The sequence below is a fragment of the Syngnathus acus genome, chromosome 2, assembly GCF_901709675.1.
Source record: "Syngnathus acus chromosome 2, fSynAcu1.2, whole genome shotgun sequence".
Taxonomy (NCBI): Eukaryota; Metazoa; Chordata; class Actinopteri; order Syngnathiformes; family Syngnathidae; genus Syngnathus; species Syngnathus acus.
The window spans coordinates 21,449,638-21,593,816 of NC_051088.1; the positions used below are offsets into that span (position 1 = coordinate 21,449,638).

Genomic DNA, 144,179 nt, shown 5'->3' on the forward strand with positions numbered 1-144,179 from the left:
AACTGGGACTTGTTTGGCTCACTTGCACTGGCAAACAGGAGAAGTGCACTTGTGAAAGGGTCGAAAAGGCTCAATACTGGACGGCTGGAAGACATCCAAGGCCTGCTTCAGGTCCGCGCATTTGGGGGGGGTGGGGGGTCACAAATACCCACGCTGCGCCCAAGCTTTGCACACACAAAGGTGAGATTGCGCATGTGAGGAAACAATGCCGTTGCATTACTACTGACGCTCACACGATTTGAATTATGTGAACTGTCTTATATTGGACCCCAAAACAGACCGAATGAATAGAATAAAAGACACGTGTGCAACTCAAGGTCTGGGGGCCAGATATGGTCCGCCACATCATTTTATGTGGCCTGCAAAGACAAATTAAAAATCCAGACAATTGACAAAATTCCCAAGGAACGTTTTCTCGTGGATTTCAAACCCTTTTCCAGATTTGAGTTAGGGCATATTCCTCACAACATTAATGCCGTGTCAGCGTTTTGTTCTCCATCAACATCCAAGTAGAAATGTGATGCTGCCGTTTTGTTTTTTTGTTTTTTTAACGCTCATGCAAGCCAACTATAAAGTCGTGGGAGTGTTTTTAGCAGCGTTATAACACAACACCTTTGATTCAAGTAGGCAACATTTCCATAGATACCAAACACATCACTTTGGCGCAATTACGCAAAGATCAAATTTCCACAGCCACAAAATGCACAAGGACTTCACTTGACATCAACGTCAGAACTTCCGACGTGAAACTTTGGGCTAAGGAGACTCGGGATGCGCTCTTCGTAGCAGAATTTAATTGCATTACGAGTTTGGAGCGCGCTTAGTCCTCATCGCGGCGCCGAGGGGCTAACCGGTGCGGCGGCAATCTGCGGATCAGAGGGAGCGGCCGGGCCTCGGCTCCCGTGTGATAAATGAGTTTGTATTGTCTGTCGGGCTGGCTTCCTGCCAGCGCAGGTCACTGCTTATTAAATTACCACTTGTCAATGTCCTAAATACTGATTGATGGATGAGCGCGGCCAAGCGAGGGCTGCTACCACTTTTTTTCCCCCCCTCCCCCGACACAATTTTCTCATGACGAGGGGAGGCCTCCATCACATTGTTATCGACGTGTATCGAACCGGGGACCGCTGGCCGCCTTCTTGAATTCTTCTCGCAAGTTTGGAAAAGGTTGGATTTCACAATCGTCAAGGTGACCTTTCGATGTTTTCCTGATCACCTCGTTGGATTTCCAGATCCTTTATTTTGACCTCAAACAAGTTCTGCTCATCGGCCAGCCGTTAAATGAGTGGATTGAATGAAGTTCTCCTTTCGGTCCTCCTCCAAGCGTGGCTGCGCAGTGGTCCCTGAACGCCGTCGACTTGTGTCCGTTCATGCGCACTTGTCGGGTCGGGGGCATCGACGAGTCGATGATATTTGAGCGCCATTGAGTCCGTGAGCAGATCGTATCAATCGGCGCATTGTTCCCGCTGTCACCGCGACGCGTCATGTTGCCCGAGGAAGTCGGAACCAATTAAAAAGCAGCGCCGAGGTGCTCAAACTTCTCCAAAAAGAAACGCTCGCCACCATTGTGTTTTCATCCGACAACTTTTACCAAAAAAGCCGTCTGTTTTTCCCGAGCTAACTACACCACATTTGCGTCCGACGATAAGGTAAATGAAAGGATGTTTCAAAGGGAGGCGGCTTCTCTAAACACTTTGCTCACTCAAAGACCGGACAAACTAGAGCAGTTTGGAAAAAGACCGCAGGCGTGCCGAGTGATTGTCAGCCATGCAAATAATCACTTACTTACACTCAGTGAGTTTGCTTCGGATAAGGCAAATTACCATTTGAAAATGAGCTCAAAAACACTCTAGGCAAAAAAGCTTGCATCATGATTCGCGGTAATATTATCAAGGATACGTAAGCGCACACACGCATGCACACGCACACACACATGCACATGCACGCACAACTGGCTGTAGGGACATGGTGCACTCTCACATCTGATTTGCTGTGAGAGCTCTGATTGGTTCTCAGCCAAACTTGTGCCACCTCGGCTTGATTTCCCATATGCGGAAAGTTTAAAGACATTTCAGAAACATCATATAGAATGGGATGAATGGCGGCTGCGACGGACTGGGCAAGGCTGATATTGAAGGAGGAGGCATTAAAGTTGTGCTTCAAAGAATTCAATGGATTCTAAAATCATAGAACACCAGAACCTGTTCAAGTTTTATTTGACAAGAAGTGCTCAGTGTCGTAAATTGCGCTCACACTGAACATATGAGCTAGAAGACTCGTGATGGTTTGTTCAGCATTTTTGGTTTTAGTGGAGAGACACAAAGTCAGTCACGGAGCGTTTACAGAGGATCGAAGCGTTTCGGACTCTCGGGCAGGTGATGAGTGGATCATAGTGAATAGCCAGGTTTGGGGGAAAAAAAAAAAACTTTAAGCTCATCTTATCCACTTAGTTGCTGAGTCTATGGTCGACTTCAGCAACAATATGAGCGTCTCAGCTGGGATTGGGAGGCAAGCGACGTTTAAGCTACAGTGTCAAACTAATGCCACTTTGATTAAATGCTGCACACACGAGCAGCGGGTGTTTCGGATCCTCAGCACTCTCTCTTTCGGACCTTGTCTGGTGCACTGCACGGCACGTGAATCTTTTTCTCATTTATTTAATTATTTAATATTTCATTTTTTTTATTTTTATATTTATTTATTTATTTATTTATTTATTATTTAAGTCGTTTAAACTTAGACAGGTTGATGTGTGTAGTGCAGTCAGATTTCTATGTTTATTTATTTGATATTTATTTAGATTATTTAGATATTTATTTAGATGTTTTATATTTATTTATTTTATATTTGTATATTTCATATTTATTTATTTAATCAGTTTAAACATAGACAGGTTGACGTGTGTAGTGCAGTCAGACGTTTTTGACCCATGACCTTATTAGCGAAAATAATGACGTCTGTTTTGTTTTGGTTGAGCTGAAGCAAATTTTGGTTCATCCAGTTGCGAATTTGCTCCAGAGTTGTGTAAAAGTGAAGCATTAATAGTCTCACTTTGCACAAGGCTCAGGAAAAAGAGAAGATGTATAAAGAAGGAAAAAAAATTCTTATGCCTGATTTTAGTCGAAAGGAATGCTGGCACAAGGTAGTCGGGAAGAAAAAAACAAATCTGAAGGGACACATCACAAAGACATTGTGGTAAATTCACAAAAAAAATTGGCGGTAACATTAAACCAACGGACGTAATGCTCCAACAATAGTCAACCGACCGCAAACTCATGCTAGCTAGCGTACTAGCTTGTCACATGTAGCTATAGTCGTCATTTGTTGATATATACACAAGTATGACATTAAATTTTGTTCTAATTGAAATGTCTTTTCTTGGACGTGTCAGTCGGATAAAAAGTTTTGTTAAAGCAGATGAAAGGAAGAACTAATCAAAAGTTAAAAAAAATAATTTGCAGCCCACCGGTGACCCTGAAGCGTCAAAAACAGACCAATGAAAACATTTTAAAAAGATCCAATGTGAATGTAAAGCAAGCAAGTTTTTCATGGAAAAAAAAATGTGATTGAGCAGTTTTAGTTTGTTCCTGCCAAGTTTTCATACTTCATGACCGTTCGCAAGATTCAGACAGAAGGCTGGAAACTGAAGAAATCATATTACATCGTGAAGATATTGTTTGTGGAGATTTGGCTTCATTCTTCTTCTGGACAATGACAAGAAACGATTTGTCTCTATGAGACTTGCTTGGTTTTTAAAATCCAAACTATTCTTCTTTGGTGAGGTGTGAATATTAAATATTCTGTTGCCATGTAAATCGGCAAAAGATCATTATTGCTGTTGGCTACAGGTAAGAGCCCCAGCTGCAGCAAAGTAAAGAACAAAGGTCATTCTTCCCCATGATGCTCGGACGAGCTAAGTAAACGCTGAATAGCCGTCTTCTACAGTATTCCTGTCAGGGCTTATTACAAGCTTAGCAAGAAAAATGAGATACCGGTTGACCTATTTCTGGGCACTTCAATTTTCCTCCACGTCCAACGCGAGTTCCTTTTCATGGCTGCGCCCACCGGTCCTTCCAGAGAGGAGGTCAGGTCAGAGGCCACCTGGCTCATCCACGTTGCTGAGCGCGAGCAACCTGGCAACAAAAGCCGCCGCTGTTGGAGATCAGTCACCCGCTGCCAAACTTTCACCGTCGGCCCCTCCCCTCGGAGGCTCTCTGTGAAGAAAACCCCCGCGGGGATGCTTCAATGGGGGCAGCCGGCACCAGAGACTTTGCAGCGCTAAAGTTTGGATGCTGCTGTCACCAGGGGAGTCACACTGGGAACTCACGGGCCACGGGAAGGTGGGAAATAAAAGCGGTGACGTACCTCCGCTTTAGTGCCTGGCACAAAGACACTTCTACAGCCGCCATTTTTGGTCAAGTCTTTGACATCATCGGCATCATTTGGCTGTCAGAACTCATTTTGTTGTTGGGCCCCCAGAAGCTGCTTGATTGGCTGTTTCAAAAAAAACATCTTCAAGCAGCTTTAAATGTGAAACAATGCGCTATGAAACCAGATGAAAGAGCATTAGTTTCTCGCGCCACGGAAAAAAATCCTGCACGTTGAGTTTTGCAGATAAGACTTGAAGGCCCCTTCGCTTCTAAAAGCAACATTGGAGACCAGGGGTTTGGTCTTAAGAAGAAGTTTGTTATTGCGCTGCCTTTGACTAAGGTCATACCAAATTAACAGATGAGTGACTGAATAAAAATAGCATGCCATTAATTCATTTTTTTTTCCTCTTCATAGATCTTAAAGGTTGACCTGATTTTTAAAGCTAAACTATGTGGGGGGGGGGGGGGGTAGTCGGGCTCTTCAAATTGGAATAAGCAGCACACATTCTTCCTAAACCACTTTTCACAAGAAAACTTAAAAAACAAGTTTTGTAAAACAACGTACACAAGAGCGCGGTTGGAATTCCTAAAGTCGCCGCCCGATCGGCGCTGACAACCGGAATCAATTTTCAGGTGATAGAAGGCATAAACAAGCCCAGTCGAATAATTGCTAGCCAGCGTAGTCGTTAACGCGCTTAACTCCCGGGCGCATTCAAATAGATGCTAATTATTTCTTGTTGAAGGCCTTAAGATTGTCAACTCTTGTGGCGGCTGACGATAAAACACGGCTCTTTCAAACTTAATCATCAAGTACATCCATTTGGCATGAATGGCTCAGAGGTTAGCGGCGCCATTAAGTCCGCCGTCCATTTTTGCTTGAATAGGCTGGCGTGCACAAAAAGCAGATTACGTCCTCAAATCAAACTCAAACTGATAATCGCGTTCCTGAACAGTCAATTATGGAATGTTTACTGTAGCGCCATTTTGTTGATAAAATGCGAGCCGGGCTCGAGATTGACAAGGATTTGTGAGGAAATTGCGAGAAGACAAATGACGAGCAATTGAAGACATTTTTTTTTTTGTCCTTTTCTAAAAATGGACCACGAGATACCGGATGTTTAATGAGGAGAGGCGATGATGGGCAGTCCTCACATCATAATATGCAAATGAGCCGTCTATGAAATAATGTCTAATGCACTTGTGCACAGCGTCGGATGCCAATGACGACCGCGGCTGCTTCGTTATTGGGATAATTAGCCAGTTTTTGGGTTTTTTTTCTTAAGAAGAGTCAAAAGGGATAAAGTAACAACCGAGGCACTGGAATAAATATGCACATCCTGCTTTTTGGACAGATAATTGAAAATATGATTAAAATGGAATCTCGTTTCCAAAATCCAGAATGCTGTCCATTTTTTTAAAAACGTCTTGTTCTTTGTCCGGAACGGACGGACGAACTGTTTCGTTCCTTGGACGAAATACCCGTAAATGCTCATTTTCTTTTGGCTTCTGGTTCTGTTTAGCGGACATTTTATATACCTTATTTTCTTACCTCCCAAAGGGTACACGATTAATTGCAGAGATATAATATGGAACAGTAGATATCCATTTTTTTTTTTTGTACATGATCCCTGAAAAAAATAAATGAATAAAGTAGATGAATAAACTCAATTTGTCATTTTGGCAATGTCATTATACAACTTTTCAAAAAAGTTTCCCCCAAAAAAACCATTCCTGCTTTTGACTGAGGTTTTTTTGTTCTGTGCCCTTTTTCATGTTGCATCTTAGAACAATGGAACTATCAACCAGCATTAATGAAAGACATTTCTGGCCACAAACAGTGTGGCCGGCCAACCTCTGCGTCTTTGAAGCCCCCCTCCCCTCCTCCCCCTCTCGCTTAACTTAACCCACTCTGTTGGCTTTGTCCTTTAATGTGGCGGGCGAGCTGGCCTCCTCAAACCGTCCCAACAATCACGTCAGTCGACGTCTTCAGAGCGGGGACTATTTGCATTTCCTGCTCCGTTTGAGCTTCAATCACACAAAGGGTCCAGGATTGCCGCACAAGAAAGAGCGGAGGGGGTGGCCGCACTCCCCCCCCCCCTTTAAAGTGATGTGGTGCTGCACAACTCAAACCAGATGAATCTTCTGTATTCTTACCTTCCCCTCTGCCAAAGACACATCAGGCACATCCTGTTCACTTCACCAAAGACGGACTGAGGGAACAATGATGCTTCACTCCACACACGTATTTGATTGTGGGTGTGTGTGGGAGAATCACAAACATTCATGGTGGGAGTTAACAAACAAACATCAGAACGCAGAAGAACTTTTTCCAAGGTGATTGTCAGGCTTTTGTGACAAATAACTTTGGTTGCATCTGAAATTTTCCATCCTCCATGTTAACCCAACGCTTTTCCCTGATTGAGGATTAAAAATGAGGGCAGCAAACGAGCAGTCAGTGAAGAGCTTCTCAAAATGAGGTGATGATGTCACTGGAGTCAAAATGTAGTGATGATGTCACTGAAGTCCAAACTTCATTTGTAGCAATTAATTTGTATTCAAGTAGTATTTTACAAGTCAGAAACACTATTGAGCTCCTAAAACTACCGTAAGCCAATTCCCAAAGACCCAGTTTTACATCTTCTCTCATTTCATTTTGTTTCATTTCAAATCCATTTTTGTCAGGAGAAATCCTTCAACGTCTGTCTTTGTTTGAACACTTCTGAACCAAACTGCTTGCAGTATTTCTGTAAATTTGGGTCCTGGCTCGGAACCACACTTGTAATTTAGGTCTACAGCCCCGAGTAAGTTTGGGAAACTGCGGTCTATAGAGAGAGTGCCGAATGTAACTCCGCCCCCTCTGGCACCGACGGCCGCTTAAAGCAAACGCGGTGAATTCTTTGCAGCTCCTGCTTGTCCCCACCGCGCTGTGAGGTGCGAGGGTGTGGCCCGCTAATCCGAGCCAGCTGAACTGAAGCGAAGGCCAACTCGGAGCCACATCGACAAAACACAAACACGAGCGGGAGTGATTTGCACGGCAGACAAGTGGAGCGAGCCGGCCCGAGATGTTCTTGTAAACAAGAGAGCGGCGCTAAAACAATACAGCTGTGTCTCCGCTGGCTAAGCGGCGATCGTCATCGCTCAGTGTTTACGAAAAGCGAACGGCGAGCCCCACGCAGTCTGGAGAACGCAAACCGAGCCCGTCCAAAGGCATCAGCGATACACTTCTTCTTGATCGCAAATTGTCATCTTAGCACAACGTCCTGCCCAAGTAATGCAAAGTGACAGTTTTCCCCCCGTCGTATCTGAAGGCCCGCAACACTTTCTCCACGGCAACATTTTCAAAACTAATCATCGGTCTTTATGGAAAAAGAGCTTATCATATGCAAAGTGCTCCACATCAATGTCTTCATATTCTCGTTTGAGAAATTCATTGCGCTGAGAATTCCCTGGGGAACGGCAAGTTTCTGCTTCGCTAAAGTTTTTTTTTTTTTTTAATTCTCTCGCTTTAATTCAACTTGGCACGTTATTTCTCAGAAATACCGTCGGGCTCGGGGGAGACACACAGACGTGGTCGCACTTGTTAGTGCTGAATAAAGATCAGACAATGGCTGAGGGGAGAGGGGCGGCAGTCTAGTGAGGTATTGACACAGGAGATATTGCCTGAACAAAGTGGATCCATGAGAAAAGGGAGCGAGCGTGAAGGGAGGCGGGAAAAAAAAAGAGAAAGATTATCTTAATTTTCATTCAGGAGCTGCTTAGTGCAGCACCTGTGCATGAATAATGTCATTTATAGGCACATTGAGATGTGCATAATTCCCCCTTAAATCATACACATTAGCGGCATAACAAGGGATGAACAAGTCGGCCTCTCGCAGGCTCGCTCGGGAGCTTCATTGTCAGCCGCTCACCTCCCTGCTAAGAATGAAACACTTGGCTCTCCTCTCATTTAACATTTGCTATTCGGACCACAGGGGCTGTGAGGTTACATATCCTGCTTCATATTACCGAGCTGGATTTCATTTGTGCCCCGCAATACTTCAATATAAGGCTAATGGAGCGCCGGCGGCGTCATAACGTTTGTGTTTTCGAGTCTTAAAGCGGCGGGGGTCGTACGGCGGTACAAATACACGATTCGTAACATTGTTTACCATCAAACGGCCACGGAAAAGATTGACTGCTTCTAAAGAGCGGAAATGACGTACTAGCGTTTGGCTAAAGGTTAGCTAGTTTGGGTGAGCTTGATGTAATAGTCTAACACAGTGGTCCCCAACCTTTCTTGCGCCACGGACCGGTTACGTGTCAGAAACATTTTTATAAATAAATAATACATTTTTATAAATAAATAATACATTTATAATAAATATATATGTCGCACGCATGCGGGGTTTGTTGTTAAAATAATAAATTTACTGAAACACACACAACAGCGGCAGTTACAGTCACGACCTGCCGAAACTCCCGCTCGCCGTTAACTACTTCCGGGTACTGAGGACCCCCGTAGTTGTCCCAGGTGCCTTATTGAAATCCCCAAATATTCGCCACTGATACCATACAGTTTGAGAAAAAAACCTAAACTAATTAATCAAAGTATTAATCAAATAATTTTCATTAAAACAATTAATTAATTGGGAAAAAAAGTATTTAAAAAACAAACTAAGATACAATGTCATTTCCGTCGATGCATACATTGTAACCATTGAATAAAACAAAACACAAAACACAATTCAGCAAGGCATTAAGAAGATTTTTCTTTCTAAATATAAGCATATCTTATAACGTACACAATGTTGCTGATTTTCCAATCGATACATGACCACTAACTGACTAAACATCGGACAAGACCGAATTCTTGGGTAACAAGTAATGGCTAAGCTAACGGGGTACTTCAGTTATATTTGTGTACTCCTATTCACTTTTCACACAATTTGGCATAGACACAAAACAACATAAAAAACACTTTTCCATTTAGGCATAAAGTCAATTAATTTTTTTTACCAGTGGTAAACATTCACCACTCAAAATAACCTTCCAAAATTTTGTGATGAATTTATCCCACTGTTCCATATTTCTTTACTTTTAGGTCAAACTAAATAAATAAAAGAGAAGACAATTTGCATGCGTACGGGATACTTAGGGTTAAATTCTCAGAGATGCTCAAACCACGGTATCTTTGTCTCAGCGGAATAAATTTGCACCAAGAGTATGTCAAACAGTTGAGAACAAGGCGGGTGGGGTTCCAACATGCCACAGTCACAGAAAGTGTTTGTCAGCCACGTCAGGTTTTGTGTTGCCCTGGGAGACACACACACACACACACACACAGTAGCCTACAGTAGAAAACAAAAGTAGTAACGAGCGTGCCATCAGAGAAAAATGTCAGCAATTTGGGCCCACACTGCAGACGCTGAAGCGGCCCACGCGGCCCAAAGTTCACCACGACAATGTTCGGCATTGTGGTGTCATCTGGTTTACGGCGGGCCCGTTTGAATTTCAACTATGCTGGCGAGGATTTACCGTAGGAGGCAGCTGAGGGAGTTTGCCATACTGACACATTTTCTGGCGCGATCCTGCAACCACAGAGGGATATCAATCCCGAGCGCCATATCACTTCTTTTACAAAATCAATTTGACCTTTCCTTCACACGTGAACTTCCTTCCGTCTTTAAAGGGAACGGAGGCTTCCCCTTTTCCTCGTGCGCAGCGGCGCCGACATCATCATTTATATCGAGATCATTATTCTTAATCCCTGCGAGCATTCCGGTAATGTTGGATAATTGCAGTGGCGTGACCTCAGGACAAACGCCATTATGAGTCCAAAGGATGACAAGTAATCTGAAGGATGTCAAATTGGCTAGCCGCACGAGACACTCCCTGCCGTATTCCGACTTTTTTTTTTTTATTTATCCACATATCTTTGAGATAAGCAACCCAAATAAATGATTCACATCAATTAAGGTTTAATCCCGCACAATGAGAAGTTGTGCAACTATTTCTTTTATGCCGGAACAACGCTCTTCCTATCGCCCGAGGACATGTCTGTTAAATAAAACCATCAGAGTTTTACGTTGGTGCAATTTGCATATTAAACGCTGGATGGGACATGACGGTAGAATTGGCTAAAGCAATCTAATCATTGCGCCACTCTGACTAGAATCCCAAACACTTTTTTGGCCGATTGGATTTTCGTTCTGAGGACACCGTTTTTAAATTCAGCCTTCAAACACAAGCTCGCAGTTCATCGGGAAAAACGGTGAATAAAAAAACACTTTTACCCCAATATATCATTTTCTTTGTTACCACCGGACACGACAATGCTATCACCTGCTAAATTTGAAAACAAAACATTTTTTAAACGTCCCGGGAGGTGGCACGCGAAAAAAAATTGGGGCCTAACATGCCGAGCAAGCGGATACTTTCTAACAGGGGTTGACTGCCAACAACAAACATGGCGTGCGGCTGTGTGTGTGTGTGTGTCACGCTGATCACCTCTGATAGTCTGCTGCCCCATGGCTACACATGCCCTGTTTAGGCAGAGACAAGAAGACACCCGCTTGTATCATGGTCAAAGGCTTCAAGCGCCATAGCTCGGAGGCCCGCATCACTACGCCGCAATTAAAACACACAGACGTGACGTGATATTCTTCTGCAGCATGCGGAACTCTTCTGCTAACAAAAGCAACACCAAAGAGGAAAGAAAATAAAAATAATAAAAATCAGGAAATGAGGAGAAGAAAACAGAAAGTAAATGAAAAGCAATTGGAAAGCGAATTAGGAGAGGACATAAGAAAGGCAAAGGGACAAGACAACCAAAATGAAAAGCGAGATAATTGAGGAAAGGAAACAAAAAAGCGGATAAGCGAGGAATTTACCACAATAAAAAGGATTGGAAAAGTAGACAGGAAAGGACAAAACGCAAAGGACATGAAGGAACTTTAAGATGAGTTAGCGGAAGTTGCTGAATGCTTTGTGGAGTGGACACAAAGTGCAGAGCAGCAAACTTCTCAGCCGGGCGTCATTGTGACTTGCTTTGATTTGTTTGCCCCGTGGCGAGCTACGGCCCGCATGGGAAGACGAGAGGTGCCCCGAGTCCGTTCGCCTCGCTTCTATCGGGTCACATCACACGCCGGCGTCACTTCCATGTCCACTCACTTCGGACCTGACCCACTTTTACCAGTCCGAGCGCGGTGCCGTCATCCCGTCCGCCTCGGCCGATAGAGCCTGACACGCGGTGATTGGATCCGCGGTTAATTAAAGCTTTGCTGCGCCCGCGTCCCCATCAGCAGATTGATGCTCGACCGCATCACGCAAATGAGAAGGGCCAAAGGTTTGAAACTTTGGTCAACTTTGACAAATGCGGTCGAGAGGACAGAATGAAACCCCAACTCTGTTTTCAAGTGACTTGCTGCCCGAAACAACAGTTTGGATTTTCTAACGTCGCTTCACTCTGAGAGGAAAAATGTACATATTACACACATAGAATAAATATGCTTGTTGCCAACCAAGTTTCTCATCTTCATTCTCTGCAATATTTCATCGCTTGTCACAAGGCACATGGCTTGGCTCCAATCAAGGAATCAATCTGCACTTTCACTCAAATAACGATGGAGAGAAAAATGTTTTTGAGCTTTGGGCCTGGGAAGTTGCCTTGGATCCTGGACATCTGACATGTCTTTTTTTTTTTAAACGGAAAAAAAAAAAAAAAAACTGAAGACACCCACACATGTTGACTAGTATCCCCCCCCCCAAGTCACCCCAGCCCCTCTGTGCAAATTTGGACATGATTACAAGTGAGAAAAGCAAAGGGGGGTCTAGCTTCATGGCAGCAACGGAAGATATTGCTCCCATGTGTGCTCACACACACACACACACACACACACACACACCTCAGCCACAAGTACACACGTGCCCAGCAAGTCGACTCAATATGCACAGTTGCACAAATGGCATGACTCGGAAAGTCTCCAAACCTCACTGGAGGTGAAAAGTGTCCGGGAAGAACTTGAACAAAAACGCTCTGTGGCTTTGGCGTGGCTACCATATTCTACTTTTCCTGAAGTCTTTGAAAAAAAAAAAAAGAGATGAGCCAAGCTAAATATTGCACGATTAAGGGCTCCAATGACACTGCTTTTCTCTGATTTAAATTGAGTGGAAGCATCATTACACTTTAAAAGTCCTCAGTGAAAAAATTAAAAAAAAGTCAGTGAGTCCAAAGTCATCTAATTACCAGAGGACAAATGCATATAATTCTTGCCGCCAACCCCCACCTTGTGGCTTGTACTCAAAAGGGAATGTTGTCAACCATTTGGGGATTATGGTGCACGACAGCTCAAGCACTTTTCACTTGAGGTGTCAAGGTTTCACCGGCTGCAAGAGGAGAGTTAATTCCTGCCAGGACAGCCGGCACTTGGGGATCGTTGCAAATTCTGCTCCTGAGTGGTTTGTCATCCACGACAGAAAGCTACATTCAAGATGACATTTTCAAGTCTCTCTCTCTCTCTCAAATGATTTTTTACTATTACTTTTTTTATGCATTTATTTATTTTAATTAATTTATTTTTATTTATTATTGTCTTTATTTTTATTATATTTTTTTGTGGGGGAATAATGTCATTGCGTTGATATGCCCTAACCCTAACCCTCCCAGCACAGTTCCCTTCTACTTGTTACACTAATATATTTAACTTTATAATGTACGACAGAATGTTGGCTAATAATGATGTGAAATTATTTTTATCCTAAAATGTCTAAAAAATCTTAACTAGAATCCTGTGGTGTGTTTTTTGCAATTTACTTTGAACAATAACATTAACAAGGATTTTAAACATGCATTAAATATACAATCATCAACTAGGATTGTACTGTTAGATTACAATTGAGGTCAAATATTTTAAGACAAATGTTAAAAAAAAAAAAAAAAAAAGGAATTTTCTTTCAATACAAAGGTGCCTGACATGACATTTTAAAAAGGAGACAAGCCCTGATTTTGCAGCATCCGATTTCCGCGTGTACCACAAAACTTACCAAAAGACTTGCGGATGCGTGGACAGATGATGAACGTGAATCTTACGAAGATTTGTTACCGACTGACCGTGTAAAAGTTCCCCTCTGACATCCTGCTGCTCAACACGCTCATTTTCTTGAGATATTAGCCAATTTAATTACACTTAAGAGCATTAAGGAGCAACTTTAACTGTAATTTGCAGTTCATGAACTGTTTTTGAAAATGACTCTTAATATAATTAACTTCTGTCATTAGGCCTAATCCCTGCAGGCTGTGCTTCCTTAAAGACATTACATACAGGCGAGGCGAGGAAAGGCGAGGCCACATTCATCCTTCTCCAGCAGGAAGGTTGGACCAGGAAGTGGCGTAATTAACTTTTCCCACAGAGTCAAAAAGCGGATAAAACGACGCCTTGGCAAAAAACGGATTCTTCTTAGCGACGCTGCAGAAATGAGAGCGGGCAAAGGGTTAACAAATGGCTGCTGATTTTTTTTTTTTTTCCCGAAGACATTAACCCCGTGTTCACTCAAAGTGTCACGTCGCGCTCGGCTGAAGAATGCTGCTTAATTACAGCAGATATTTTACATCCAAAATGCTGAGCTCTCATTAAATGGAGTTGCAAGTGAAGTGAAGGCCTCGACGGCATATGTGGCTTCATCAAAAATACATGCTGATCCCTAGAAAAAAAAAAAAGAAAGTGGTCATTTCGAAAAAGGAATCAACCCCGCACCTTGCGATGCTTTGCTTAATGTCTCCTCCGATGAGGTTGAGGACGTGTCACTTTGTCTATGGCGGCCTTTTAATCCGGCTCCAGCCGCGCCGAACTGACCGCTGATTTTTGCATGATATGATTACACCTACCATGCTGCGCGCCGTCGTGAATCAGCCTCCCTCCTCTCGAAAACCTGTAATGAGCGATGTACCCTGCGCCCAGCTGGGACCATGATCCGGCATCCTAATCAGCCTTCAGCCCAGAAAAAGAAAATTAAAAAAAAAAAAGCCGCATGTTAGAATCTGTGTTTGTGCATATCAAAAGATTACCACTTTGGCAAAACACATAATCACTTACCCCGGAGTGACGGGTGGGGGTCCGGGGCAGGGGGCTCTTCTTTGAATGCGGGAAGATGCTACCACTGTTAGATGACCAGCTGAATGTTTGATTTGTGTGGCTGAAGTCAACTCAGTTACTTAACAACAAATTCAAATTGGAATCAACAGCAAAATATGGGAATCCCATACGATGTTTCTACTTTGATATCGAACTGGAGCTAGAAAGCGAAGCGCAGAGAGTCCCTGTCCCCGAATCAGGTGATCCATCACTGCCATAAAAATGTTGTCTTTTGGTTTTTGACAATCGTGTCATGTTCTCGGAATCCGGTAGAAAGATTACAAGGTGTTTGGTGCCTCAAAACCCGATACAACGTCACAGTCGGCCAATCGCTTGGTGTTGTGGTGAAGAATCGGTTTCACGCGGAAAAAAAAATAAGATGACACAATTCACTACGTTCGACTCATGGCAAATTAGCAATACGTCAAGTTTGAAATATTTTGGTTTTTGCTATTTTTGATTTCTTTGAACGTCTTAAAGAAAAGTAATATGGTAATGGCGATGCGTGGTGGCGCCCTCTATTGACCAACCTCCACTGGTTGCCAAGTTTTTTTTCGCAGTCGTCCAGTTCAGCCTCTACAATCATTTGGATAAGACGGAAAATGAGAAGAAAATATTTTCAAGGTTAAAACTCATCTTGGTGTGACTTTATTCTATTTTTGTTTTTTAATGATCAACATTTGCATCTTGTTCTACCTTCTGTTCCTATCTTTTCACTGCTGCTTTTATTTTGAAAAATGGCACATCAATAAAGCGTGAGCTTGGCTTATTTTTCCCATCTTCTGCGTTTGTAGAATATTTATTCATGATAATGCGGGCAGGGAGTCGGCGAGTGATGCCGAAACATTAGGCGAGTGTCTTTCATCAGCATCTTCCTCCTGCCCCCCCCCCCTCCCCCCTTCAGCACCGCTGGCATCAGGCTGCACCACCTGCTCCAGGCCTCATTCCGCTCGGGCCAGAATGAACAGCTGGCCGCTCTTCTGACACTGTGATTGGTTAATCCCTGCTGGTCACTTGTGCCTTCTCCTCCCTGCGTGTCATTGAACTTTTCTCTCGCCCAGAGCCAAGACCCTCCTTCATTCTTTGGCCGCACCCGGCAAACGGTCCGGCTACCATGTTGGGGTTGTGCTCATCAGGTAAATGTCTGCAAGTCTCATTTTAGTCTTGACTTGTCAATAAGTGGATCAACACAGATTGATGCTGAGCAATTTTGACTCAGTGAAGATCATTAAGAGCTGGGCGAGGATTAGCACCACTGTTGCTCTCGAGGGAAACCGTGTAGGCTTGAGGGACACATTTGTGTTATTTTTTTGGTGACCATTTAAGGATGAGGTTAAAAATAAATGGTCTCAAAAATGTGAAATTTTAATATGAAAATCCTCATGTATGTCAAATTATTTCATACGAAAAATAAGACGGGTCAACAATTTTTTTTTTTGCAAATCAGAGAGGCAAGTAAACTTTTCTAAAATAATTTCTTTAAACACATCAAGTCTTTATCGTTATAATGATGCTAAAACAATATCATATGTGGTATTTGTAAATTATGATATAGCGTCGTAAATCAGAAGAAAATAGTCAAATCTGCGTTTTGCAAGCTTTTTTGAATGCTTAAAACAAAAACTTGATATGATGGAAAACCAAAATGTCAAAAATCAAAAATGTACTGTTGACAGGTGCAATTTGATGTATAAAACATACACAAGCTTATTTTACTGTTTTGTAAATTGGATTATTTGCAATAAATAAATTAACTGGGAGTTGATCAAATGAGATAATAATCAAAATAAATGGCCCAAAATGTTAAATGTAAACTGTATTATATTTTAAATGATAAATGAATTATTAGATCTTGTAATGAGTCAAATAAATCTCAAAATATGACAGGACTCTTGATAATCAAAATACTGGTTGGGCCAGATTAAAGAACAAAGCGGGTCATACACGGCCCCAGGCAATACTTTAGCCAAGCGCTCTTCCGAGGTTCGCTGAAGCTCATCGACTCTACGGCAGCGATTCTTTGCTTCCATGTTGAAAATACCAATTTTGTTTTGCTTGAGTTCAATCCAGTTTGCAGGCCCAGCGATGTGTTTTGAGAGCATTTTGACAACACGAGTGTATCGCTGTCATTGAGCGCCACGCAGCCATATGCCCGGCCCAGATTGGCGGTTTGTGTTGGACAGCTGAGCTGCGATGATTCACTGCGGGGCTTCGCCGACACCAAAGCGAAGTGTACATTTAGCCCGAGGCCATAGCGCTGCCTGCGCACACGCTCGCTCGATCCCGCCGCCTCCATTGACTCCTTTACATCGAAAACACCGTCTTGCTCTAATCACTGTCGCCCCGTCGTCTTGCTCTTCAGCAATCGAATGTGTTGGGGTGGGGGAGGGGGTGGTGGACGTGATTTTTTTGTGTGAAGGGGGTGGAGTCAGGGGGTTCCATTTTGCAGTCCCGGATGGGAGTGACACAGGGTCAAGCTTAACAACACAGAGATGCTAATGTAGCGATTATTTATCTATCTATCTATCTATCTATCTATCTATCTATCTATCTATCTATCTATCTATCTATCTATCTATCTATCTATCTATCTATCTATCTATCTATCTATCTATTATTTGTATTATTTTATTATTTATTTATTATTTTACAAGTATATGATTTATTTCTTTTTTTACGCTTAGTAGCGATAGACATCATAATGTCTTGGGTCGCAAGTGAAGAGCAGAAATAATTGTTTTCGTGTTGAAATCAGTTCGTAAATGAAGTGCACCAAAAATCAATGCTGTTCACGTACGTACATCGAGCTCGATTGCAATTAGAAGTGGACCTCTACTAACAGTGCCAGACGATATTGATCAGCGCATGGAACTGGATCGCTTTCAGCCACTGTTTGCGGAATGACACGAGCGATGCGATGGCTCGCTTCGTCTCTTTTTTCGTCTTTGGCTCGGTCGCGTAGTGCTTCGTTAGCGCGGCTCCCGCAATTGCATCACACCCATCCTGACCTTTGACCTTCTTTTCAGTTGAGCCAGCAAGCATCTGTGCAGGTCAGAAAGATGTAGCGGACGCTCACTTATTTTGTTGATGTGGCCTTGACAGCATCCCCCCCCCCCCGGCTGGGCTGAACCAACCGGCCCACTCGTTCAACACTTTCCGCCACGTCACATATCAAATTCGACAGCTAATCAACATTTAGCCCCGCTCGCTGCCCCGCTTTCATCCACGAGATAGTCTGCGAATGATCCGGTGGCGACGCGATCGATGGGGGAAAAGGCAAAGCTGGTTGTGATGTTTGGCATGGCTCAACCTTTGCCGCTTTCATCTGGGCCTTTTGAAGTTGCCGTTCATCTGCATAAAGCGCACGGAAGGGCGGGATGGAGTCCACCTGTCAGCGCCAAGTACAAACGCGGGAGGACGGAAACACAACTAGGAATTCCTCCAGCTCAAATTAATTGGTGTTTAACATGGGAAAAAAAGTTTTGTGTGTATGTGGGGGGAATCATTTCTTTTTGAAATGAGGAATATATTATTTATGTTATGTATTTATTTATATATTTCAAAAGTCCACATTTGTGTAAATGAGAGTAAATTTATTTTATTTTAATACATTTATTTTAAAATGTTTGCATAGTTTTCTAAATGAATCGCATTACAGTAATCAATAATAGCAATGAATAAAAAAAAATCATGAGCATGAGAAGCAGCACACGGTAATTTGTCGCCTCTAAACAAAGACCACACGGCGAACGTTTTGTATTTTGTAATTTGGCTACTTTTATTCGAGCAGGGTCATTTTCAAGAGAAATTACAAATCAAGAATTCAATAATACTTTTACAAAGACATTTCAGGAAAGATTCTTCTTCAGTCATGATATCATACATAGTATTTAACAGTCCCTCTTCATTTTTTAGCTTAAAAAAAAGAAACAAAGATGAAGAAAGTGGAATTTTTTTTTCAGTCGAAAATACAGTGTTTTCACAATTGTATAAAAGTTCCCAAATTTGGAATTTTCCATTATGTGGAAAATAGAGGAAATAAAATAAAATAAGATTAAACTTCGCATTTCACAATGTTTCAAAACACAATAAATGCTCTCTTTACGTAAATTTTGCCCTATGATCAACACCATGTTCCTTTTTACTAAAATATATCTATATATTGAAGACCTATAGTACTGTACACAACAGTATGAAATAAATAAAATTAGGAAATATAAAATGGGCCACATAAATAAGTTTTTTTTTCTTCCGACCTACAAATAAAATGAATGCAATTTGTTCGTTTTCCAAAAAAAGAAAAAAAAAAAAGGTTTGGTGTAATACTGACAAAGAAACATTGCACAACATAATGTAAACTAAGTAACTGCTGCCTAGAGTCTTAATACTGACACGGGTGCCGCAGAGAACAATGGTAAACCATCCCATAATACTGAAGCTGGTGGGTAAAAAAAAAAAAAGTAACCTTCCTTTGACACAATACGAGGGTGGCACTTGCAGAAAACACACAGGTTAAAAGGTTTGCATATAAGGCTTCTTCTTTTTCATAAAACACCTCAAAGGCTTCATCCTTCATTTGACCCCTCCCCTCCCCGTTTTTTTTTTTTTTTCCCTTAAGACGGAGGCACCGCCAGCTCATCCGCCTCCTCCTCCTCCTCCTCTTTGCCCCGTTTCCTTCACAGTCTTCATGATTGGAGGCCTGACACAGTGCGGCTGCAGGTGGCGGAACCAAAGGTGGGTGACGACAAACACCGAAGGGCTGAAGGGGGGGTACGCAGACCCCGCTGCTCTTGTTCCGACCCCGTATAAATATATACATAGGCAACGCTTTCTTTTTTCTGTTTTTTTCTTCTTCTTCTTGGTGATTACAGAAGCGGAGTGCAATTTGTACAAGTCACTGTTTTGTGCTATAAATACTATGGAACACGGACGGGCAAGGGGAGGTTAGCACCACACTCTTGTGTCTGTACATTTTTTTCCAAATGTATTTATTCTTTGTCGGGTTTGCATAATGCAGCTTCAGTCACAAACCCCTCCCCTTCCCTTCCACCGCCGCCGCCACTGCCGCCGCCTCATTGATTTAGCGGTCGAAGCTTCCCGGAAGCTTCAGGCACGTGCACGTAAGGGTTTAAAACATCCCCGTCTTAAACCCAACAGGTAAGAATACCGAAGCGGGAGAAAAGCGTTTTTCCCCCCCGGCGACTACATGGCGTCCTCCATGGCGTCCTCGCGATCCGATTTGGTTTCCATTTTGCCATCCAGCGAACTGTCGTCCATCGAGTGCTCTCCGTTCTCCTCTTCGTCCCTCAACGTGTCCGGGTCCGTGTCCATGCTCTTGCTTTCCTCCTCCTCCTCAAACTCAAACTCGTCCTCCCTGCGTCCCATCTTGCCGTATTCTTGGTCCACTTCCTTGCGTCCCTCTACGATCCCTCCGTTCACGCCGTCATGCCGCAAGATGGCCTCGCGCTCTGCCGCCACCGCCGCCAGCTCGGGGTAACCCTGAGGAGCCATTCCTTGCAAGTAGGCCCGGCTCATCAGCAGCTCGGTGGGCTCCAGGTGGCCCTTCTCGCGGGCCTCCCTCTCGGCCGCCTCGCGTTCCTCCGCCTCGCGCTTGCAGTACGAGTAACGATGGTTCATGTGCTGCGAGTACGAGCCCGAGTGCGAGAATCGTTTCCCGCATTTGTCGCACTGGTAGGGCTTCTCGCCCGAGTGCAAGCGCGAGTGCTCGATCAGATGGTGCTTGTGTTTGAAGGCCTTTTTGCAGATCTGGCATTGGTGCGGTCGCTTTCCTGCGGACACACAAAACAAAAGAGCGGACGCCGTGAGCGCCGTGACGACGGGCGGGACGCCACAACAAATCACACAAAAGCAGAGGAAAAGCAAAGAGTTGGATGGATTGGATGGCGTGGAGCAAAATGACATAACGGGGACATCAAATCCAGAGTTATTCAAATTGGGAGCGGAAAATGCGCTAGCATTCGCCGCCTGATATTAGGAAAGTTCCCTCCTGCGGTCTAAACAAAGAAACTCGTCTACGCGTCGCCAACACGCCGGCTGAGGAGTCGAGAAATCGGTGGGATCTACTCGGGAGGGGGGAGGGGCTTATCTGGAAATAGGATTGAAGTTCACGTTGATAGCATGCTTGCCACAGGAAGCCGCCATTTCATTTCTTTGAAACTTTTCGCAAACGAGACGAGGCGAAAGGGCTTTTTAATCTCCAGTCCGACCACTTCCTTTCAGTGCGGGGGGGACCAGAACAACACGGCGACGTGAGCGAGAAAGCGGCGCTGCCCCGGCCCACCCCGCTTTCATGTCCGAATAGATAAGACGCACAAAAGCGGCAAACACTAGACGAGAGATACCGACTCTGAAATGAATGATGCAACCCCATGAAAGAGGAACTGGCTACGCTAACGCTAATAAGAAAGACTCGTTTGCGGCGCTCTGAAGGCGTCGATGCGATCTCTCGCCAATAACGGAGCCGCTTTTACTCGACGGGCTAACAAATAGCGAAAAGTATGTCCGCCCTGTTGATGAAGAAGCAAGTTACAAGATGTGCAACAGAGGAAGGAGGAAGAGGAGGGGACAAGTTAAAAGATTCACTGAGGATTTTCAATACAAACATTGACAAAAGGAAATATAATGGGGTTGGAAATAAGGGTCTAGAACAGTATATACCTGTGTGTTCATATTTGTGTCTGAGAAGGGAACTGCTCTTCTGGAATGTTTTGTCGCACAAGTCACACGCGTACATACCACTTTCAGTCTTCTTAATCTTCTTCCGCGACAGACAGGAGTCGGGGTCTGTCATGTCGTCCAGCCCTGACATGTAATCGGCGGTAGCGTCAAGCAGCTCGCCCTTAGCAAGGACAAAGAACAACAGAGAAGACGAGAGGACACACATAAAAAAAAAAAAATCAATTGGGGTTGGAATTCAGATAACACAACAATTCCTAATCTTATAAATTTACTCGTTCCCTCGCTTTTCACGGGTGATGTGTTTCATGTTAAACGATTAGGCCCCGCCCCCAACGCAAACACTTGTTACAAAAAGTTTAAAATGTACTTTCCCACTCTGAATGATGTGCCCAGTGAAGGACTAATAACAGGCCAGGTCAGAATTTAGCCCGCACCGTGCCCCAAATCAGCTAAGCAAGGATGGAGCTAACGAGAACTTTGATGGCTAATACACGGATCACAAAATTCTGGCACTTGTCGATTCTGGTGTCAATATAGGTGACAAATTAGGACTCTCCAACCTTGGGGACTGCAGTTTTTTTGGTGTCATTTCATTTAAATGTTAGTGACATTTACATCTGTGTGCTATGCTAAAAATGCTAATCCAATGCTACCCGAGAACTTAGATGGCTGATACACGAATCACAAAATTCTGGCACTTGTCGATTTTGGTGTCAATATAGGACTGATCCAAATTAGGACTCTCCAACCTTGGGGACTGAATTTTCTTTTTGGTGTCATTCGATATAAATGTAAGTGACATTTACATCTCGTTAGGAGTGCTATGCTAAAAATGCAAATTCAACGCTATCCAAACGTTAGCATCGAAATCTTTGTCTAGAAATGCAATGAAAGTCTTTTATCTGGCCTGAACGGAGATTTGCGAGGTGGTCTATTGTTTCTCCTTTCAGTCCAGTCAGTAAGAGTAAAATCTCTCTTTATACGATGAAGACAAGTGTGGCGTGTGAATTGATGGAGAACAATACGCCGCGGTGAGAGGAACATTCTGCGGCGGCGATCACAATCACAAGGTGTGACGTGTTCCTTTAATGAACTTGACAATGCGAGAATGTTTGAAGACGGGACGGCGCTATCACTCGGCAATCAATTCCAACTAAACGCCTGTAGCTGTATTTTTAAAATCTAATTTAATAACTTAGAATGAGAAACATTATTAATACTTTTTTTTCTCATCAAAATGGTTTCCCTCTATGTCAAACAGCCCTCAGCATGCAGCGGTAATGAACACGGGTGCATTATTAAAGTGCACTCGCAAGCTAATCTCGCTTTAAAATGCGACTGAGGTGTGGCGGATTGGTGTCGGGGTGCTCTTCAAGGCGGGATTTGTTATTTCTGCAAACATTGTGGGGCTTTTGCAATTTGGTACCAGGAAGATGATGACTCAACACCGAGTCTAGTGATGGAACACATTTTTTTTTTGGCTGTAATTAGCAGAGATAAACGTTCATTTGGTTCCGCCTGGAGCTGTCACCGAAGCACAGGTGGTTTATTTACCTGGAAACCATGTTTCCGCTGGTACTTTCTCCGCTGTTGCATCTCAGCAAAGGTAGCGGCACCGGCTGCGTATGTGTAGGCCATGTGCGGTAGGAAACCCATTTGCTCCATACCCGGGTAGGGCCGGAGTCCCGGGATGCTGGCCTGCATCGGCGGCATGAACGTGGCCGGCGGAAAAGCCGTCTGAGGTGGAAGTGACGTGTACATGGGTTTGGCGGCAAAGGGGTTAATGCCAAAGATGGGGCTAGTGCTTTTCTCCAGGTTGCCGTTGTTGGCAGAGGCGCAGAATTCCTTCTTGAGATAGGCTAGGTTCAGAGGCTCCTCAAAGTGCTCGCGCGGCGAAGGGACGCCGCTAAGCTCGACGGAGACGCTGTTGACTTTGGGTCGGCTCTTCACCGTCAACGCGTGCTTAGGTTCCTTGATGAGTCGCGGGAGAGAAAGGTCCAGCGGCTCGGCTTGCAGGTCCTCCGACACCAGGCTGTTGGGGGTGTACGAACTGCTGTGCGAATGTTTGGAGGAGGTGGACGACAGGTTGAGAGGTGACGGAGTGTTGCTGCGGGAATGGTCCAACTTGTCACCCGTGGCTTTGGCGTCGCCAAATTGGTGGTTTTTCAAATGTCTGAGGGAGTTGTCACAGTTGTTGTGGAGCTCGGCGATGGCTGGAGATGTGATGCGGTTGCCCGGTTTGATTAGAGACATGGGCGACCGCGCCGCCAGAGGGTCTTTGAGGGGACTGTGGCGGTTGTTGCTACCCACAAGCATTTCCGCGTTGTTCTTGTGCTCGAGCGGCGGCGGCGTTCTGCTGCTACCGTATGGAAACATCTTCCGCTGATCAAACCACTGCTTAACGAATTCCTGAGGAAGGCCGACGGCAATGGAAATCTTGAGCAGCTCTTCGGAGTTGGGCTCCATGTTCATGGCGAAATACGCCTTGAGCACAGACATGTGGTCCCTGTAGGGGTGAAGGGAACCCGCCATTCCCTTTTCGGTCAAAATGGAAGATGTCAGATGAGCGTTCTTCTCCATGAAGATATGCTTGTTGGGCATCAGGTTCTCACTGGGTTGGAGCACGGCTTTGATCTCCTCGTTCATTTTGCACAGGTAGCGCTCGTGTTGGTGGAGAGGGATGGGACCCGGGAAGGTTTCTTTACAATACTGACACACGTACGGCGTAAACATGTTCTCTGATGCCTTTTCCTCCATGCCACCTTCCAGCATGTGGTTGGCTTTCTCGTGTTTGATATTGCTAATCTGTCTCTTTGAGTCTGCGGTCAAGCTCTGGAGACAGGCTTTGGCTTCGTTGACCTTCTCAAGCGTGTAGTCTATGATGCTTTTGGTGGCGCCGTTGTGATTGACGAGCGGAAGACTAACCTGCCCCCCTGCTGAGTTCAGGCCCTGTTTTTGCTCCTCCACCTGTGAGCCCAGTTCCTTCATGTAGGCTGTGAGCTTGGATAGCTCTTCCGGTTTGCAGTCCATTTTCTGCCTGCACACCGTGTTGTCTACGATCTGGAGGACCTTTTGCACCTCGCTCAGGTTGTTCATCAGAGGGCCCGGGTAGCCCAGAAGCTGCGACTCCAGCCCGTGCATACCCAGGTGCTGCAGAGGGCTCTGGGCCGTCGAGTTGTGGTGGACGCCCAGCGGACTGTTGCCTCCGACTCCCCCGTTCATGAAAGGCCCGGGAGCGCCGAATCCGTGCGTGGCCATCATCAGTTTATAGTCGTTGAAGTCGAGCGGTTCGGTCTTGATGCTCAGGTGGTTGTTGTGGTCGGCCAGGCCCACCGGCTTGCCGTTCTCCAGCTTTTGCCGCAGTTGGGTGATGGCAGTGTTGGTGGGGGAGGAGGACGCCGAGGTGGGCGAGGAGCCCGTTTTCATGGCGCCGCCGCGCATCCGACCGTTGACGGCGATCAGGCCGATGCACTTCTTGCTGCTGATATGCGAACTGTAGGACCCAGAGTGCGAGAAGCGCTTCTTACAGTTGGGGCATTCGTATGGTTTCTCACCTGGAACGGAAAAGCAGATACAATAAGCCGTCTGGGGGGGGACACGTCTGCAAGCGGCTTCTTAGACTGCCACTCACCACTGTGGATGCGGAGATGTTCCTTCAGATGGTGCTTGTACTTGAAGGCCTTACCGCACTCGGTGCACTTGAACTTGCGGTTGCCGGCCGCTTGGTTCAGCAGTTGGTGCTGCGGGAGAGACACTTGCCGTTAAAATTCTGCAACGTCACCACAAGCGGTCAGCACGTTTCACTCGCTGAACGGTCACAAGCGGTGGCGATAACAGAGAGGATCCCACACCTTTTCATTTCCTGCCTGCTCGACTGTCTTTAGAATTTGGCAGCCCCAGAAAATAATCTATATTTAGCGCATTTGCCTTCATTAGAGGCACTGATATGATCTACTTTTCATTCATCTCCCCCGTAATAAGTCCTGTGTCGCCCTGCATACCTGCAGTCGCATCATTTTGGAATTTTTTTGTAGCAGCTCATTAGCACTTGGAACGGCATCTAGCTCGAACCTGCTGAAAACGGTCACCCCAAAATTGGAGAGGACATTGTTTTCCGAGCCCAGATCTGAAAAAATTCGATGCGCCCCCTCCCCTACCGACAAATGCTGGGGTGTACGAATTCCTGGAGAGACAGATGGTAGTGCACAGGACACTATGAAGAAAAGCTCCAACCTTCACAGATCAAGCAGGGAGAGTCGAGGGTGGGGGGAGGTGGGATGGGGGGGGACCCGCCAAGCGCCGGAGAGAACCGCGCCACTCGTATGTTGCTGAGTTGCATAAACAAACGGCAACAGCTGCTTCGGTGCCTCCTACCCCTCCTCCCCCTCCTCCCCCCTGAGGACCTCTGCCCGTTAAAGTTTAGTCTCACTGCTAATAAGACACTCTGGGCCCTTAATTGTGAATGGCACCAGCAAAATGCTCCATCTCGCCTTCATGCACTATCTCGCCTTCGTGCACTGGCGCCGTCACTTGTGGGCGGGGCACCGGCAGAACGCTTGCATATGTATAAGATCTAATTAGTCATATTCCGGCTAATTGCTTAAAAGGAGGAGGAGCATTAAGACTTGTAAACATACGAGAGCACATGTTTACTGATGGGTACATTATTCCTTATGCTAATGCACCTCGTTGTCAGGTTCGCCTACGCGGGGACGGCCGGGACGGGAATGACAAAGCGACGGAGAAGCTGACAGCGTAGTTGATTTTATAAGTGAACACAAGTGGTGGAGCAGAAGGAGCTGCGGTGCTTGAACACGATTGGCCGGCCATTGAGAGCAAAAGCGGCGGCGGCACCGGCATGGTAATGTGGGGATTGGGACGGCTAGGCATTGGGCCGGCCCATCTGCTCACGTTTACATCCAGCTGGTAGATCAGGTGATGACATCAAATTCAGCCTGAGGCTGTCATGCGACCTCAGGAGACAAGTCAACTATGCGCGTGACATGGATTTTTTTTTTTTTTACACCACTTTTTTATCTTCACTATGCCTCCATCAAATTTCCATTGGTGTGAATACACTTGAAGGGATGTTTGATATGAAAGCCTAGATATGTATGTATTTATTTATTTATGTATTTATTTATTTATTTGTGTTTTAATTTTTTAATTTGTAATTTTATTTATTTATTTATTTATTTTTTATTTCCAGGATGTTCCGATTAAATTTGCATAGAAAATAAGGTCATTTCTGACAGTAGCGTTTTTTTTTAACCTAAATTCTCTGTCTATTTTTATTTGATTCAGAATTTGTTTTGTTTATTTATAGCTTTGAGTTTTGGCTTGGATAAAAAAAAAAAGTCTAATCCCATCCAACATGTTCAGAAACGATTTCTCTTAATTCTCGTATACACAATCTTATTCCATATTGTGGACCTAAATCGTACCATATTGGCTTTGAGCTCTTTAAATCCTAAATTTTTTTGTGCCCAATTTATCATTTTATTTAAAATGTTAAAATCATGTCTCCAATTGAGCTAAATTGCAACTTCATTGCTCTAATTTAACATCCATGACTAATGGAAGTGTTTCATCCTCACGGGACGACTCACGTCAACTGTCACGAGACGCACTTATATTACAAATCTCTGAAGTATGTTGTGTAGATGTTGCTGCTGATTATGCAGTGTGTGTGTGTGTGCGTCACCAGAACAACATTAAAGACCAGGAGCAAAGTTAAGGAGCTGATAAAAATTTCCAAATTGGAAATTAACACAATCACTGGATCGTGAACACGAAGCTGCAAAATCATATCAAGGAAGGCCATCAAAAAACCATTTAGGGCCTCAATTAAAGTTATTACCATTAAAGGAGTCGCATCTTCAAAATGCCATGAAAAATTAATAATGATTGCCAATCAGAAAAAAAAATGATCTCTCTTCTCGGAGGATCAGAGCACATTACAGATAAGATGGAGGTTGTGCGTGTGTGCGAAATAGCTAACCTGATCCCTCGCAGGCTTGTGCGTGGCCATATGTCGCTCGAGCTGAGTGCGGTAGGCAAACGTGTAGCTGCACAGCGGGCAGGCGAAGTTCTCCTCATTCTTCTCATGGCGGTACTTGATGTGCTCCTTCAGTGATGTCAAGCGCTTGTAGCCTCGGTCGCAGTAGGGGCAGGTCAACAGTTGGGCGAAGGCATCTGGCGTTCCAGGTGGCAGGTCTGCATGGGTAGGAGGGGAAAGCGGGCCAAAAGGTCAGCCAATCAATGGCAGCTAATGGGCGTCTTGCCCAGAATGCTATGGGAGCTATCTATGCAATCTGCCGCACAACCAAGGACTTGGAAGGGAACAATTATTTTCTTACTGGACCAAAGATTACATTTTATGTATTTTAGCAATATCATTGAATTCATTTCATTTAATTACAGGAGATGTCATAAAAGGTTTGTTTTTGACCTATGAATTTTCAGTTATTTTCTGTTTAGGTATTGAAGACTACACACACATACGTCTGCACACACACACTCGCACACAGCAGGATAGCAAGTTCCTCACTGCTGTCATGTCTTCAAATCTTTCCCACTCCTATGCTTGCCATGTCTGCAGCTTGACCCCACTCGCTCAATCCCCAATCCCAGTCCGCCTGCTGGGACCTTCAGAGGTGAACTATCTGGTTTCTGCCCAGCTGTTGCTTGAGACTGGAGGTAAACACTGTGGCATCCGGCAAATCTGTGGGACCAACAGCTGTCTGCTCGCGTCGGGCGAGAGAGCTGCTGCAGCTTCTCATCTCTCATTCGGAACTTTTTTTTTTATTCTCCCCAGCGCACGAGTCAGGAGGCCAATTGCCCAGGCATTGTCCTATCTTTTTGATAGTAACACTTTGGCCTCAGTATTGGCTATTTGTGTCCTGTATAGGCACTATATATGAAGTATTTGTAAAAATGTGTCGATGCATACATGTGTGTAAATGTATATATACATTTGTGTAAGTGTATATGTGTGTACAAATGTGTACATGTGTGTATATATATATATCTGTATATGTGTATACGTGTATATATGTGTATATATGTATGTGTATACAAGTGCATACGTAGATATGTGTGTATACGTATATGTGTATGTGGATACATGTGTATATGTATATGATTATATACATATATTCTATTATATATATATATATATATATATATATATATATATATATATATATGTGTGTATATATGTATGTATGTGTGTGCATGAATATCCATCTATATTTATTTATATTTATTTACATTTATTTATTTACATTTATTTATTTATTTATTTATATTTATTTATATTTATTTAAATATATATGTTATATACACATTTAAAAATACAGTTGTGCATTTAAATTGGAATCTGAAGGTTTCCAACACTGAAAATGAATTTTTTTTATTTTATCCTACCAAACTGATGCGACGGCCACAAACAAGTTGAGGCGGCAGAATAAAACAAGAGGTGAAAAAGTGCCGTACCGTTTTCCTCCGGGCCTGCTGCCTCCGGCGTCCCAAGTCGGGAGAGCTCCTCCGGGGCTTCTGGGTAGATGATGGCGGTATCGCCTCGCTGGAGATACTCGGCGATGCTCACTACGTGGCTGTCACTGTCGCCCAGCTTCCTCTTGGCAAAAAAGTCCTCGAACTCTGAAGTGCAATTGACGCTCTTGACTAAAGGCGAGAAGGGAGAACAAACGACAAGACATAAGATTCCTTTTAGGAGTCTCTTGCTTCAAGTGTGAGGCGACACAAAAAGAATAGCGCAAAACGTCGGGCAGATACGACTAAATTATGGGTTCTGCGTGTCATTCCGCACTGCTAAAATAAGAATCGGAACCAAATCCAACTTCAAATCGTACAATCAGTAGAGGCAGAAAAACTTGCCAGGACGTACGCCGCACTCTTGAATTCTTCCGTAGCAGAGCACGGAAGTCACGTTTAAGACCGGTGGAGAGATTTTTTTTTTTTTTGGTTGCAGCCAAACCAAAATTCATCCCAGCCGCGGCTGGTGGTGCCAAGATGACCATGAAATTGCTAACCTTCATTAGTCCTCATCTGAGTGACAACTAAATGAAGATCGATTATGGCTAACGAGCCTTTTGGATGGCGAGTCAAGGTGAGCTTTAAAGCCATAACTTGACCGGCCAATTTGTAAAAGGTCAAGGTAGCAAATATTTGGTGATTTGGTGGGGGAAAAAAAGCAAATGTCATCGGTGCCAATGGATCCCTTTTTCGCGGCCTCGACTGCATCATTTACGCTATTCGTTAGACATGTCCTTCCGAGCTAATTGCTGGAATTGTGCTCATGCTGATTAAACCGGGTCGCTACTTGTGAAAATGATAAATGTGATATATTTGAACCTGGCCCGGAAGGAAATTGCATTCCTCACAATGACAAGAGTATGTCATTATTTAAAAAATAAATAATGATAATAATAAAATAATAAAATAACAATAAAATAAAATAATAATAATAAAAATAAAAAGTATTTTACCAAATAGCCTCAAGGACATTGTGTGTGAGCATCACATTATGAACAGGTGAGCATTTTATTTGTTGTTGTTTATCAACACAAAGTGTTTCAAAAGTTGTAAACAAGGGGCAATAAACCGAGTAACTCACCTGTACCGTTTCCAGCTATTTGCAAAGTGGTATCGGGTCCCAAAGTGTCGAAATCTTTGATTTCATCTGCACAGAAGGGGGGGGGGGAGTGGACAAAGAGGGCGGAGTGAGTGCAAGATGAGATGTTGAAGGTGCGGTGCTTTGCTCATCCCGCTCAATGAATCCTATCAGGCCAGCCAGACGGCCACGTATTTACCTTTCACATGACAACAAGCTGCGACTAAACGTGATATCCACCTGAGCAATTGTTGAGCTTGAGCCAACATGTGGCTTGAGCTCATTACGCCCTGACTGTGAAGCCGCCGCGCTCTGCATTTTGTCTCCTTTGTGACATGTTTTCCTCCAAAGCTGTTACACGCAGCGGCGGTGCACTAAAAATAACACAACTCGCCACCGCAAATGAAAAGTTGCGTTACCGCCTTTGCTGTCAAAGACGGCCAACCCACAACCCGATTGCACTCTGTGCGTCTTCATTGGAAATGAAGTTTCTTCCAAGAAGGCCGTGTTTTGTGCTTCACTTTGTCACGAGGCGCCACCGTCTGATGTCACTCTTCACGCCGTAGGAAGAGGCGGAGCCAGCACAAAAGCCAGAAGCAAAGTGGCTTTTTTTGTATTTTTAGCCGACAATGGACTTGATGGCGGTGTATGCTGTGAACGCCCCCACTTGCTGGCTTCTGGAGACATTTTTTTTTTTTTTTGAAATCACATGTCTGCCAAGCGGCATCAGAACCGCAGCTTGAGAATAACCGTCTTTTTAGTGGCATAAATCAAGAGCAACAGATTGAAATATACCCACACGGCTCGGATTTCAGCACATGTGCGTGTCCTCACGGGCCGTGTTTGCTTTGGCTAATCAAATTTGGCTGCATTCTTTTGCCCTGACGCAAGGGGATGACCAGTGGGATTTACTGCTCCTCCTCTCTGCCCTGTTAGTGTTTACCTTGGAAAACATGTGTTATCTGCGGCGTGAGGAGGGCGAGCGAGCGAGACGCGGCTCCACCTCTGGCACCGGGCGATGTGTCACCGCGGTGAGCGAGGAAGCAAGCCAACGGGAGGCGTTTACGTCCTGACACGGCAGCCGACGCTCTTTACACGGCGTGAAAGCCGTCACCAGAAATGCCGCAAAAAATGTGCGGCTGTGGGTCACGGGGTAGCCGTGCGTGTGTTGCGTCAGCGTTGGATCGCACAAGGGCCCACACCTCGTGGAAGAGCGAGACTCCGGCTCACGTCGTCACGCTGCTGTTTGCTATGAAAACATTCCTTTTTTAATGGATGTTCTCCATTTTGCCTCTGAGCCGTATTCAACTCAAAAAGATATTCAGAGACGGGGTGTGCAGACTTTTGCATGCATCTTTCCATGATGGAGCAGCGTAACAGTTTGATTTTTGCTGTTTGCTATGAAAACATTCCTTTTTTAATGGACGTTCAACCAAAAACAAATATTCTGAGAGGGGGTGTGCAGACTTTTGCATGCATCTTTTCAGTTTGATATTTGCTGTTTGCTATGAAAACATTCCATTTTTAATGGCCGCTCTCCATTTTGCCTCTGAACCGTATTCAACCCCAAAAAATATTCTGAGAGCGGGTGTGCAGACTTTTGTGTCCATTTTTTCACGATGGAGCAGCGTAACAGTTTGAAATTTGGACAGTGCCAAGATGGGGAGGGGGGTGGGGGGGCAAAAACATCTATTCAACAATCCTCAAAACGTTCGCAATGACATGTCCGGTGGCAATAAAAATATGGCGCCGTGTTACGTTGCTCGCTGGAGCATCAGGTGATTTATGCGCAAATGCCTGTCAGTGACAATGATGTCATGCTTTCCAGAAGACTGCATCCAGCCACATTGTGGGATGGAGGAATGTCAAGGACAAGGCCAGATAGAAGGCTTTGATTGTCTTCTGGAATCACAGGAGCTTCCTGTCTGCTGGCACGACGTCGTCGCCGTTAAAGTACATTCAAATTTTTCAAGCCAGATTCTTACGAGGCCAACGAGGCCTGATTCGGCCTTCCGGAGGCCCGGTGAGAAGCTCCTGATAGGGCTCCAAATCAGCAGGACAGCGATATGTGTGTGTGTGTGTGTGTGTGTGGGGCTGCTAGCTTATCTCAGGACTCAGTTATGTGTTGAGGTATCTGCGCAGACACTCAGGCACCGGCAAAGTAAGAGTAGGCTGGGAAACACAGCAGCCACAAGATTGGGAAAGAGACTCTAATGAACTTGACTCGCTCTCCCAAATATGTCAGACACTTTATCACAGCACAAGCAGATTATGTGAGAATTGCAACATGGCTGATTTACAGACATTACGGCACCGCGGGTCTTTATCAAATAAACAATTACCGTATGCAACGACAGCTTGTTTATCCTTTATCTTGATTTATTTACCCGACTGTCTTCTTCCTCGTATCCCCTGAAGGATACGAACTGTTATTTCGGCTTTTTTTTTTTTTGCCTCGACTAATAAATGCGCCACCTCCGGTATTAAAATTTAAGCCCGCCCGAACGTTGCCGACTTCTCGGGCGCCGTGCATGGCTAGTTCATTAGCAGAAATGAATAGCAAAGCCGAGCTCATTTAGAAAGGCGCTGTCTTACATGACTTCTCGCCGCACTCTGTTCCTGTCACTCGCTTCCAAGAATCATTGACTCTTATTATACATGTAAATGGCTATCATAAAAATAAAAATTTCATTTAAGATTGCTAATGACTTTTTTTTTCCAGCAGTCTGGCTTCCTTTAATGGGTCTACCCTGCCCCCTAATTAAAAGTATTTATCTTTCAAGCATCCGTGACTGGCGCCCCGGCAATCAGCGCCGTTTGACAAAAGAGCATAAGTCAAGTTTGGGGGTTGGGGTGGGGGATGGGGGGGATCACCTGGGAGCAGCAGATCGGGGGTCTCGAGCTTATTTTTGTCACATGATGCGCCTCAAAAGTTGTCTCATGTGACCTAGATTATAAAAGCACCGCAAAATGGCGAGTGAAATTTTGAATGGCGTCCATATTACAATTTATGGTGGGGAGCGCCACGGAGGCCTCGCCATCAGACCTGGCTCCAGCCTTGTTTGCTCCACACTTGGCTCCATTTGTTTAAGGCTACACCAGATGGGAGGGGCTTAACGTATAAGACGATCCCACAAGCGGCAGCATGAGCACATACAGAATCTGACGGTCGGATTAAGCGAGTTCAGTCAAAGAACGGCTCACCTTGAAGGCCGCACATCTGGCGGCTTACAGACAACCAAATTCTACACCAGGTGTCAAGTTTTTAATTTAAATCAGAAGGTATTTAGTTAGGAGTGGCGCTTGCTTTCTGTAACCCCGCCCCTTTTCTTAACCGGAGAGATGACATCGGCCAAGACTCACCGGCACCATCCGCCGAGGCACTCAGCATGTCGCTGTCGGGCCAGATGTGCTCCACTCCGCTGTCCCTCATTTCGTCGTCCTCCTCTTCTTTGGTGGGCAGCCCGTGGCTCTCGGCGCACGGCGAGGCGTCGGCGTTGACCAGGCTGGCCGGGCTACCGGTGCCGTTGATCAGCGGGTCTTCCTCGGACACCTGCAACTTGTCGTCCTCTTCCGTCTCCGAGCCGGTCTCCAACACATTCTCGTAGTTGAGAGCTGCCAAAGAGAGGACGTTTGGATCAGTGGGCGGGAACGTTTCTTTCCCAATGAGGATTTCGACATCTTTTTGGAAACCGCGAAAGGCCCCGCGTCGCTATTTGGCCTGAGTCACGGGTTCCGCCCCAATTACAGGACTGGAATCTGCACTTGATCCACAGCGACGGGCAGACAGCTGCCAGTGTGATGTGGGCCAAAATAGCCGCTAATTTCGAGTCGCACTCAAATGCCTGACGTGCCGGCGTGCTGCACCTTTCACGCATTTCAGATGCTTAACATAGCACGAGCGGCACAACCGAGTTGCGGCGACAAAGCTCGACCCGATGAGTCATCGGGGGAAGCCATTTGTGAACATGAATACACATTTTATCTAAAGTAAAAGCACTGAGACAGGACTCAAGGCTCAAGAAAAAACAAACACGGACGACCCTGGTGTAAAAAAATTGAATAATGAGCACTGAAGAACGAATATTTCAACAAAAAACCCCAAAAAACTGTTAAATCAAACAAATGACCTCTGACCTTTTGTTGCACAATCTTTGGAAGTTTTGACTATTGTGATGGCCTTCAAGGGTCTGAGTTTTTTAAGTACTATCTCTTGACGATAAAGCGTGCGGTCAGTTCAAGGTGTCTTCATTTTTTTTTTTCTTCTCCAGGTCAGTTTTGTTCTGTTAGTGTTGCAACGTAAACGAAAAAAATGCTGGAATTTTAATTGGTCATTTCAATACATTTGAATGGATCGTTGTAGTATTGCATTATTAATTCTTTTTATAATTATCGTATTAATTTAATTATTTTTTTATATGACCCGATCAATAAAATATTATTTTTATATTTATTATTAATTCATCATTAATATGCATTATTTCAGTGGCCATGTTGAGGGGTTGTCTTCAACACAAAAAAACTTGACAATTATGAACTCGCTCCAAAAACGGCATCCGATCAGTCGCCACCATCGGACAAGCTAGGCCGTCCCTGGATTCAGTCACGAGGAGGCAGCACGTCGCGTTACATTTCTCACATTTTGAGAGCTTTCATAAATCTACGAGAGGCTGCCTCTTCCCACGGTGAAGTCCGTGCATGACACTTGTGTTCACGTTCTACATATGAAAGGCTAAACCTCCCGCAGCCCCCTCCAGGCACGTATGACTGGCTGGTCCACACTTGCCTATATGGAACAACTGCACAACAGGTGCAAATTAAAATGAAAACGGGGCTTTGAGGCGGGGTCGGGGGGTGTGGGGGGGTGCGGGCGTCTGGGATTGCGCTGACCTGCTTCGAATACCAATCGGTGGAGGAAACAAAACCCTTTCAAGAGGTGTGATCACAAGGGTTTAGGCAAGTTCAGACTCAGTAATGCTGCTTGTGATGACAAAAAGGGCAGTGGTGACCTGGGAGGGAGGGGCGAGTTGCGGGGGATTGGTGCCGGGCGGGGGGTGAAACTGGGCCGGTCAGGGTTCTCCTGGGTGGTCCAAATCTACCTTGGCATGGTTGATACTGAGCCTTTTCCCGCATAGCACTCAAAAACAACACCATTTGAGGAATTTGACTGTTTCAAACGGAATTCACCAGCCGACATCTCGCCGCTTAGAACAAAAGCAAGCCGGAAGGCTCGATCGGCTTGCCGCCGCGGACCCCAATCGAGGCATGCAAATTTCCGTGACAGCCTGTGAATGACATTATGGAAAGGGCGGCTAGGTTAGAAAGGTTGCGAAAGGGGTCTATTGTGTGGCGCTAAAAGGAACGAGGGAGCATCTCTTTGTTGCGCCGCTGACTTCCACTCCCACGTGTGGAAGGTGGGGCGCCGCCCACCTTCCATATAACAAAACTTTCAGTGAGGAGAAGAAAAGTGGCGCTTTCATTTATTTTCGTCACCACTTTGTGTCGGCTGCTGCACGGGGGCGGCCAACTGTCTTGCCAAACTACAGCCAGTGCCATCTTCCCCGAGCGTCAGCTGTCTGTTGGCGTCGAGGGAGCTTGTCAAGGCACGACATGCGCCGCTAACGTGTAGAAAGACGCCTTTGTTAAGGTGCCACGGCTGACGAGTCGCTCAGCCGCCGCCATTGTGCCGCGCAACAAAGTAATTCTAACCTAGCAACATTTCGCAGGCCGTCATTTTGTCACCCGCTTTATCATCCTTTTGTGGCGACCAAGACAATGATGTTTACGCTCGTACCTCGGTGTCAAAACGGCGACGAGCGTTACCTGCGCGGCCGTGCCGCTAATTCGGCTTAACTGTTGCCGTTTCTGACACAGGGCTTTCACGAGACCGCCATTAGCGGCTCTCTTGTAAGTGGAGTGCTGCTGCGCTATTGATTAGGGCGTTGATGCTGACAGTTTGTTTCATTGTTCTCATTTTTTTAATAAAAATGTATCAAGAAAAGGCGTCAAATAAGGACCGAAGGTTTGAAGCGCCACTCATCACACAGTTGTGCTGCCACGTTTTTGAAATCCACAGCCATCAACTCTTTGACTCATAGGTGTCAAACCCAAGGCCGGGGGCCAGATACGGCCCGCCACATCATTTTACGTGGCCCACGAAGACAAATTTTGCATCGGCTTTGCGTCATTACTAAAATTACAAATCTTCACTTTAGAACAAAAGAGATATTGCTTGCAATTTTTAGAACTATTTGTCTTTTTCAAATATTTGAACAGATGTTGACAATCATCATGGCCCTCTGAGGAAAACTATGACTCCGTGACAAAAATGAGTTTGACACCCCTGCTTAAACTCATTCACTTCCAACCTAGTTAACATCTTTGACGTCTGTAACCGTCAATGGCACTGAATGAGTTAATATGCACATTTGACCCGATAAAAGTACGGAATCACGTGTGCGATGCAACTTTTTTTTTTTTTTAAAGCCAAAGATCAGCAAGCTACCCCAGCAGGTGAGCGATTTCCTCCCAGGCGCCGAGTTCAGAGGTGTCGCACCTGCGCTCGGCAGCGCTAACAATGATAATCACATTCATTTAAGCATCCCAAGGTAGCGTTAAGCGCCGCGAGGAGAGCGCCTTTCCTGCTCGGGAGAGAGCCAGAGCGCTCTTCCTTCTCACGGGGCGGCGGTAAGAGGTGATGGCCGCGAGGTGGAATGACTAACACCCACGCTGTAATGCTAACCCCGGCTGACTCTTTAGCCGAGTGTCGAGGCTTAGCTTCGGGTGACACACTTGGCCTCCTACGCCGATAATGAGCCCGGACATTCTCCCTATTGGACCGTAACTGCTCGCGCTCGCTGGCTGTCTCATGAATGTGAGCCAAGCGGATCACCTGGATAGCTGAGAGCGAGATACAGGAGAGGGGGGGGGGGTTACGCAGCCTTGGTGTGTGGGGGAGGGCACCAAGGTGGAGGCGAGGTCGCTGCCTCGTGGCTACGGCTGGCACAAGTGGATTTTTCGCTATGACCTTTTGTCTGCCGCGGCTACTTCTCGATAAAGAAAATACAGTTTCAAAAAAAAATTGAAGGCGAGACACTACGACCTGGTAGGGGGGGGGGGGGGGGGGGCTGGGGAGACGCCAGATAAACAAACAAGCCAGGAAAGTTTCTCCCATTACACTTGAGAGAAGAAAGAATTGTCAAGTCGCCGACAAAAGTGAGTGTTTGGCTATTTGGTGTTATCTGGTCTGGGAATGAGGGCACGGGGGCCACGAGGGGGCCGAGTCGTTGAAAAGAGGGAGGTCGTGGGCAAACAAAGACCCTGAAAGGACACAGCCAGAGTGAAGGCAGGAACGAGGAGGTGGGGCCGTGGCGTGCGATGAATGGTGAAAACTCAGCCGAGTGGAAATGCAACCTGGGAGTGGGCTTATGCGTGCGTGCGTGTGTGTGTGTGTGTGTGCGTGAGAGAAAGACAGTCTTCATAAAGAGATGGAGGGGGGGGGGGATGCTGCCACGCTGAAAAGTGCACTCAATCCAATTTGGAAACTTTACGCAACTTTGAGATAAAGGAATTGTTTGTTTTCGTCTGGGACTATTCAATCGAAAAAAAAAATAACTTACTGGGTGTTCAGCCTGGTCCAAAAGAAAGGACACCGGTGACTAATTCCATTAAAGTTACATTAATGTGTCAAGCAACAGGCAGGGGGTGTGTTTAGGGAACTGGTGTGTATCTATCTTTCAGTTGTGTGTGTGTGGAGGGTGGGGGTCCAAATTAGGGCCAAGGTTTGCTAAACAGCTCAGTGGTACCACCTTTGCATCGACCAACCATCTGTGACCCGCCTTCCATAACTACAATCAACCCCCTCGGCAAGCTTGCACGCCCACCGACGCCCCCTCCTCGCCCCCCCCAACACCACACATGAACCCCTTTCCTCCTCCCTCAGTTCATGGATGTTCCCACCTCAAACAAATGTCCCCCAACCCATTTCCAGCCCCACCTCCTCGTCCTGCTGGTCACACAAGGAAAAGAATAAAAAAAAGGGGACACAAAAGGTTCCCTGGCTGCCCTCAGGACCCCGAGGCCTGCAGAGAGGAGGAGGAAAAAGGGGGGGGGGGTCTTAGATGGGGGGGCGACTGCCAAACCTTTTCCTTCCTGCTCAGGTAAGCTCCACTTCACCTCCTGACTATACTATTACATGCATGGAGCAACAACACGAGGGGGTTCAAATTAGAAAATTTAATTTATTTGATAATTTCCCAGAATAATTAGAGTTAATGTGGGTTAATTAATATGCAAATCTCTCAGCAGATGTTCGTCAGGGAGGCCAAGGAAAAAACAGCCCCCGTCGACGGTACCTTCGCCTAGCCGCCTTATTGGCTCATAATTACTGTAACTAAGCAAATGTACACACGGTAAGAAAACAACGAGCTGAAAGGAAGCGAGTGTCCATTTTTTTCCCTCGCCACAATAAAAGCCGCTTTTACTCATTATTAATAAAACATGCTGCCACGAAAGACACTTCAAACACTGACATCAAAAAGTTTACAGCACAACACTTTGCAAGTTTCGAAGCCCACACCATTCATTGATTGACAATGTGAACGAGGCGTTCCGTGTATCCTCAAAGACACACACACCTAAGAACCGACACGGCGACACGACGGCCAGCTTTCCAAATAGACAACGCTAGTAAAAACACACGCTAGTGGGGCGGCGGAATCTGCTGACGCCGGCGCGGAGCTGCTTGAGGGGATGCCAAATTGATGGCCGCTGCCCTCTTATCATCTTGAGTATAAAACCTGTGTGTGTATGTGTGTGTGTGTGTGTGTCTCCCCAGGAGAGGTGGTGTAGCCTTGCAGCACTTTGAGCCACCCTGATAACACATCTGCTTTAACCGTGTGTTTATGAATCATGCTTATCTGTGCAACCATTGCTACGGCGCGCCAGTATGTGTGTACGTGTGTGTGTGTGTGTGCACGTGTGGGAGTGGACATCTGAGTATGTGTGTGTATCACTTTGTGTATTTACTCAGGAGGGAAGCAGGGAGGCAATGACAAAAGGGAAAAAATCTCAAGGAACTTCCGACCAAAGACATGTAAAAAAAAAAAAAAAGAAAATGTCCATGTCAACTGTCTTGAAGGTCCTTCCAGGAATCAATGGCAACAAATATCTGTACAAGTCCGCACCGAGAAAAAAGTGAGAGGAAGGCAAACTCTCACCAACTTGCATAAAAAAAAAAAATCTTTTCCAAAGACAAAAATGCTCAACCGTCAAAAAGGTCTTCATTTGTTTGTCTTTTCTTATCAATCTCTAATCCCGCTGCCTGCTTTGTGCAGAAAATAATCTACAAAAATAAATAACATGTAAGCATATGCAAATACAAACACACGCAATCATTGTGAAATGATATATTTTTTTTCTTTCCAAGACTGATTAGAAGCATTAATTAATCTATAAGCAGTGTTGCAGCAATCTGATATTATAAATATATTAGGCTGCCTGTAAAATTAATTATAAAGCTGTGCTGACATATTGCACTGCCAGGACAGATTAGTCAACTTTTTTTTCTTTCCATGAGCAAAACCTGGACGAAAATTCCCATCTCGCAGCGGCCGTAGCACACCACATAAAACACACAAATGAAGTTTCTCACGCCTCCATTTTGGAAGAATTAATGGTGGCTTCAAGTTCATCTTTAGATGATGCCAAAATCCAGCAAATGCAAACTGGAAGCTTCCAATGTGCGTACAGACGCCATGAATCAAAATCTCATTTGAGGTTGAGCAAGGCACGCACCATGCCAAGTTTACGGCTCCGATTCTGGCAGGGATCGAAGAGCATTCAAATGAGCAACCATCCTTTGCCTTTTTTCTCTCAGACACCAAAACTGTTAACCGGGTTTGATCTGACCAAGGTTGCATTCCTGACTAATGCCGCAAGGTCGCCGCTTATCTCTGCATAAATATAACCTGAGCGTGTTCCTGCGTTCTGGAGGTGCAAAATAAATTCTACCATTGTGGATGACCGTGAAAAAAATGTAGCACCGTCCAAACGCGTGTGTGTGTTATAGCGGACAGGAAGTCAAGCAGGGAGCTGGGATGAACTAAAGATATCAGACAGACTGAACCAAATGGGGGGTGGGGAGCAAGGTTCCAGGTGAGGGGCCACATGAGGGTTGGGGATTCTTCTGTTTCCTCTCTAGATTGACTGAGCCAAAGCGGCGGCCCAGGGCCTCATTCACATGCTAATGAGAGTGTAAAATCACATCTGTTACTCACACGCACACACACACACATTTGCTCGTCTGGACCCTCTTAACCAACCACCAAATTAGCTGGTTAGCTATAGCGCTACGTTAGCCGTGGAAAAGGCTTAATAACGCCGGAGATGTTTTGTTTCTGGCTCGGCGTGCATCTGGAGGGGATTTTTTTTTTTTTTTTTTAAACACAAACACACACATTTGGTCGTCTGGACTCTTAACCAACCTCCAGCTGGTTAGCTATAGCGCAACGTTAGCCGCGGAAAAGGCAAAATAACGACGGAGTTATTTTGTTTCTGGCTCGGCGTGCATTTTCGTGTACATGTCACTGGAGGGGATTTGTTTTTAAACAATGCAAACTAGATTGATTTTTGCATAAATTTGCTGCTTGAATAACTCCGTACGCGCTAGCTAGCGGCAAGGTGCGCCAGGTGCAGGCCGAGGGCAACGTGACACGACTTAACCTCTCTCGCCATCTCGGTTTAACGGCACCAAGCAACACCGGCGAGGTCCGGGCGGGGCCCCAGAGCCTCGCATGTGTGAGTGGGAGGCAACAAGCGCTGCTTTTTACTCTCTCCCTTTTCCAAATCATCCACCTGTCTTCCCTTTGTAGCTGCGAGAAAGTCGACTTTTAATGACAGCGTGGCGTGACGGAGGAGGTGGGACACCTGGGGCTCTTTGAGCCCACCTTAATAAGACAGCCAGCATGTTTAAGGTTACGACCCCTAATGTGAGCTCCCGTTTGATCACGTCAGAGATGAACATCGCACTTTGCCGCAACAACAGTTACCACATTGGATCTTTAACCCTTTGCGAGGTGCCCTCATTGTTAGCCGGTCGGCTGTCGCTGGCGACGAAACTCCCTGCTTGCTCAGATGAGCGCTTACATAATTGAGCAGCTGCACTGGTGTGATGTGCTGCAAAACAAACGCTCTCTCTCACTCTCTCTCTCTTCTACCCCAGGGTTCAGCCTCCCCGTGTTTCTGTCAGTCCTGCTGTTTTTGATCAGCGGATCGAAAGCGGCGCTCAGGTACTCGGGTGCCGGCGAGGCGCTAATTAGCTCGGCAGGCTAATTGACGTGTAGATTACGCCACTGAACAAACGCTCAGACTTATTTGTTCTCCGCTACCTCGGCGCTAATGAACAATTTACCTGCCGAGTTAAAGGAGGTGCTTGCGTCAACAAAAAAGGCTTGCGCCGGAGTTGCGTCGCCACATGCCGAGCGAGCATCTCTGGGATTCCACAGTGCGAGGAAGCGTGCGTTTCCAAACCCTGAAGGAGAGGATGGCGAAGATGCGTAATTCCAGAGGGGGAAACGATTCAGTAATGAAAGAGCATGGCGTAAAGAGCGAGGCTATGCTCCCAGTGCCCCGCTTCACCCCCCCTCCCCAACTAAAAAGCGATTTCCTCCATCTTTTTGTCTTCAGGATAGCAAAGCACATGAACAAGCACGTTTCCCCCGCTCGCATCCGTTCTTTAAAAGCGACGACCGCATACAAATATTGGCCCGAACTTTTGTTTATAGACTAATCGCACCTGTTTTTGTGTTTTGGTTTTTCAGCTTTACTTCTAGAGCAAGTTTGCTACTTTTTCTGAATTAATTTTTTTTCTGAATACGCTTAGTTTAAAGTTTTTGTTCGGGTTTTTTCAGGATAATAATAATAATAATCCATTATTTTTAAGAGTTAATGTTTTTTAATACGCTTAGTTTTAAGTTTTTGTTTTTGTCAGGATCAGAATAATTATCCATTAAAAATAATAACAATAATAATAAAAACATTATTTGTACGTATCAGTTAATATTTCTTATAATAATAATAATAATACATTATTTGTATAAGTTTAAATCTTTCTGACTACGCTTAGTTTTAAATTTCTGCTAGTTTTTTTCTTTTTTCAGGATCAGGATATTATCCCGCTTCTGCACACCTTTTTGATTATCTGATCATTTGATCAGGTTGTATCAGGGAAACAGAAAATATCGAGGACACTGGCACTCGAGGATTAGTAATCGCCCAGTCTTGCTTTAGCGGCAAAAAACTGTGAGGAAGTGAGCCCAGCCCTCAGTTAGTCCGGCTGAGACAGGAAACCTGGTCCGAGCGCTTTTTATCTTTCTCGCTCGGTCCCCCTGGACAGAACGCCGCGAGCGCAGGGATCATTTTAAGCACATACCTGATAAGGAAAGATGCATGAAGGAAAATTACCTCCCTCCCTCCTAGCGTGGTGAAGACCCACTCATCTTTTGCAGATAGAGTCCCTTTCATCCCCGCCAATCGGGTTTCCGACGGTGATTAACACCTTAAAACGGGTCATTACGGAGGGCAATGGCGATGGATCAGAGAGCGCCACTTTGAAATCAAATCCCACCGAGTTCGGACCAGGGAGGACGGCGGCAGTTTGAGTTTGCGCCTATATTAAACAAACAGCCCCCCCCCCCCCCCCCCCGCCGCTAGCACTATGCTAGCAGAACTAGCGCAGTTCCCAGGCCTTCCTATGCTGCGCGAGAAATAAATGGTGCGCCAGGGGAGCACTTTCCCTTTCCTTCCTCATTTCATTCCTCCCTTGCCACTGTTTGTTTTTTCAGGTAATGCAAACAGAGCATCTCACAGCAACGTTGTTGACTTGACCCCGAGCGACCCCAAGCGCACCTCCCTCACATATCCAGAGGTGAAATTTGACAAGAAGTTCAACTCCTCCCTCCCCCTCGATGTGCTCAAATTGAAATAACGACTCCGTCTCCGTGGTAATCGGTAACTAATTGAACCTCGGTGGGGTTGTCGTGGAGGGATTTTATTTATTTTTATTATTTATTTATTTTATGTTATTTTATTTTATTTAGGTTTTCATATTTTTATTTATCGTATTTCTTATTTTTGATTGATATTTATTTTAATTATTTTATTTTATTTTATTTATGACCTGCTCCAACATGCCCACCCTTTGTATGTCAGGTGTGACAGAAGCTACCAAGAGGAGCCAATCAGTCTTTAACACCCTGACTTGTTCTTTTAATGTGCCCGCCGCCGCCGCCACTGTGCCTCGTGCACCGCTACAAATTGGCTTCCAACAGAAATATGAGGTGTCACAGAGCCATTAGACGGACGGAGACTTGAAGTCAGCCCAGGAATCATGTGACAAAGTGCGACAATCAGCCGGCCATTAGCTTTGGCAGCAAAGTCACATCTTCAACTCACATCAACATTAACTATTTTTATTCACATCTTCATCAAATGACAAGCAGAACAGGCCCAATTAGAGCTTTTTTTATTATGCTAGCCAGTTATCATTGTCCGCCACCATGTTTTGTATGATAAGTTCAGTTTTGCCTTTTGACTTCTTGCTCGATAACTGGAGCAGAAATATTTTTCTATCAAGTCAAAGTTTGGACACTGGACCCCGAGCTGCCGAGAAAGAGAACGCTGAGAAAGCAGGCATCTGACCCTCGCAGCTGCTTCCTTTTGGGATTCCTCGAATTGCAACATTGGAATTTCGCCTTTTTTTTTCTGGATGGACAGGAAGCGCACTTTGACCAGAGAACAGTTGCGACATGGCGCAAAAATGACATCCAGGGTAGCGACTTCAGCTGATGATGCTGAGGACAGCTTCATCTCCCCCCTGGCCATGCCAGGAGAGTTGAAGTTTTGAAACCATCTTGAGCAAGAGTAGCCATCTTGTCTGCCGCCATTCTGAACGGACACGCTGACAGATGTTTCCGAGGACGACGCAATTGGCGAGCTGGCTGGCAATGAGAGGGCCACCCACACCTCGACGGCCATACTTAACGTTATTACGGATCGCCGGTAGCACATTTCGCTGCACACCCAACCGGTGCGGCAATTTCTCTTAAAAAGCTAGCGTCCTATTTGATTAGCAATGCTCAATTAACGACAATTTAGACGGCGAGGAGGAAGTCGGACCTGAGAGGAGATCAGGTGGCGTCGCGCTGAGTCTGTGCGCGGGAGATAAGAGCGGTGCGCATGCAGTCGGCCCGAGGCCCATTCCGGAGTGTGTGTGTGTGTGTGTGTGTGTGTGTGTGTGTGTGTGTGTGTGTGTGAGTGGGGGAGGACATGTGCTTGTACAAAGATTTGTGTGTGTGTTGGCGTGGACGACACATGAGAAAGGTGCTTGACGGCGTGAAGCGACTTATCTCTCATTACGGCAAACAGAGCAGGAAGATGCTCTCTTCCAAACAATTAGACGACACGCTGTCGCGGCCGACACGGTGCCCGCATGCTAGCCCGCGCGGCTAACGAGCCGCTCGCGCTTCCAAAGGGACACGTGACGGGCTTTGAGGGCTTTCTCGGAAAATGTAGGATTCAAAATCGATGCGGACTGGCGAGCCAGACACAATGAAGCAACTCCAGAAAGAATGTGTGCAGCGGGAAGCGTGATGAAATGAGAGTAAAGGTGGCTCGCGGGAGGATAAAGCAAGTGACAGCACGTGAAAGAGAACCCCAGTCGCTCTTTTTGTCCTCCGCGTGCATCTGAGCATCCAGGTTGACTTTCACTTTGCACGTCGCCACGCATCAACGTGTCGGCCGCCGAATGGCTAAAAGGCAAATGTCGAGTGACAGGCCCCGGAGAGCTCGCCGCCCTGGATGTTGCTGCTCGTCCTTGATGGCGGCCAGAAGAAGATAAATATGTTTGTGGCCAAAGAGGAAGAGGGAAAAGAGGATTTGGCGCCACCCGAGTGTGTCTGACAGCTTGAAGGGCTGGAACGGCGCGCGAGCCGACACCTTGGTGGCTCCCGGGTGGATACGGGAGCCTTGTTCGGTCGGGGAGGAGGAGCGGCAATACAATTTTGCAGCCAGTGTATTTGTATTTATTGTGTCACACCTTCCCGATGACATTCTGGGTTCCCTCTCGGGCAAACGGAACCGGCGCAACACACACAGACGCTTCCAGGTCCAAGTCCCCGCTGATGCTTCCAACCACTTCCAGCTGATGCAATAAAATACTTAAAGGACAACAATTCTGAGTTCTGATCAAGTCCAAATGAATCAAATAGCAAGAAGCGAAGGAATCTACACCGACCAACCCTTTCGTGATATTTGCCACTTCAGCTGCCACTCTTACCTGCCCCCCACCCTTGAAAAGAATAGGGAGGAGAAGAGGGCTTCTTAAGGATGAGTTCCCTGGTTTTAAACAAACATGACCCTCCTGGTTCCTTCTGAGGAGAAGTGGACAAAACCACGGCTGAGTGGTAGAGAAAGCTAAGAGCCCTCCATGGTGGCGATAACTCCTTGCTTTTTGTTGAAGAATAGGTATGATGGCCCTGGTAAAAGGGGGGGGGGGCAGGGAGGGGGGAGGTCTTCGTGAAGTACCATCCAACACCACTTCAAGCTGCACCCTCGTTACTAAAAATAGATACGCCGGGAGGAGGGAGAATTAGGAACATAAAGTCCACGCGTGCGCGTAGAGCCGAGCCGCGGCGAGACAAAACAGCGCTGGAGTTTTGACACGGCAAACCAAAACTTTGGTGTCGAACATCTTATCTGCCGCTCAGGGACGTCTGTCGGAAACTCTACTCGGGATTGCGACACTTCCTGACATTCCGTGATGGAGAGTTGCGGGGAGGGAGGGCAAAGAGGAAGTAGGGGGGGGGAGAGGCGGCCATCTTGAGGTCTTCCAATAAGGGATTATGACATAGATCATAAATATACTCAAGCTTATAAATATTTGAGCAAAGCTACTCCTCTTGCTTAATGTGCTATACAGGACTAATTAAGCTGCCATCTGATAGATGTAATGACGGGGCGGTGGGCTCGGGGTGTGCGTGCTACGCTGACGGAGGGATCATGATGTAGCTGAGGTGGCTGGGGACAGAAATATCATCCGTATTGCTAGCTTTATAATCATGATAGCAACGCTAATGATGAGCTGCCACTTCAATTAAAAGCGCTTACTACGACCCAAAAGGAGACGCCCCCCCCCCACACCTTTGACAGACACACTTGGTCTCTTCCCACCTGTTTAATTGGAAGTCCAACTTTCCAGCACATAGCGGGAACCCGACATCCCGCCAGTGAAAGATTCTAATTCCAACGTTTTATTTTGGAGGGTGATGACAGGTGCCAACAATAGGCATAAAGAGAGGAAAGGCGGCCCCTAGCTCACACTCTTATTAAGAAGAAAAAAAAATCTATGCTAAGGAGTGACGTCTTTACGACGCGCCGTAGAGTGAACCCGTTGATTCTTACGCGACCCGAGACTGACTTTTGCGAAGCTATTGTCCGGCGAACCCGAGAAGAGGGAGCCGCAGATGTCCTGACTCGATGATTTCGCCGTAACCGGATGATCGATGCAGATTAATTATGTGATAGTGGTTCTGGCCGCCTGCCACGATGTGATTGTGACTCTCGGCTTGAAGGGGGCAGAGGCAAAAGTCAGACTCGTTCAGGTACTTTATTCAATTAGAGCTGCGTGGAAGCATTATTTCACACACACACACACACACACATGCACGCACCGCTGACCCGACACGCTCATACTGCTGAGCAAACACACATGCCAAGTAGCCATGAGCCTAATGAGCCCATTATTGTATTTACCTTAGATAAGGTGAGCGATGCCTGCCGATAAGCGCCAGATAAGGCAGGGGAGGGGTGAGGGGGGGGGGGGGTACATGCCGCTCCGCAATTCAACGGTCGAGCCAAAGTGGGATCGGCGGATTTCAAAACATCTACTGGGGCAGGGCGGGATCTGATTCTGAACATCATGAGTGACTTCTCAGGCGCGTACATGCCACATATGTAATGTCCTCCCCCCCCTCCCCTCCTCGTCCTCCTGCATGCAACCTGAGATGGGCCCCCAGCAGAATTGTGGGCAATTTTTCGCTCACATGCTACACTGTCGAAGGCGGCGCTTTTTTGAGGTGAGAGAAAGTGACAGCGCCGACTCTCCAGGGCAAAGCTTCCCAGTCGAGTGGATCGGCATAGTGAAAATCACTTATGAATAGTCATTAAGGCTTGGTTACTGAGCGCCTGCGAGCCCGCCACTTCCTGCCTGGCGTCCTCGCAAGGTGCATCTTTTAATTGCCCGATGATCCCCCCAATGTGTGAGTGCACATCACATGACAAGACGCAGCTTCAGTCAGCCCTGGGCCTCCACATCTGTTCAAGACCCAGAAGAACTCGGAGTAAAGAGTGAAGAATTTGGTATTCTGTCCTTTTCTCATGCTGAAGGAGCAGAACTCGCCGTATCACGGCAATGTTTCATTTTTCTGTTTCCCCATTCCATCGGTGAACCAACCTGGATGGTGCCGAATAAAAATGAAAATGAAAATGAAAATAAGTAAAAAAAATAAGCAAATAAAAGGTTCCTTTCCGCCCTGACCTCCCAACGTGTCACCGACGCCAGCCCGCTACCGAGTTTGTCACGCTTTATCGCATTTTCTGTGTCACGACATTCAAATCAGCGGGGTTATCCGTCAGGCGCACTTTGCTCAGGGCGGAGCGAGCATCGCGCGTCGGCTACGAGGGTCATTTCTACACTGCCTTTATTTGCAGAGCAATTTCATCCCGTCTGCGTGCGTAGAGGATTGAGCTCGCCATCTCGTCTCGCCTTCAAACGTGGCAAATCAGTACAGTCGCCCCCTTTGACACCAAATGCGGCGCGATTATAGACTCGATGCAGCCTTAATAAGCTAAATAATGAGGGAATTGCAGAACTACCCCGGCGCCATTACGGCCCAACAATAACGCAAGGAGAGCGTAAAGCAGTGTAGGGCAGAAGGTAGGCGGCGAGGAAATAATGAGGCTACTGTGGAAGTAATGTTGTCTCCATTGTACGCCTGTGTAAAAGGCTGATTCTTAACACGCACAGCAATAAGCCAGGCCGAGGCTTCGGGAAGAATGGTGCACAGAGCGCCGCTCTCTCTCGCTCACACTCTCTCTCTCTCGCTACTTCACCCCGTTGGCCGCCGCCTTTCTTTCCGCGCTCGTCTCGGTGACGGCCGGCGACGTCGCCGGCTGGCAACGCGTGGCGCCTTAAAGGCGAGGGATGAGCTGCAGGTGTGCCAAACTTGTAAACACGCGCAAATTGCACATTTTGCCAACCCGTGGCAATGAGGTCACGGAATAATTGCTGTTTTGTCAGCGTCGAGGCGGAGGAGGATTTTGGCTTCACGCGATGGCAAACATTTTGGCGGCAAAGTACTGCCTTGCATCCAGCTGCTCAAACGAGGAAAGATTCATACACGGTGGTCATTTGCCCCTAATTTTGACCTGCATGTCAACACGGTGACCGACAAAAGTCTCTGTCCGTACTTGCAAGACAAGACAGGTGCATATAATTCAACAGCGGCGCACGTGCGGCCCTGAAAGCGCGCTCGGCGATGGCCGCTTGGCAGGATCGCATCCAGGTGGCGAGCCATGAATGCCGACCTCTGTCGGGCTCCATAGAGCGGCGAGTGTCTGCAAACAATTCAATACATTCTTCCGAGCCGTACGCACGTTTAGTAGCCGCCGAACGCTCGGGGACCTTTGACCCCATCCTTGCATCTTCAGCTGCTTCCTTTGATACGTTGCACTTTGTTTAAGTAGGCTGAGCCTCGGCGGTAATTTTATTTTTTTATTTTTTTTTCACGAGCCGTTAATATCGATTGGCGCCGGCGCCGAGAGCAGCCCGGCTCAATCTCGGTAACGGCGTTCCATTATATAGCGGACGACAGGCACGTTAGCCGCGTGTCTTCCATACAGCGGTGCGCGTGGCGGCGGTGAGTTATCAAATTGATAGTGACTCAAATTGATTTGGATAATGAAGGTCGCTGCACCTTGAAATATAACGGCCACTTATTGTAATTACTGTCGCAATTACCAAGGTCATCACCACGGAGACAAAGGGCCTGAAAGGCTCGTGCCAAAGATGAGTCTTTTATTTACTGCTGTCGCTGCGGCGAAACATCTAAAAGTCATGTCAGACATACAACAAATAAGCGCTTAGAATGCTGTTTGACTTCAGGCCCCCTCGGCCCCTCCCCTCCCCATCCCTCCCGCCGTTCCCCTTCTCCTGACTGCCTGTCACTGAGGAACGACATCCTGCTTGAGACGTACTCAACACCTTGGCGGCGGCGGCGGCGCCGACGGGCACAAAAAGGTTTGACACGGAGCATCTTAGAAAAAAAATCCAAAGTGACTTATGCGCCGCTGTCAGGTGCAGCGGCTGTTTCCTCGCCGCGCTATCTGTCAGAATCAAACACTATTAGAGCGTGTTTCCTTTCACACAGTCGGGCCTGCAATGAAACCCGTGGCCTTTGTTTGGGCCGCACCAAGCAGGAGGATGACCTCAGCTCTGAAACAATAAAGGCCCTGTAATGGCCCCTCCAGAGGCACGCCGGGGGGGAGGGGCTATAAACTTTTCTTTAACACACTGTGCAAATTGATGCCATAAAGTCTCCATCTCATTTGGGAGATCCACCGCTTATAAAACAAACGAAGTTTGCGGCGAGACTTTGGTGGAAGCAAACAAGCGCTTTTTGCTTTTGACAGCGACGTGTGGCTTTAAAAGTTGTAGGAGTGGGCATGAGGCATGGCAAACCGCTAAGAGGATCAAATATGGGAGCACAACAAAAGCTGTGTCACAAGACGCCCCCTCCCCGCCCCGCCCCTCCCCTCCCCACCCACCGCCTTTACCTCTAACCTCCTGTTACCACGACAGCACCACAAAGGCAGCGGCCCATAAGAACACAAAGAACAAAACGGCGGACAGATGTAGGTATTGTCATGCAGAGTCCGCGCCAGCCCTCCGAAGGCTCCCACCACGGCCCGGCCCGACCCGGCTTGGCCTCGTCTGAAAAAAGAGCAACTGTGCGGCACTGCCCTCGCGACGGCCGTGACTGTCGCCGACCAGGTCGGTCAGAATCGGCCATCTACTCTTCACATCACTTGTCTTTCGGTGTTTTTAAAACCCAAAATGGATGCCATTATCCGGCTATCACGTCCGGGGTGGGATCCGGATAGGTCTGTGCTGCAACTTTTGGACCGATGTGTTGCGGCACGTCAGCGTTTGGACCACTCAGGGTATAATTGCCTTGCGGTGGTAATGACTCAAGAGCGGGGGCGTCGCGGAGCTGCCTTAAATTAGCCGAGGATTTAATCTAATTGGTGAAAGTCATCTGCTCCAACCGTCCTCATGCTAAATCCCCTCGCTCGGCAGTCTAGACGGAATTCTCATGTTGGGACAAATGTAGAGCGGCTGGCCGGTCTAATGCCTGAGTTAGCAAAGCGTGCTTATTTTTATTTTTTTTTCACCGAATCAATACGCTTTAAATTGATTCCTGGTTGTAGAGTCAGGATTTGCCCTGGAGAGGAGCGGCGAGCGGTGAAGGACCCGAGCAGGTTAAATAGAAATAAGACATATAATCACACATTTCAAGCACTCACGTCAAGGTAGCGCACAAATGCCAGAACCAAAAGTGGGCCATTGCGAAGGTAATTTGCTCGTCATCTTTCCTACGCTTTGAACGTCCTCTTCAATAAACCTGTTGATAGCCTGCGGCACGCGGCGAGAACACCCGGAGGGAACATCGCGTATCAAAGGAAGACAATCTTTCCCCATACAAAGGCGCCACTACACCTTAATGTTGAGTTTAATCTCCCGCTCTCCCAGGTGCTAGCAAAACTGTTCATTCATTGACGTAGCATAAAACGTCGGAATCAGCTTATGACATTTTACGAGCGCTCGTGTGTACGTTGCAAGGTGAGACGTGTATTGCGTTCTATTAAAGATGAAGCTCCGCGGGGCTTAGTGCATAACTCTTTTTTTTTTTTATGTCATTCAATTTAGCTGCCGCTGGTCCTCATGATCAACGACAAACCTGAAGGCGTACGTGGCGTGCGCAGCATGTCAGGGCTCCACCTCGCCCGCCACCTTAGAGGATTCCTCAAAGTGGATCATTTTCCTGCTTTTACTGAGCGTTTGTTTCCACAGTCCCAGTGGGAGGAAAGCGTTACCTACACCTTGAATGCAAACAGCACGCCTACGGAAGTTCAACGAGCTATTCGCGTTAGCTTTAAAACAACAAACCAAACAAAAGAATCTACGTTAAAAAAATGCACTCGATTGTGATGAGATGTCGCAGGCTTCCCGCAGCCTTGACCGTCCAAGCTTGTACAGTATGTCGGCAAAATGCTTTTCAATATTCATCTCCATGAATATTTTCCTCTGTTTTGTATGAGAAATAAGGTGGAAATCATAAACAGGTTCCGGGGGATGTTGGAAAGGGGAGGGGCTGTCTGGGAAATTGTGCGTGGTGGGAAGACAAATCATGGCCTTACCTCAGGTGAAAAATATTGTTGCTTTGTTTAAAAGTGCATGGAAGGCGAGCCACGTTATTAGAATGTTTAAATATTAATTCTTCCGCTCGTAAAGACGATGGAAGCGAACGCGTTCGCTACTTTGTTCCCCCACAAGCCGCTGCAGCAATCTCAGTGTGCTCGCCCTCCTGGGGGCGAACGTCATTTGCACTTGGGGTAACATGATGGTGTGCAGGTTAACATGTTTGTGGCGATATTACAGCAGGTTGTCACGGGGCCGCTACTGATGGGAGCGTTAACATCTGACACCTCAACAACCTGCAGCTCACCTGTCACATGCTGAGAGCTGGCTAATTGCTAACCACGCGCATGTGGGTCGCTCGCGTGTTGCTATGGAAACGTCACAAATTATTAAATTGCCGAGACATTGCATATTTTAAAAAGGAAGCGGTTATCCCCAAAAAATATGATATAGATACGTAGACATGGCATACGTATTCACACTTTGCTCCAAATTAAGTACAGGGACGAAAAAAAAAAAAGAAGAGAAGTATTGATTCAATTAATTTACTGATGATTTTGAGATGCACCTAAGCACTTGTTTTATTTTATTCTTATCACTGACATATAAAAACTGTCATAGTGCTAAGCTGGAAGAAAATAAGCTACCTAGCTAACCCTACCCATCTTGTCAAAGCAAGCTAATGACGTCAACAAAAAATATATATATAATTTTCTGGTCAGTTTCTTCTTATTTTTCTAGATAGGCAGATCGTTTTTGAATGCCAGAAGCTGGTGGTTTTTAGTTTACACACCACTGGCTACACACACACGTCAGTGAGTCACTAAGAGGCCGCCAAAGTGCGGCCAAGGATCCACGTTAGCTCACGCCGACACCGAGAAGACATCAGATAGCAAAATGTTCGGCATCACTCTCAAGTCTTCCAGCCGAGCCCCACCCCGCCCCGCCGCCGCATGTTGAAGTCACTGATGCGGCAGTGGCAATTCACCAGTTGGGTGTCGAGCCACTCTAAAAGCTCATCAAGCACGGCCTCTGCTCGTAGGAAATAGCTTATTCATGACAACGGCGGACACGGCGAAGGTAATTACTGACATCAAGGTGGCCTAGCAAATGTTTAAACCTACAAGTGCTGCCAGAGCGCATGAATAATGCAGCGTCATTTGCATCGAGATCTTTTAAGTGTGCTTTATTCGGGAAAAAAAAAACCTGTAACATGGGCAGCGATTAAACTTTGATGAGCGAAAACTGAGCGTGAGTGTGCGAGTGTGTGTTTGCCGCATCCTTGTTTCTAGAAATTATTTAAACAGGTGATAAAGGGGACGGAGGAGGTGAGAGGAATGGCCAATAAATAATAATAAAGCAAGAGTGGTACAACAGTGGCAGCGGTGCCATCAAACAGGTTCCGTCGCCTTGTTTTAGACAACAAACGTGTTTTTACAGCTCTTTGAATAATAAAGAGGACAGAGAAAAGCATGGTTGCATTCTGAAAGAAAACAGGCTTACCTGCTTTGGAGCCAGCAGGTGCACAAGGAGCGGGACCCAAAAAAAAAAAAAAGAAAGAAGAGGAGAGTGAAATTAGTGAACACAGTAGCTTCATGTCACTGGTAAAAACATGATGGCACCGTATGATAATGTCTTCAGCACCCTGTGTTTGGCTGATAAATGGACCTGAGCCCTCCCTCTTTGTTAAACAAACCATACATCACCGGCTCGCTCTGCTCGGCCGAGCCGGGGGCCGCTGAGGTGACACAGAGCAGGGGGGGGGCTGGGTATTTTTAAACTGAGATTGCAAACAAAGACCCCCCCACACACACTTCTGCCCGGAGGATCACCTAGCACCCCCCCACCCTGCCCCACTTTTCCCACGCTAACCTCCGGCCTCATTTGCATCCCCACCCAGCGCCGCCGCCATTATTTTCAGGTGAGCTGTTCCGTATAAAAGAGGCGGCTTAAGGATGTGTCACTGTGCACATTAATGTGCATGTGAGGTGATGTCTCCAGGTCCGTCAGTGTGTGTATACACCCCTGCCCATTATTCGTGCTCCCCCCTCCCGCCCCGGGCTCTTAATTACGACTGACTGGCACCAGACACAATCGCCCCCTTGATTCGTCTGCTTCCCATCGCCCCTCCCCCACCGCCGCCGCCATCGCCACCCAGCAGCCCGCGGTTACCCGACTCATTTCCCAGCAGCCCTCCGATCTCCCGTTGGTAAACATCAAGACATGACGGAACTGCGTTGAGCTCGCCACGAACGTCCAAAAGTCATCTCCACCTTCACTTGACCTCGCGAGAGTTCACCGGGAGCACCTCGCTCTGACACCGGGGAAAAAGATAGTGGCGCTTCTTTTTAGCGCACATGAAGAAAAGTCACCAACTTAATGTGGCGAGCGTCTTTGAAGTTAAAAGGAAGGAAGTGGGACGCCACTTGAGACGCCAGAGGTAATCGTCCAAGGCGCCGACGAGCGTGATGTCACACGGCGCGTGCCGAGGCCTCATTTAGCAAATAAATGAGCTCCAAACCAAAAAGATGTGAAGAAGTGAAGCTCCGCCAGTTAACACATTGTGGAAGACGATCGAATCCATTTTGAGGCGAGGGAGGGGGGGGGGGGGGTCTTATCAGCGGATACACCTCCATTTTATTTCATTTATGAATTACAAGCAAAGATGCCATTATATATTATTAATTCTCTGCTGTTGCTTTGGCTCCGGCTGGCGCGGCGGCAGCGGCGAGCTACGGATGTCGGCGGCGGTGTAATTACGTTCTAGCCGGGCAGCCATCCGTTTCCTTTCAAAAATTTACAGGATTCTTAATCACGTTGCTCATTTGGGTGCACGGTGGCGGTGATGGCGAAACACAAACAGGGGGGCATGTCTGCTTGCACGGGAACACCTGCTTAGCATTGATAGCAGATGTCACCCAGTCAACTGAGGAAGGGGAAAGTGCGTGCGGCGAGGAGGGAGGGGGGAGGAGGCGGAATTAAAAACGCAAGCATCACCAACTTCTTATTATTTACTGACTCTGAAAATGAACTACTGGAATGGGAAAAGGAGAATCCTGGCAAACGTTAGGCAAGCGGGCCCCTCTAATTGTGGAGGGGCCTCCTCTCTTTGCGAGCGACTTCTTTCCGTTTGCATCAGTCTTTTGCTGCATTATTCATTTGCGTTACAGCACGGGATGCTAATTAAGGTTGCCGTTGTCTTTATGTGAAACGTGCATATTTTAAACCGGGTAATGCAGAATGACACACACACACACAATCTCAAATCACGGCGCCACCTTGCTACAAATCCACTACTGTTTGCAATAACAGCGTGTAGAAAAACACACACAAAGGTCTTGGCGACAAAGCCAGGACCTTGATACGGGTACCTATCAGTAAGATAAGAAAAGACGAGAGAGAGTCAAGGAATTAGGGAGGACGGGAACAGGGGGTGGAGAGGTGACCTATGTCACACATTTACAGACACACAAAAAAAACACCTTCCAATTCAGAAGGTCTCAAACACATTACGAGGTCAAGAAATTAACGGGTGAAAGTTAATTTAAAACTGAAAGTGGTTCCGGGTCATAAAGCGTCAGCCACATTGAAAAAGCTGACTAAGAATATATCGACGCTGTTGCGATGCATACGATGAAGAATCGAAATGATCGAATAGTTTTGATTAACAATATTTTTTTCCCAAAATAATTCCATCAATATTCATAACTTAAACATTAACATTGAAAAAGCTGACTAAGAAAATATCGACGCTGTTACGATGCCTACGATGCCTACGATGAAGAATCTAAGGGATGAAATTGTTTTGATTAACAATATTATTTTCCTAAGATAATTCCATCAACATAAATATTCATAATTAAATATTAACAATTCTGGACTTTTTCGAAAAAAAAATCTGGTATTGTATAAACAATGTTTGTTTTTCACGATTGTTCACGATTGAACACGATTGTACAACGGTTAGCCAAATAGCTTAGCAACGTTGCTAGCTTCGAACGTACACAAACGTGCCAACGCTGCAAGACAAAAGCTGGCGAGGTGTGATGGAGAGCTCGCTCGGTCGGGAAGGAAGGATGAGCGCTGCCTTTAACGCCCATCTGGCTCCGAGATGTAATAAAAGTGACGTATTGATTCCTTTGAATTTACGAATGCCTGCCATAAAGTGCATTTCCAAAGCCGTGGCCTCTTTAGAGCCCCCCCCCTCCCCCTCCTGAATGGATCAATTATGTGCCCACGTAATCCTGTTACCTGAGGAACCCTGGCATACTTCACAGGTCGCGCTCGCATTATGCGCACATTAATTCACTCAAGCTTCTTTTTTTTGTTTATTTGTTTTTTGTGTGTGTGTGTATTCCACAACGCCCCCTCGTGCCACCGCTCTAATGCCGTACTAATTTTAGCGATGCCCCCGCCCCCGGTTTTCCCTCTCCGTCTCTCCGCCAGGCTTTTCCCTACACGCTTTGTTGTCATCTCCCTTTCACCTAAGCGCCGTCATCCCGTCACACGGGCCGACAGAAAAAATATGTCGGAATCATAGGGAGACACTTAAGGTAGCATTTTGTCTGATAAATCCACGGTTGTCTCCACACTGCGCCCGGGGCTATAAACAAGGTAGAGTTTTTTAATACGACACACGAGAGGCTTCCTCCATCTGCTGCGAGATAAACGCCACTGTGTGTGAGGAGGCAAAGCGCAGCTCTACACATCTGTTACACCAGTCGGGCAGCTCCAGCCATTATAATAATATTATCTCTTATATCCAGTTGGCAGAAACACTTATCATAATAAAAATCACAACAGGTACTCCACACAGATCAGAAGGAGAATTTGAAAATGGCGGGATTCCAAAATAGAATGTCTTCATTTGAATCTGTGTCAGCATTTCTTCAAAATACGATAAAGGCCTTCCTTGGTACATTGTGAAAATGTGCAAAAATTCATCGTTAACAATCTTAAAAGAGTTTGGTGTCAAACTCGTTTTTGTTGCGGGCCGCATCGGAGTTATGTTTCCCTCGTGGCAGTATTAATGACTAAAGTTCAACAATTTTCTAATTTATTTTGAAATTAGGATTATAACAAACATTGTTCCAATATCTCAGGAAAGATAATTTTGGTGTATAACAAGAAACATTGAATTGACACACATGATTTTGCTTTTGTGGGCCACATAAAATGATGTGGCGGGCCGGATCTGGCCCACGGGCCTTGAGTTTGACATCGGTAGGTTAGGGCAACCTAATCCCAACAAATTCTAACCCAGAGTGGATAAAATTTCTACCCCAATCCAGGTTTTTCATCTATCTTTGAAAAGGGCTACCGACAAGAATATCGGTCCCGGCTCACTGGGACTAAGCAGTACAACTAAACTATACATCCAAATAATACTTCCAAAGCAGAAATAATAATCCCGGTGAATTATGACACACTTGGCTAGAGCAATTCATGACTTACAATATGTCGGCAGTGACTCAACGCGTGGCCGCGGTGGCCGAAAGCGGTCACGGATCATCACGGCGTGAGTGTAAAAGTTGGACGAAGACGGCGGCCTGTCAGGTGGAACATAAATAGACGTACCAGTCTAGATATCTGTTTTACTATCTCAGTGGAGCCGAGAGGGAAAGTGGTGAGGTGGGCTCAGGAGGAGGTGGGGGGATTGCTCAATGGCGGTGAAAGCAAAAAAAAAAAAAATCAGCCTCGATCTTATTTTCCACACTTGGGCGAGCTACAAGCAGCTCAGTTACACTACACTTGCAGTGAACAATCAGTCTGGCAAAGGTTCACAAAACAGCGAAATACCTTGTCACTTACTGGCTGACCTGCTCCGAGGATGAGAAGCGAGGGAGGGAGGGAGGGAGGGAGGGAGGGAGGGAGGGAGGGAGGGAGGGAGGGAGGGAAGGAGGGAGTGGGAGTCTCCGAGAGGGGCTGACAACATGAAATAATCGGGAAGGAACTCTGCTGTGACTGAAGGAAAATGGCCTTCTTGGAAAATATCTCCTAAATTATTATTTTTTTATTTTACAGATTATAATCCCTAAAGGAAAAAAAAAAAATAGGTCCACTCTGCTGTACATATTTTGTGATGCGCAACGACCCAAAATAAGATCACAACAAAAGTCGTGATGACGAGGAGGTTTAGGTTTCACTCCTGGACTTTCCGAACTTTTTGCCGCCACGCTCTGCCGTAAGGACGCCTCCCATTGGACGTAGCCTCCCCCCAGATCCTTATACCACACTGTAAAACACAAGCGCCATGTTTGCTGGCACAAACAGCCGTCATAAGAAATGTGGCTCTAGCGAGACTTTCTACAGCCAGTTTTTTTTTCTCCCCCCCAAGATGGTGGAAAGGTTTGGCTGACTGTCTCGTTCCAGATCCGACATTCCAGCGCCGCCAACTATAATGATGTACAATGACAGGTAATTACTAGGGGTTGTGAACATGAGAGGTCCAGATCAGCAGTATCTGTGAAGGTTCTGGAAAATCTGAGTGGGAGCGAGGACGGCCGCCAACATCCCGAGCGGAGCTCCCATCGGAAAAAAAAAAAAAGAAGAAAAAAATTCCCAGCCACCAGTTTCGTGTTGTGTTTTCCTTGACTTGGATTGTGAAGAAGCAACATTTGGGTCGTGTGTGAGCCACGTGCACCGAATTTCCAAATAACCTCCGAGCTTTGCTGTGTGCGGCAAATAAGTTTCAGTATTTAGCCAACAGTTTCACCTGCATGCCGTGTGTGTGTGTTGCAGTAATCATCCTCACGCCCCTCCCCCACCCGCCATAAATTACCTCATCAGTGAGTGAAATTAACGCAAATTCTTGCAGGCAATCTGACAATTTCTAATGCTAATTAGCTTCTTCCCTTTACTTTTAAACTGTAGCACCTGTTTAGGTGCTGAGTGTGTGTGTGTGTGTGTGTGTGTGTGTGTGTGTGTGTGTGTGTGTGTGTGTGTGTGTGTGTGTGTGTGTGTGTGTGTGTGTGTGTGTGTGTGTGTGTGTGTGTGTGTGTGTGTGTGTGTGTGTGTGTGTGTCGTTGCAGGCGCTGCAGCCGCATTTAATCACAATTTTAATTAAGCATGTTGGTAGATGTGTGAGAGAGAGGCAATTATAATGCAGATGAATGATGATTTTTTCCCGCATTAAATTGTTTTGTTTCTTCGTTAGCTTGATTGCATAAACACTGCTCACTTCTTATCTGCTGTAATTTTGTAACTGTTTTGCCAAGGGAGGGGGAGAGGGGGGGGGGGGAAACACCAAGTTCTTGGGATTCTTTGATCCGGTTAACCCTTTAATTACCACAGCGAGAGGAAGAGGATTTACTGTCTTTCTTCCTCAAAACAATCAGAGTAGCGGCTTGTCAATCATTGTGAGGGTTTTTGTTAGAGCGCTGACCTTAAAACAACCAATCAAAGTCTTCCGCTCTCAGGCGCAGATGGGTTCCGTTGGCACCGGCTCCCGAGCTTTATGTGCTCGTCAAAGTAACATTGGGTTCCACGACGGCGCCTTCGCCCGCCTTTACGGCTCTGGAATGTAGCTTTGAAATTAATGTAAAAACAAAGGCAAACCACCACGGCGCCTTTTTTTAGTTTATATGGGATGGGTTTTCCCTGAAGAGCTGCAAGTGGCGGCCGTCCTCCCTTTTTTTTTTTTTTCCTTCTTTCTTTAAAAGAGCCACTTTGACACAATCGGTAAACTGGACTTGCCCGAAAACACGGGGGGAAAAAAAAAACTCCCAGAATCCCTCCGTGCTGTGTTCAGTCCAATGACCCCCTCCCCCCGAAACAACACTCATTCTCTAATCCCACTGAGCACTGCTTTCAGTTTGTCCAGAGAGCATGCAGGGGACAGTCCAGACACACACATACACACACATACACACACACAGCTATATAAAACTTTGCCTTCCCTTCCGTCACCCTGAAGTGCATCTAACAGGCCGGAGCTCCTCTCTGAATATTAGCGGTGACTGGCTGGAGGTAAACAGAGCATTAAATCCTGCAAAAGAGGCCAATATGCGCTCGGGACAATGGACCCGACCCGCCATCTCCAAGCCTTTGTTCTGAGCTTAACAAAACTCTGCCGTCACACTGCTTTACCTCAATGGCGGCCTGTCGAAACGGCCATCAAGCCGTCAGCCCGCAAAAAAGCTGAGGGCGGGGTGGAGACAGTGGGAGGGGGAGGCGGGGTGAAGGAAGAAGAGGATGATGATGACAGGAGAAGATGAAGGCAACGCGAGTCGTGAGAAGATGAAGCGGACTACCGAGAGGAAGGAAGCCGTTAAATTATTTGCAAACAGGTGGTGGGAGGAGGGAGGGGGTTGAAATTAAAAACATAATCACCCTCGCCTCTCCCACGCAAACCTTAATAACAATATATGGCAGCAGGAAGGTGGGGGCGGAGGGGGGGGTTTGTCTGTGACGTGGAACTGGAGCAGCCAGACTCACTAAAAGTTTCATCAAAAAATCCTTATCTGCTTCCCTCTGAGGGTTGCAGCGGGGTGGGAGGGGGGGGGGGGGGGGAGAAGCTGGCCGACACATGTTAAATAAAGTATGTAAGCGTCTGCCATTTTGTAATTGACAAAAAGAAAAAGAGCCCTGGTGTAAACGGTTGTCTGTCTGTCGTTCTTGCGACTGTCTGGCGACCAATCTGCTTTAGTCTGCTGCTGCAGTCAGCTGAGTAACATTGAAAAAAAAATCACAAAATGCACAAAGTTGAAAAAAGAAAAAAAAAAGTCCTGAGTCAGCAGAAAGAAAGTATCACCCAAAAGTGGGCAGTGCCAAATTATTAATTGCCAGTGCAGCATGACAATTAAAGAAGGCTACTGCAAAGGTAGCACAAATGAATATTTCATGACTTTAATTACTGAAAAGTCATTGCCAGTCACTGCAACTAATTAGCAAACATAATAACATTAGCCAAACTGTGATTGGTGCTTCACCAGCTTGCAGACAAATGAAGAAAGCAGGAACAGGAATACCTCCACCTGCACATCTATTCCCATCATCCGTGTCTCACTCCTTTGGGTTAAGGTTTTGAGATTATGCCTACAATAATGCCAAGAGGCCCAAGAAAGAAAGTCCTTGGAAAAAAATTGTAATCAATGAGAAATGATCAATTTCTCAGATTTTGCCTTTTATCGGTAAGCCAACTGAACATTTATTTACAGAAAACTAAAACCGGTCACAATACTGATGAAAATCATCAATCTAATTATCGTTGATAATTTATGTGAATTTTTGTCCGAAAATTCTTTATTGCATCTTTGCAATGTCATTTATATATAATCGGACTTTTCTATTTATACGCTGTGATTATTTTATTCAATTTTTAAATTTCAATTTGAAAAATGTGCACTCTTTCAATTCGATTTTATTTCCAACGTTTGAAAGGTGCAGTTGAGTTCGCCGTGATTACAGAACTGTGAGCTTCAATTTTTCATAACATCACAGCAGATACATGACTTGCGTGTGTTTTCCTTCCTTCTCTAGGGGACCACAATAGTTGTTGTACAGTCAGCGCCGTGTTTTAAGATGTCACTCTCAAGCTAATTATAGCCACATATCATTTGAAGAAAAAAAAACAACAACTTGGAACGTATAGGATCAGATCGCATATAATTATATATATATGCATATATATTTTAGTCATATTATATATATGTATACATGTGTGTGTGTATATATATCATATAATATAAATATGATACAAATAAAAATAAATATGAATTAAAAGATCTAAACTTTACAATGCCTCTCGGAACAAATGTGTTTTCCGCAATTTTTAAAAATACTCCAGCTCCTAGCTAAAAAGAGGAAGTACAGTCCACAATTTGTGTCTATCACCTTCGGTTTGTTATTTGGTGCGAAGGACGTAAAATAAAAAGCGCTCATCAGAACGTAGTGCCCTAACACCATCATAAAATGACCTCAAATTCAAGTATGGAAGACCTCGTCAAGTCGTAAGAATAACACTGCAATTTATCTGAGGAATGCCGGACGATAAGGACGCAGCTTCTCTTGGCTGGGGGTGCATATAGATTGCACGGAGGGGGGGGCTCGATATGGGCTGGCGGTAGCAGTAATTAGATGCTGAGCTGCACGGAAGTCCCAACTTTTAGTCAGGAATGTCTGGAGAACAAACATCAGTGAGTCCCAACCAATTGGTTTGTGGAAGATGAGAGCTCATCAGGTGTGCCAAAGGTCAACCTTGATTGGTCCTCCAAAGATATGAACCTATTTCTCCACTTTCTGCGATGAGCGTGCATGGCTGCCTCGGCCTCGTTGAAACGCAAGCCCGAGTGTCTCCTCGGCCGTGTGAGCCGCCTGTCAGGACGACGGCGGACGACGGGCCTGTCGGCGTGATTATCCCCCCGCTACCTGAGGAGGTGTTTGTTTGACATCTGCCTCTGACAGCGGCGGGACGAGCGGCGTTCAGGGGCGGGGGCTCCCTATCCAGTCACAACCGATTAACACGTAAATTCACCTCTCTGACTTTTTTTTTTTTTTGCCACGCTCGACTTTGCTGCACATGTCCGTGTGCTGACATTTAAAGTAAAGGGTGCTGCACCCCTCCCCCCTCCACGTTTCATCTCTCCTTGACTCACTCTTGCCAGAGGTTAACTGTATGTTTGAATAACAGAGAGGCCGCGTGTAATTTCTGACCATTTCCTCTTTAGGCTGCAACCTCCGGTTAGCGGGCCGCTTGATCAGCGGGCGAGATGAAAGCTAGAAAAATGCGCGCAGCCGCAAAACGACCTAATTTTGTTCATCTCGCTTGGCGATCGGCCGCAATTAAAGCCAGATAACGCCTCGGAATTCCGTGCGAGGGCACGCGGCGGCGCGGGCTAGGCCTCGTTAGAGAAAGGTAACGGGAGGCGAGCGGCGAGGTGGCTCCCGAGCGGTGAATAATGGAGCAAAGTGAACTCGCTTCAAATAGCATCCGCTAGCAAGGTGGCGAACGCTGCCGACTTCCACCTTTACATACCGCGGGGTTGGATAAGCTCAAATCTAAAAAAGCCGAGTCGTCAAAATCACATCAGTGGATTGAAAACAATCAGCGGGATGAGCCCGACCGGATGGGCCCCGTAAAGACTTGTCACTTGGCTCAAATGAGGCGTGATATTTGCCGACGCATCACCGTGCGGCGCTCGGGCATTAAAGGTAGTGTGCAGGTATTTGCTTTAGTTTTTTTGCAAGGGAAGGAAACAAGGAGTCGGGACATTAAGTCCAACCCGTGTCTGAAGAGTCCAAAGTGGCACCAGCCACCAAATCACAACGTCCTGGTTGCCACTTTGGCCACTGACTGCCAATGTGTGTTAAGAGACCACCCCGCCCCCCCCCGACACCAGCCACCCCGTCCCTCCAAAGCAGGGGTTAATATCATGGCTGCCTGGTAAGGCATTATCCAGAACCTCCCAGAACAAAAGGCCCCTTTTGCAAACAGACTCTTTCTCCTTCACCCCCCCCTCCACCGCCACCCCCAGTGTCCAAAGGTGTTTGCTGAAGTAAATCTGCCTAAATCCTGCGCAGCTTGGCCATGAGGAAGAGGAGGGGGAGGGAAGGTGTACCGATAATCCTTCTTCTTAACCAAAAAGAAGAAAAAAAGTTCTGTGTGAGGAAAAGAAAGGGTAAAAAGAAATCCATATCACATGACCCCACCCCCCCCCACCCCCTCCCGACCAAATCCCACATCTCCCCATCTTTACTCAAGATTTGCATCCATCCCCGCCTGGGAGGTTGCCGATAAAGATATCAGTTACACAAGGAGCTTGCGAGACACCTGCCCGGTGTTTGCGGCTCCTAACTTTTTTTTCCCCCGGCAAGAACCAGACGACACCTGCTCGCGGATGCTCCGGCCCGCCGCTTCTTCAAGAAGCGGACGGGTGTCCACGAATAGTGCGAGCACGCCATCTCGTAACACTATCTGTGTGTCAGGAGGGGCCCGGGCCCCCGCTAGAGGAGGGAGGCTATAAAAGGCTTGTAACCAGGGGACCGGCAACAAACAAGCACAAACAGCCCAGTTATTTCTCTCCAGCAGCCACCCCTTCCTCCCTCATCTTCCTCCATCGCCTCCCCCCCTCCCACCCCCTTTTCATCTCGGCCCCCTTTCTGATGCTGAATGCAAATGTGCAGCCCTGCTGCTGGCGGCGAGAGGGGCTGAATTGTGATTAAGAGGGAGAAGAAGAAGCAGCAGAAGAGGAGCTCCTTTCTTTGTTCTCCCCCTGGGGGATGTTTACCAGGAGAGACGCGGCGGATCAGATATGAAAGGCATTCAGGTCAGCATTGATGTGAGCCAAAGTGAAATGGTACCTAAGGCATTCCAAAGACCCGCCGTGTCAGGGGTCCGGCCCGCCGGTGCCTCTGCGAGTGTGGGTTCTCTGGCCGCCAGGCGGAGGAGATGGGGAAGGGGAAGGGGGGGAGCGAAAAATAAAAGACGCGTCTTCACACCAGCGCGGTGGTCGAGGATGCAAAGGAAATAAAAAGAAATAAAAATGGCAGAGAAAAAGAAAAAAAGTCAGAAAATGTTTTTCATGGCTATTTTCGGGGGAAGGATAAAAAGCTTCCATCCGATGTCCAGGATGGAGGAGATGATCATTAGTCCGTGTGTGTGTGTGTGTGTGTGTGTGTGTGTGTGTGTGTGTGTGTGTGTGTGTGTGTGTGTGTGTGTGTGTGTATGTGTATATGTGTGTCCTGCTTTTATGTGTCTTATCAAAGGTGCGAGCAACTATGCACGCATGTGTACACATGCTGCCGAACTAGGACACAAATCAGAAGAGATGACGATGAAGACAAAATGTCACATCAGAAAATGAGAAAATGACAAAATATCAAATTAAAAAAAAAAAAAAAAGATTCAATTTTTAACGTGGGGGGAGAAGAAGACTGCCGAGCGCTCGACTTCCACCCGGCAGACGTATTTATAAATCTCTTTTTAGATTTACATTTATAAGCCACGGCCGAGGGAAGAAGAAATCCAAAGGTGTCACGCCGCCGGTGACGGGACAATTCTGACCTCGGCCCGTTTGTGATTGTCGCCGGGCTGTGACAACGGCGCGTTTGTGCAGACGGCGCCGTCGCAGCGGGCCCCGGAACATCTCGCCGTCATTATTTCACTCGCTCAAACAGAATAATCCCTCGGACGCAGACGTGGCCGTGAACTGCTTGTATGCGCTAGAAGAAGCCATCAGGAGCGGAAGGCTGCACACAATTGGCGACCCGTATGGGAATGGCGGCGCTGAATGGCGCGGCGGACAACCCCCCGCCATTATTGACGGTATAAACATGTAAATGAAACACATTACCGCTGACAATCAATTGTCCGCGAGCGGCCTGCGAAACCTCCTCCTTCCCTCCCCCTCTACCTTGAGGGAGAGGGGAGGTGGGTGGGGGGGGGTACCTTGCCTCACTCCCACATGCCCCCCCCCCTCCTCCCTAAACGCTCACGGTTCTCTCCCACACAACTTTAAAAAGACTGCGGAATAATTGTAATGGACAAATTGTTTGGACTGGCACAAATGTGGCATTGTGTTACACTCAATGCATGCTTACACACACACACACACACACACACACACACACACACACACACACACACACGCGCACACGCACACGCACGCACACACGCTGTAATTCAGACTACATGTAAAGCGCGTTACTGAGCTGCAGCTGTTATGTAATCTGAGTACAGTTCCAAGGGGACATCCTGACAATTAAAGGTCAAAGGTCACACAGGGAAATCAGAAATGATTCACATGAGGGCAATGCAGGATTTAGAGGGCGAAAAAATCAAAAACATATTTCCCGGCTTATCACAAGATTTGTCTGTCGTCTGGTGGGAAAATCAAGCGCACGTTTGTTCACCGCTGGATCCGAAGAGCCACACCTGACCGGGCCCGAACTTTCACTATGTGTGTGTTCTTTGGAATATTGTGCGCAGACATGCAGGAGGAAGTGACGAGCTGTGTCTAAATATCACATGACACGCTGGCCAGAGAGCGTTACCGTGTGCCACCTCCAGCCCTGAAGGCCAACAGTCATCTGGATGAGAATGTCATCGCTTGGACAACTTAGTGAGCAAAGGCCTCATTAATACTAATTGGCTGGATGGCTGGAGAAAAAAAAAAAAAAAGAATCACATTGGCCACAAACAGGCCCTAAAATAAATTGCAAAAGGACACACGAAGCCGCTTTCTCCAAAACCGCGCCAAGATTTCGACACCACGCACGTTTGGGTTTGATTCGTCTTATTCTGACGGTGCTCTCGGAGCCGGGCTCGGCGGAACCGACCGGGTTAGTCCTCCGCGCAGTCAGGGGGAGGACACAACCCCAATAAGACTCTAGATTCCCAGGGGACTATGGAGGGGGGGGGGCGGAAAGGGAGGGGCCGGTGAGGGCATCAAGCAGGGAACTTACTACATGTCATATAATATTATTCAAAATACTGCATGCAACTATTTTCACAAGCGATTCAAATAACTGAGCTCCTCCTTAATGTGTGAAAATGATTTGGAATATTTTTTAACATTAAGGGGGTGATAAAAAAAATATTCATTTGAACAAAAAGGTGCTACTAAACAAGCTCTAAATATATATTTGTTCAAATAAATAAATATTTGAAAGCCAGCTGCTGCTTTTCACAAGAGGAATATTATGTTTTCCTCGCATTGATCCAGCAAATCAATAAATGAAATCTGATCCAAATAAAGAATCCGTGTCGGCGTTGCTATAAAAATCTAATACAATTAACAAGTCTCGATTCAAGAAAAATGCAAAGCTTGTCTGAGCAGCTGCATGGCAGCCTTCATGTTTCACACACACACGCGCGCGCGCGCGCGCAAATACGCAAGCACGCACGCACGCACACACACGCACAGTGTGTATGTGTGGAATAATCAGGAATAACGGGGCCAGGAAATGTCACAGCACATTTGCCTCTTGTGGGAAAGTGCGCACTCGAATGGATAAAGAAAAGCAATAAATGTGCACCTCCAGCGCGCCAATTAGTGTCCGAGTTGAGACGACAAGTCGAACCGTCACGTCCAGCAATGCACGCGACGAGTCGCGTCACCGATCATTTTAGCTTCATAATAAAATTAAATTGAAAAGAAAATTACGCCCAAAAATGATGTACACAAGAGTAGCCTGACGTAAAAAAAAAAATCCAACACCCACACGCGCAATGAAGCAAAAACGGAATCACAAGTCGCGCGTGTCCAGGGATCAGCCACACTCGGGTGACCGTTAGACACAAGCACTCCATTCCACCCCACGACGGACGGGTTCGTGCCAATCAGCAGGCCCGTCGACACAGACACAACTTTCCAACATGCCAAAGTTTGCTCGCTGCTCCCTCAACAACACAGCCCCAAAAGAGTGGGCACACAAGACCGCACAGGCAGGCAGGCAGCCGGGCGGGCGGGCGTGGGGTTTGTCCCCGAGCGGACTAACGGTCCCGACTGGAGCGCTCAGCAGGCGACGACTCAAACAGCAGAGCGAGGCGGAAAGATCGGAGCGGATGATCTCTTACCGTTTTTCCGTCTGGGGTTGGCCTGTTTTCGCCGCTTGCACCGGGGCCCATCCGCCATCATCTCCTGCCTCATTTAGAAGTGCGCGTGTGGGCTCACTCAGACGGCAGCTCGCATGGACCCCAACGCGTGGATTCAGTTTGTCGTCTCACTCTGACGGGACACACACACACACCAACATGCACGCACACGCACACAAAACAAGAGCCGCGACAGTGTTAGCCTTGCGAGACAGACGCACAAACTAACTTTGGTGTAGACAATGAGAAAAATAAAAAATAATAAATACTTGGGATAATTCTGAGATTATGATGACAACAAGGGATGATAAAAAAATCAACAAAAAACCCAGACATCTTCATTTTTTATCCGAGGTTGTGTTTAAGCTTCAAATAATTTCATTTTAAAAGTTCCTCATTTTTTTTTGTTTTATTTATTTAGTTTTACTTGTTCAAGTAACAGCTTGTGTTGTGGCTTCAAACTCGACAATGTGGGGGAAAAGGCACCTTCATCACATTTTAGGCCGTTTTTAAACTGAGTTCCACGGGCGTGCACACACACGAGGAAAAAGTATAACGGAACTTTGAACAAATTGCTGCGACTGCATTGTTTACGCCGCGCGCAGCTTTCGCAAATAGCAAATCAATTAGAAAACACGCAAGTGAAAATGCAAGAAAACCAGGTTGCGCTGAATGCGTAAATTGCGCACAAAGAAAAGCTAAAAGATTGTCGTGGGACTAACTGATCAAATATGTGCAAATAAGTTGAAAACGACGTGTCAATTGTTTTGCAGCGTGGCGCGAGTGGGCACAAAGTGGACCGAGCGGGCGGACCAGCGTCGTTTGCTCCTCTCCGAGCACAGGCGGAGCTGCGCTGGGCAAAACGCCGGGCAAAGAGCGCCCGGTGCCGGCTACGAGGAGCCTCCACTGACCGCCTCTGCGCATGCATGGATTTCTCTTTTTCTTTTTTTCTCCCCCTTTCAAACTACCTCATCCACCTGCGCAGGTAAGTTCCAAGTGAGGCGCGAAGTGGAGCGCGTCAGTTTTGAGTGCGAATAAAAGAGGAAAAAGTGCGCCGAACGTACCTGCTTGCTGTGAGGGGAACAAACAGTGGTGTGTTGGTCCGATGACACCGGAGCGCGGCGGTGAGCGGATTCCGGTCCAGCGGTGATAATAAAGCCTTAGAAATAAAGCCTGCTTGTGGTTGGGAGGAGGGAGGGAGCGCGCGTCCTGCTCGGGCAGGTTTACAACTGATGTCTTACACCCACTCCAGGAAACAAACCTGGGTCGGGACTGACGTGTTCCGCCTCTTCTAATGACATTTTTTTCTTTCCACCTCCTTTTCTTTGCAGTGCACACGGAGGAGAAGCCCCCTGAAACGCACGCCACCTATCTTCACGGGAGGGGATAATTGAGGGGAGCCAAACGTGAGCATCTTCTGGCTTCAACTTATTATTATTATTTTTTTTATTTCCTCTATCCCACCCCCCACCCCCACCCCCGACACGCTCTTGTTGCCCCCTCCTGCTCCTCTCGCTTTCTGCATCCTTCTCTTTGGCACTGTGAAACCAACTATGTCCACGCGGAGTTTGTGTGCATGTGTGATGTGTGCGCGCGTGAGTGCGCAGGGAAAAACTTGAGGCACGTCCACGCCAGCCGCAACCACGTAAGGATTCTTATTTGCAAATTTTTATTTACACTTAGTGTTTTGGGCAGAGATGTGCGCGTTCTCGATCCGCTTCATTGACCGCAAAGCGTTGGCCGGTCGCCCAAATGTGCAATTTTTCAACGGAATATGTATTTTTTTGTAAAATACTACAGTAGCAATTTTGTGCGCTAAATTGTTGAATTTAGTACCAACATCTTTTTGTGAGTGTCTAACTACGTTTCTGTGAAAATTATTCAAGAAAGGTCGAACAGTTTCACTAAAAAAAATGGTGTGGGTGTTAACAAATAACAACGTTAATATTTGGGCTCTTCGTTTTAAATTTGATGCATAAGATGCTATGTGTTTGTAATTTTATTTATCTTTTTTTTTTTTTTACCCAAAAGAGCTGAAAATCCTTGCATGCAAGTATAGCTACATAACTTACGTGTAAATGTAACATGCATGGGGGGGGGGATAAATTTGCATTTTACTCATTTGCACATTTTTTAGCGCTGGATAATAAATAATAAAAATCAAGCAAAAAAAAAAAAATCAGGGTTTTTACATTTAAATGAACTATATTCCAACAGTGACACATACAGGCTATTTTAGAATAGCTCTGTGGCACTAAAAGATCGAAGAAATAAAAAAAAAAGAGAGAGGGGAGAAAAACATAAAGTGACATAAAGAGACGTAAAGTGTCCGCGGAGCTGCACGAGTCCCTGCAGGAATATTATGCGAATATCATCGACATTTTCGAGCTTTATTAGAGTGATTCTCGCTTCTGGAGGCCACTTAAGAGGATGAACCCCACATTTATTAAAGAAGTCAACCATCTCAACGCGCGCCGCTCTCTCTCTCTCCCTCTCTCTCGCTCTCTCTCTCTCGCTCGCACACACGCACACACACACACACACACACACCACAGAGGGATGGAGTGAGGGAGCAAGCCCCGCCCTCGCAGCGAGTTGATTGGCTAAGCAAATGAAGGGTTATTTTGTGTCCCTTCCTTTTGCAGGTCGCTACTGGATGGCTAATTAAATCATCAATCAATCCCCCTCCTCGTTTTTTTTTTTTTTTTTTGCATCAACAGAAAACTCAGATGCTGTTTAATTAGCAGAAAAAAAGTATAATTAAGATTGAGTCTTGAAATTATTACTATTATTATTATTTGTATTATTATTATTATTATTATTATTATTAACGGGTAAGTTGAATTTATTTCCAGCCAACTTTTGTGGTGTGACGGAAGTGACGTAAGGCCGCTTTGCCTGTCATTTTCCCCGGGTGGAAAGTGAATCAGCTCCTGGGTGAATTATTGCCACGCGTAATTTGCTGTTGGGGTATTTGCATGTAAACGAAGCGGCGTGGTTGGCGCACTTTCACACGGGCGCGCGCGCACACGGCCACAGATGCATTCATCCAGGCGGGCCTGAAGTGGTAGCTCTCGCTTTTCTCCACGCACGCAGGCTCTTGTGCGTGGGGCCGCATATTCAGCGTGTAAACGGATTAAGTGTGTGCGTGCGTGTGTGTGTTTGTGTGTATGTATGTGTGTGTGACCTTTAGGGGGAGGCGGTGTGTTTAGTGCCTATATGTTGTTAATTGACGGGGGCGTTACTGTTTTAATATTTATTCTGCATGTAAATTTGATGATCAAAGTGTGATTACGAGGTGAATTCTTTGTCTGCTTGTTTAATACGACGTTGCAGCAAAGAAATCTGATGGCTTATTTTGTCAATTTGAATCAATAGTCGCTGGGAGTTTCAATGCGCCTGGAGGCAGAAAATCAAAATATAATCCTCGTTTTTGTTCTGTGTGTGCGTACGTGTGTGTGTGTGTCTGTGTGCGCGTATTTGTGTGTGTGTGTGTGTGTTGTACAAAGCTGCATACTTTCCGGTCCAAACTCTGAGAAGGTGCTGCTCAAATTGAACTTGCGGACCAAGATGACAGCAAAGAAGCAATAATTTATACATTTTGAAAAGGTCAAAGGTCAGGAAACAAGTGCTCAGAAGAAAATGTGGATTCCTGCTTAGGTACAAATGCAGATTTTTTTTTTTTTTTTCTCTTGCTGTCAAAGCTGCACTCAACTGAGCAAAATGTACAAATATGAGCGCGTGATGTCGGCTGATGAATAAATTCATGCAAGGTTTGTTTGCTGTATGCTGCACACACGCACGCACACATGCCAAAGAAAGACGCCGCGGCAGCTACGGCGCCGACACGGGGCTCGACTACCACTCAGCTACCAAATTACAAATGTAGCAGCCGCATCAACATTTCTGGGAAAAAAAAAAAGTCCACAATGGAGATTTTATCTTCAGTTCATCTCATTATCATGAAGGGTGCTGCTCAAAAGTTGACATGAGGATATCATGAGACACGTGTCAAAACAGATCATGGGGCATTCCTCTTTGTGCCATTTTTCTGTGGCTTACAGTAAAGCAATAAAGAAGGAAAACGGCGAGAGGTTGACCTGCGACATGCCGATTGACCTCGCCGGTTTCTGTTTTTTATGAGTAGAGTAGGCGGAGTCTGAAGCAAAGCTCGGGCATCCCGCATCTCATCTCCCCACTGTGCTTGTTTGCGTCTCTTGCAGCTTTGCCAACATCAAACCGGGCAGCTCCCATCTGACTTGGTCTCTGATAGCCGCCAACGCCACGCCACTTCGAGATTGACGGACAATTAAAGAGCGGGAGGCGACGGCCGGGCCGTGTGATGTGTAAGGGCTCCTCCGACATCTAAAATGAAGAGTTAGCATTTTTTTGTTTTTTCTGATCCCTTTCGCGAGGACAAGAAGGAGAACAAGCTAGCCCGGGCACAAACAAATGTTTGCACTGGAGAGCTATTGATTTGCCCTCTTCTCAGCTATTCACTGACACACACATACACACGGATACAAACATCCGCATGTGAAATGAAGCCACTGATGCTGGATTGAGTCAATAAAGAATTTAAAACAACTTTGCACTCTGCAGACCTTCACTGACAACTGGACTTCACTTTATTAGGGACACCTTCCCGCTCGCCACCACATCAGCAGCCAATGTCGCAAAGAATCAATTTGACAAATAAAAAAAGGCTTCTGATCCGGGGCTCTGATAGATCCCGCCAGGAAACTTTTTACTTGCAGAGAAAAAGAAAGAGCCCAACTTTATCGCTTGCCCCAATGAATAATTGACAGTGTCTCCGCTGAATAATTAATCAAACATTTGAATAATTGTTGTATCTCTCATCTCAACATTCATTTGCATATTGCCGTGCTCTTAATACGAGTGCACATCCTCTCAGGACACAAAGAAAAAACAAAAAAACAAAAAAAGAACAAGTGTACATTTGCGGGAACCTCGTCCCACATTTGCGCTCGACGGCCGCAAAAACATTTAGCCGGGATAAGAAAATAATCAGAATCGTTCTTGGGAGTCACATTTGATATTTTCCGCAGAATTCCTCTTAATATCCCTCAGGGAATAAGTTGGGTGCAAAACTAGAGTAGCACTCAGTGGATCCCGGACCTGGACCGAGGCGGAATAAACCTCATTTGGATCCCATCGATTGCAAAGGAATGTGTGCGACGCAAATGGAAAAATGGGCATTAAGCCGTGAAGAGATCAAGCATTAAAAATTAAAATGTTGCAATAATGGGCAAAAAAAAAAACAGACAATAATCTAAATGTGAAAATAATAAAGCCAAAGGAAGAAAAACTGCAATCAATACATTTGCAATATAAGTGACAAAATGGTTTCGACTGCGCAAAAAATAGTTTTGGGGATCAAGGCTAGTCTAAAATTTAAAAATTTATTGACCCTAACAAAAGAAAATGTGAATTCGGCATCTTAAACCAGATGGGGAAAAAAATGCCTCAAGTCCGGTCCAAAAAATTATTTCCAATATACAACTGCGTTTGTAAAATGTGGATTTAAGCAGCAAAATCTAAAAAGGTCACATGACCCAAGCCAGAAAACAGTTGAGCCGTGATTGGTCATTACGTGAGCCCGGTCGGCCGGCACTGCGATGATGGTGACAAACGGCTGCATTTTGCTGCTTCATTCATATCCCACAAATGAATTATTAATCACAAATTGGAGATTAGATTATAGTGGAGTCGCATAGAATACATATTATTGCCAAGAAAATTTTTGACTTCAATTCCTCTTCAAAAAAAGAGCAATAACAACAATCAGGTGTAAAAATCAGGGCGGAGCTAACCAATGGCTCCGCCCACAACAGTGTGGTGAGCTACTCGCAAGCAAACAGCTTTTCGTGAACTCTGAAACTTTGGACTCGTGACCTCTCCAACATGCCTCCCGCAGTCTTGCGTGTTTTCACATTTTGTATTTGAATTATTTTCGATATATTTTTCAAGCCGGGCTAATCCGTTGGTTAGAGGTCAAGGGGAGGGGAGAGTCACGGTCGGCCGGACGTTGGTTTGTTATCCCGACACTCAAAGGATTTGGAGGGATGTTGATAGAAGTGGCTCGAGCGCTTCCTGCCGAGCGAGCGGGCGAGTAGACGAGACGAGCGCAAGCGCGCACGTGGCCGAGGTACGACGCCTCTTTTGATGGCGGCCTTGTTGTCGCAGCCTGCGCAGACTCGAGAGATTGTTGGCCACAATTGACTGTGACAATTAGGGTGCCATCAGCGTCCTGAGTGGCGCTCTTAAAGCTAATTTACATGTCACTTTGTTCTAAAAAGAGAAAAACATGCCGCTCACTGCCTTTCGCCCCCCCCCCCCCGCCCAACCTTTTGCGGCTGTCTCCAATCCATCCCAGATCGCCTTGTAAACTGTCATTTGTACACCGCTCAGGGGAACCTGGCTGACGAGAGGCGGCCCGGTCGCCATTTCCATGTGAAAAGAGGCAATCACCAGGGCACTGCTGAGCCTATTGTTGGCGGCAAAGGTGGTGGAGAGAGGAGGGGGGGGTCGTCAATTTACAGGCAGAGAAGTTAACCTTCTGGCGAGGTGCGTTTCACACCCATTAGGCACGTATGTGTGTCTGCTGTTTGCCGATTTTCTGCCCTTTTGTCAAACATCTTATTAAGCCCTTGAAGTTCGCTTCGGTGCAAATTGTGAGTGCAAAACCTGTAAGAATAGTGAAATAAACAATTTTGGGAACAATTACCAACCGCCGGGATGGAAGTCACCGTAACAGGAGCGAAACACAAAGCCAACCTCGGGCCAACAACGACAACATGGAAATTGCTCTTCCTTGTTGAATTGATTGGTGATGCTGTCGCAGTCTTCCCGCGTTGGCAAGCTCAACTTTAGGAAACGGTCGCTCGAGTGACACGCTCACACACGCACCACCAGGATTTACACGATCCAGAGCCGATTGCCGATTAGTACGTAACGATAAAAGTAACGATAACCAGCGTACGTTTGGCATTGGGACTGGCCAAATTCTGTCTAATAAAACCAATGATTTAAAAATTTCCTGTGAGTTTCCTCCTTTGTGAATGCAATCAATGACGTGATTGATCAGTTTTCCGATTATATTTTAACTGATCATTGATTTTGCCAAATATCTGCTAATCTACGTATGTAATCTACTCCATTCACTACTGAAATTGTTTTTGCTCTCACATACAGGATTAGCAAGGTGCTTTTCTGTTATATATAAATGAAATATTCTCATACATACCACCAAAATTCTTTCACACAAATGTATTTATTTCTTTTTTATATTATTATAATATAATATGTATAATATTATATATAATATATATATAATTTTATATTGATTTATTTTCCCGGACGCACATGACCGAAAAGATCTCTTACACAGTATTGACATTTGATGATTTGTCTTTTGTCTAGAACAGGGGTGTTCACACTTTTTCAGCTCGTGAGCTACTTTTAAAATTACCTAAGTCACAAAGATCTAGCGACTACAAATGACATTGTGAAAAAAAGTCCAACTCCCATTCAGTATGAAAGTGAGAAGTTTTTGGCTTCTTACTTGGTCCAGCAACACTTTTGATGGTCATAAACTTTCTTTAGTTTAAAAGAAATAGCGAGTACTTACCATCCGTGCGTTGATGCGTAGTGCGTTGATTTGTTTGTTAGCTTTGGCGCCGGGTTTATGCAAACTGCGGTGGGCGGGGTCACTGTCTATTGCGCATGTGCGCTTCACCGTAATTGCCTCCCGACAGGCTTACCTGTATGTCAATCAAGCGATGGGATGGATTCTAGCCTATAGAAAAAATTAATATATATATTTTTCAATGTCATGCGATCGACGTAATGAGCAATCCCGGGTCTAGAAGATATTTAGGTTGTTTTTTTGTGGTTTGTCTTTCTCGTTGATTCCACCTGTGCTCGTCAACCAAGTCTCTCGTGTTAGCCAATCAGCTCCCTCCAACACTTTGTGTCTTCAGGTGTTCCTGGTCGTCTCATCATTTGGCTTGTATTTACTTCCCTGGTTCCTTTGGCTCTGTTTGCGGTCTCCTCGATGTGTGTTTTGTTGTCACTTTGAGTTTTGGTCTTGCTTGTTCTTTGGAGCAGCACCTTGTTAGTTTTTTGTTGTTGTTATGAAATCATTTTATTCAGTACGTCCTGCATTCCTGCCTTGTCTCTCCCGCAATCGGTTCCTTAATCGTACCATGCAAAACCTTTTTGAAATGGCTCATTGACACTGTTGAAAAATTTCATACACGTTTGAGTTTTTCTTAAAAGTTTATTCACGCATTCTACTGAATTCTTAGACACAATAACTGGCTGTGTTGTTAAAACGTTCTCACGCCCACATTTTTTCTTTTAGCTCTTAGTGAAATGCTCTCATCAGAATGAGAAAATCTCTCTGATGAAAATTATTACCACACTTTTGGACATATTTACTGAAATTCCCATACACAGTCACGCACTCACACAACTGAAACTCTCATACTCACTTTTCAAGCACAAATGAAATTTGTCTTCCAGTTTATTATAAGGGCAGTATGTGTGAGAGCATTTCAATACTATGTGTGTAACAATTCACTGTTGAGTATGTTTGAGTGGTCTGAATGAAAGCAATTGTTTTTATGAGCACATTCCAGCATCATATGTGAGAGGTAACCATGAATTATGTCGCTGATGGGCCCTCATAGTAACATCCGGACGGCCCAAGTTTGCCTTGTTGTGAGAGGCTGTCGGTGGCAGGTGCAGTGTGTGTGTGTGTGCCAGTGTGTGAAAGCCCCCCCGGCCCCTCCTACTTTTAACCACTCAACACACATGCGCACACACCGGCTGTCCTTTCAAAGGGAGCACTGAGTGTGTGCAGAAACAGCAGGTTGATGGGATAATGCCCATCATCTGTTGCACCGTGTCATTTGCGCACCGCCATAACCTGCTTTTGTAACCGCCGTACACACACACACACCTTTTGGCAGCATGGATTTTGCAAGTGTGTTTACATGTAAGTCTGAACAGACACAGAATCAGATGGGCGTCCCATGTGTGTGTGTGTGTCCGTGTGTGTGTATGTACATGTGTCAAGGTGGCGTGACATCACCCTGTTGTGCAGCTCACAATAATCATTTGAATAAATTCCCTCTTGTGATGCGAATGACCTAATCCAGATTTGCTGCTCATTATTTCCATTCTGCCACAAACATATAACAGATATAATCTCGATAATTCTTAATCTCAATAATTCCGCTGAAAATGCTGACAAGGCGGTGTCTGTCTCAACAGCCAAAATTTGCTTGACATTTTTTCTATACATTTGTAAGCTTGACATTTTTTCTTTTTCAAACATGGCAGTGAGGCAAATATGAGTGAGAATGTCGGTTACTAATCGCGGCCTTTTAATTAATTGTGTAGCATGAGACAGGCTGGATTAGTGCGCGGACAGGTGGGCAGATTTAAACCGTCCCACTCGGACACATGTTGGGACTAAAAGCGAGCCATCATCCCGAACAAAGAGGCTTTTTTTTTTTTCATGGATACACTCCAAATGTGTTTGTGTGTGTGTGTGTGTGTGCATGCCTGTGTTCAAAGTATAATCTTCCAATCATTCAGCAGATATTATTTCTTCTTGTTCCTTGGTCGAAACCATCTACTGTGTTTGTTTTCTTTCAACGGAGTCTTTTTGTACATCACCTCTCTAAATATCATCATTAAATGTTGCTGCAAAGTCCCTCCAACATGAGTCATTGTTGTCATGCCACCTTCACACATCACGTGACACACTAACTGGCACATAAAAATAGACAGATGTAGAAAAATACTGTGTTACCTTCACTCACAAATAGAAATCAAATTTGTAACTCTCTTTACTTATGCTGATGTTTTTGACATTTTTATGCTTTTTTTTAATGTACCATTAAGGGACAGCTCAACCATTTGATGGAAACTTCAATAGAAAAACTATTAAATTATATTTATTATAATTTAAGGGAACATTAATATTACAAATAATAAATATAATATAATATAATAATAATATAATAATTATTATTATATAACATAATATAATATAATATATAATATATAATATAATATACATTTATTTTAGTATTGGATGACATCTATTAGTTATTTATTTTTTTGCAAATTTGTCATTTGGAATCCAAAAATGTTACTTTAAACGATACCTGTGCAGAGGTTATACAGTGGTAACAATTTGATCCTGGTTTTTATTTCCATCATTCCCAGTCACATCTTATGATGCTTTTCTTTAACTTTTTGACCAAACTCCATCAAATGTGCTTAGTAGCGAGTAGATCCCAGCTAAATGATGTTTGTTTTGCAGTCTTGTCACGCACGTATGGACAGGTCTGTCGGTGCGGAATGAAACTGGGCATCAGTTGCATTTGGACTTGGAAAAAAATAAAAATGCATGGAGTGTAAAACGCACACATTGTTTGGGTCTCATTACGCGCAGCCTCCAGTGGCACAGCAACATTTTGTCCTTCATGCCTGTGGCGCGCCATACAGGCTGTTAGTGGCCCCCGACGCTTTCACAGCACATCTTGGGTTTGATCTCCCGTTGGAGGTTTAATGGTGTTGTGTAGCTGAGCAGATCAACACCACACACAAGGTAAACTGTCGGCCATGTGGATACCTCACTCAATTTCAGCCACACACAAACATCTTCTTGCAACTTTATAGAATCAAGCACAAACAAGATACAAACTGACCAAAATAATCACAAAAATACATTTCTTATGACGTACCAACACTGGAATCAAAACTTCTGCGAATCCGATTTCATCACTTACCTTTGTGAGCATAGGACAAAATAAAAAAAGTGGGAGGAGCCTCAACTTTCCGGCTGTGTCTTTCCAGAGCCGTCTGTCAATAGGTGCAGCCGGTGTCAGTAGTCCTTCCCATCAAACGGGGCCTGACAAAGAAGCGGCGGCGCATGGGAAAGGGGCAGCAAGGTGAAACTAATGCCATGGATGTTTGATTCATCAGGGCCTCATTGTTGGCGGCCACAGCTGATTGTGAAGGTGCAGTCAAGCAAAAGGGCTGCGGAGTAATCAGTCGGATTTATGGTGCCGAGGGCCTCGGAGCTCGGGAGGAGGAGGAAAAAAAAAAAAAAAAAAAGAACTGGATGGAAGCCGTGTACGCCGCGGCGAGAACACGTTTTCGAGTCATGTTCCGACGCTTGTTCTTGTGCATAATGTATGTTGGAGCGCTGTCAGTCGTACAGGTGAACAAGCGCTAACACCAACTAGAACCAGCCGGTCCGTCAACAAAATCAATCTCATCAGTAAAGTCAAACTATTCTAAAAAATCGGAACCACCTGCAAGGAAAAAGTTCATAAAATGGAGCGGAACTCTAGGAAGAGAAGAAAAACACGACACGTAAACAAGAAGCGGATTGCAAGTCATCGCCGTCCGGCCTCATCGTCATATTTTCCTCCCTTTCTACTATTCTAATTCTCCATCATGTCGGACCTCCCCTCCCCCCTTCAGTGCACCTTCCTGATTGGTGGCGGTGGGAAGACAGATGTAGGGCGAGCAGCCACTAAGCCGTTGTACTCTTAAGCCTAATGTGGAAGTTTTATATGCAGAGAGGTGAAGCGGGGAGGAGGCGCTTGCCACTGATTATGATAATTCCTGCTTTTAATACAGCTGTCCCTCCAGCTTAAGGTAAACCAAATGTTGCCATGGGAGATTAGTGTACCTTGCTTGGCTATTAGTCAATCCCTGCTTCCCCCACGTCAACTCAGCCCCTCACGTCAGAAATGCCACTAAAGCCGCTCACGCTGGCGTTGATTCCAGAAGCGGAGAGGCAGGAAGCAGAATGGGGAAAAAAAAAAAAAAATGTTGCAACTTGATCAGCCGCTGCACCTGTTGGTGGAAAATGATGCACAGCCGCAGATAAAGACATTTTGTCGTGACTTTTGGATTTTTTTGGCCTTGTGTGTGTGTCTGTGTGTGTCTACCTGCGCACTGGCCCATTTGTCAGTGAGCGTGAGTGGTTGAGTTTCTTTAATGCCTTCACACCCACAAGAGAAGCAAAACACAGTTTGACACACTTGGCATCATATGTCAAACAAGATGTCAGCCGCTCCCTCTGGAAGCGACTAAACAAACTCTCACAAACTTTCAGTGCTCAAATAGCCGAGCAGGAAGTCCAGGCGGTCGCCAGATCTCTAATTTGCCTTTGCTTACAAAGTAATGATGGTGCTGCTTATTCCAGACTCAGTGGCAAATAAAGTGGCACTTTATTGCTTGGTACTCTGCAAACGCACACAGGCACACACACACACGCAGGAACAACATTCTTCAACATTGTGGCTTTGGGAAGGCATGACTTTGTCCAGTGCACATAGCAAGGCTTGCATAATGTTCTTGTGGATGAAGCATATAGTATACCGTATTTTCCGCACTATAAGGCGCACCTAAAAACCTCCAATATTCTCAGTGCGCCTTATAATCAGGTGCGCCTTATATATGGACCAATATTGAGCCACTACAGCAGGCGTGTCCAAAGTCCGGCCTGCGGGCCAAATGTATATAGCTTATATATGGACAAAGTTTTAAAGTGGGCCATTCATTATAGGTGCGCTTTATAATCTGGTGCGCCTTATATATGGACAAAGTTCTAAAATGGGCCATTCATTGAAGGTGCGCCTTATAATCCGGTGCGCCGGAAAATACAGTAGTAAAAAAAAAAAAAAAAAGACTGGTCTGACATGAAACTCACTTGCCCTCATCATTCAAACTGTCAAAGGTAGGAGTGAGGCGATTCCCTACTCGCCTCACACAACCCTTGTTATAAGCTGTGCTAAATCCAAAAAGTTAATCCATCTTTGAGCTTATCTTTACACATCCGTTGATGGGGAGGATTTGCTCATACGGTCAAATCTTCATTTAAATTTGCCGATTGGGCGTCAAAAAACATTCACCTGTAAAAAGTGCAGTTTTGCACGTCATGTTTTGCAGCGGGCAGTGTTGATGAACTCAGCAAAATGTTGTTTTGGCAGCAAGGCCTGAACGTTCAGCACGGGGATAAATGGCATTTGGACTCTGCGGGACACACCGGGAAGAGTGAAAAAGATGAGCAGAAGCGCTCGCCAGTGCAAGGCTGCAACTTCTCAAGAGGACTTTGACTGCAACAAGCGTGACCGTCGTGACACGGCCCTCGTCTGTTTTGACATCGGTGACAAGCACAGGCAATGAACTTCAACCTGAGATGCCGCCACCAGGAAGCGGCCTAATCGCGGTGAGGAAGCGATAAGGCTTGCTCTGTTGCAGGAAGTGACCACTCAGCTAAAACATGCAAACCTGCCAAGATTCAATCAGCTAAGACCTCAGAAGAATTCCAAATGGACTTGTACGAGTTTACTTTCAAGAATCTACCTGGCTGAATGAAACACTTTTGCTAGCTTGTCGGCAAATTTTTTTTTCTGCAAAATAACTTCTTTCAGCATCTGATGAACAATAAAATATGTTTGTTGTATATTGTCCTGGTCCAAGGTCTGTTGGCTGACGAGCGCTGTACTCGAGTGTATGGTCATCCTTCAACTTTTGAATTTCAGCCCGTTCGGTATTAACATTTCTACGGACCCCAGGAAGCCACGCCTACATTCTTCCCATCCTTCCTGCTGGAACAGCAACTCGGCAAAAGTCACCTGGTCCCGAAACGCTCGCTGAGCTCATGTGAATCAGTGACAAGCCGCTGAGAAAAGGCAGTTCTGGCTGCGAGCTCTGGGGTGTGTCCGCTCTGGACCGGCTGCGCGCAGATGACAAGGGCAGGCGAGCACGGATCCGAAAGGAGGGAGGGCTGACGGTGGGTCGGGTCTTTGCTGTTCCCTGATTAGAGAAGCGGCTCTTTGGGGAAAGTTCTGCTCAACATGAAACTCTCACCTCTTCTTTTGACTGGTCACCGAGCAGAAACCTTTGCAGGTCCATTAAAGGTGCCAGTACCTGTAGTTGACTCTGGTGATGTCATACATTGAGCTGCAGGTAGAGAATGGACAGGGGACCAAAGAATACGTTCTCAATCGGCGCTTCCCGGTTCCGTCTCCCAACAAGAATTTTATTGCTGTCAGCTTTGCAACATGAGTGCGCTCGCTGGGCGTATTCGCGAGCTTTGGTCATCACTGCCAAATTGTGACGTCACATCCTTATGGTTTTCAAATTTACTTCAGCTCCAAATATTGGATTCAGTGTAATAACAGACATGACCTTTGACCTCACTGAATACAGAATAGTAAATTATTACTGTAGATCACTAAAGCCGTTTACTTCACCACAGATTGTATGGTGGACTATTAACACTAAATAAAGCTGATTTATATTATATTATATTTTATTATACTATATTATTTTATATTATATTTTATATTATATTAATCTGTGCTCAGATCCCTGACAAATCTACTTACAATTAGTACGGTAACCAATTATTTGTATTTTTTTTATTTCCCACCACTGCCTTCGACGCGTCATGAACGAGTCTTGACCTCACCACCAACGGGCGCTCCAGATCTCGTCACTCACCAGGGCCGAGTCATTCCACCACTGTCAATCAAATGAGACAAAAGCCAGTTGTTGCACGTCGGGACGTCGCTAAGAGCAACCAACAAACACCAAGATGAGACACTCGTGTTCACGGTGTCACCCGCCCACTCGAGCGGCTTGCAGTGAGGGCTCACTTTTTCGGCGGCGGCCTGAGCATCGCTAACCCGCCACTTTCTTTTCAGCGCCATAATGTTGACCCATATTCCCTGCTGGCGTGCAGTATTATATATCTGCAAGAGGTAATGTTTTTCAGAGCCATGACCAAATGTGTTTGGCTTGGCCCAGATGGCTCGGTGAGATTTAACACAGGTTACATTGGGATGATAGCTGGTCCAAAATAAATTAATTCCAGCGGCTCCAAAAAAAAAAGGTGAACATAATGAATATTTACACAAGGCTGAGCACATGTCAAACTTCACGGAGGCGGGACAGAGATCACTCACTATGGCGCCACACGAAGGTGAAGTAACCGCATTGTGATGATTTATTTAAACAAGTCGAGCGTTCCGGCAGACAAGCGGCGAAACGCTGGTGATTAAAGCAGAAACGGAGGATGAATTGAAAACAAAGTGAATGAGAATCCAGCCACCAAATGTAGCTCAGCCAAATTTCTCACAGCGACATTGGATTTGAAAAACGAATTTGTTGAAATAATGGCGACAATTTACCGTAAAGTGGATAGTATGGAATAAAAACATGGGTTTGTGTTAGCATAAAATGATACGGTATGCTACATGTTATGTCAGTATAGCGAGAATCCAGACACCAAATGCAGCTAAATTTCTCACGGCAACATCGGATTTGAAAAAAAAATCTGTTGAAATAATGGCGACAATTTAACGTAAAGTGGAAAGTAGCTTTGTGTTAGCATAAAATGATACGGTATGCTACACGTTATATGTCACTATAGCGAGAATGCAAACAAGATGAACCCAGCCGAGCCAGTTAGGTCATGTTCCGTTTGACACGCGGAACGTTCTGCGCGACGTTGACGAGGGTTTTATTGTGATGTTGGAAAACTCTAAATTGGTGAGACGCCGACTTCCTTGTCCTCTTTGCCGAAGACGCTCATTTACCTCCTGACACCGCGGCAGAACACTGCGCCTATTTTGTGTGTCTGTCTTAAGCCCCTCCCCCCTCCCTCATAATTCACAGTGAGCCATTTGACACAATTAGGCGCACTTTTCCCACCGCATCGCATCCCGCTGGATGGCCCTCATTATCACGAGCGTTCGCCTTTTAGATAACTTATAATGAGGCCGAAAATGTTTCACGTTTTGCTTTTGCGCGACACCGATAGTTCAAAGAGATCCACTTCCAGCTAATTAGGAGCTCCAACACGACTCTCGCACGCTTTTTCCCGCTTCTTACGACATATGGATGTACGCGAGACAGGATCCCAGAGCCATTATGTCAAGGCGGTGACAAATATCCCTGAAGTGAGCGTCCCGCAGTAATGTTGGAGGAGATGTTGGAAGGCGGTGTGGGGAGATTTTCATTCCCCAGATGGAACTGACATCTGCACATGTCAAGCACCTGCTCTGCTCTACCACCTCGTCCTACCCGGTCGGCCTGCCGGCGGTCTGACGTCTGAGCAGCGGCTCAATCCTGAATGTTCCCATGTAATCCGCCCGGGAGCTCGGATCCGTCGGCGCCGCTTCCAACACCTGTTTGGACGCGTATTGCGATCCCGCTCGGATTCTTTTGGAAGCTGCAGGAAATGGACGTTTTCCCACAGAGCGACGCTTTATTGATTTATGTGCTGAAAATAGAGCCTGAAAAACAACAACAGGTTTTCTAAGAGCCCACTTATATACAGTAATCCCTTGTTTATCGCGGATAATTGGTTCCAAAAACCACCCACGATAAGTGAAATCCGCGAAGTACGGTCACCAACAAGAAGTACAGGGCAGACTAACGAGTAAGTGGAAAAATGCTAATTCACGATCGTGCTAACACGCGAAAACGGACTTCTAAAGGAATGTCCTAAAGGTTAGACACGTTTCCTCAATTTAGAAGTTTGATTTTGACTTTTAAATGTTTTTTTAATCTGGGAAAAAAAATCCACGATGTAGTGAAGCCGCGATAAACGAAACGCGAAGTAGCGAGGGATCACTGTATTATGAACTTCATGGATGACCTTTGACCTTACTTGACCATCAACGTGGCTGCATTCTACGTGAAGCTGGTTAGAGGTCACCGGTGTGTGTGTGTGTGTGTGTATATGTGTGAGTTTTTGTGTGCATGCGTGTGTGTATATGTGGGTGTGTGTTTTTGTGTATGTGTGTGCACGTGTGTGTTTGCCAGTTCCCTCGCTTCAGTCAATTTAGCTGTCAGTGAGCAACACCTTGAGCAGAAGTTGACACATATGAGAGGTGTCAAATTTCGAGTCCAGGAAGAAAAGCCAAAGTGGTAAAGGTTCTGGAACTTGTTTACCTGTCAACCACCCGTTGCTAAAATCACTTTTTCTCACACATTCAGTGAACCGAATTTGCTTCTCCATAAAGTTAAGACATGTTCCTCTCCAGACACCTGTCGGCTGAGTGTTGCACATGTCGATGACGACTGAAGTCATCGGTTTGCTCAGCGGCCCCGCCTCCTCCCGACGTGAGCCAATAGCGACTTCCTCCCGCCGGCACGCTACCTTGGCAGGAAGGTTAACGGCCGACAGGTGCTGCTTTATGTGCTGCTGCTGCCTCAGCTGCTTACCTTCGCCGCAAATGCATTGCGGCGGTCGTCACGCTGAGGTTTTACTCACACACAGATTTGGCTACCACCCAATACTTTGAATGATCTGTGTGTGTGTGCTGGTTTCATACGTCAACAATTGCATCCTGAGCTGCTGTTAAAAGTCCAAACCTTTTCCAATGAGTTCACAGCTCTCATGAAACTCCTGTTTAGAATTTAAAGGCTGCAAATAAGTGGAAGTCATCTGGTTCCCATAATCCTCCTGTCAAAGCAGAAGCCGCCCGGTCCAGCAACATACGCGGATGGACAGCACACGTGTTGTGATGGCTCACACACACACGCACACATTCACACACCGCACAAATGTCAACGTTCACTTTGCCGCACTTGAGATGTCACCCAAATAGATAAAAGGTAAAAAAAAGAATACAAATTCACTTTTTAGTGGCCAAAAAATGTTCAGTGTTGCTTCCTGCATTAAGGTTTAAATTTGACCCATTTTGAGATTAGACGGCAATAAAAATAGCTAAAATGTCATTTTTTTACTGTGATCCTTGAATGAATGAATGAATGAATGAATGAATGAATGAATGAATGAATGCATGAATGAACAAACTTAATTATTTGATGCTAAAGAAGCTAACGATTTGACAATTATTTTCAAGATATTCTCAGCCCGAGTCAAAACTAACTCGCCATGTAGGTGTGCAGGGAAAAGGGCAAAGGTCATCTTTCTCTCTATTGAAGAAAGATGGGTGGGCTCTTGTCACCATCTTGGCACGGCTGCACAATTACTCCAAAGGCGTCTGCGGCTGCTTTTGTCTTTCCAAAGCAGGTCAGTTAACCACCTGGCGAGGCTTCCAAAGTGGGAAAGCTTTGTTCCGAGCACGGCGAACCTTTTCCCTGTCGACTTCCCGGGGTAAGATAACGCACACGGTATACGGATAAGTATTCACCCCCCCCCCTTTTTTTTTTTTTTTTGTTGTTGTCCAACCCATCGTCATTAGCGGGCTACATTGAGGAAGAGGGAGGAGGAGGAGGGAAAGAAACGTGAGGCCCTTTACGGGACCTGAACCTTTTCAAATGAGAGCGCGCCTTTTGTTTTTGCAAGCCTGTCAAGAACGCTCACCTAATTAGAGCTGATATCTCTGGCCAGAGAGAAGCCGTTTGTTAATGGCTCTTTACTGAATGTTCTTAATGAGTTTAGATGGCCATTGTGCCACACAGAGCTCCTCTAAGACAAGTGCGCACGCACGCACACACAAAAAAAAAGGGGGAATGAGGGCCAAGAGTCTACATGAGGAAGGTGTAGCAAGAGCTGTGAAAATGGCGGCAAGGCGGGTCATTAAGGCGGGTGCAATTTTGCGTGGTTATATTCAACTCTTGATGGACATTTGAAGAGACAAAAGCACCTTGATCAAGTCACGACAATTTTCTTGTGCAAACTCCTCGATACTGCCTCGGCTCCAACTCCCCCCCCCCCTATTCTCTTTCTTCTGCGTCTTTGTATTTTCATTTTATTTATTTATTTAGCGTTTGTTCATGTCTCAAGGCTGCAGCCTCCTCCTTTCTTGCCAGTTGCGCGGAGAGGGAACGAGCTTGTTAGCTGCCATGGATGCTTTGACTGCAAGACACTTTGGCCACTTGCCTATGGAAAGAGAGTCAAACCGCAACCTGGTTTAATTGTCACATGGGCAGTCCTGGGAGAGGTCTTTTCCGAGGTCCGGGCCTAATAAATATCAAAAGCTCCTCTCATCTCATGCTCCTTCCCTCCTCGTCTTGCTCACCAGCCAGGGAAAAAATTATCTCGGTCTTTCTCTTCTTGCCTCACAATCTCTAGTTATTTTTCTGTACTTTTCCCAGAAGTTTTCATCAAAGCCGAGCACTGTCTGAGGCCTCGCGCAAGACCATCCATGCAATTTATAGATTTGATGTTTATAGAGGCTTGCTGTTTCTCGCTTGATTTAATGAGAGTCTAAAGCTTGAGCAAAATACACAGCAGCACATGAAGGAACATCTGCACGCCTGAACGGCAAACAAGCTGCTTCGCCGCTCGGGAAGAAAGGCGGACGGGGGGGAAGTCCGACTCTGTGCGACTCGCCGCCGCGGAGAATCCGTTCCGAGTCGTACGCACGAGGTGTCGACAGTGGGCTCATTGAGAGGAAAGGCTAGAAAACATCCGCGTAAGGGAACGTTCCATTCAATTAAAGGTCACAGAAAGCACTTTTGTTGGAATCCATCAGAAACACAAATGATGAAGGTAAACACGTCGAGGTGAGTTATGACGGTTTATAATTCGTATATCAGCAATGGCTGGTATCGACCGTGACATTGGTGACATCAAAGATTCAACGTTTGGGCCGTAAAATGCGCTTTGGGCATCGTCGCTGTAGACATGAGACACGGTGGCTCGGATTCACGGGGTTTGGAAATCCCAGCGTCACATGAGAACTCGTTGATCTGGAGACTCATGAAGTGAGACCGAGAGCAGTTTTCCAGTAAATGAATTAAGGTCGGCAAAATATTCGACACATCTCGGTATGAGTCAGTAGAATTTTACAAACGATGGTGGCAATAGTAACTGAGTAGCTGCCAATTAAAAGTGGAAATTATCATCATTTTACAAGTGGGGATTTTTTAATAGGATAGCATGATATGGTCATGGTCAGTCAGTGCTTTAAGTGGCGAGAAAAAAAAAAGTGGTGGTACTTCCTTTACCTCCAGTACACTCGAGCAGATCATTAAGTTAATAAATAAATAAACAAATAAATTAAATTCATTAAATAAACAAACAAACAAATAAAATAAATAAATAAATGAATAAACGAATAAAAAAATATGTGCATGCTTTTTTTATTGTATGATTTGTTTAAGTTAAAAAATACTCATTTCAACACTGTTATAGATATGAGCCTAGTACTATTTTCTTATTTTTCAAAATTTTGTCAAGTAAAACTTTCTTGTTCAGTTGGCAGATAATTTTCTTTTCTATTATTGTTTTTTTCATTTTGTTCATTTTTATTTTGTTTTATCTTCTCAAGTAAAACCTTGTTCTATTGGCAGATATTTTAGCTTATTAAGCATTATTTTCATATATTATTTTTGTCATTTTTATTTTTTGCAGTGTACCAAGGCTTTTGTACCAACATTTTATTTGGTAAGCTTCTTTTTTGAAGTACCGCTATTCCATACTGCTGCGTACGGGCCCACTCACCGTACGAGACATTCTGTATTCTTTGCATAGTCCCTCTTTTAAATTGGGTTCCTCCTGCTCTGGACAGCTGAAGCCAACTTTCTGTACGTGTCTATTTGCTGAACATGACACAGTGTAGCCTTGTGTGCTTCTCATGTGAGTGATTTACATTGTGTTTATGCAACCATAAAGTTCTTGCCTTGGAGACAAACTGCTGACAATCTCTCCTGCATGGGGGGAGGGAGGGGGGGGGTCATGCGGTGACTTAAGGTCACATTAGAAAAAGGACATTTCCCGTGAAAACGAAGCAAATAACAGCACAGTGCTCGGGGGTTTAAGTGTCAGCTATGAAAGATGCACACAGACAGTTGCCTTCTCAGAAAAACAAAGAGGGTTTAAGCTTTTAACGCCCCCCCCCCCCCCACACACACACACACACCGCCCAGCCCTTTTTAATAAGCACACTTTGCGACAGCTTCGGTTTCATCGGCATCTTAGGTGAAACCAGGGAGAAAGTTCCAATTAAAATGGGAGGGGCCGTAACGAGGAGCGACCGAGGAGGAAGGTGACGATCTGCATGATTTTTTTTTCTCGCAAAACCACTTTGTTAACCCAGTTAGTGTTGTCGTAATAGCCGCCGCCATGCTTTATGGACTGGCCGCAATTGGATTAGTTGTTTTGTGCTACTTGGCGGCGGCCGGATGTGAGGAAAGAGGCACTTACAGAAAGTCCAGCTGTTGATTTGGAGTCTGGACAAGGGAGACGCGTCGGAAGCTACTTTCGCTCGCATCTGCCTGCCATTAAGGCTCCAATCTTCGACGAGTCGGCTTTTTTGGGCTTTGGCTATAAGAGGTGTCAGTCTCGTCGACGATGACAGCGGGCGGGGTGATGAGGTCACATTGGGTCACCGTGGGGAGGCGACGGCCCTTCCTTGGCGTCAGCGTGTCCAGTTTAAGATCTTTGGGCAGAAAATTCCTTTTCAAAATGTGACGTCAGGTTTGAGCTGCAACATGTTGTCTTGTGATAAAAACTTTCCACTTATCTCTTGATTTCCATGCCTCCTGCGCCTCCGTGAATCGGCATGAAAAATGATGAGCCGTGCATTTTGGTGTGTGACTATCGGCCCTATGGTCATCATCATGTCTTACGCGAGAAGTCTTTGTATGTCTTTTTCCAGGATTGCACAGAATTGAATGGATTTTCACGGAACGTGTTACGTTACATTGCGGTGAAATGGTTTTCACAGAAATTATTTTTCCTGCAATTTGCTGAATCATTCTCCATTTTTATTACGCGAGTTGCTATGTTGCTTTGTTGTTTAAAGAACCTTTTTGAACAAGGTACATAATGGAATATAAAGCTGTTATATTATATTATATTATATTATATTATATTATATTACATTATATTTCATTATATTATATATGTTATATTTTACATATTATATTATATTATATTTCATTATATTATTTTATATATTATATTTTACATATTATATTGTATTATATTATATTTTACATATTATATTATATTTTACATATTATATTATATTATACTGCTGCGCCAAAACATTTTTTCCAGTGATGTCTGACCATACTGCTTTCACCAAAAATTATTACTGTAACGTTGCAGAAATCAACATTTTGCTTGTTTTTCTACAATCTGACCCAAAGACCCCCACAAACTGGACAATTTGCGACGTGGGCGGTTCCGGCTGATGCCAGCCACGCAGTATGGAATCTGTAAGAACAAGCTCCAAGACTTGTCAACTTTGTGTTTAATGTTTAGTGAATTGTGTACTGTGTGTCAAAGTGAATATTCAGACCGAGGTTTTCACAGCTGACTGCCTCAAAAACCTGCCGTCAATGTTTACAAACCAGGTGAAGCTTACCTATAGACAAAAAGTTAATCATTGCTTTTTTTTTAAAAGCTCAGGTAAAAGTGTAAAAATGATTTATGAAGCCAAGCTGACACTGCACAAAACACTTTCCACTCTTTGCACACAAGTTGGTTTTGTTTAGACCGTCGCTTTTACCTTCTAGCGACGCTCTGGCCGAAAGAGTATTGATGACGAAAATAGAAGAAACACACAGTCATTTATCAGCGTGCATTTTAAATTATTAAATGTGCAAATGTTGTCTACACAACAGTTGGAAAGATTTTAGTTGGAAAGATCCATGCAAGATCCTGCTGTTAATGCATCAATTATGCATAAATGCATATTGCAACGCTTGTGGATTAAATCCAAAATCTCCTCCAAACAAACCAGAAGTCACACAGTGCTGTTTTGGAGGAAATAAAGCCATTGCGGCATGCGAGCTTCCCTCCTCCTTAGCGCACCTTCACTTAATCCACTTATAATGTTCGAGCTGTTTGCCAAACACGACGACATCATCAATTGTCATGTTGGCAAATAGCGCCGGGCTAATACGCTCACCCACCTGCAAAGAGGTGCTGTTCGGGAAATCTGTTGCTAAGGAACGGCGGCATGGGAGGTGAAGGGAGCTCCTAACGACGGCGGGTGACGGGAAATAAAATCACAACATCACCGGGCACCTCGGAGACACGAGTTGGGCCCTGCCAGGATTCGCCGTCTCCTTCCAAGATGCAACCGGCGCAGCTTTATATCTCGCCTAATGTGATTGGTGGAGAGACGTCCGCGTGAAGGATGTTTTTAATTCCAAACTGGTGCTAACGTGGCCCGCATAGCGTGGGCACCCAACATGACGATGATGAGGAGCGACCGTGAGGCTTGTGATGCAACCTTGGGATCATTTTGGGAAGCAGAAGAAAGCGTTAAGGTGCAAAGAGAACACGCCACAATAACGGTGATATCAGCTGACCGGAGTTGAAAGTGCGCCAATCGATCTGACTCTATGTAAAAAGTAGAGCGTGAACATTTGCTGGAATTGGATTTTTGCACAAGGGTCACGTGAAGTGGAATTGTCAGGATAAGCGTGGATACATCAATTATCACTATCGCGTGTCGCAACAGGCCGGCTCATTTATTTTTTAACAGGCTGACTTTTTATTCCGCGAATGATGTGAGACTCACCTAAGCTGGCCAACGCCGTGCGGCCGATTAACTGTAATTGCTCGCTTTAGCGAGTCAGCCAGGTCCGCCGCGGGTCAGCACTCTTTTATTTATCAAACGGGGAAGGTCAATTATAGGCGAGCTTATGATGAGCTGAGAGGTTCTGGCAGCTGATCTGAACCTGATGTAAGCGGAGCCGTGCTGAGATTGCCCGCTGTTACGTCATCTCGTGTGCGGATGATAACTAGGTAGAACGCACGGAGGCACCTCTCGGAGTGATGAAACGGACCGCTGGTGGAGGGAAGTGCCGAGATATGACGAGAGCATCGGCAAAACGCTTCTGCTCTGTTGGATGTGCAACAGTCCCGTGTAGATAGATAGATAGATAGATAGATAGATAGATAGATAGATAGATAGATAGATAGATAGATAGATAGATAGATAGATAGATAGATAGATAGATAGATAGGCAAATAGCTAGATAGGTAAATAGATAAGTAAATAGGTAGATAGGTAAATAGATAGGTAAATAGGTAGAGAGGTAAATAGATAGGTAAGTTGGTAGGTCTGTAGGTAGGTAGGTAGGTAGGTAAATAGGTAGATAGGTAAATAGATAGGTAAATAGGTAGATAGGTACGTAAACAGATATACGTAGATATACGTAGATAGATATCCGTAGATATACGTAGATAGATAGAGGTAGAGAGATAAATATATAGAGATAGATAAAGATAGATATATATAGATAGTATTGTATAAACAGAGCCGATCTTTTATATATATATAATAGCCGCAGGTAACAAGAGGCATCGAGTCCATGGAAGTGTCTATCGATTGAGGTCGTTGTAAGAGGGGGCGTAGTGACTCGTTGTGGCAGGCACTGCTATTGATGGGCTCAAAGGTTCCGCTCCCGGGTAGAAGGATTCGCTGGCTAAATGAGTCGCTCTTCTGCCACAGCTTGTCGTAGAGCTCGTGAGTGGAGCTGATCAATACCGCCCTGATTTTGTCCTCAGACACCTTCCCCAGGTTGTACACCTCTAAACCAACCAGAGAAGGCCTTCGTCAGAACCTCTGTGACACCCTTTACAAAATGCACCAGCCACTATAGATTTGATTTTTTTTGTTTTGTTTTGTCCAGACTTGCAGAAAGAGGTCTACACATTCATTGCTATCAGGCAGCAGGGCAGTGGGCTTGCGTACACCTGCATGTAATATTTACCGGTGTCGGATATCTCGACCTGCACGTTGCGGAGATACCTGTTTGTCTCAGCTCTTGTAGACACGACAGCGCTCGGTCTCCAGCTAACCTTTACATGTTAATATTTCATCAGGTCGTGCTGATATGTTTAGAGAGCTCTCTGTAGAAAGGAATGGGTGGGCGAGGGGGGGGGGGAATCCACTCTGTTCAAGGAGTATTTCTGTACCTGTTCAAACATGCTGTGGTAAATTATTCATCCAGCCAATAGTGAGCAGCCATGCTTTTACAGCCAAACCGTGAAAATGCACCTTAGCGCACAAACACGGGGGTCCATCAGTGGTGGGGGGGGGGCAGAGCAACATAGCCCACGGCAAAACACTCAGTTGCTAACCTGTGCGCTAATTTTTCTTTAAGGGACACTTTGAAAAACTTTAAGGTGCCATTAAAGTTGGTTGAAACTTGGAGGAGCGCTCTAATTAGTAAAATGCAAAATGTGTCTTTAATGACAAGTGCTCTTCACCTCACAAAAAAATCTGAAGATAGAGAGAAAGGGAAATTTCAAGATTGTTGAAGGAACGAGAAGATTAAATGATCAGCTCGGGCCAATCCTTGCTGATCAAAGATATTACAGGACGGCTCATCATCTTTTGTCTCACTAATTTCAAAGAAACATGGTGATGCAAAATTCTCCACAGCGCATCTTCATGTGCTTCAAAAGGCTCGTGAAATGTTTCAGGAGGAAAAGAAATAGAATGATAGTGATGACACAACTTTTTCTGGTCATGTAACACAAAAAATCATTTTACGGTTAAGTCCAATTTAGGCTTTAATATCATCCATTTGGGGAAAAATTTTAAATGATATTAAAAAGTATTATTGTCTGTCAAACTGCAGTTCAGTTTGTTTTGGGGGCAATAATGAATTTTTTTATTTTTATTTAGGCCTGTGAATTTTACTTGTCAGATTTACTTTTTTTAAATATTTTAATACAAATTTTAAAATGTATTTTTGTCTATCAAATTGCAGTTCAGTTTGTTTCGGGGCACCAAATAAACTAAGCACCAAAAGAAAATACTAATTCCAAGGCCCGTCGTTGGACCAAATCTCACGGTAACAATGTGAAAGATGTATTTGTAAAAATAGATACAGAATTGAAATAAAAGGTCTTTTAGCGCTGGCCGAGTAGACAATAAATGTCTATTAAATTGTGGTTGCGGCGGAAGTGGGAAGCAAATGTCTGCATCTTCAAAACGCAATTTGGAGGTTTCTCGCTAGCCCACGTTAGCCACCGGGGGCTGCTTTCTGCTTCAGAAGAATTCCTGGCAAATGAATGCACTACCTCTCGGGCTAATTAAATTAAAGGGGATCAAACCTACAGAGCTGCTTTTGTGGCGGACACAATGTTGTGCTTCATGCGCTTGTTGCTCCAGGGGGAATTTCTGCCACGTAGCCTCCACGCCGCCCGCGGCTCCGCGCCGGACTCGGCTAACACGGTCAACTTTCTCTAATTTGCTTGAATGAGAAGGAATTACCAACTGATAATAAGAGAGTGAGAAAGCGTCGCAGGGGCTGCGGGCAAGGATGAGTGGCGAGCGACTGAATTGTGCGGCACCTGAAGCACACGCGTGCTTCTTTTTTTTTTTTTTTGGATGATTAATTTCTCCTTAAAACAAGGCATTGAGGAGTAAAATTGCTGCGCAAACGACATGAGCGATTACGCTTGTAATTCCTTGTCTTGGGCAAAATGTGCTCAGAGGCTTTGCGGCGTTACTTAGCTGCTGCTAACAAGCTACTGCTAACTATGTGGCATTGAGCATGATTTCTCTAATGCATATTAATGAGATTATAATGATTAACTTCTGCATACACATAGTATATGAGTTGCCATTTTGAACAATGTCAGATTCATTCTAATCAGCAGTTATACTTTACAAGCCGTCACACTATTGTTGTGTTTTTAAATGTATACATATATATATATATGTATATATATACAGTAATCCCTCATTTATCGCAGATAATTGGTTCCAAAAACCGCACGCGATAAGTGAAATCCGCGAAGTACGGTCACCAACAAGAAGTACTGAGCAGGTAGCGAGGGATCACTATATATATATATATATATATATATATATATATATATATATATATATGTATATATAGCGCACATGTATTAATTAAATATATATATATATATATATGTGTATATATATATGTATATATAGCATATATCACTGTGGCATTATGGGAAACATGAAAAATATTAGCATTTAGCCTCCAAGTTTGTATTTGCAAGTGAAGTAATTATTTTTGCCATTCCGGACTGTGAATGTTACTTGTCAGAGTTTATTTGTATTTTTTTCCACCTTTATAAGGACATTAATCAGATGTGTTGAGTCACCCTCACATCTGTAAGTGAATATGATTTGGACCAGAAAACCACGAGTCTTTCTCGCCCTCCTTCAGGAAATTGCTCAGACATTGGGAGGGAGACAAGCCCCGCCCACAACAACTGCCACAGACTGGTCATAAATTAATACATTAGTGTTTGCTTGACATGGATGTGGATTATCTTCGGCTGCTGCCATTTTTGCAGTCACGGCGACGGGGGGGGGGGAAGATTATTAAGGTGACATCATCTGATGATATGTTCTCCGTCTCTCAAGGCAAACACAATCCGCTCTACCATCTCCATATTTGATCACACGGACATGAGATCAGCGGTCGTATCTGCGCTGAAGGATGCTTCAGGCTGGAGGATCCACTCCGCCATCCGAGTCGTGACCTTCTTGTGCCCGCTTTAATCAGCGCCGCTCGCGTGGCTTGCGGCTTGCCGGCTCTCAGGTTATTAAGGTCTCGGTGGTCATCCGTGTGGGAATGTGCCAACAACACACCACCTTTAATTAATACATGTGCGCTCTTTGTTTGCAATGCACGCCCAACACACAACGTTGCGACTGTGATTCCACGCCGCTGGAATTAAGCTCTGTGAACTTTCACAGGCCAGCAGCTGTCCAAATGGCAACTTGCTGCCTAATCCGTCGAGACTTAGGCTCCTTCCTGTGTACAAGGGCCCGGGTTGGTCAGGGCCCCTGTCCTGTTTAGATGTGCGAGGCCGATAGACCTCCACGGCCAACAGGTCTGTTATGAGTGGGAAACGGCAAAGCAAGGGGGTCAGGCTGGGGGGAGGGGCGTTCACATAGCCAAAGTCAACCAGGGGATAATACCTCCGTCCTAATGGGGCTCAGCGCCGGCATTATCGGCATCAAATGTTGTCCTCCCACCCCCCCGCTTCCTCTTTGTTCAGTTTATCCGGACTCCCCGCCGCTCGGTGAACACGCAACCAAAATCCCCCCAAGTTCCGACCTACTGGACTCCAGGTACAAGAGAACCCGACCGGGGCATATAAGAGCCTTTTGCCATGCCGAGGGGAAGACCTCGTGTTGGTCTCCGGGATGCTCGACATGTCGGTAAGGTGCCGTCACACCGCAGTTTGTTTTCTCTGGTCCGATTTAGTGGGTGGATTTATAAACTTGGCCCGGTTTGATTTCTATTTCACGTGGAATGAAATCAAAGCAAAACAAAGAAAACACGAACAGGGCTCGGCATCTGGAATTGCATTTGTGAGTCATCGGGAGTTACGTCGCTCTCGTGCCATTTCGTGTCAAACCTGAATTTTTTTCCCTTTCTTAAAATAACCAAACAATGTTTTTATCAAGATGAGTTGTTCTCGGGTGGAACTCTTCTCGAGCAAGCCGATGATGGTCCACACCCAAGTTCTGCATTCTACCTGCTAAAATGAACCACGCCGAGTGGGACGAAAACCGACTAGTGGTTGCTTGTGGGATAGCCCCCTAAATTAGTCACGGTTGTTAGTCGGGGGTGTGTTATAGCAGTGCATACCTAAAGAGCCAGGTTGCCGAGTGATTACAAGGTTGTTCTGCGGTGCAGATGCTAATGATGTACATTTCAACTCGTCTGTCACCCCGAAAAAAAAAGAGATCGCACGTGAGGCGTTGTCGCTTTTTAATGCAATCATTTTCACATCAGGAGGAATGTGCCAAAACAGACTCCTGTCAAACATTCGCTACTTGTCAAATCCTCTGCACACTAATGAAGGCCATTACCGCCGTTGCTACCGAGATATCAAACCAAGTAGTGCTTTTCAATTTGAAACCAACGCTAGCCGGTAAAATCTGTGACGACCAGCTAATTTGCTGTGATTGGGGCAGAACCGCAGAACCTGCGAGGAAAATCGGGAGAGCTTAATTTAAACGTGTCCGGCTAAATAGAAACGGGAGTGACGAGGTAAACAAATGAATCCCTCCAACCCTCTCCGACAATCTCGGCGGTGACCGCAGAGGATCTCCACCTTCGCAAAGGCAGAGCGGGACTGCGAGCACGCTCGCGGAAAAAAAGCAAAGCGTCAGCTTTCATCGCAGCCTATCTCTCTGTATACAGGACCCCGTCTGCCCGTTTCCTCTGTCAACCCCCCCTCTCGCTTGCTCTCTGTTTGCTTTACTGTAATCATTGCGCTGGCCCAGAACCGTGTGGGTGTGCTGGCAGCCGCACAGAAAAGCAGGAGAAGAAGAAGTTACATGGGAACTGAGTTAAGGTTGAATATTTATTAGAAGAAGCCATCTGGCGTCACAATGTCTGCACAAAGAGGGTTCTGCTCTGCTCTGCTCTGCTCTGGCTATGTAATGGTCCCTCCTCCTTCTCCTGCCCCGACTTTATCTCTCCTTCTCGCTCCCATTTTCTTCATCCGACACCCCCCCCTTCTCTTCCACCGGCCGCCTCTACGCCCAATCGGCGAGAAAATATTCAGCTTTGACCGCATACTCGCGGCGCTTTCACATAATCACAGTGTTACAGCATTTCAAAGCGGCTAATCAAAGGGAGGAGGAGGATATTTTATCCTGGATGGGTTACTTTGCAACCTGTGTGTGTGAGGGGTGGGGGGGTCAAGGGTGAGGGGGGGGGTGCAGGCATGTGTGCATGCGTGGGGGCTGTGTCACAGCTGTTTACTCAAGTCTCGTCAGTTAGTGACATAAAAATGTACAGTGGATCCTCGCTAGTCACCAGGCACGGGCCTCAGCTCAACCACGAAAAAGCTAAATTCGACAAATAGTTCCCTGACAGTCATTATATATGTTTGTATTGAAAGTGCCATATATACAAGACGGGTGCAATTGATTATGCAAAGAGGCCACATGAGAAAGTGGAATGTTTGCAGAGGGCCAAAGCCCAAACCAACACCACTAACCACAACTTTGTTGTTATTTTGAATGCATTTGGAGAAACACATTGTCTTGTTTCAATAAACTGCTACATGTGTGTGGTATGTATATTGTTAGAATTAAGAAATAAAAGACACAATTGTAAATGGTTATTTATTTTTACACCAAAATTTTTGCTAGACTCTTTTTTTGGAGTAATAGTTGCTGGAGGAGTCAGAAAAGTACAGCGCTTTAGCTTGCTACCTCGCTAGCCTCCACGCTTAAATAATGAAATAAATTAGAAATTAACTTATATATTCATATATATATATATATATATTCATATATAGAAAAAAATAGATGTAAATATGAATTTTATAAATTAAATACATTTTCATATTTTTCTTTCAAAATGAAACATATTTTACGGGTCAGTTTGACTTCACGGGCACTGAGAGAGTCGGCTGGTTTGAGAATGTGGGCGGGCCGCATATGGCCCTCAGGCCACACTTTGCCTAGCCCTGTTACGATCAAAAACTGTTCTGGTTCCATTGTCCTGATTTCGGATTGATATTTTGTTGCCACATGACACATAAGATGACAGTAAATTAGTCAAACGTAAACAATGGAAAATATTTTAGTGGCAATATATTTTGTTTTGTTGAAAGAAAAAAATGACAGGACAGTATGAGAAAACCGTCTTCCATTTTTAACACTTTGGTGACTTCAGCTCCAATTAAATCCAACTTCACAGGGCATTTTTTTTTCGTTTGATAAAAACACACCGACGTCACGATGCTGGCATGGAAGCAGCAAGAAAAAGGTTTTCCAACGTTTTACCTGCCAAGCGGTCCGAGCGGAATGTACGCGCTGTTATTGTGTCTTCACATTGGCAGCAGATGAATCGACTCCCACGCTCATCCTGCATTTGCACGCAATGTCTCCTGCAGAGAACAAACTTTAGAATTTATCACATTAATTGAGAGGATTGTTCCACATGAGGCGAGTTAACACTGCAGGCAATAAAGCGTATTAGAATCAAATACATAAAGCGTTTGTTTGGAAAATGTTTTGCCACTTTGCAGGTACACACCAGGCGTCCCCAATTACGGCGGAACCAAATTTCCATCTCCATTCAAGAATACTAATGCGTAATCTTCTGAGAGGTGCCAAAGAGGTAAGTACCTTGCCAGGGGCGTGACAAATGGCGCCAATTAAAGCTTAACTTGCTTGTTTTCTCATAACATACATGTTTTCATAAGTGTGGAATCAAATAATTGCTGCTCTTTATATCGGCAACAATAAAAGGGGAAATATGGCGGCCGCGGGATGCTGCTGAATATTTTAGTGCGACGGAGAGAAGGTGGCAGAGTGAGATGCATCGGTGACGTTCCTTCAAGATATCCCCTCCTCTCGTATATTTTTCTCGAGGGCATGCGAGCTCATGATTCCGTGCCAGACTGGCACACGGCGGCGGCCGCCTCGCAGATTAGCCGGGACGGCGGCGACGAGCGGCCAATCACGTGCTAGTCACTTAACCGAGTAATTTAGAGTTCATTGAGTTAAAACAGGGGTGTCAAACTCATTTTTGTCGCGGGCCGCGTTGGATTCATAGTTTCCCCCGGACGGCCATTATGACTGTCAACGTCTTCTATATACATACAGTATAGGCTACACAACAAGCTAACAAATAACTAGCTTTGAAATCAGAGACTGGTAAAAGGATGGAAGGTAATACAATTTGCTAGCAATATCTCTATTTTTAAAAAGTGAAGACAATTTGTAATTTTAGTAATGGCACAAAGTCATTGCAAAATTTGTCTTCGCGGGCCACATAAAATCATGTGGGGGGCCGTATCTGGGCCCCGGGCCTTGAGTTTGACACCTATAAGTGAAAATGATCGGCCTATCCAAGTAAAACTGTATTGAGTCACATACCAGAGCACAAAGCATCAGTGCTGGCTATATCTGAATTCAAATCTCTGCTATCAGGTAAGATTAGCGCTGTCGCTAGGCGATGCAGACAGCGCCGCTAATGATTCAATCAGGCCGCCTGGCAAAATGAGGTGGAGTCTTTTTCAAAGGCCCCGGGGTTAAGTAACTCTTGCCTTCGACATCTTCCTCTGCTAAATTGAAGGAAGCGCTGCCAGGAGGGAGGATTAATTGCAAATAAAGAGGTTATCCTCCAAAAGAAAATAGGCCACTGCTCCCTCCTCCTTGGCTCAAAATAAAAAGGTCACAGGTGCTAATAGTAGTTTGAGTCCATTGTGTCTGTTAGCGAGTCGTTTTCTGGAGCTGTTCGTATAAAAAAGCCTCGACTGTCAGCTTGGACGGAGAAACGTGCCCAACATTGCTCTAATGCGAGACGGGCTTCACTGTCTTGTTTATTCAAGGTAGAATCAGCGGGCCGCTCCAAATAATTGGCCAGTTTGCGGTCAGGCTCGTGGCGCTGTCCGGCGAGCCTGCGGATGACACGTCGACACGCATCTACGCCGTGCCGAGGAAGTGGGTCGACATCAAAGTTGCTTGTGTGACGAGCGAGGAACAATGAGGTTTCACGTGGCTGGGCCGGGCCGGCCAGCCGGGCCGAAGTTTGCCATTGCAGTGGAAACAAAGGATGCATGAATTTGATCCAATGTAACTTCTCGCTTGCTTCTCGGTTCGGCCAAATGACCGAACGGCGGCTTGTGATGTTGGGTCAGGGCGGCGAAAACGACTCACTGCGGGCTCAGGAATATGAAAAGAGATCCGTCATCGCGGGAGTTTTGTTTTTTTTGTCTGCTTTGGCAGAAAATTGCCTTAATGGCCAGATTTTGCCTCCCAAATAGGCAACAAATAAAAAGACAAAGCTCTTTTTGAAGCCGACGATACGAGCGGGGTGTGGGTCGCTTCTCTCCTTTTGATGGAACGGCTTGATCTTTAGCTCCGCCCACTTCTTCTCTTCTTGCTTTCATGCTGTTTGCGCTGCACTTCCACACAAGTTCTACAGCAGCTGTAAATTATTCATTCCAATAGCGGCGGCGGCGCCCCGTCCTCGTCATTTGATCAGCGGGGCCCGTTCGGCCGGGGCCCCGCCGCCTCGGAGATCCTCCCGCCCCTAATTACTGCCGTAATTGTTCAGGCATCTCCTCACCGCTGGAACGGCCAAGCGGCGCTCTCACGCTGCAACTCCGAAGCCAGAAATGAGTGCCATGTGGGGAGAGACTGCAGCCCGACCACAGCAGAGAGTCTGAGGTGGCGCCTTGACGCCTGGAGCCCGCCGCCACGGCCCGAGGCTGCCAGAACCGCCGAGCGTAAGACTCGAGATGTGCCTCGCGGCCTCTCCTCTCTGATCCCGACGCTGATTTATATCTGGGAAACATCGATGACAACGTTGTGATGTTTAACAGGACGAGGGAACGCTGTGGGAACGCAGCATTGTTCTGCTCTTTGGCCGAGCTGCATTCTTGTGTCTCGGCGGGCGCGTCACATGCTTTATCCTCAGTTCTGTAGGCCAAGGCGGGCCTTTTAATCACAATGTGACATTTGCCAGCGTAATGATGGAGGCGTCGGAGTGCGTAAAATCTGCTGCCTCACCCTGATTTAAAGAGTCGGAGCCTGTAAAAGTGCTTTATTAGCTCATAAGGCGAGGAGGAGCTTTTCCACCCTTCAAACGTGCCGAGGCTTCATCTGCATGACAGCGCTGCTTACACACCAGGCCACCTTTTCTTTCAAGCGCCACAAAATAAGCAAGAACGCACTTTGTGATGGGCCATGAATAACGCACCATAAGCAACAATATATTTGATTTGGACTTTGGCTGAGCAGTTCTGGAACATATCCATAAAGTAGAAGAATCTGCTCATTGGCAGGAATGCTTTTCAATGTGTGTGTTTGTGGCGCAAAATGTGAATTTGGACTCATAAACTGCCATGTGAAGCAGCTTCTTTTGAGATCGTTCTCAAAAAGAACACATGACAAATACCGTCATTTCTGGACTATAAGCCACACCCAAATATAAGCTGCACCAGCTAGGGAAGATCCTGTTTGTTTGTTTGTTTGTTTGTTTGTTTGTTTATTAATCCAGTTTTTATATTAGCCGCACTGGACTATAAGACGCAGGTGTGTATTTTTTCTTTCTTTCTTTCTTTCTTTCTTTCTTTCTTTCTTTCTTTCTTTCTTTCTTTCTTTCTTTCTTTCTTTCTTTCTTTCTTTCTTTCTCTCTATTTATCTATCCTGTTTTTATATTAGCCGCACTGGACTATAAGCCGCAGGTGTTTTATTGTTTAATGTTCATATATAAGAGAATATGCACAAATTATACAATATGATAAAAATCATGAAAGACCCATAGATAAGACGCACTGGACTTTTAAACAGCAGGGGTCAAAGCTTGTGCAAAAAGTATCGGCTATAGTCCGGAAAAAATACGGTAACTGAAATCCGACATGTGAAACGAAAGTCAGAGGATGCGACGACCCAGTTCGTGACCGACGTGGAAGTTCACGGTGACCTCATGAGGAGGATGTCACTAGCTTCCTGAGAGGGAGGCTGAGCTCAATCAGCTGCTGCTTTCAACAACATCCAAATGCTCTTGACAGGTCCCTTCCTTGGATTTTCGTTCCGCCATCTTGCAGTCATTCACGTGTTCAGAAACCGCCAGCGCAAGTCCAATCAAATCAGCCGCTCCCATCGGCACCCATTGACACATTTTGGAGATGTTGAAAAGCAAGGCGCAATCTCGTGTCTGCAGTAAATATAGCTCACAAGCAGAGACTTTCCCGCCATATAATTAGCAAAGTATGTTCCCAAAGTGCATGTAAGGCGCTCGCACATGACGAAAGAAGCTCGCTGACCTCGAATGCTTCATGTCAGAGTTGGAGTGAGACCTCCTGGATGGATGGATGGATGGATGGATGGATGGATGGATGGATGGATGGATGGATGGATGGATGGATGGATGGATGGATGGATGGACTCGATGTCGCGACGCAAACACACGGGTGACGCTTTCGCACCTCAACCTCTCTTCATTCTCAGGAGCGCTTCACTTGGCGGACTGGCGACCTTTAAGGACCGAGCGATGATTTTGCTAATGAACTCTGCGCTTCTTAGCAAACCTGTCAGGGCTGTCAACAGAATTTACCATCTGACATACTCGAGAAGGAAAAGGAGGGAAGGTGCAAGGTGGCTCCTTCGTCTTGAACTGGCTTGATGCGGAAAATGCAATCATTAGCAAGTTTGGCGGCGCAGGTGGCGGCCGGGGCGGCGTTCGAATTGGAGGCGGGTGTCACAACACACTGACGATGAAGATGTAACTCCTCTCAGAAGAGTTTTAGATGTTGTTTTTCACTTCATGCTTGTTGTTTCGCAAAAATCAAAAGCTAAAGTGATATTGTTCCGCAATATCTGAATTTGCAGATTCCTGTTTGATAATTTTGTGAATTTGATGATCAATTTCACAATCTGAAGTTCCTTACTAGTTTCTCAGTCCAGTATTTATTCTTGTAATATTTTTTTCTTTCTGTAACTATAACACCTCATTGTTTCGAAAAGACGCTTAATTTACACTACATATACTTAAGCTAAACAGGCTAGCGTATTTTTTCTCAGCTAGCATACACGTGGCGTTGCTGCACCTTCCTCGGCTAAATATTCAAAGACTTTTTTAGGGTTAAGAAAACATTTTTTTTCATTTAAATTGAGTCTTTAAACTTATATTCGGACACACAATTTTGAAGAAGCTGTGGAGGGAACTACGTGGAAATTATTGAAGCGGATGGGATTCTAGTGTGTGTGTGTGCTAGCGTTGTACATGAGCGGGCCCGTTAGCAGAGTCGACAGCTCACTGATGTTCCATCAAAGCGAGCGGCGCTGCAGGTAGAGCTTGTAAAGGCTTTGCTTTGAGAGTACCTGTCATCACGCATCAGGAGATTACAGCACCTTTTACAGCGGGCTGGCTCGGTGCTCCAAAAGCCGCCGCCGCCGCTACTGCCGTCTGCAAAGAAAGACATCAATGAGGGAGCTTCGGATCATGTTTGCCATTTAAAACAAAAGAGGCAGAAAGTTGTCACGGAGCGTCTTCCAGCATCGGGTTTTTCATTTTTGGTGCAAACCGATGCTGCGACAAAAAAATGTAACGTTGATGATTTGATCACGTCAAACCGCTTCGACTGGACTTTTTGAATAATGCCGTTTGAACGTGTTATGTTGGGTTGAGGAAAAAGGGCCGACCAGGAATTGCAAGACACGTCGGACCTCGAATAGAATAAAAATTAAATGATGGTTCCTTGGGTAATCCTTAGTGACCCGTAAGCACGGCCCGTCTCCCCCTACCCCCGGGCGAGTCTTAATGCGCTCTGGTGTCTCTTTCCACCGAAGTGACGTGTGGAACTCCATAAATGTGATTTAGAGTGTTTGTGCGCGGAATGAGCAAACACATGAGCACGGCTTCAGCTCGCATCAGGCCGGCGAGGATGAAGAGGAAGCTGGTAAGCGGAGAAAGCGCTTACTTGTGCGCACACGGAAAGGGAAGGCGAAGGTGGAGGCGGTCCCGAGGCCGCCGGAGATTCTGAGAACGACAACTTTGAAGGTTGAAAAATTGTGCTTGTCGCTTTATTGGGCATAGCACACAATGAGCGTGGTTTTTTTTTTCTGACGTAGTGCCAACATCCGGACCGACTAAATCAGGGGTGTCAAATTTATTTTCGTTACGGGTCACGTTGTAGTCAGTTTCCCTCGGAGAGCCATAATGACAATGACAGTATAGGCTACGCAACAAACAGATGAATAACTAGTTTTGAAATCAGAGACTTGTAAAAAATGTTCAAATAGTTTAAAAAGATGAATGGTAATAAAAATTGCTAGCAATATCTCTTACAATTTGTAATTTTAGTAATGACAAAGTCATTGCAAAATTTGTCGACGCAGGCCACAGAAAATGATGTGGCGGGCCGTAATCAGAGACTCGTAAAAACTGCTCATATCATTTAAAAAAATAAATGGTAATAAAAATTGCTAGCAATATCTCTATTCTTAAAAAGTGAAGTTAATTTGTAATTTTAGTCATTGCAAAATTTGTCTTCGCGGCCCGCAGAAAATGATGTGGAGGGCCGGAATCAGAGACTAGTAAAAACTGTTCAAATAGTTTAAAAAGATGAATGGTAATAAAAACGGCTAGCAATATCCCTATTTTTAAATAGTGAAGACAATTTGTAATTTTAGTCATTGCAAAATTTTTCTTCGCGGGCCACAGAAAATGATGTGGCGGGTCGTATCTGGCACCCGAACCTTGACTTTGACACCGATGTACTAAATGATGACACTGATGACTTTCTACAGCCTACAGCACTCCGTATCAATGCTCCGGCCGGCCGCGTCACGTTTCAGCAACTCCCGTACTCATCCGCTCGGTTGCGGCGTGTGCAAACAAAAAAAAAAAAAACGTGCCCTTTTGACCGCCTGCTTGGGCTAAATCACAACGGACTGCAGAAAGTGACTTGGGCGAGGCGTGATGGGATTATTCCAAGATGGTGACCTTGTTGGACACTGTTGTGTTCCCAGCAGATGAAGAATAGAAGACATCAGCGCTGATCCCATCACGCTGGGATCATCCGTCAGATTACTTGGCACTCTGCTGTCCAAATTCCTATAATTACCTTCCGACTTTGTTTACATCAGAAAAACCCAGGCCGGATGCTAAATGTACATCGCTAATGGTAGCAAGACGAAAACCTTTGAATAAAAGCTCACGTGTGTTAAGTGACGTCTCCTTTGCTTAGATTTGACTTTTATTTGGCACGTGAAAACCTTTAAGGCGTTTAAAATATGGCGCCCGGGTTTTCTCGAGGCAGGATGCTCATAACTCTTGTGTTTTGAAGGTAAAAGTGGAGAGCGCTTGATTCCACGCTGGCTCTATTTTTAGTTTGACATCTGAAGCATCCACGGAGTCTAAATGTGGGAAAAGCCTGTCCGCCTTCCTCCCTTAGCGTCTGATGATTCCCAGCAAGCCCCGCGTGTGTGTACATGTGTGCGTGTGCGTGCACGTGTGGGTGTGAGAATACATGAGAGTGTGTGAATGGACAGCAGAGGACTGTGGGAGGACTTCCTCTGTGGATCCTCTCTGTTTTCTTTTCAGAGAATGACATTCCGAAGCTGTTTCACTTTTCAGGCAGGAAGTGAAAAGCATCCCATCGTGATTAAAACCAGCAACGGCAACAGATCAGCTCCAGCGCCGCCGCCGAGTTTGGAGTGTTGACACAAAGTCAAACACTGCTGAGATATTGTTTCATAAATCTGAGTTAGTGGACAAATAGTACATTCTGGTCTGGGAAAGAGCATCGCCCGTTGATTTGGGAGAGGAAAACTTGCCAGCAACAAAAGCATCACAGCGGCGCCGCTGACAGGAAGTTGATGGCACGTTTGGACCAGCGTGTTGCCAACCCGTTTAGGATTAGAACAGGTTGTTCAGAAACCATTCATCAGCTCAGGTGGTCCATCCTGACTTCAACTATCATTTGCTAGACCAATTAATAAAAGACCATTAAAAAAAAATAATAATAGCAAGAACATAAAAAAAAATAAAATTAAATACATTAGGGTTAGGGTTAATTAACTAAATAAAACATTAAAATAAAATACATATAAAAATAAAATATATATAATTTGTTTTTGGACCACTTCCAATATTTATTTAATAAAACATCTTATTGATAGAAATTATATAAATCAAAAGGAGTGAGCTCTCATAGAGTCAAAATATTTTATACCCCACACTAAATAGTTAAAGGTCCTTTTAACATTTCTAAAATCCTAAAGTGTATTCCCAGCCCCATGTATGGATGGATGGATGTTCTGGCTGGAAACACAATGTTGATTTTGGTCTGCGGCTCAATTGTGCACTTCCTGCTGCAGCCACAGAAAGGCCCACATGGACGAATGACAAGTTAAAGGAGATCTCGTTCGGCCCCTCCGCAGTAACTGGGTTGACGCACTGAGGACGGGATTTAAAAAGATCCCAAATGGTATCTATTAAGTTGTTGGTAAACGTGTTTTACGAGATTTGTGCGATCTTTTACAAAAACCCCAAATGGAGCTAACGTGTGTTCTTTTGCCAAGAGCTATAAAAACGGCTACAAAACTAAACAGTGGACATGATAAACAAGAGTGAATCATTGAAATTTACTCAGCAAACTACAGCATCACATTTTCTGCTTTTCCTTCTCCTTATGTGGGGACTTTGATTGTATTTGAAAAAAAAATTCTTAACCGTATTACAATGGAAGGATAAAATACATGTGCAATCTTTTATAGGTCAAACAAAAAATGTAACTCTGAACGGATGTGTTAGAAAAAAATATTTTAAATATATTTCAATTTTATTTTGATTATTTTATTTTGTTTAAATTTGATTTAAAAAGTATTTAATTAAATAAATGTTACATTTTAAATATATTTTGAGATTGAGAAATGTACTAAGCAGTCATATTGCACATAATCCTGATTGCACCCAGATCAGCTTCCACATCTGGTCGGGTGTGCAATCAAGTTTCCGCCCGTGTTCGCACTTGGAATCCTTGACTAAATCAGGCCCTGAATTGTAAAAATTCTTCTGAGGAGGTAAAACTTCTATAATTAGTGGTAATGAGCAAACACAAGACAGAAAGAAACTTCCATCGCCGAGAGCAAAAGACAAAAACAAAGTGAGCTGTTCGCCGCTGCCAAGGTGTCACTCAGCGAGCCGTTCGGACCAGGCAGACAATTTGGAGTGCCCTCCGACCCGCTTCTCGCTCATTTGCATCCGCAGCCAGCGTGCGTGGGCTTGCAAGTTGGGCTACTTGGGCTCTGATTGTATGCATCCGACTTATCAACGGTAAAGAGGTTAAACGGATGTCAGATATTCAAATAGACAAATGCGGATAAGAGTGAAAACTCTCATTTGTCAAGTTGAAACATCCAAAAGGCTCGCCCACGCTGGCGTCAGTTTCGCCAAGATCAATTTAAAAGGGTGCAAGGGGCTATGGGGTTATTTTTAGGGCTGGCCACCCTTCAGCACCGCAAAGTATTCTTTCCTAAAAAATGCATGAACATTGGAGGGGATTGAAAATGCATCACTCATGCATCATGGACGAGAGTCTCTGTAACGCTTGTCATGGCTCCAGATCGGGAGAAGTGAAACCTATCCTTCTTTCCCTCCCAAACTCAGCCTGTAGCATGGCTCCCATTGGTGAATTATTCACCAGGGCACAGAAGTGGCCTGGTGATGACTCCACACCAAGGAAGCTTTCTTGTTGTTCTCAACACAACAACACGGACAAGCTCACTAAAAAAAAAAAGATGACTTTATTGGTGTTAGGGTGGAAGATAAGTCCGCAGAAAAAAAACACATCCACATTCACACGGACGATACATGCGGAATTGTTATTTTTCAATCAAACAGTTATTGTTATTTAGAAATATATATATATATTTTATTTATTTATTTGATATGTTTATTTATTTATTTGTTCATATTTAAATATATATTTTTATTTTTTTATATACATATATTTTTTATATATATATTTTTATTTGTACAGCTCATTTTACAACAGCTGCAGCTGTAACAAAGCACTTCACACATAGCCATGGGAAAACCACAAAGACGGTGGAAATGGTCAATTGAAATACAAATTAATATATTAAGGGGGCATGGTGGGCTAATAAAAACAGTTCTGAGGTGTCTTAATATGTCTGTGGTGAGCTTTGCTAAAAAACAACAACTCAAGGATCAAGAATGGAAACAGTTGTGTTTCTCACAAACGAGGCCGATTTATTACCCGTCTGGTTAAAATTTGAATAGCATGCTTGGACGTTACGTTGGTACGTTAACGTTAGCAAAGTCTGCGGGTGGTCGGCCGCCATGACGGACAGCCACTCACCTTCTGACAGCAACCACTTGCGCTCAGAGGAGTCCAATTGATTTCACGCGTGCGTCACTGTCACAACGTGGCGGGGTCCGGCTTTAAACGCACTCCCGCCACTGTCGGATAAATCACGTCAAACGCCACTTTGCCGTCCCTCCTTTGTGGGTAATTGCAGCGTTGCCGTCCTCCCGTAAACGTTCAATCCCTCCATCCGTCAACTGATTGGCTCCGGCGGCAGCGGGGGAGCTACTTCCTGTCAGAGCCGCCAAAGGGATGTGAAATTTAAGAGGCACGGGAGATCAGATATCTATCAGCGCTCTACAAGCACACATCAATTGTTAAGAGTGTTTTATCAAGACGGAGAGGCGAGTTATGACTCTTCCATCACGAGTCCGTACGTCGAGAGACCCTGTGGGAGATACACCCTCAGAGGTGACGGAGATTATTTGCTCCGACCGCATCGCTCAGGTGAAAAACAAAGTATCCAGTTATTTTCCCGAGGCTATCCGCGTTGCCCTGAACGTGAGTGCTCTGCCATTTAACCGAGTGGTGCAATTCCCACAGTAGACTTCACTGATTAACAGGCCTTCGACTACAGGAGGCAGAGCTAAGTGCTGGAATTAGGTTCAATCTATATTATTCCCAGGGGGCAATTTGATTCACGGCCAGGAATGTTACACTCACGTTGCGTACAGTAAGCTTGTACGTAGAAAGAAAACAACCAAAAACTGAGAACGAGAGGGTCAGGTTTGAAATCGGAAAGAAGCTGCACGATTACACCTTTTGAGGATCTTGAGCCAGAAAAAATAAATAGCTGTCCAAATGTAACTTCTTTCAGAGACCCTAATGAGGACAATGGGAAAAAAAAGTTTTTAGCACCTCGAAGCCTGCAGAAATTTAGTGTGGAGGTTTGCCTGGTCTTGCGTGGGTTTCCTCAGCACGTTCGAGCTTCCCCACACATCCCAAAAAATGTGTGTTGTCCATAGCAGTGATTGTTTGTCCATACCAGGGGTGTCAAACTAATTTTTGTCGCAGGCCGCATCATAGTCATAGTTTCCTTCGGAGGTCCATTATGATTGTCGAAGCTTCATATATTGTATACAGTATAGGCTACACAAGAAACTGATGAATAATTAGCTTTAAAATCAGAGAGTAGTAAAAACTGTTCAAATATTTAAAAAATTGAATAGAAATAAAAATTGCTAACAATAACTATTTTTTAAAAAATGAGCAATTTTTTTAATTTCGTACTGACACATGAAGTCGATGCACAATTTGTCTTCGCGGGTCACATAAAATGATGTGGCGGGCCGTATCTGGCCCCTGGGACTTGAGTTTGACACCATACATACGGTTTTCTAGTATTTTTCACACTTGTTACGTTCCCCTGCTGAATTTTGGACGGAGAACTGGCCATCATCCAATTGCACGGCATGTTTGTTGCTGAACTGACTTTTAGGGTAAGAAGTCGTTTGACAGACTTGTCTGAATGATCCGACGATGCCGCTGTTGATGGAGGAGGCGTCAACCTGCCCTCTCCGTGAAACTAATAACGGCCAAATGTCGAGGAGGTACACCGTATTAAATCAAAGAGGCAACAGGAGAACACGGCCGGGGAGGGTTCCGTACATAATGTGAGCGGTAAATCCTAAAATCAAAACTCAGCATCCTATGCTTTCCAAATGCACCGCTGTCATAAAAGCATTCCCATCGACAAATGAGTCTGCGGGAAAGGTCAATAGTTAATTGAATAATCTATCACCTTGGGATGGACAGAGCGCAGCATGCCACGCAATCAATGACAGGCGCATTAAAAGGTCAGCCACAGACTGCTATGATAAGTCACCTGGCTAATGTTTTGTGTGCTTGGACACAGCCAATGCCCAACACCATCCAACATGCACATGCTGATAACATAAGAGCGGCCCGAGCTTTAACTTAAATGTACGATACTTGGTGTCTACCTGTTGTCGGACTGTTTGTGGAACAATACGCGTGTATACAGCTTGACAATGGAGAATTGTTGGTGGATCCAACTTTTTGGAGCTTGTGTACCCTCATACATTTTGATGATTTTTAAGAAGTAGAACGTAACACAACCCTTGGTGTTTTTCCATATTTTCTTTTGTGTTGCTTTTTCTGAATGTTGCTAATATTCAGGATTGCTATCTTTCCATGAGACGTCCATCTAGCTCCTTCTCCTTACCGGTTTTCTGTTGCCTGAGGCATTCATAAGACATTTTATATTTTATTTATATTTATTTATTTATTGATTGATTTATTGTGATTTTTTTTTTAAATTGACTTATTTTTATTTTTTGATTTACATTTTTGTATATATAATTTATTTTATATATTTATATTATTTATGAAACATAATGTATGTAATAAAAAACTTAGCCACAGATAAATGGTAGGTCAAGAAGCTCCCTGAGTAGAAGCACATGTGGCTAAAGCCAAACATTTGCAGCGTTTCTACTTTCTCGACCTGGATTTGACACCTCTGCACCTGGTTGGGAAACATTAACTCGTATCGGAAAATGTTATCAGTTCCTGATGACAATGTATTTCTTCTAAGGGCGCCTGCACCTGGCAAATACTCGATAATCGACATCCATTAGAGTGGAGGATAATATCTGAGGATAGCCGCTAATCCATCGTAAAAAAGACATTGCAGGCACATGTAGACTGAAAGTATTGTATGGCTCCTCTCTCACATTAAAGTAAAAAAAAACAGAAGAGCAGTCTCATCTGCTTCAACCTCTCATTAAGTTTATTTTTGAAAGAGAGAAAAAGAGAAAGTTGAACGCGCTTGCCCTCTTTGCAGCAATGCATCATAAACACTACATCATAAAAACAGAGGTGGTGCAATGCCGTAATGTGACATGTGACCTCTTTATTAAATACAGACGAATTACATTTCCTTATAATGCCACTTTGGTGTCGCTCGCACGCGAGCACAAAGCGTCGGTCACCGCAATGTAAACACGCGGCTTCCAAGAAAAACACAATAATTATGCAAATTTGTGAGGGAATAATTATGGCCGTATTCATTATTTATAGCAGCGACTAGGAGCTGAATGTAGCTTTCTGCTTTAATTGTGTGTGCGTAGAATTATGTCATTTATTTCAACCATTTCCAGCACAATTTCATTAGAACGGCGGCAGGCGAGAGGGACGGAGATTGCCAATTTGCTTCTGGCACGAGCGTCATCTTGTGTGTGTGCACGTCTAAATGTTTACTTTCCGGGCATATTGCTTCATGAAACCCACAGAAATGAGTGAAATGAAGGAGAATCTCATTGATGTCGTCACACAAGCGCACAAAGCGCCTCATTTTTGCCAGTAATTGGACTCGCGCTCGCATGTTTGTTTCAAGCGGTTTTGACAAAGAGAAAAGTAGACAGAGGGATGGATAGCAACATTTCTCATTATTTCCCAGGAAGTTGGAAACTTTTCTCAAATGAAAACGACGCCGTGAAGTGCGGCAGGACAGCCGCACGTCATCGGGATCATCGTGATTGGATCCATCAAGGGAGCAAGGGTGATCCTGGGTGACGTCTGCTTGTCATGGCGTCGACCGCCACTGTCACCCTCGGAGCCGCTCTCGTCACCGTCAGGCTCGAGACAAACAATTAGACACGGGGCCGCTACCGTAACCGAAGCGCTTTTTCCAAAGTCTGACAAAGGTTCTTATAAACGTACAATCTTCTTACTGTATTTGTAAATCGGTTGCCATGTCACGCTTACCAGTCGTGGTGCAAGATCTTCCCTTGCGGATGAGATAGTCACGTAGGCAATCGGGGACAATCTCCATCGTGTGGCCCGTTTTGATTATCTCCGTATATCTATTTATCTATATCTATCTAAATCGAGCGACCGACCTACCTAGTACCTCCCTACCGACCGACCGACCGACCGACCCATCTATCTATCTATCTATCTATCTATCTATCTATCTATCTATCTATCTATCTATCTATCTATCTATCTATCTATCTATCTATCTATCTATCTATCTATCTATCTATCTATCTATCTATCTATCTATCTATCTATCTATCTATCTATCCTTCTGTCTGCTTTTCTCTTTGTCAAAACCGCTTGAAACAAACGGCTTGATGTTGTTTATCCCCGACAAAAAATTCGGAACATTTAAAACAATAATCTAGTAGGACTGGAAAGCAAGAAGTGGAGATTCCTGATTCTTGACTTGTCATCGTTGTGTCTACGGGGGTCTACGGGTCATGGGTCAATGTCAGTTGTTCTTCGTGACTCCGGGGGGGATTCCCGTCATGTTCCCCTCGCAAGTGCTGTTGTTTTGTCATTGTCGCAGCGGTCATCCCAAATTCTCAAGTTCTTCTACTCCAAGACCTTTATAAACCCCGCCGTTCCATACTGTAACAGAAACTGACGTACCAAAACCCGTGAAATGTTCTAAAATATGAATTCTGGAGATTAGGAGCAACCAAGCAGTTGTTTGATTTTTGGGGTTTGGTTTGGTGGTAGGACGGCTTCTCCTAATCCATCACATTTCCCACTCAACATCCGGAACAGCGGTAGAAGGAAAAACAATCACTTAAAGAGATAAAAAAAAAGGCTGATTTCATCCACCTCCTGATCTCTGAGGCTTCTCTCGCGGTTTGAGAATTGCCTCGGAGCTCATTGATAAAGGTGGGAGACGGGGAATTGAAGAAGGAAAAGGTAGACCGAGGGAAGAAATGTCTCCTTGGAGGTCACGCCGGCAAAATTGAAAGTCTCAGGTATAGCCGAGCCTGTCGGCTTAATAAAATGGATAGAATTTCAATTTGCCCTCGCCCCCTCCCCCCTCACTTAATGTATTGTTCTTGTAACAGAAGCCACGATCCGGTCGGCAGCCGAGAAATGCGCTTTATAGACACAAATAATCGTAAATTGAGAATGTCACCTTTAAGCCGGGGCATTTTTATTATTGTTTGCGCCGGTGCTGTTGAGTGGCTCTGATGCTTTATTCTCACCGGGACGCCCTGTCTTAGCGTTCACGCCGTTTTTTTGCTGTCTCTAGGCAAAGGAGCGAGACTCTGTGCTAAATCACCGCTTCTCTTCCAGATGCTTGTGGGTGATTGATGGTGGATGGCGCACTTTTAAAATAAAGCCATCCATTAAGACCACCATTAGGCTCTGCAATCCGTACCGGACTTGGGCACGATCGGGACTCGAGTGCCCGTACGACCCGATACGACCCGGTTATTCTATCCGTGAGCTATTTGGCTATTATTTGAATGTTACAGAGCCGTGTTTAGTTTATGGCGGCGGCTTTTATAGATCCTCGCTCGCAAGACGATATTAACTGCCTCTCCACGATATGAAGGAACAAGGGCTCTGGGGAGCTGTAGCGTAGCGGTAGCGTATACAGGTGCTTGTCTAATTAAAGTCCTGGGAGCTTCGGATATCGACACACATCTCGCTGCTCTGCTTCTTCCCTATGACTGCGACAAAACTGAGTCCAGAGAGAAAACATTCATATATTTAAATTCGATTTGCAACACTTGACTGACTTCAGCCGGCGTGCCGCGTGCACCTCGGATGGACCTGTTTACTCCCGTCGCTCTTATTTGCATTATATGAGAACGCAAATTAACCAAGGAGGCCCTTTGTATTCGTCTCCATTTTAATTGAGAGCAGTAATTTTAAGGGGTTGCCGCGTTCATGCCGGGGAATATTGAGTTCTAATAAGTCGGGGCAACATTGGCAGGGAACACGGCTTATTAAGAAGAAGCAAGGTGGAGATGGACGTCACTGCAATACACCTAATCCTGAATATATTATACATTTGCATGCAAAAGTAAGATTTGAATATTAATTATGATATGCAGATGGGCGTTGCGTAATTATTGCTGATTTAGAAGTATAATTGGATCAAAACTTTTTTTATTGGACTCAGCCGTGCTGAGATTTAAATGCAGAGTCATGGCTGAATCTGCTCAGCCCGCATTAAATTCGTTTTTGGAGGGGTTAGCAAGCCAGCCGATGACAAAGCAACAGCAAATAACGCAAGCGGGCAACTGCTCTGAACTTTTGAGCAAATGTAAGCTCGTGTTAGCATTCCGAGGACAAATCACAACTCGTCGTCTGCCAAAAGGTGGCTCGGATGCATCACGTGATGTGACACCCTCCACTTTCTTGTACAGAATGGAATCCACGTTGGGTCACATGTGGAGCTAATTCACCTGGCACTCTTTGAGACTCCCATCCTACATTCCTTCACCCTCCCCCGTCTTGTGTTGTCAAAACTTCATGAGTCATGACAGGCTGGTGTTCAAAGTGACCTGCTGGAAGTCGCTCCCACGCAGCCCTGAGTATCCCCACCACTCCCGTCAAAGTGAGGAGAGATGCAAGAGGACCTCCGCTAACTCCTGTCATAACTGTCACGCCACTTGACAAGTGGCTGCTTGAAATATCTGGCGGGACCTGTCGCATTGAGCCGCCCCCCCCCCTCGCCCCCACCCCCGGCTGAATACTGGCCGTCAGCCGCTCAAAAGTGCTTCTGTTATATGCTTATCAACATTGTTCAGCCTTCTTCGAAACTCAGCTCAAGCCACATCACATTCTGAAATGAGCAAAAAACAGCAAGGGAAAAATGAAGCTTCAAGAGGCTTCGTGAACCAGTTGTTGTATTTTATGACGGCTGGTAACGACTGTGTGTGTGTGTGTGTGTGTGTGTGTGTGTGTGTGTGTGTGTGTGTGTGTGTGTGTGTGTGTGTGTGTGTGTGTGTGTGTGTGCTTGTGTGGGTGTGTGCGTGTGTTTGTGTATATATACGTATATATATATATATATAAAAATATGTAAATATAGAAACATATATATAGAGAGAAATTATGTAAATATAGAAAAAAATATATATGTAAATATATATATATACATATATAAATACAGAAAAAAAAAATATAGAATATATATAAATTATGTAAATATAGAAATATATACAAAGAGAGAGAAATTATGTAAATAGAGAAAAAATATATATGTAAATATATATACATATAGAAATATAGAAAAAATATATATAAATAAAAATAGAATATTGTATAAATAGAAAATAGAATGGCGTCAAAAGTGAGTGTGGCAGCAAGAATATGCTTCCATAAAAGTGTGTCCACTACACATAATTGTGATTTCAAAAAAAAAAAGAACAATAGGGCTGCAGTCACAGCATGTTTGATAATCATATGTGTGACCAATTTGCATATCATGTGTCCGCACACCATCAAATCTTCTGCAGTCTTAATGAGTCACAACACGTTAAATGTATTTTGTCATTGCAAAGCTGATAATCATATTCCGTTTTGTTTAACACCATCAGAGAGGTAGACGTGTCATTATTCATGTGATTGTCCATAGGTGAGAGTGTGACCATGAAAAATGGCGCTTTGGAACACAGGTACAGCGGCATTTTTAAACTGACAGGTACGTTGTGCTAAGAGTCACAAGCAACATTTTATGTTTTCTTCCTTTATGTGGATTTTTGAAAAACATATCTACATATATTACATATATTTGTTTTGGACTGATAACTGAATATGTCAATTGCTACCTTGGCTCATTCTGGACAATAACTAGTCAAGTGAGTTTGTATGGTACTGATCCATACTTCTTTATTTGAAACTGGCCTAATAAATCAAAACACAATTCTCTTGGTAGTGTCAGAACTTCCACTGTCACTGCTACGAGCTTCACCTTGACAGATATACCAAGAAAACACGCCCACGCAATCCAGCCGCAGGAGACGAGTCACGCCCCAAAATGTCCTCCCCAAGATTGACGGAATCACCTTGAGGACATAATGGTCAATTCCACTTTATTCCGGCAGTTAAATATACTGTAAATATGCAAACATATGTACGCCACTCGGTAACAAATTTGTGTCTGTATTTCATACGAGACACCGTTGGAGCTTGTGTTTGTTTAGTTCCAAACTTTTTTCTCTGAAGGACACATACAGAAATATGGAAGGATGGAAGGACCACTAATTAATTATATTAATATTAATCATTTTTATATATTTTTTTTAAATATATTTTTGATTTATTTTTATACTTTTTATATATTTTATATTTTATTTTGTATATATATATATATTACATATATAAAAGGTAAAGATGAAAAAAGAAGATCCCAACATCTGGTATTCACTCATTTAAAAAAAAAAAATGGCAGCAGGATGTGTTATTTGTGGTTTTTAAATTTTTTGCTTTTCGAAAATATATTTTTAGTATATGCCGTGGGGCGCCACGGATCGTCGTTTGGACAACCATTTCATCGCTGGCTTCATGACAAACATAACTGTGTGCTTGTTTGAAGCATCTCTTAGTTGAGAAGCTTGTGAGAAATTTGGTTTCAAAAAAATGACCACCAAATTGTTTGTTTTTTAAAGTTGATAAGACATGCCCGTGTGTGTGCGTGTGTATGTATGTGTGTGCGTGTACTTGTGTGTGTTGGCCCACGTGCACATCGATGATAGCCGCTACACGACATTGGGGAAAATAAACACCTCGAGAGGCTCGTACAGTATCCACTCCAAGGGAAGTTTTATAAAGCGGGCCACAGTGCACTGGTCCGCCCACGCATGCAACAGATTACAAGGTGTCCTAACTCTGCCAAGAATCCTCGAGGTGCAGCAGATTGGGAGTGTGTGTGAGAAAATTGTTTGGGGGTGCGGGGGCGGTTGAGGGGCCTGGTGTGTGGCGGGGGCCGAGGGGGGTGGGCGTGTGGGTTGGTGCTGAGGCCGGAAATGTCGAGCGAGACCAAGGAACAGTGGGAGAGTGACCTTTTACAAGACAGCTGTTCTCTCTCAGGTGCTTGTTCTCAGCAAAAAGTGCTTCAGCCATTATTGGGCCCCAAGGGACCAGAGGGAGAGCCTGGGGAAGGGTGGGAAGGCACGCAAACCTGATACATCAAATATTATTTACTGCGGCTCTTTATTTTTATGCTAGTTTATGGCAAATGCAACTTTAGGGCAGCAAGATGATGATAAAGAGCCTTTTATTGACAAGCATTTATTTATTTTTATCCTCTTTACGGTCAGGGGTAAGCTAGCCCACCACACCCTGGACTAGTTCCCAGCCAATCACTGGGCACATTGACAAATAATTCAAACCAACATTTACAGACAATTTGATGGAGCTAGCATATTTTTCAACTGTGCAAGAAATCCATAAGAGACACAAACAAACACACCAAATATTTTTCTATTATCGTACATAGGAATGGGCGAATACCAGTATCGGGTATCAGTGCCGGTACCAGTTTTATTTCAAGAGGCCAATATCAGTAGCACTCATATGGCTATTTTAATACAAAATTAGCATTAATTTCATGCAAGTTCAAAAAAATTACTATATTGGAGTGTATAGGTCATTCTTTTAAAATTACGTGTCATTGTTTTTTGAGGGAAATTTTAGTCTAATGAAAATGTCATATAAAAAAAACACCCGAACTGTACTAAAATGAAAAGGAAGAGAAGTGCCATTAATGTTGATGCTTCGAGAAAAGTCCAGGCTTTTGTTGAGCCCAAGGAAAAGGCATTAGGTGCGAGCTTGCCAGGTTACAAGAGATTTTCTTTCCCTCCCTGCAAAACTCTTCAATCTTGTGTAGCCTCAGGGGCTGAGTAGGTGTTTAATTATTAAAGGTGTTTGAACAAAAGGCTTTTCTAAGCCTGCTGGAGCCACCAACTGGACATTCCCTTCAGTCTTTGATGGATGTTAACGTCACAAATAGTCTCTTTTGCCGCACTGTGTTTGTGCTAAATTACCCCCAAAGACCAAGAAGAGCCCGCCATGAAATAAGGCTCACACATAAGAATCTGCACAATTTTTATTCCTCGGGACACTTCCTGCTCGCCGTAGCTCTCCATATCATGTTTGGAACATTTCCTGGATGGATCCCGCTGAGGTTTTCATGTAAAAATAAAAGTTGATACCTTGAAAATTTAACACACACTTTAAGACGATTCTTCTATATAATAAATAAATAAATAATCACTCAATTAATTAATTAATTAATTAATTAATTCTCTATAATAAATAAATACATTTATTAATTAAAGAAAAAATATATGTGTATATCTATATTTATTTATTTATTTATTTATTTATTTTATAGAAGCCAGGATATCCATGAGCAGATATGAAGGAAATCAAAAAATGACCGCCGTCTGCCGTCTGAAGCTGTGAGTGAAATGAAGCGCGCCGCCATCATCCTCCTTTGCGAAAGCTTTGACCCGGTGACATCAGCAGCTCATCTCCCAGAGGAGAAACCTGGCATCGAATTACCTCTCTTCCTTCATCTCCACTTTCTCGGCGAGACACAGTTTTGTTTGGAGGTTGGGGACGGCGGTGCGAGGTTATTGGGCTTGTACTTCCCTTGACCACCGGTTAGCCCCGAGCCCCCCGGCGGCAGTGTCAGGGAGAGGTGAATGCTACTATCCTAACTTGCAAATCTATCCCAGGGGCCTCGCAATATCCCGGTAAAAAAAACAACAACATCCTTTAAGTGAGTAACTTCCTTGGCCGTCCTCGCAGGAGGCAGCGAGGTGCGATCTACCGGCGTTGACCTCGCTCCGAATTTCTCAGAGGTTCCTGTAAGCGCGGCCTTCGCTTAAGCGCTAATTTAGGTCTGAATTAGAGGATAATGTGCATTTTAAGAGAGGAAATCCTTTGAGTTTCCTCTTTGCGATACTACCGCAACTCACATTGGCTAATTGGAGCCAGATGTTGCTGCATGCGGCAGCGCGAGTAACGTCTTTCTTTCCTGGGAGAGCCGCGAAACACGTTGAAATTCTGTCATCATGCCGTCTTTTGTGCGTCCTCGCCGCTTAATCACATTAGATTTAATCGAAGAGGAGGCACATTATGCGCTTTTCCCGTCAAATTTAGCGGCGTGACGAGCGCCGTGCACAATCGGCGGGTACATGCTATCCCAGAGTGCTTTGCAGCAATGGCAGCCGGGGATGAAAGGGAAACGCTAATAATGTCTCACATGTGTACTGGCAAATTGTCTGCCAACACCGGGCGAGCGAGGCAAGCGTCGAGCGTAATAAGCGCCGCCATGCACTATTTATGATCACAAAGCCGGCGAGCGCTGTCAAAATAAAAAAACATGTCAATCTGTTGCCTGTCTGCAAACGCACTTTTTCTTCATGTTTGCATGTGATGTACAAAGGCGGGAAAAAATCACATCAAACTGGCACGCTGCTTAAAGTTGCACACGTCTTAAAGGGGCGGCGACGCCAATCAAAGAGAATATCAAAGTGGGCACAAGTACGCCGCCAACGTGGGAATGTAAATATTTGCTCCTAATGGTTTTGCGAACGCACGTGACGAGCTGGTGCGGGAAAAGCAAGGTGGTGGAAAAACGGCTAGGTAGCAAAGAAAATGAGGCCAAGCTAGCTTTTAATACTTGATGGAGCATTGAAAATTCTCTATGAATTTGCCCAACTTCTTCCCGCTCGGCACAATTACGCATGTTTATTCATTTTGATTAACGGCGATGAAAAGTCGTGTTCGACGCCAGCCCGAGAGAAAAAGATTTGTGTCGCCGGTTGAGTGACAGTCTGTCAGAAAAACATGAAAGAGTAACTTTCTACTTGTTTCCGCTTTCTACCTAGCGGAACAGCAGGTAACTTGGAAGATGTTGAATATTTTAGCCGTCTCGCAGGAGGCCGCTATTCAAAGAGCGAGTTGATTTAAGCGGCTGTGACAGCGGTAATGCGTTGATGAGCTGCCTCGGGCCCTCGGCTATCGCAAAAAAAAAAATGTTTCGTCTCGCCGGGGCTCCCTTCGGAATCCGGAAGCTGACGCTAGGCGGCGCAACCTGCACCCACAAAAAAAAAAAAACACAACAAAAAAAACGCTTTTGATACGACAACGCACAAATTGCGAAAGCGGGATATTTGTAAAGCGACACTTGACACCAAATAAAAAAAACGTACGTAAATGTCGTAAATCGTTCCTCCCTCTTTCCATAAACACACAATTGTGGTATGTGACCGTCTTTTATTCCCAACGGCAAGATTTTACTGCGATAACAAACAAAGGATGTTTAGATTCATTTTTGTTTTTAAAAACGATTTTTATTCACACCATGACGTGAAGTCAAAGAATTGTGACGTCAAGAAACTTTTGCTGATTTCATTTTGAGTGTCCCTAACACCAGCGGAGCTTGTTTTTACAATTGTGGGACCTGATCCACATCATTGGAATTCTTTGGAATGTTTACACAGTGCAAACAAGGCCACTTAAAGGTGAGGAACATTTGCAAAAAAAAAAGTGATCTAACAGAGCTTGCAGCGTGGGATACAAAAATGGATAGAGGGGGGGGGGTTGAAGATTGGGGTTCCTTGGTTTGAGGCAATGCTGCTGGAGAGAGAGCACGACAGCTTTGGAGTATAATAATAATAAAAAAGAAACACCAATTTCCTTCCCACAGCTGAGCACCTACAGGTCATTATTTCCTCTGTTGGGCTGTAATGTGAAAATCCCGAAGCCCCGGCTTGGAAAACTTCCCGCCACTGGATCAACAGTAAATAATGACTCCATTCCACCGCTGTGACCTCTGGCAAAAAAAGAACAACGGGTCTGACATGGTGGTGAAGGCAAGGAACATGAAGACACGCATGTTTCACGTGTCGCCTCCGTGAAGACGATAAGAGCACGTAAACACGGCAACTCCTGAGGCTGGCCGGGCTAATGAACGGGCTCGGACAGAAATAGTTCGTGAACTAGACGGGGCCGTTTTCCAAAATATCTACTCCCACACAGGTCAGTGGACTTGGCTGCATCCTAAGCGGTGCTGGGGAGGGAGGGAGGGGGGCGAGGGGAGGGAGCTGCTTAAATGCCTGGGATCTGAGGAAAGAATTTGACGGGGCATGGGAATGGCAGTGTCACAGCGGTCGCCAGAGAACACTCTTAAAAACACCGCCGCCGCCATCGCAGCCCGCAACAAAGTCTCGAGCTTTGACGAGAAGTGTTTCTCTAAACAAACGCCGTGCGAAAGCGGACCACTGTTTACTGGCGACAGATAACGACACTCGAGGGCAATTAACCCGTTCGGTACCATTATAGACGTCAAAGAGGGCAGTGGCCTTTGGCAGGTAGGAGGAGGAAGATGGCGGCGGGAACAAGTTGGGAGGATGGGAATAACATGTTCACTCTTGTTTTTTTTCCCTCCCCTTAAGTCATAATTGAATCCAAGCATTTCCTGACAAGGAGGGAGGCGCCGCTAACTAAGCACAGATAATGCGCTTATAATTTATTTCAATTACTGGCGGCTCAAGGAGGACGGAGCTGGTGAGGGAGAGGGCAGGCAGCGTCGGGGAGAGGTCAACTCCCACTAAAATAGACGAATACGCTTTAATGAGTCTCTCTATCGACTCGGAGAAGTCGCAAACTTGAAGGGAGTCTCGGTAGAATTTTGTGGCGTCGGTGAACGTCAGATTTTGTGGTCATTTTTCAGTGATTAGTCTGCAATTAGAGCACAACTATCTGGCAGCTTTTGCAATTATCACAGCAAATATGCAAATTCACACTGATTTCATGGCCCAGTTTTTAAGAAACAAAGCGGCGGAGGATGTGTGTCATAGTGAAGGGTGACAAAAAAAAAAGAAGGAAGCTCATCATAAAGTGTTAATTGAAAATTGTTGTGTCGAGAACAGCCCCGCCCTCAAATATTGTTCCGAGTCTTTTTTGGCCATGCTAATCAGATCGACGCTCGCCTTCAAACATGTCACGGCTTCTCAGAATTTTTTGACGTGTTTTTAAGAAGAATCTCATGGAATGGGAAGGGGAGCGGCGAGGAGGGGGTAATTAATGTTTGATGACGCCGTCAGTGTGTTTTCCTGACTAGCCTCATCTCGCTCTTTAAACAGCAGGAAAAGTGGAGGCGGGAGGAAATGGCTTCCCGTGCAACAAGATTAAAGATGTTGGAAAGTCAATTTGGCAACTTGAGTGTGTTTTAAAATGCTCTTTTGTCAAGAAAGAAACTTTTCATGGCCTCCTCCCCGCCGCCGCTACAAACTACAGCCCGTCCCATTTCTTACCCCCAACAAGCGTTTCCGGGATTGTTTTTTATCTGGAGAAGGCGGGATCTTCGTGGGGGGGGCAGACGGACACCCCGAGGTAAGGGGGGCAACCACCATGAACACGCCTGCATTATTAAAACCGGACAGCGAATCAAAGTCTGGATCAGGATTAAAACCTGGCCTGAGGCAGTAAGGATGATCAAAAATAGGAATTATTAACCTTTAGAAAAAGACATGAACGGCGTATTTAGACACAAATGAGGAGGAAACGTTAACTTCTGGCCACCAATAAAAAAAATGTAAAACCTTAAAATGCTCAAAATGAACAATTTTGTCCATGAATAATTTTTTTTTAATCTTTATTTATTTGAAAATGGGAGTGAGGAATGATTACTCATCTGAAGTTTATTTTTAGCACACTTATCACAAAGCACCGTACATGAAAAAAAATATAATAACAATGGAATTACCAACTGTGACGTGAGAGACAAAGTAGAACTCTTCATATACAAAATGAAAAAAAGCCAAAAATACGTAAAGAATATAAAGTAAATACAAAAGAGGTAGTCACATTTATTTTGATTAAATTCATAATTTATTTCTATTAAATTAATGTAAGACAAAGTCCGCTTAATTTAACTGCTTAGTGTGATAGTTTGTGTGAGAATCTGCGCATTATATCAATCTAATGATCGCAGCAGTTTGTTTCTCAAAATTTCAAATTGCTTGTACAATACAAAAGAATCGGAGGCGAACCCATGTTCTACTTCATATTTGGCAGCCTGCTAATCCCGGCGTCCACTAACCAGGTCCGCTCTTTTCCGTGTGTCCTCATGTCCTTGTTGGATAATATCATCGTAGGTGAACATGACAGATTGTGCTTACCTACCAAATCCGGCATTAGAACCATTTTTTTTTTAAAGCCTCTTACATGGCAAAAAATCAAATCTGTCCCATCCTGAGCGAATGCCAGATCGACTCAGGTAATGCGGGACGGGAAGCTGACGGCTCAGCTCCACCAATGTCCGCCGCCGTTATTCTCCATGGTCATCTATCATTTGCAAAAACACACTGAGGCACGTCAAGTCATTAATTAGGCGGACAAACAGATGAGAGAGTGGGAGGTTTTATGCTGATGGCAGGTTTGGGAGCTTGAAATGGACCGTTGGGCTTAAACGTGTTGATAGTGACGTGGGGATAAGCTCTCTCTCTCTAATTCCTCTGGTCACCGCGGTCAAACTAGGCCTCTATCTCCCGTCCTCAGTCTCTCCTGCACATGCTGGATAGAGCTAATGTGTTTTAATGCCCCGGCTAGGATTTTCCACTCAAAATAATAAGTGAAGCGCCCTGATGGTCAGCAATGCAGGTGCTTAAAAAAAAAAAAAATCATATATAACTTTTACTTTTTAGTTTGTTCACTGTAAGACTTCCAGACCACTCAGGTTGAATTTTTATGCACCTTAAGAGATCAAAATTGGTACTGTAAACGTGGACTGAAAATATTTTTCATCCATCTGTCCATCCGTCCATCTGTCCGTCCATACTAGCATCTGTCCATCCATCCATTCATCTGTCCGTCCATCCAAACGTCCGTCCATACATCCATCCATCCATCCATCCATCCATCTACCCTAACCCTATTCCTAACCCTAACTCTAACCCTAACCCTAATCTCTAACCCATCCATCCATCCATCCATCCATCCATCCATCCATCCATCCATCCATCCATCCATCCATCCATCCATCCATCCATCCATCCATCCATCCATCATCCACCCATCCGTCCATCGGTTTGTCCGTCCATCCATCGATGCCAAAATAAACCTAAATTTTCCTCATCTATATTTAATTTCCCCATTAAGAGTCAATATTTTAAATTACTGGTTTCATCCCATCAATTTCTTTTTCGCAATCCCAGGTGACGCAAGCTCTGCACGAGAATGACGAGAATGCTTTACACGATGTCACACTTACACACATGCACACACACACAGAGTTATTACGCACTAGGCTGCACACAAGCGCTCCATTTTTTTTTTTTTCGCGGCATGTTGCACCTTGCAGACTCCCAACAGGTGCCTCTCAGATGTGACTGCAGTTGATTGGCTGCCAGCTGGCAGCAGCTAAGTCTTTTCACGGCCGCAACGCGACTCGGCGAGGAGCGAAGGGCGGACAGTGATCCGAGAACCGGAACCTGATTGGGTTTCAAAGAGTTTGCTGCCTGCTGCAGGAGGAAACCTGCCCAGAGATGGTTCCTGTGTGCTTCCATAACACGACACGGGAAGTTTAATCAGTGCCGTATTGAAATGGTGATTTCCTGTGCTTGCATGCACGTACGCACTCACACACAAAACTTGAATTTACAGGTTTTTTCTTTTGTATTTTGACAGAACACATGGGTTGGATGTCACAAGTTTCATTTTGTCAGCTAGATTTAAAGAAAGAATTGTCTGCACTGTTCTAATACTTTTGGAGGAGTGTGGACAAGTAAACACCATGACCTTTCCACTTGCTGAGCAAAAGAGCTCACCGGTTGGTGACAAAAAATATTTTTTTAAGTCAAACATGAAATGACATCTCGGCATCACCATTGAGCATTTGTGCCATGTGTGGACATGTCGATTACCGCAAGCCAGAGGATTAACAAGCCAAGTGGAGTCTCGGCGCTGCACCTGAGTGAACGTGCCTGTCTCCTGCGTCTTCTCTGGCCAACGCCAAGCTCGCCGTCAATTTGCTCGGATTTGATCTCCTGAATTATGGCTTACTAGAGCCGCTAACAGCTGCTTCTGCTGCATATTTAAAGGCATGAATTAAAGATAAGCAGGAGGCCGGCTCCCACCGGCACGGAGGAGTGGATAGGTGAGGCACCTGACAAGAGGGGCACGGACCTCGCTGCCCCGAATGTGGAGTACATTTATGTCGTCTTGCCCTTGACGTACAAAACCCTTCACTAAGCCTTTGTATGGGTTTTGAAAAATTACTTGTACGGCAACTGAAGCTAGTTTCTGACCCAAATTCTTTTCGGGGAACTATCAATTTTTTTTTGTTTTTAGATTTTACTTACTAAACTAAATACGTAGCACCGCTCAAATATTGTGATTTGTTTCCCGTAAATTATGAATTAAGTTTGAATCCGTTCAGATTCAAGATGGGATGACATAAGCAGATTTTTTGTTGTTTATTGTTGTAATTTTCATACAGGGGTTAATTTTGAGGTGAAATCACATTTGACTAGGTGAAAGTCAATATTACATTAATAATTAAATATTTTGCGAGACCAATGGATCAGCCCAAGACAAGTCTGAGTCAAATGCCAAGGAGTCAGAGTCAAGTCCTATTCAACAAAAAATATGTTGTCAATTTTTAAAGGCATTTTTCTTTTTCTTTTTTTAATTAATTAATTTATTTATTTGTATTCATTTATTCAGTTAGTTATTTAGTTGTTTATTTTATTTATTTTTATTTATTTTTATTCATTTTTACTTGTTTTTCTTTTTTTTTCTAGTCTTGTAAATTTTACAAGCTGTCCAATTGTGAGATCTCTGTGTTTGTGTGACTTCTACTGGAAAACATTTTTACATTGTGGGGAAAAAACGGATTCAAATACCGTTTTGTCTCCCACTCCTGCTCATTTTCCCCCATCATCTCATCTCACGATGTGGCTTTTCACTTTTGTCCCGAGCAGGTGGCTTTCTTCAAACACACAACTTCTGTTCGCAGCAGCACGGTGAAGCCCTCATGTGTCTTTAAAGCCCACAACGGGCCGCGAGCTTGGCCAAGCTGGTGAGTCGAGTCTCAGGTGCAGACGACAGATGCGTGGAGATCTCCCACGGCACTGATCCTTATTAGATGGCTGCAATTACCCCCACTTCCCCAGCCCGCGGCCCCCCTTACCGCTAACTCTGCTTCAAATTAGCATCTGGCCCCCCTGAGGCGAACGGCACATCCCCGTGAGTGCAGTCCAAGGTTAATGTCAGGTAAGCGGGTCAACAGGCGACGGGGTGATAATTATGTTTTGACTGGCTGACCTCGGCCATTTAGCGCTGGAGGCGGGGCTGTGTTTGTCTAAGGTGCAGGAAACCGGCATATCCTTTTTCCCCAGCCAGCCAACCCTCGTCACCATGACCACAAGCACATTCTTTAGATCTCCGTGGCGATGAGGGGACCACTTTACATCCTCTTGTTAACTACACCGATGACAAGTGCCGTAGTTTTTCTGATTCATCTGCTTGATTCACCTCTTCACTTACGAGCCATTATGTGTCCTTTCCTTGCATGGCAAGCTAATTGCATTACCCAACATCCCTTTTCATCTCCCGATGTCTCTTCAGGTGTCTGCTGGACTGTGGGAAAGTGAAGCAAAGCTCCTTAATTGCTGGCATGTCTTTTGTTTTTGAGATTCTGAACGTGTTTGAGCTTTGACTCACACACGAGGGAGACGTGACCATTTGAGGCAATTTAACAGTGTAACCTTTTGAGAGCTTGAGATGTTTTTCTTTCAACTAGCTTGTTATAATAACGATACAAGAACTAAAACCTGCCTGCTTTGAACGCAATCCTATAAACAAACCCAGGTAGTGGCGCCCTAAGATAGGCGAGTCGAAATACGTGCGGGCGTATCCGCTTTTCCCGCTCACTCGTAAAGCCAAATTGGAAAGCGAAAAGGTATCTGGGCTGTGACAGAAACAAGTGCTTTGTTTACCGTGTCACCGAGTCAAAGAGGCTCAGGCCCTGTTGCTGTTCTGATTCGGGCTCTAATTAGTTTCCCAGCAGTCTTTACCTGACTCAATTCCCCGCCCCCGTCATCCAAGCCGCAGACTCCTCTGCTTCTGCTTTCGTCACGTCCGACACTTTGCAGTACAGTTTGGAACACATCAGCTGTCGAGCATATTTTCCGTACGTGTTCGGCGGCGCCCTAGCCGCTCGACCCGACCTTGATCATCTGCGCGGTTCTGTCAGTGAGCATCTCATTAAGGCAAGCGTGTCGGCTGCAGAGAGTTGAGCCAAGCGTGTTGGATTTATCGTATGAAGGTGTTTAAGGCAACCCTCAGGTTTGCCTCCAAGGAAAACTGCGACTAAGCCTCTGATCTGTTTCCCCTCCATCTCCATTCCCGCCGCCTGCGCGGTTAGCCGCTACGCTCCGCTGAGCCGTGTTTGTTCCCCTCGGAGGAAATTTGTATGCATACTGTATGTGAACTTTAGACAAATAAATAAACGCCCAAAGAGCAGCCAGATAATTGAGAAGGAAGTCAGGCAGGAGCACGGAGCAATTTCCTAGCGAAAAGGAAGCAGACAGGTATGATGATAAAGCTAAATAACATGTGACCCCTTGGCAACATTCCTGAGCGCTGAATGAGTTGAACCAATTATCAGTGAGTCAACTAGCTAGCGTTGTCTTCCTGTGTTATTGTGAAGTTAGGTTTGAAGTTTGGTTTGAAGGTTTGTTTTTTTTCCAGGAACTTTATTTGGAAGGTTTCCCAACAAAATCAGCTGAATGAGTTGAAGCAATTATCAGTGACTCAACTAGCTAATGATTTCCTCTCTAATGTGAAATTAGTTAATTCGTAGAATTAAGTTTATTATTTATTTATTTATTATTTATTTGTTCATTATTCTGGTTTTATATTAGCCGCACTGGATTATAAGCCGCGGGTGTTTTATTGTTTTATTTTATTTATTTATTTTCTATTTTCTATTTTTAAATTGTCTATTTTTTATTTTATTTATTTGTTTATTTTCCAGTTTATCCTTTTTCAGACCGATTTTTTTTTTTTCCCGCAGGAACTTAGTTTGATGGCCTTACCGACAAAATCAGTTTTAGACACGTGATCTGAAAAAAAGAAAGTTCAAACTATGGGATGGATTTTTATAGTTGGGCGCCTAAAAATATCAGAATTTTTAAAAGATTGTTGCCCTTCCTCTTTGTTGTTGCGCGCTCTAACAGTTTGCTTTATATCTAACACTTGGACCAGTCCGTCACTGCAAAGCAGGACATAGTTCCCAAATGATAGCACATTCCACAAACGTTTTGACTGGCACTACACGGGAAAGCATACAAACGGCTTCAAATCAGCAAGTGCCGTTAGATGCAAAGTGTTTTGCTTTCAAATCCCCCCCCACCAAAGACAGCTCAGGTACAGGACTTGTACTTTAATGACTTTAGCTCAGATGGGATTTGCTGGTCTCTGTCATATTGACGTGCATCTGGGCAAAAGGCAGCCATGCAAATAATTAAATTGGAAATACTCTGTATTGGGGTTGGAGAAATCAATGGTACTCATTGTGAAAGACAAAGAGTCAGCTTGTCGTGCAGGTAAAACAATCTCTCATTGGAAAGGAAAATACAGCAAGTCGACGTCAGTGTATGTGTGAGAAGTCTAATGACAAAAAAAGGGCCGCCTGCGCTATGACAATATCTACATGCCATTTAAAAGACGATCGGGCTCAGGTGGCTCATATTAACCTGAGAAAATGGAGGGAAGATATTTCCTCCTGTAAGCGCTGCTGCATGCCACTGATGACGGCGGCGGCAGTCGCGGGGGTAATTGAATTCCAGGCCGTCACACCTACGAGCTTCATTGAGATTAATTACTCGGCCCGACCCCGCGCGTGCCTCCCGGATGGTTTTTCGCTCGTGCAGGACAGCAACCCCAAGAAAGAAAGAAAGAAAGAGTGGGTGGTAAAGGGTGAACAAGCAACGATACCGTCGCTGGCATTGTTGTGGTACAATTAATTAATTTCAAGGTGATTAGACATTACTGAGCAAGATTTTACCCCAGCGGACCACAAAAGGAATATCAGAGGGTTGCAGATAAGCGGAACAATGCTGGAGGTAATATTTTCAGGACAGACTCATAAAGAAAGCGAGTGGTCTAAATATTCATTTAATAACATATGTGTCGAGTGTAGCACACAAGCATTGCCCTCAGCTGTGTTTGCAGCTGTGACCTATAAACCCCGAGCATGTTGCCATGTCAACATTGGGAAAGGAAGGGAGGTAACGCAGTATTGCAGTGCCCAGAAGCAACGGTGCGAGCGCATTTAATGCAAAAGTAATCTAAAATTAAAGTTGAATCATACTTGGAAAAATATATATACGTGCCTGACATGGCTTGACTGCTGAAAAATCACATAGCAGGTCATATCAATGTATTGATTTTTATATATATATATGTTATTATTATTATTATTATCATTATATAATTTAAAATGTATATAAAATTTATATATTTTATAACAAGATATTTAACATTATGTACAATAAATGTGGATATTATATTTGTGCAAAACTGACGTTTGTGAGGATTTAGTCAAAAGATATTGTATCATTATCCTATTGCATGCTTAATCGATTGTAAAGACATGATTACAGTCAATTAAAAAAAAAAAATAGACGAGTAAACTACTTTCAGCCTTATTCCTTGCCTTGTACGCCGGAAAAGAGATTAAGAGTGCGCCCCACGATGTACAGAATTGAAAAACCGCAAACTAGTTTGTGCGCTATTTATATTTATGACACACAGGTCATAAATTAAAAGAGGCATTTCTCAATCATAAGCCTACAGGTTAGCATCATAAACACAAAACGTCATGGATACATCAATGAGTGCTTTGGTTGAAGACACCTCCGCTATCATCCCTCGAAAAATTATTCATCATTTATTTTTTCAGCGTTCTTTATCATGCACTTTGGGTACCAGTTTATTTATTTTATTATTTTCTTTATTTTTCTTCTTCGATGGCTTATTCTAAAAGACTTTGCATCCATATTTATACTCCATGTCCTCCTGCAAATCTTATCTCGCACATCTGACTAGTTGAGCGGCGACCTGCACAGTTCAAGCTCTATTTGTTCTTGGGGTGTCCATACGTATCGGACCTCCGAGGAAAGGGGATTAGACCTGCCAAAGTGTGACCCGTTTTATATGCGACCCGCTCAGTCAGACATCTTCTATTTATATCCCGCCCGGCTCGCTTCCCGCTTGGCGTCCCCTTGGGTCGGCCCAGATAACCTGAGATGAGGATGAGAAGGCAAGACGGAGCGGAGCAGGTCTTCGGCGCTTCTGTCGACGCTCACCAGGTTCTCTGTTTTCCCTCCTAAATCAATAAGAGGGTTCCTCAGGGGTCTCTCGGCGAGCCATCTGGACGCAAATCCGAGGGCTCAGGTTGTCCCCCGGGCCTCACGCACCCGCCTTCCGAGCCTGGATGTACAACGACCTGGCACGAAGTTAATGGTTCTGCCAACCCCATCATCATGGTCCTGCCTTCTGTCCGCTCGTACACCTTCCGTCTAATCTGTCCGGCTGTGACTCAAATGTCAGGCCACCTGGGAAAGGCAGCTGCTGGCCTGCAATGAGAGCCGCGCTGTGGGGCTTGCGAGAGTCCCTCACCGTGTACGGATTGAGGATGGGCCCGTTTTGCAGACTTGAGGTTTTTGCCGGCAGATTGGTGAGAAGAGGTGTCACGGCGCTGATTGTTGATATTCAGGTCAAATGAAAATAAAATAAATATCAAATAAAACAAAAATTACAAAAATACAAAATATAAACAAAATAAAAAATAAAATACAATGAAATAAAATAAAAATAAAAGAACTATCAAACAAAATAAAAAATTAAAAAATAAAACATAAAAACACAAAATAAAAAATACAAAAATATAAAAATAAAAACATAAAATAAAAAATACAAATATACAAAAATTAAAAAAAATTAAAATATAAAATATAATAAATACAATGAAATAAATAAAGTACAATCTAAAATGTCAGCAAAATGCAGACCACGGACAATAAGTGACCCAAGGATCATGTCAGCGGTGACATCGAATAAGAGGGAAGGGGATGTCATTCAAAGACACAAAGCGGATGACTCGAGATGCGCGTCACACAGCAGGTAGGCAAATGAAACATTGGCTGTGGAGGAAGCAAGGCGAGCCAAAGATAACGGAGAGATTTCCATCAATACATCAGCAGATAAAGATCCATCTGGATCCACTGAAACGGGCTTTGGTGGGGCTGGGGGTAGGAGGGGGCGGCCACTACTTTAGGCATCAATGCCAGGCCATGATGTGCGTCCCCTTACCAGTATATGATCCCATCTAAAGAGGAAGATGAGATGCTTCGGGCAGGTCTGCCGTCACGTAAGCAAGACATCCTCTCCTCTAATCACTTGGGGACAATTTGGGACGAATCCAAACAAGAACACAAAGCACCGCTCGGGAGAAAAGCCCAGATTCGTTTGGAGGTATTTAGAGGAAGAAAGAGGAAGGAAAAAAAAAAAAAAAAACACGGATTGGCTCCAGTTGCCCGGGGCCCCGTGGGGGAAATACACCAGCATAAAGGTAGCAATCAATATTGAAACACAAAAATTAAGCATTTAAATTTGTAATTAGGGAGCGGGCACGTTTGTTCACACCTGTACGCCGGCGCGGCTGCCAACGCCGGCGCATCTGCTCGGTTCCACCTGCCAGGCACCTGCTGCCGTCTCAATGCCGCCTGATTGCATTCAAAGGCAGAAGACTCTTTTAAGCTTCTTAGCGAGCAGCCCCCTTCATCCTCTCTGCCGCATTATTTTCTATTTATTTGTATCTGCTCATTCCAGTGCAGGTGCCTCGCAGTAGCTAACTCAAGTGCGCCATACATGAGTGAGTCTTTTATGCCTCACTTCCTGCGTTTGTCATTTTGGCAAAAGCAAGAGGATTAAGGGTTTGGATGCGTACCTCCTTCTTCTTCTTCTTCTTCCTCCTTGGCTCCCTCACTTTTAACAACATCCTTCCAAATTATTTGCATAGCAAATTCTTTAACCCCGCGGTGGTCGGAAAGAATGGTCACGTCAACGGAGCGCTTCGAACCGGGTTTTGCCGCCGTCAGAACCGCAATTATGCCAGATCTGACTGAGGCATGCATTTTGAGGTTCTGAATATTACTATCAAACCCAAAATACTTTTTGATCTGAGCTTCCTTGAGCAATTTCAGTGTCCTCAAATGACCTTCATAGCAATAAATATCCTCAAACCACATTGTTTCTGCTGCTGTGAGGTTCTAGAGAAGAAGATTTAATATTGTTTATTTTTATTTGATTTTTTAGGAATTTTTATGTTTCTTTTTTTAATTTTTAGGAATTTTTCTTTTTTTTTCAGTATTATGATTTAATATTTAAATATTTGTCTGAGCCGAACGGTATTGTCCTTTCCAATAAAATAATTTATGTAAAAATAAATAATAATTAATAAATAATCATGAAAAAAATAAGAATAAATTAAAAAAGGAACAATAAAAGATAAAAAATAAAAAATAGATAAATAGATAAACAAACAAACACTCGTCACCCTTGACCTGCATTTCTTCAAATCATCACGGTATCAACCGCCCCCCTAAACACACACTCCTTCCTTCAAGCACACGAAAATCACGTTTGTGGGGAAAGTTGGCCGCCGGCTGCAAGTGTAGCAAATTTACTAAATTCCCTCACTTTGCCCCCCCACCTTGGAAACTAATGGAATCATTCCGATGTTGTTATGGAGATTCAACAGTTAGAGGGCTGCCATCTGGGTTTGAGTGAACCTGAGTCAGATGTAGCCCGGCACCACTGCAAGGTACAGCAGCTTGCTTAATGATTCTTAATCTTTTCTTTAATTAAATTGTGCAGCCAACCTGAAAAATCTATCTTCATGCAAATGAGAGCTCCTTTTTTGGCATTTGCTTACCGTAATGCACTAATAAGGTTAATTTAATAAAAATCAGTTCCAGTTTTTAGAGATAATTGTGTTTTTTTTTTTCTCCACTGATCTAGATTGTAGAAATGTTTGTTTGTGACTTAAAAAAAAAAAGCCGATGAGATGAGTCACCTGCCGTAGATTAGCCTGTTTGTGATGCCAAACAAAATGACTCCATCCAAAGGCCAAAGTTCAGGAAAACTGCTTTCTGAGCAGAAAAAAAAACCCCAACGATACTTTAGTTTGAAGTTGTCGCAGCAGTATTTCAAATGGAGCTTTTATGTCGTCTCTGCAGGTTCAAGTTTGCGCCAGAATGAAAAAAAAAAAAGTCATTAATTAGATTACATTAGCTGCAAGGCTTAGTGAGGATTAATGTGGTAAAACGTGGCCATTCAGAAGCACGAGATAGTGTACCTGTACGCTTCCAACCTGATTAGCTCCCCTGGCGTCGCGCTACGAGCAGCTTGACAGCTCGCGTTTGTTGTCTACCTGCCGCTTTGAGCGTAATCTCTCCATTGTGGCGAGATTTAGACGTCGCTGTGGGTTTCTCTCAGCTGTCTGCACACACACATACACTTTTTTTTCCTCATGTCTCTGCTTGGTGTACACAAGGCCGTCCCGCTCCGCAGTTCCTGGCACGTCCGTCACGGCCAAGGTAAGTATACAACCCGAAGCGCTTGCTAATAGACGCAAGTCTTTCCCAGAAGTCTTCCCTGGTGACCGCATATTGGCAATGTAGAGAGCGGAATTGGAGTGGAGCGTGTCAGAGGCTCGCCGTTGTCCAGGGCGACAGCTCTCTTGTGAGTGTTGAAGACATCTGTCAATGTCTCCTCGGTGGATGATTCCCAAGCTGCTGAGAATATGAATGTCCCGGCGAAAGGAAAAGTCAATTATTCAGGGGGGGTTTTCTCGAGACTAGGAAAAGGTAAAAGAAAAAAAAAGAATCGGATCACGGCGCACGTCAGGAAGTCCAATACAGCCAATAACTTGACGGCGCCATTGTCAGGGAAGTCTCAAAAGTGACAAGCCACCTCTGCAGTGGATGAAGCAGCAGTGCAGAAGATGGTCTCATCTCTGGAACCAATCGTTCAACCTAAAGCATATTTTCACTTTAAGGCGAGAATTGATTCTGTTCCTTGTTTGGTACAAACTTGGCCAATAAAGCTGATTCTGATATTCAGTCAGGGTTTTGTTTCCGCAATCGCACATTTTTCACCCCTTAAAAATTCAAATCCATTTCCAACGAGTCATTGAAGAATTGGCTCCCATTCAAAATTCAAAACGTTCAGATGATTCAATTCACCTTGGGATCTATTTTCAACATTGCTTTTCTACCACAGACAAGTCGCTCAGGTTTCTGACAAAAACGTCACCCTGCCTGTTAACAAATAATCCGGGTCTACCTGCTCGTAACATGTGTAATCTCTTTGGGATTGGGCGGGAAATGTTTGACAGGTGTTCCCGCATTAGCATCCATTCAAAACAGATTACGGATTGGCTCCCGTTTTTTCCAAATGGCTTCAAAGCTATTTGTGAAGAGCGTTTTTGCATGCTATTTACGAATGTAGTTTTTGACCTTTTATAGATTTACTCCGAGTGTTGCATTGTCTCCTCCTTGAAACGTCTTGGCGCGCAAATAAACTCCATCAATCCTGTATTATGTATTTCTGAGCAGTTAGTTATCTTCAATAAGTGTGGCGAGGTTCTTCCAACAAAAAAAGCAGATTTCAGTGTAGAAAAAAAAAAAAGAAATCTGGATTTGCGGTCTGCATTGTGATGCTTTCAAGCTCCTCGGACGTAATCACATGAAACATCAAGTGAAATTAAAATGGCACACCCACCTCTTCCTCCAGCTGTGGTAATGGCTGGCAGGTCATAAGCGGGCAAAGAGGAAGCGCTAACATTAGGTCACAGATGCAAGCGCCTATAATGAGGCCCAGTAAGGAGACGCCATCATAGCTCTGCTAATAAGGTATAATTGTCTCATTGTAATCAAGTTAGGTGCAATTTAGGAGAGTTAGCGGGAGGGCCTTTTGCTCTGATGCTTTTTTTTTTTTCCTTCTTCTCTCGGATGCACATCGGCGCGAGCTCTGTTGCACGTGCAATGCTTGACCGGAGAAAAGAAAATGAGTGTGATGAGATGACACAAGAAGCCCAAAGAAAAGAAACTTTCTTGGCATCATGTAACACTGCTAAAGCTTGATTTTACGCAGACATTGGAGTCCAGAATTTGGGAATTGCGTTAACTCTAAAAGTCTTGTTTTTTTAGAAAGGCATGTGTTTAGGCAGCCGAAGGGGTCCTTTTTCACGTTAAGTTACGTCAGGCATGTTGGGCAGTAAAGAGAGGTGCAGTGCGGTTGTGCTGGTGGAATTCTTGAATCCCGTTAACTCATTCAGTGCCATTGACGGTTATAGACGTCAAAGATATTAACAGGGTTGGCAAATAAATACTGTGAAGAATTTGCATGATCTCCCGAGCTTGTATGTTTATGTTTTGTTTCTGAGAAAGTGAAAGTGGATGAATGTTACTTGTTGCGGGTCTATTTTTTTATTTTAGTTTTGATTCAAGGAGCAAATTTCTAATTTCGCGGAGTATTTTCTTTTGCAGGTTGTCTTCCTGCTGCGACACGTGATTCAAATGATCTCGGATAAGCAGCAAGGTCTGCAGAAAGTCTGGAAAACGATGCGCATCACTAATTTTGCTCATTTTGCCTCAAAAACTGCAACATAAAATTGCTTGTTTCAAGCCCCGTTTAAAATAAACAACAATAAAAACTTTGACAGTTTCAGGAATATTTTAGCAGGCAATTTTAGCCATATAAAGTACAGACAAGCGCATGTCACCAAAGAGGTGACACAGCACGCACACAGAAATGTAGTCGATAGCACTGCTGCATAATAATCGATCACCATTTGTACAAGTGGGGCAGGCGGAGGCGTCCGATCAGTGCAAATTATTGTCACAGCGCACCGCCGTGCTGTGCAGTCAGCCGGACGGCGTGGCGCCGCAAGATAAATGACAAAAGAGTCACAGGAGCAAGAGAGCAGTTAGTCATACCTGGTAGTGAGAGAACTCTGCGGGGGAAGTGGGGGAACATCAATACGACAAAGGGAGGGGGGGAGGGGCGAGGGGGGGAGCAACCCGCAATAATGATGCTTGCAAGCCATCGTCTAACAAGTCCAAAGAAAATGGCTTTCTTTGACACTGTCGTTATATTTTTTCTCTTACACGGCATAAAATAAATTGAAGGACCTGCCAATCTGGACTAACATTTACTTTTGGATGTATATGTGTGTCAGTGAGTTCACGGCTGTGTCAGTCATGGCCTCCTGTGTCTCGACCAATCAGTTTCGTGCTCCTCTTGTGACCTGCTCAGCAGGGCCTTGCCTTGTAATTATTCCTGTCAAATTTGGGACGAGCGAGAAAGAAAGAGAAAAGAAGAGTAGGTGAGAGCGCTCAGGAGTTGGCCTGAATGTTGCCGATTTTGTTTATAGACTAAGAAAGTATTAGCTTTTAGCTAATAGCAGTATTAGCTTATTAGTTTAACCTCAATACAAACTTAGGAACGGCCACAAAGGGAAAAAAAAAGATTGGAATGATGTAGAACACAGGTGTCAAACTCAAGGCCCCCGCGGGGGCCAGATACGGCCCGCCTCATCATTTTATGTGGCCCGCGAATACAAATGTGCATCAAATCGTTTGTCATTACTAGAATTGCAAATTGTCTTCACTTTTATATCTTTTTTTTCTTTTAATAATTGACCAGTTTTTACTCGTCTGATTTGAAAACGAGTTATTTGTCAGTTTGTTTTGTAGCTTTTACTGTATATAATATGAGGTGCTCATACAATTATTTGGGTTGACAGTCATAATGGCCCTCCGAGAGAAGCTATGACTACAATGCTGCCCGCGAAAAAAATTAGTTTGACATCCCTGATGTAGAAGATCAGTATCTGAATGTCACCCCTTATAAACATAATTATATATTCAGTTTTTCTTGACACTGTCAGATTTGTCAAGTATTAAAGAAACAAAATGGCGTCACTCTGTTTTTAATGCATTTGTTAGTAAAGTAGCCCAAAATGTTTGCGCTATATGAGTCATAGTTTTTGATTGCAACACCTCAAGGCAAAGGGCAAAGAGTTTCAAGAGATCAAGCTACATCTCCACAAGTCTGTGCAGCATTGTATCAAAGGCTCTCATTGATCTTAAAGCAGCCAAATGGAAGGATCTCATTGATTGGAAATGCTCTGGGTCTATTAAACAACTGTGAGTGTCCCTAAAGCAAACGATAGGACAACTACCTAACATCTGACTAGACTCCATTGATTTCTCTTCTTCGTTCTTGGTTGTGTTTGCATGAACCTCTGCCCCCACCCAGCTCCCCCACCCCTGCGCCACATCCCTACTTTTGCAGCGTCGCGTAAGCCACAGCCGCTATAATTTGCGACAGCCGATCTTGCTCCCGTCCGGTTCGATACCGCATCGTACGTGGGCCGGCTAATAGGAATAAACATTTCACCTTTGTCTAAACAATTGAGTTGTGCCAATTCCCCACAGTGCTGTTGGGTCAATGGGTGACATGACAGGGGTTCCTACATGCACAAATGACCATCACCAATCAATGGAGAGTCATATTTCGAGTCATATTTCCTAATGAGCTAGCTCAGGTGCAATGTTAATTGTTGTCCTTTTAATACATACCCAGTGCAGTATCGAGCATTTGTAGACGCAATCAGTCTCCATGTTGCAAACAGAGGTACATCTTTGATATTTAAGAAAAAAATCAATAAATTAAAAAAATATATATATAAAAATTATAATTATTAAATTATATATTAAATTATATATATATACGAGTCATAGTAAATTATATATATATAAAATATATATATATATATATATATATATATATATATATATATATATTTATTTGATTTTATTTGATTTTATTTTTTTAAATTATATATATATATATATTTTTTACTATATATATATAGGTCAAAGAGTGAGCAAATAGTGAAATGACTGTTTGCTTGTCGTCACAGCCACCTTAGCATTGTATAACAACAGAGGAGTTCTTGAGAGCCCTGGCGAGGAAATCATTGTGGAAGGAAGTGCAGACAATTAGCGTAGGTGGAGGGGCACGGGGTCCTCCACAAGGAACCACTAGAACAGACACGATCAAAAGGTCAAACACATTGCCACAACAATCGACTTCTCCCACAATGAATAAAAAAAAAAAATCTCATACAATTTTACCTCAACGCTATTGGACACAGAATGTGGGCGTAAAGTGCATACGAGCATCACGCAGCATTTAAAATAATGAGCTGTGAAAAGTAATGGCCAATTTAAATGCAATAATTCCTATAAACTTTATAACTCATCACAAATCCACCTGCATCAAACTAGAAAAGGTCACGCAAACACTTCTCGAACCTGTCGTTGGGATCATCATCTCCGAGAAAACACACCTCATGCGTTCAAAGGTCACACAAAGAGTTGTGCGACGTGTCGGCTGAACATCAGCGCAGCGGTGCTTTCCATTATTTCAAACTTAGAAGCAGATTGCCGTATTTCCTTGGGCACCTGCGTAGCGCATGCGGCAGATGACACCATATTGGATCGGTACGCTCCACTTGCCCCGATGCAACGAAAGGTACTGCGAGGACAAACGACTAAACACGCACATTCATCTCCAGCCGAGCACGCCGGCAGTCGCAGCTGTGCCGTCCGGCGAGCTTATGGCGGCGTCATCATACTTCAATTATGAAGGGAAACATGGAAAGTGAGTGAAATTGAAAGTGAGACTGCTCCGGGGTTATTTGGATATCTTTCAAATCTTCAGGCGATGCGCAAATGCTTTGCTAGCTTTGTTAGCTTTCAAAGCTAGCTAGTGACATGAGAAGGAAGCTTATGGCGACATCATCATACTTCAATTACCGTATTTTCCAGACTATAAGGCGCACCGGACTATAAGGCGCACCTTCAATGAATGGCCCATTTTAAAACGTTGTCCTTATATAAGGCGCACCGGACTATAAGGCGCTCCATTAATGCATCATGTCAGATTTTTAATCCAAATCAAATCATTCTCCATTTTATCTTTTTTATTTCAACTTCAGACGCAACAAATTACTTTATAATCACAAAATAATGATCCATAGTCTTTTTGATTCATGATTCATAGTCTTCAGCGGGCCACTTATGATTAATTTCATGACACAATGCTTCGGGCCAGTTTAAATTTAGGAATTTGGTACTAAGGGAAACATGGAAAGTGAGTGAAATTGAAAGTGAGACTGCTCCGGGGTTATTTGGATATATTTCAAATGTTCAGGTGAAGCGCAAAACGCTTTGCTAGCTTTGTTAGCTTTCAAAGCTAGCTAGTGACATGAGAAGGAAGACATTGAAAACAAACAGAAACTTAACTGACTTCACTTAATATTTGTAGTGCAAAAAAAAAAAGGAGGTATGAGATGATGAAGTCCAGGATGTGCCGACCCGGCCGCACGGCCTACAAGCCGCAAACGGCAGGAAGCGAGCTTCAAATCCGATGTCGACAGGGGCTCCACTTGAACCTGACTAGCCACTTCCTGCTTGCCACACATGAAAACACGGCTTCAAATGGAGAGCCGGGGGTCAAGGGATCAATCAGTATCGTGGGAAGCTTTTAAAGACTTAACTTGCGGCCAATGCAAAAAATAGCTTTGGCGTGGACGCCGCAGCGTTCCAAATCCTCCAAAGACATTTCAAGTGCTCCCAAACCAACTGGATCCTTTTCAAATGAGCTTGCATCTGTATCTGCTTGACCCACGCTTACCTTCTCTATTACGACCTGAATACAAACTGAATGTAAAACATGGACGGAAGAAAAAATGGAGTTTCCACTGCTTGCTGACTTTTTTTACTGGTTTGATGAGCAACAAAAGAATCGTTTGGAAACATCTTGCTGTGGGAAACAAGTGTGGAGACTAGCACCTCAATTAGAGGCACTTTGCCATGGTCAGATGGCTCCATTTGAAAGATACTTTGACAAGAACACACACTTCCCCCTCCTCGAAATACACAATGGGAATGTCAGAGTCTACGAAGCAGCCAGGCGGTACCTCGATAAAATGTGGGTTCCGCAGCCAGGAGTATATGGAGGCCCGGGGGCTTCGTGGACATAATGAGGGGAAGTTGTGTCAGCTTAAAGTAACGATGACACACAACATCCAGTTGCTGAGGTGTGTGCGTGCTGAGTAAGAACCAAAAAACCTAAAATGCTAACAGTACAAATTGATCTCTGTCGGTTTTCACGCGACATGACAAGGTCCCCTGACGACGGTGTAAAAATGAACTTGTTCAGGTAGCGGCGACACATGCTCGCCGCCAACGCCGCCACCTCGGAATCCGGGAGACAATTAGCTGACACCTGCGCGCAACAGATTGCGCTGGCACGTAGCTGCTGCTCCTGTCGCCTTCGACACCGCCATCTGGCTCGGGGAAGGTGCTGTACCGGTTAGGAGCTAGGAGTGACGTTAGGAGTGACGAGTTTTCACGCATCTGGTATTTGGGGCTTATTTTGAGCCTTTGTGTTCATTTTGTAAGTTTTTTTTTGTTTTGTTTTTGTAATCATCTGTGCTTACCATTTGAAGAACTTTGGTGAGGGATGACAAAATAGACATGTTGCCAAGAAGAGGTTTAAGGACTAAAATGTAAACTGAGTAAAAAAAAAGTTTGCTGCCATTTGTCACAAGTTAAACTCAAATGAGACAATTTTGCAGACATTTTTTGCAATGATGGAAGCGGAAAAGGTCCTGCAGGAGATCGATGCACACAAAGTACACTTCTGCGCCACAACTTAGACCAGCTCTGAGCTAGTCTAAAGTCACAATATTGTTTTTTTCCCCCCGATTGTTTATTTATATGTGTATTTATATCAGATATTGATAATTTCCAAATGGTGGTGCGTGTCACCGGGGAAAGCTGCACAACACCCTGACATATTTTCCTTGATTGGCCTGCAGGGAGCCGCCATTTCCGGCCAACTAGAGGACGTGTGGGGGTGGGGCCCTGATGCCTTATGTCATTGTTAGCCAGTCATTTTGGATGAGAGCGTCACCTAAACGACGGAGTAAATACTTCTCCTCTCTCCCACGGCGCAAACTCAAAGTGACCAGCAGATCGTGGAAGATTACAAACGTGACATATTAGCTTGATCCTAATGTGCTTAATATTCATGTCTGATGGCGGTGCAGGAGACGAAAGCGGCTGATTTATTTGATCATCTCACTTGTACACACTCCGCTTCCCTTTCCGATAGAATTCAGGTTGCACGGAAAGACGGGATGGCTCCAGGCGTGGCACGCCACCCCCGACCCCGCGATGCGCTCACACATGGCGCACGAGCACGTGTTTATGAGCAAGCCCCGCGCAAGTGGAGAAAAACATCCGCTGCATTATTATCATGAATCCAAAACTAGCCACCCTGCAATCTTTCAGTAAAACACAAGCAGCGAAAAAATCCTGACCCGGAACAACCCTGCAAACTTGATTTTTGAATCATACCGTTGATTTTATAACACTGACCTACTATTGCACGCAGCTTCCGCATTTTGTCAGACACGAGCCTCACTATCAGTGTGTAAAGATCCCGAGAATATGCATGAGATTGCCAAAAGTATTATGGCGCACTCATTTGCCTCGGCTGATGATTCCAGATGTGCATGCGGCATGCTCTCCAGACTAAAAATAGAGTGAAAATATTTAAAAATTCAACGCTAAGCTACGCCGAGTGAGTGAGTAACTAGAAGTGCAGGACAACCGCATTGTATCTTGTACGTTCCAATTCATGTATTGATTAACCCTCTGGCATGAATACAAAAATGTAACGCTCATCTGCACATCTAATTGAATGATCTAATCTCTGACGTATGGTATCAAAAATCTGTAGTTTTTATATAATTTAATTTACTTTAATTTACTAATCTGTGATGTATGATATAAAAAATCTGTAGTTTTTATATAATTTAATTTACTTTAATTTACTAATCTGTGATCAAAAATCTGTAGTTTTTATATAATTTTATTTTATTGTATTGTATTGTCTCGTATCGTATCGTATCGTATCGTATCTTATTTTATTTTATTTTATATATTATTTAATGATTATTTTATTATTATTTTTATTATTAGTGTTTATTTTTAGTTACACACCGAGAGCTGCTTCGAATAATCCGAGCCTTTTCTTTTTTTTATACAGCCGTTAAAGCAGTCCCATCTAGAGACATCTCCAATAGGCGATGTTGTTCACCTTAGCGGCGGCATAATTTACTTATTACATCCCCCCGAGACACACACGGTATGTGAGAGCCTGTGTGCGTCATGTGTCTGTACACGGGCCAGTTTGTGCATGCGTGCGCGGGTCAGGCAGGCCTCGGCGTCGGCCACGCCTGCCGCTTTTCCTATTCGGACGACCCCGCCGTGTACGGTCTGGAACAGGTAGCGGGGGCGTCTTGCATTATTCATGTACGGATGAAGGCGGGGTAGACGAGGGAGCCGGGTCAGAGGTGCTCAGCAGCGTCTGTGGGCTGGCTGGTCAATGTCGACTTTCATTTCCTGGCAGTGCTGCTTGGGGAGATGCTGTGCTTGAAGAGCGCTTGCTGTGTAAGTGCATGTTAAAGTCATTCCTCTGGTGGGCTCGCAAAAGATATATAGACACAGTATGGGTTGATATACTCGCTGACATTTTGTATTTGATGTCAACAGTCTTGTAATGTAACAGTGAAAATATTTTGGAACCGACCTAAATAAAATTCTCAAGTATCTGTACTTCGCTGTAATATTTCTATTTCTGGCAACTTTCACCTTAAATGATTCACTGCTAACCCAGTTAATATCTTTGACGTCTATAACCGTCAATGGTACTGAATGACTTAATTACATTTGCTTTTCTTCATAATTCGATAGATTTGATGCCTGAACCGCGGAGCGAGGCATTCATTTGATTTGATCTGAATCCAGTGTTGTTAAAACAAAATTGTTTTCAATTATGATCTTTTTTTTTAGCATCCGTTTTTATATGATGACGAGCTAACGTCTCATTAGCCAACATGTAGACCTTTAATTTTTGAAACAGGAGTAAGAATAAACAAATCTTAATAACTGCTCCTCCAAAATATTAGGACTTATTGTATGTGATATTTTAAAGCAAATTTAGTGGGCAAAAAAACAAAATACCTCCCAGTAGCCATCAAGTGAAATTAATTTAATGAGGCATGCTTATGTAACTCCACCCTGTCACTCATACAAAGCGTATGGGCCTAGTGAGCCAGAAATCAACGAGCAGATGGCACCTCCATGACCGCGAACGTGCTACGTGCGGCGCTCGTATTTCTGCTAACTTTTACATTCACGAGTAATTTGCCGTTTTGGTTAAAGCGCCGGTTCTTTAATGGCTGATCACTAACTTGAAATAAACAGCATCTTGTATGTTCCTACTTGAGCACGCCAGGACTAGCTTGAAGGGCCTTTCACCTCTTGACCTTTTCACCTAGCATGCTATGTTGAGATGCTGCAACTCCATCTCTCTGCACATTCTTTTGTGTGTGTGTGTGTGTGTGTGTGTGTGTATGATTGTAAGAGCGTGTGTGTGTTTGCTTTGATGGGCAATATGAGGTGCGAAGAAGTAGCGGCAGACAGCACAGGAACAGACCTGCATAATGGAGCGCCGATCCCCCGTTGATTCCTTTTTAACACCTCCCAGCAATTTGACGGGAGATGGCGAGATAGACGGCCGAGGATGTCGGCCAGACAAAGAAACTTGTAACTGAACAGGTTGCACGAAAACAACTTTTCACAAGTTGGCATGCTGAAAAGTTCCGACTCTTTTTGGCTGGACATACTTTTTAGGCTTAGGGGGGGGTATTGATTCCAAGTGGTGTTCAACTGTTAGAACTTCACACACCTACAGGAGGGGGCTGGTGGTGAGGTGCCACCTTTGGTACCGGCAGTGCTGTCTGGCTCCTTCTGTGGGGAGATGGAAGGGGGGTGGTGAATCTACAAAGACAGAACTTCAAGTTGGCTTTGGGCGGACAGGGAGGGTGCGATTGAAGAGTCTGCTTCTTTATCAGAAGGTGGAGAGCAGAGAGAATCAATGTTGACACAAAAAGCATGCTATTCGGTACCAGGATTCTTGCAACTTCAACCCAACTAACCCTAACCCTAATCTCGACAAATTGCGAGGACAGAATGCATAAAATCAACGTGCTTGACCTAGCGGAAAAGCAGCAGAAAAATAAAACGAGTCACGTTGAAAAGGGGATAGTCACACCACTATTTGTTGTTCTCGAAATGAACATTTTGATTTTGCACCAATAGCACGGCAGCAAATGTGAGAGCCCCGAACACACGGAAGCCTGCAGGAGGGATTTAGCTGATGCAGAAAGACATGAAAATAGTCATCTAATACCTCTGCAACGTCGAAATGCTGTCTATTTATCTCTTTAGCATGGGAAACGCTGGAGATCCGCAGGCACAACTGCATCTTAGACACATTTTGGCCTAATTAAAGCATCTCAAATCAGCGGCCACATGGGACCGTGCCAAGCCCTGGGTTAGGGAGATGCTCTCTGATGCTAAATGGATAAAGGATTTGTGACTCCAGTCTGCTCACATCAAAGCTATAACACAAGGGGAAGATGGCAAGGAGTGGCAAGGGGAGGCATGGTGG

At 44.7% G+C, this 144,179-nt stretch overlaps 1 protein-coding gene and 1 long non-coding RNA gene across 5 annotated transcripts; one reads left to right on the forward strand and one right to left on the reverse strand.

The window, feature by feature from the left end:
• Positions 1 to 18,236: 18,236 nt before the first annotated feature.
• On the reverse strand, positions 18,237 to 68,305 carry zeb2b (zinc finger E-box binding homeobox 2b). Of its 4 annotated transcripts, none has more exons than XM_037266746.1 (10): positions 67,948 to 68,305; positions 66,866 to 67,016; positions 33,177 to 33,428; positions 29,817 to 29,882; positions 28,676 to 28,864; positions 27,180 to 27,394; positions 24,810 to 24,918; positions 22,733 to 24,732; positions 21,158 to 21,338; positions 18,237 to 20,268 (listed from the first exon to the last, which is right to left on the reverse strand). In XM_037266746.1, the coding sequence occupies exons 2-10, from the start codon at positions 66,936 to 66,938 to the stop codon at positions 19,682 to 19,684; spliced, it is 3,672 nt and encodes a 1,223-aa protein (XP_037122641.1). In that variant the 5' UTR covers positions 66,939 to 67,016; positions 67,948 to 68,305; the 3' UTR covers positions 18,237 to 19,681. The 4 variants fall into 4 exon arrangements, with proteins under 4 accessions (XP_037122641.1, XP_037122633.1, XP_037122661.1 ...); XM_037266738.1 differs by having other exon boundaries at positions 33,177 to 33,431; XM_037266766.1 differs by having other exon boundaries at positions 21,236 to 21,338; positions 67,948 to 68,304.
• Positions 68,306 to 68,350: 45 nt separating this feature from the next.
• On the forward strand, positions 68,351 to 71,829 carry LOC119132580. The gene is made up of 2 exons (XR_005099909.1): positions 68,351 to 68,528; positions 71,107 to 71,829. It is a non-coding gene; the product is annotated as an uncharacterized LOC119132580 (long non-coding RNA).
• Positions 71,830 to 144,179: the final 72,350 nt, after the last annotated feature.

Coding starts and splice junctions, on each gene's coding strand:
- zeb2b (XM_037266738.1), bottom strand. CDS start 66,938: ATGAGGCAGGAGATGATGGCGGATGGGCCCCGGTGCAAGCGGCGAAAA. Junction 28,865..29,816: donor AATAGCTGGAAACGGTACAG/GTGAGTTACTCG, acceptor TCTCGCCTTTAG/TCAAGAGCGTCAATTGCACT. Junction 24,733..24,809: donor ACATCTCCGCATCCACAGTG/GTGAGTGGCAGT, acceptor TTTCCGTTCCAG/GTGAGAAACCATACGAATGC.